This window comes from Medicago truncatula, chromosome 4, assembly GCF_003473485.1.
Source record: "Medicago truncatula cultivar Jemalong A17 chromosome 4, MtrunA17r5.0-ANR, whole genome shotgun sequence".
Taxonomy (NCBI): Eukaryota; Viridiplantae; Streptophyta; class Magnoliopsida; order Fabales; family Fabaceae; genus Medicago; species Medicago truncatula.
The window spans coordinates 3,840,258-3,984,436 of record NC_053045.1 but is presented as its reverse complement, the minus strand read 5'-3'; the positions used below and the strand labels follow the sequence as shown (position 1 = coordinate 3,984,436).

At 31.4% G+C, this 144,179-nt stretch overlaps 15 protein-coding genes and 2 pseudogenes across 16 annotated transcripts; 12 read left to right on the top strand and 5 right to left on the bottom strand.

The window, feature by feature from the left end:
* The first annotated feature begins 3,158 nt into the window (after positions 1–3,158).
* Positions 3,159–4,126, top strand: LOC25491433 (dirigent protein 20). The gene has a single exon (XM_013599344.3). The coding sequence runs from the start codon at positions 3,247–3,249 to the stop codon at positions 3,835–3,837; it is 591 nt and encodes a 196-aa protein (XP_013454798.1). The 5' UTR covers positions 3,159–3,246; the 3' UTR covers positions 3,838–4,126.
* Positions 4,127–7,556: 3,430 nt separating this feature from the next.
* LOC25491432 (dirigent protein 22-like) lies at positions 7,557–14,277 on the top strand (annotated as a pseudogene).
* Positions 14,278–17,344: 3,067 nt separating this feature from the next.
* LOC25491431 (dirigent protein 22) lies at positions 17,345–18,213 on the top strand. The gene has a single exon (XM_013599342.3). The coding sequence runs from the start codon at positions 17,463–17,465 to the stop codon at positions 18,051–18,053; it is 591 nt and encodes a 196-aa protein (XP_013454796.1). The 5' UTR covers positions 17,345–17,462; the 3' UTR covers positions 18,054–18,213.
* A 3,634-nt stretch (positions 18,214–21,847) lies between these two features.
* Positions 21,848–22,534, top strand: LOC25491430 (dirigent protein 20). Its single transcript, XM_013599341.3, has one exon. It carries the CDS (start codon positions 21,870–21,872, stop codon positions 22,467–22,469), a length of 600 nt encoding a protein of 199 aa, XP_013454795.3. The 5' UTR covers positions 21,848–21,869; the 3' UTR covers positions 22,470–22,534.
* Positions 22,535–29,058: 6,524 nt separating this feature from the next.
* Positions 29,059–29,960, top strand: LOC25491429 (dirigent protein 22). Its single transcript, XM_013599340.3, has one exon. It carries the CDS (start codon positions 29,197–29,199, stop codon positions 29,794–29,796), a length of 600 nt encoding a protein of 199 aa, XP_013454794.1. The 5' UTR covers positions 29,059–29,196; the 3' UTR covers positions 29,797–29,960.
* Positions 29,961–32,970: 3,010 nt separating this feature from the next.
* On the top strand, positions 32,971–33,873 carry LOC25491428 (dirigent protein 22). Its single transcript, XM_013599339.3, has one exon. The coding sequence runs from the start codon at positions 32,980–32,982 to the stop codon at positions 33,661–33,663; it is 684 nt and encodes a 227-aa protein (XP_013454793.2). The 5' UTR covers positions 32,971–32,979; the 3' UTR covers positions 33,664–33,873.
* Positions 33,874–34,910: 1,037 nt separating this feature from the next.
* LOC25491427 (receptor-like protein 33) lies at positions 34,911–38,057 on the top strand. Its single transcript, XM_013599338.3, has one exon. The coding sequence runs from the start codon at positions 34,911–34,913 to the stop codon at positions 38,055–38,057; it is 3,147 nt and encodes a 1,048-aa protein (XP_013454792.1).
* A 664-nt stretch (positions 38,058–38,721) lies between these two features.
* LOC25491426 (dirigent protein 19) lies at positions 38,722–39,676 on the top strand. Its single transcript, XM_013599337.3, has one exon. The coding sequence runs from the start codon at positions 38,881–38,883 to the stop codon at positions 39,472–39,474; it is 594 nt and encodes a 197-aa protein (XP_013454791.1). The 5' UTR covers positions 38,722–38,880; the 3' UTR covers positions 39,475–39,676.
* A 19,041-nt stretch (positions 39,677–58,717) lies between these two features.
* Positions 58,718–63,466, top strand: LOC25491425 (probable beta-1,3-galactosyltransferase 2). The gene is made up of 12 exons (XM_024782825.2): positions 58,718–58,960; positions 59,961–60,054; positions 60,560–60,621; positions 60,714–60,721; positions 60,805–60,924; positions 61,028–61,091; positions 61,423–61,495; positions 61,604–61,724; positions 62,195–62,282; positions 62,356–62,481; positions 62,698–62,807; positions 63,073–63,466. Exons 1-12 carry the CDS (start codon positions 58,842–58,844, stop codon positions 63,219–63,221), a joined length of 1,134 nt encoding a protein of 377 aa, XP_024638593.2. The 5' UTR covers positions 58,718–58,841; the 3' UTR covers positions 63,222–63,466.
* A 7,914-nt stretch (positions 63,467–71,380) lies between these two features.
* Positions 71,381–74,699, top strand: LOC25491424 (patellin-6). The gene is made up of 4 exons (XM_013599335.3): positions 71,381–72,382; positions 72,746–72,870; positions 73,437–73,578; positions 74,061–74,699. Exons 1-4 carry the CDS (start codon positions 71,558–71,560, stop codon positions 74,319–74,321), a joined length of 1,353 nt encoding a protein of 450 aa, XP_013454789.1. The 5' UTR covers positions 71,381–71,557; the 3' UTR covers positions 74,322–74,699.
* Positions 74,700–78,153: 3,454 nt separating this feature from the next.
* LOC25491423 (probable protein phosphatase 2C 65) lies at positions 78,154–80,866 on the bottom strand. The gene is made up of 5 exons (XM_013599334.3): positions 80,596–80,866; positions 79,688–80,008; positions 79,310–79,427; positions 78,826–79,049; positions 78,154–78,403 (listed from the first exon to the last, which is right to left on the bottom strand). Exons 1-5 carry the CDS (start codon positions 80,797–80,799, stop codon positions 78,197–78,199), a joined length of 1,074 nt encoding a protein of 357 aa, XP_013454788.1. The 5' UTR covers positions 80,800–80,866; the 3' UTR covers positions 78,154–78,196.
* A 6,297-nt stretch (positions 80,867–87,163) lies between these two features.
* Positions 87,164–89,335, bottom strand: LOC25491422 (uncharacterized). Its single transcript, XM_013599333.3, has one exon. The coding sequence runs from the start codon at positions 88,918–88,920 to the stop codon at positions 87,391–87,393; it is 1,530 nt and encodes a 509-aa protein (XP_013454787.1). The 5' UTR covers positions 88,921–89,335; the 3' UTR covers positions 87,164–87,390.
* Positions 89,336–108,632: 19,297 nt separating this feature from the next.
* LOC25491421 (CASP-like protein 4B1) lies at positions 108,633–110,554 on the top strand. Its single transcript, XM_013599332.2, has 3 exons — positions 108,633–109,079; positions 109,556–109,691; positions 110,090–110,554. The coding sequence occupies exons 1-3, from the start codon at positions 108,838–108,840 to the stop codon at positions 110,273–110,275; spliced, it is 564 nt and encodes a 187-aa protein (XP_013454786.1). The 5' UTR covers positions 108,633–108,837; the 3' UTR covers positions 110,276–110,554.
* Positions 110,555–112,565: 2,011 nt separating this feature from the next.
* On the top strand, positions 112,566–114,033 carry LOC25491420 (importin subunit alpha-2-like; annotated as a pseudogene).
* A 309-nt stretch (positions 114,034–114,342) lies between these two features.
* On the bottom strand, positions 114,343–117,367 carry LOC25491419 (probable WRKY transcription factor 33). Its single transcript, XM_013599330.3, has 5 exons — positions 117,113–117,367; positions 116,688–116,846; positions 115,485–116,011; positions 115,093–115,260; positions 114,343–114,909 (listed from the first exon to the last, which is right to left on the bottom strand). Exons 1-5 carry the CDS (start codon positions 117,323–117,325, stop codon positions 114,495–114,497), a joined length of 1,482 nt encoding a protein of 493 aa, XP_013454784.1. The 5' UTR covers positions 117,326–117,367; the 3' UTR covers positions 114,343–114,494.
* A 3,690-nt stretch (positions 117,368–121,057) lies between these two features.
* LOC25491418 (F-box/LRR-repeat protein 3) lies at positions 121,058–125,684 on the bottom strand. The gene is made up of 7 exons (XM_013599329.3): positions 124,887–125,684; positions 123,874–124,005; positions 123,574–123,678; positions 122,960–123,483; positions 122,189–122,483; positions 121,842–122,093; positions 121,058–121,719 (listed from the first exon to the last, which is right to left on the bottom strand). Exons 1-7 carry the CDS (start codon positions 125,673–125,675, stop codon positions 121,666–121,668), a joined length of 2,151 nt encoding a protein of 716 aa, XP_013454783.2. The 5' UTR covers positions 125,676–125,684; the 3' UTR covers positions 121,058–121,665.
* An 8,021-nt stretch (positions 125,685–133,705) lies between these two features.
* LOC25491416 (solute carrier family 40 member 2) lies at positions 133,706–140,745 on the bottom strand. Of its 2 annotated transcripts, XM_024781152.2 has the most exons (9): positions 140,501–140,745; positions 140,085–140,235; positions 139,411–139,607; positions 138,474–138,956; positions 137,922–138,093; positions 137,544–137,681; positions 137,296–137,406; positions 134,025–134,159; positions 133,706–133,935 (listed from the first exon to the last, which is right to left on the bottom strand). In XM_024781152.2, the coding sequence occupies exons 1-9, from the start codon at positions 140,611–140,613 to the stop codon at positions 133,768–133,770; spliced, it is 1,668 nt and encodes a 555-aa protein (XP_024636920.1). In that variant the 5' UTR covers positions 140,614–140,745; the 3' UTR covers positions 133,706–133,767. The 2 variants fall into 2 exon arrangements, with proteins under 2 accessions (XP_024636920.1, XP_024636922.1); XM_024781154.2 differs by lacking the exons at positions 133,706–133,935; positions 134,025–134,159 and adding an exon at positions 136,273–137,003 and having other exon boundaries at positions 140,501–140,739.
* Between the last annotated feature and the right edge of the window lie 3,434 nt (positions 140,746–144,179).

Here is a 144,179-nt window from a genome sequence, read left to right as displayed (position 1 = left end):
CAAACGTGATATTATGGAAGAATTAGTGCATTTGTTAGTCTTTCTAAATTAAAACGGACCACAAACGCATAACACGTTGGCCACGGCACAAAGACTTGAGTGCTTTTTTCCATATTCGTGGCTCTATGGGAAAGAAAGAATATATGATGTATGTGAATCAATGAAAAGACGCAAAAAGAGTCAACAACCACACCATACACCCATAACCCATTCAGCTATGAACCAATTTTATTTTTTTTAAGAAATCAAATTAGTCCATCCATGAAACCAAATGTTATATTATTTGTTATTTTTAATCAAAAAAAGTTACTTTTAACATTCTTAACTGGTATTTTAAGAGCACTAGTTAATATGGGTCGAATGAAAATTATGCTTCATTTCATTGTTATGAGTAAGAAACTTATGTTCCATTGCCTAAACAATAAAAAGAAGACGAAAATTATGCTCCAATAACAATACTTTAAAAAAAAAAAACTACAATAACCAATACAAAATATTATCTTAAATTATATTGTACTTTTTTTCCTCATATTTAAATCAGCTTCAATTTTTGTTTTACAATATTTTTTAAGTTTTTTATTTTTTAAAGAACAATATTTTGTTAGTAATTTTAGATATTAACAATCTAAAGAACATAAGATTGGTTGTTGGTTGGAGTTTGGATTGTCAATAAACCGAGCCAATTCAAATAAAGCTTAAGACTCAACTCAATTATTGATTCGTTGAACATGAGTTAAAAATGAAGTCTTTTAATTAAATGAATTGATCTTAAGTCATGTATAGCTTAGCTTGATTCATGAACTAACTCGATAATTGATTTAGTTTGCAAAACTTCTCATATTTTTTAAATTAAACATTTCAAAAATCATTCAACTTTTATATACAATTGTTGATGTCTAGTATTTTATATTTTAAACCTAATCTTGTTTTTATCTACTTTAACTATATTTAAATAGTCAAAACATAGTCACTTGGTTCACGATTCTCTTTGATATGTGATACGAGTTTGAATACGTAGTTAACAACCCTTAAAGTATTAAGTACGTGAAGACTATGCATTTTAAAATAATAACATTTTGAAAATTATAAAATCTATATCATCCATGAAGTAATAACATTGAAATATGTAAGTTTGTGAACATCAATATTATAAAATTAACTTGTAATGTATATTTTACAATTTTTAAAATGTATAGCTATCACGCAATCAATACTTTAAGGGTGGTAATTGTGTATCCAAACTTTTATCACGTAACAAAGAGAACCATGGTTCAAGTGACTATGTTTCCACCTTCTAAATATAGTATTGTTAAAATGACTATGTTTCGTCCAAGAGTAGAATTGTTGAAGTTGATAGATATAGGTTTCATCTCGACGAAAATAAAATGCCAACTTCTCATATATGGTGATAAGCCTCGTGAAATATCATCTTGTGTGAACTAAGTTTCCCTATCCAGACATGACCAAGAAGAAGAAAATTATGGATATTTTTCAAAAGTTTATGGAAATATTCACCAAGTTGGAAGTTAGCATCTCATTTGTTGAGGCCCTTGATCAAATGCTAATGTATGCCAAATTCATGAAGGAGTTAACGAAGAAAAAGAAGCAGCAGCCACTGGATGATGAAAATGTTGTGTTAACTGAAGAATCCAACTAATAGCTGTGCCATAGAGAGTAAACATAAAACCCGATAGAAGCGGAGTATATTAGTTGGAAGGCAAATCAACAATTCGTGGTGGCATTATCAACAACTCAATCAGAGTATATTGCCCTTGTTGAAGGGGTGAAATATGGTTGAAAGGTATGATTGGTGAGTTAGGAATTACTCAAGAATGTGTGAAGATACATTGTGATAGTCAAAGTGTCATTCACTTGGCGAATCATCAAGTGTATCATGAGAGGACAAAGCGCATTGACATTCGCTTGCACTTTGTTAGAGATATGATTGAATCAAAAGAGATTGTGGTGGAAAAAGTGGCATCGGAAGATAATCCGGCGGATGTGTTTACCAAGTGATTACCTAGATCAAGGTTCAAGCATTGCTTGGACTTGATCAAGTTCATTGAAGATTAATTCCCTTTTGGAGAGAGCATCATGGTGGTTGATGGTTAAATTGACATCACCACCAATTAGAAGTCAAGGTGGAGAATGTTGTATATTGGCTTCAAATTTGTGGTTTGGAAGAACAGAGAAATCGTGACACGATTACATCAACGTGTCACGATTTTCCAAGCAGCGAGCATGGTTTGCAGGGTGCTCAATCGTGTCACGATTTTGGGAAAACGTGACACGATTTTCAAATTTGCTCGGTACGTTTTCAAGATAAGGTTGGTCGTACCTTGGGTCGTACGCACCAATCGTGCCACGTTTTGGAAAACTTGACATGATTTTGACAGCTGAAGACTGCTATATAAATGTTCTTGTGCAGATTTTGAAGGTGAGCTTGAAGGGAGAGAAACTTGGATTACAAAGGAGGTAACTTTAGGGTTGAGTGTCTTTGTAGTGAGGATCTCTTGGGTTGGGAAACATTGTAAACACCTTGGGTAGTGAGATTTCACCATTGGAATGATCAAAAAGCTTCCTTTTGTATTTTCTCTTAGGATTCATATTGTGAGAGTGGGTGACACAAAATGGGTAGAAATTAGATCTTGTTCTTGTGTAAGTTTGCAAGCTATTTTCTTGTAACTCTTTGTAACACTTTCATCATAGTGGATTGGAGAGCTACTCTCTCCTCTAGATTAGGTTATATTGGACCGAACTGGGTCAACAATCTCGGTGTGTTTGTTCCTTTCTTTCATTGCTTATCTTTGTGCTTTGATTATGCTTGTGGTTTTGTTCTACACTTAGATCTAGGTCTGTTTTTGTTGTTGTTGCTTGGAGACACTTTACACATTGATTACCACTTCCTTTATTCCACTTCGGTTTTTGAATTAGATATATTTAAAAAAAAAAAATAATGAAATATCTAAAAAATAAAATAGAATTAGAAAAATACTTTGACCCTACATCCCACTCCTTTTGTCCATTCCTATTTTTGAATTAGATATATTTCAAAAAAAATAAAAATGAAATATCTAAATAAAAAATAAAAGTAGAAAAATACTTTGACCCTACACCCCCACTCCTTTTGTCCACTTTCCTCTCTTTATATTTGTTCCTCACCTTCACTTCACTAAGCCTCCATTATTATTCTCCACTACTTTACTATCTCCACAGTAGCATCAAAACGTCAACATTTTTACCACAATGTCTTCCAAACATTTCCTCACTTTGTTCTTCTTCCTTCTTATCTCTTGTAACACACTCACTTCTTCAACATTAGAAAAAGAAGATACCTTTGATTTTGTTCGTCCAATAGATCGCAAGTTGTTAGGCCTAAACAAGAAGGAAAAGCTAAGTCATTTCAAATTATATTGGCATGACATAGTTAGTGGAAAAAATCCAACTTCGGTTGCAATTGTTCCACCATCATCAAAAGTAAACTCAACCACTTTTTTTGGTTTAGTTAGCATGATTGACAACCCTTTAACTTTAGGACCCGAATTGAGTTCTAAACTTGTTGGTAGAGCTCAAGGATTCTATGCATCTGCTTCACAGGAAGAAATAGGTTTTCTTATGACAATGAATTTTGCTTTCATTGAAGGAAAGTATAATGGTAGTACCATTACTATCTTGGGGAGGAATCATGCTCGTAATAAGGTTAGGGAAATGCCTGTTGTTGGTGGTAGTGGACTTTTCAGATTTGCTAGAGGTTATGCTGAAGCTACTACTCATTGGATTGATGCCAAAGCTGGGGATGCTTGTGTTGAGTACAATGTTCACGTTTTTCACTATTGATTGTTAATTATTGTTGTTGTTTTCCATTAAAAAAAATATTGTTTTCTTCAAGTTATGTTTATTTTACTGGTCAATCTGGTTTCGAACCCTGCGTTGGGTTCGATAGGTTATGCCTAGGTGTGTATCTATATGCTACGCATTGCGTTGTTAACTGGATTTTCGTTCGGTTGGTTTCTAATTTACTACTTTTATTATTCATTGTTGTATTACCGTTTTCGGTTGAGTTGTGGTTGTTGAGTCAGGTTTACTAGCCAATTATATAATATACAAGTGAGACAAATCATTCATATATTACTTAGTTTCCAACATTTTGATTTGTAAATCTCAATATTAAATCAAATGAGATACTTGACCAAGAAAAAATCAAATGAGATATAATATAATTAATTAATTCAATGGTAAAAAACATATTTATGGATGGGAGAATGGAAGTACAAGTGCATTTGTTGGATTTTTTGTAATACTCTTCATCCCATTTGATTTAAAAAAAAAAAGTGGAGAAGATCTTTACTCAAAAAAAATATACAAATGCCCGAAAAAAGAAGATATAATTGCCCTACCCATATGAAATGGCCAACATGCACTATTCTTCCATTTTATATATATTTGTTGTATAATGATGGTTGCCATATTATAATATGGCGAACATGAAGGGCCACTTTTCTTCTCTCTTTTTTCTTTCATTTTTTTAAATGGGTTTTTAGGATAAAAGATTACTAAAATAAACATTTTTTTATTTTAATTGAAAACTACAAAAACAATTAAATGAGTTAGCATTTCCCTTGTTTCTTTATATGATGCATGCGAGTCAATGAAATGACGCAATCATGAGCCAACAACTACGCCACACACCTATTCAGATTCAGCCATGTGATGCCATGGAACCAAATGATATGTTTTCCTATCTATGTTTTTTCTCATTGTTATGATTAAGAAAAGGGATAAACATGTTCCCTAAAATATTATGAGTTTTTAAATTTAGTTCTTAGAAATTTTTCAAGGGTCTTGCTAATAAATAATTTAAGGACATTTGTTAAGGATTTAAAAAAGAAAACAATTGATAGTTTTTATGTAGAAAATGTTGTTTTTTGATGTTTCAATGTGTTTAATATACAAATTACAAGATAAAATTTTTACATTAAATTTTTTATCAAGTGTCTTGAGGTCACTTGTTAGCATGTCCTAAATTTTAATGGTAATTTTAGTCTTTTATAAACCCCATATGTAAGGATCACCGTGTGATCAGCAGATACAACTCAACATGCGGAGGGATAGACGTAAATCGATCGAGATAGTATAGATACCGCACATAATGATCACATTGCGATCAACAGGTGCAGCTTGACAACTGATTAGGTTATCACGTCCCACAAACTCATCACCTTATGTGAATTAACTCGAATAAGACTTGACTGTTACATAAATCCAACAAATGAATAGGGGGAATCCTAATCGTTGTTAACATTTCTGCAACCAAAAAAGGTAACTTGCTCTGTTGCAAATAGATAAAATTGCAAATCTTTAAACCCTCAACTTTTTATTTTATTTTATTGTTAAAAAATAATAAGTAACGTGAATTGTTTGGATGAAACGACACAATTCATGTGGATATGATACTCTACTTGCACTTTATTACTTAGTAAACAATTTGATACACTTGCCTAATCCGACCATCACATACATTGTGTTGAATCATCATATTAGGACAATATCAACAATACAAGTAAGATTGAGACCATATCTTCACACAAAATTTTAAGGCATCATGTATATGGGGAATCTCACTCATATGTTGTTCGCTATCTACTCTTTTATTCAATGTAGAACATCAACTCACACTTTACACATTAACATATCTTAATAAGTGTGAGACCATCAGTGTTTGTAATCATGTGACATAGGCAAATATGGTCTAAAGGAGGCATAACATATTAAAAAAGGTGGCTTGGAAGTGGATTAATCGAATGAAGTTTATGTTCATTTTTTTGTGAGAAAAGAGAAAGGAAATTAGAAAGAAAAAAACGAAAATGAAAAAGAAAATTGAACATGAGAGAAACGATATGGAAAAAAATATATGTAATGTTTGTGAGGGGATATAGATTTGTTGAGAAGTTGAAGATTTTTGGGTTTTAATTTTACCAAAAAAGTTAGACAAAATTAAAAAAATGTCACATTATTTTAAAATGTTCATTAAACATGTATTTTATCAACTCAGCATAAGATATATTCATTTTTCCATTGTCACATCCCAAAGATCAAATGTAAAGGAATTTTAAATAATATATGCTGAATAAAAAATAGTGTTAAAGCAAATCAGATGCATGCAAAAAAATAAATTTTAAGAATAAAAGAATCAAACAATTGACATACAAATGTTGGGATCATACTAGGTTGAGAGCAATCACAAAAGTAAGATTGACACAACATGTTCACTTAAAATGTTTAATAAATATGTATTTTGTCAATTCAACCTAACACGTCTACAATTTTCCCTTGTTAGATCCCACCAAAGACTAAAGATCAAAGAGAATGACATCTAAAAACTAAAATTTATGACAATAAATTAAATAAATGATATCTAAAACTAAAAAAAAGGTTCATCATAATGTGACTTTTGGGGGAGTCTAAACTGGGTTGGATAAGATCAGCTACAAAAGTTAAGACTCACGCCACATCTTCATCTAAAACCTTAAAACATTAGATATATGAGTCATTTCACCTATATTTTTGTTACCATCTACTCTTGCAGTCAATGTGGAACTTTAAACACAAAGGATAGATGATAATTTTGCATGAAAAAGAATGAAATCAAATAACTAAAATTTAAGTTTAAAAAATTAAACAAATGACATCCAACAAACAACAAAACAATTCATAAAATTTTTGGGACTTTCAGAGTAGCGTACATTGAGTTTGATCACAATATTAGACTAAAAGAAACCATTAAGTGAGATTGATATCTACACAAATGAGTTTAACGCCACATCTTCACCCTAATCCTTAAGAAATTAGGTATATGAGTCATATCATTTATATATTGCTCAACACTTTAACTCACACTTGTGGAATTTTAACTCACACTTTACACAATAACACCTCTCCAACAAGTTTGAGACTCTCTGTATCTAAGATATCTACAACTAATAACCACTTCTGCTTCCTGATAAAGTTGAACTGAGTTGTGATATCATCGTTGGACTTTACGGGAGAGCTAGCCAACATTGGTGTGGATGAACCAATTATACAGAGAGCAACTAAATAAATGAGAATGATACAACGTCTTCATTCAATATTGTAAGTATGGCGAAATTCTAACCCGTGCTTGACACGAGTTTTCATACAAGTATATGTATATAAATGCAAATTAAGAAAGAGAAAAACTTGTAAAAAAAAAGAGAGAGAAAACTTTGCGTGATGTGTACTCTTTATTCTACTTTTTTTTTTTTTTTTTTTTTTTTTTACAAATTTTAAGCATTTTTTTGTAGTGGAGATAGAAACTTTTTTTTTTTGGTACTAGAAATAGAAAAATATTTTTTCCTTGTACATTCTACTCCATTGTTTCTGTACTTTGTCCTTCACTTTACACCTTTCTACATCTGTTTTCTTATAAATAAACCCCTCACCCACACACTTCATAATTCATTGACGTTGTCATTATTCTCTTCTCTCCACCACAGTTAGTATCACAACAAATCTCACTAACCCCACCACAAACTACAATGCCAACCGAACACTTCATCACTTTGTTCTTCTTCCTTCTTGATGAGTCAATAATTAGTGTTTTTAATATAGTATTTGAGTCCGTTTTATTTAAGTTTATTTCCTTTTTAGAACTCTTTTACTTCAATTGCAAGTTATTTAATTTCAGGAACAAATATTCAAAAGATTTAGTCTTGGAGCAAAAGAAAAGAGAATTGGAGCTGATTTGTGTCAAAAATATAAAAGATCTTACACAAACATCTGGTGCAAGGATTCATGTAAAACATATGAATATCTCATACAAAAATATAATGTGCAAAGAATTTGAAGATCTTGTACAATAATAATACGACAAGAGGTGCACCCCTTTTGGTCCTTTTGCTACTTTTGCTTTTTAGACAAGCTACCTATTAGTTTATTTCTGACCTAAAAGTCTTTGGTTTCTTGTGGAACATTGTAGTGTTATATTTCTTAGGGCTTAAGTCATTGTAAACAATAAATAGAGTAGCTAGCAATCACAACAAATAATCTTTTGTGTTCTTGGAAATAATAAGTGACAATTGCTTCTTTGAATAAAAGTTCACCCTTTATTTTATGTTCTTCTTCTTCTTCTCTTCTATGTCTACAATGAACGTTAGTGAGTAGTTTCTTCTTGTCTTGGAATTGTTGGATAAGTCTTATGACGTAATCCTAATCAAACCAAACCATAAACCTTATTTTATATAAATCTATTTTCTAATCTAATTTCACCGTTTTTATAATGAATTAACAAATATCAAACTCATAAAGCGAACGCGGAGGGTTAGTATTTGTTAATTCATCATCACAAATATCAATTCATAAAGCGAACGCGAAGCTTTGATATTGGAACAAGTGAAATTAGAAAAGGATTGCGAAACATGAGAATAGTCTAGCAAACCTTGAGACACATAAAGTTTCGTTCTTCAAGGATTCTAATAGCAATCAACCATGAGAATAAGCGTGGTTGCTAGATGAACACACTCAATGACTTCGAGAGAAGCTTTGATACGCGCTTAAGAGAAACTTGTATTTAGAAAGTAGGTCCAATATAAACTTCTAGGTTTAGAGTTTGTTTTGTGAAGGATTTGTCCTCTAAATGAACCGTGTACTTTTTACTACTTCGATAGAACTGTACACTTGCGGTTTTACTCATCACTTCCCCTCTCATGCAACACCATCACTTCAACATCATCATCATCAGAAAATGATGACACTTTTGAATTTGTTCGTCCTATAGACCGCAAATTATTAAGCCTAAAGAAGGAAAAACTAAGTCATTTCAGATTCTACTGGCACGAGATAGCGAGTGGAAAAAACCCTCCTTCGGTAATAATTGTTCCACCACCAATGAAACTAAACACAACCACTGCTTTTGGTTCAGTCCGCATGATCGACAACCCTTTAACTTTAGGACCAGAACTGAGTTCTAAGCTTGTTGGAAAATCTCAAGGGTTCGATGCTGATAGCGCAGAAAATCAGAAGCGGAAGCTTTGTTCAGAAGCTGTGTTCAGAAGCAGTTGTTCAGAAGCACTGTTCAGAAGCAGTTCAGAAGCACTGTTCAGAAGCAGTTCAGAAGCACTGTTCAGAAGCAGTTCAGAAGCAGTTTCTGATTCTAAGGTTTTATGTGAATTAGAGAGAGAATTGAGAGAGAAGAAAGTTATGATGAAAATTGTAAATGATCTTTATTGATTCTTCTTTTGAATGTACAAGATAATGGTCTTATATACAAGTCTAAACGTTGCTTGAAGCACAAGCAATGTAACAAACTCTAACAACCTTATTTGCTAACCTCTAACAAACTTGTAACAAACTTCATAACAAACTAAAACAAACTTGTGATTAACCACTGATTGTGATTATCACTAAAACTAAACTTGAATTAAAACAAACTAACATCCTCCCTTAATTCAAGTTTCCACTTCCTTCATTCCAATCAAGCTTCTGAGCTTGATGAATCTGTCAACCTTCAATGCCTTAGTGAATATGTCTGCAAGCTGCAGCTCAGTAGAACAATGAACAATCTGTAGTGCTCCCTTGTTCACTTGTTCCCTCAGAAAATGAAACTTTGCTTCTATATGCTTGCTTCTTCCATGCAGAACTGGATTTCTTGCTAAGCTTATAGCAGATTTGTTGTCTATGAGTAATTCTATAGGTCTGCTAACCTCTATCTCCATCTCCTTAAGTATATTTTCAAGCCATATTGCCTGACATGCTGCCATACACCCTGCAATATACTCAGATTCACAGGTTGACAATGCTACAACTGGTTGCTTCTTAGCACACCATGAAATTGGAGCATTCATAAACTTGAATAGGTACCCTGAAGTGCTCTTTCTATCTTGTCTGTCTCCACACCAATCAGCATCAGAATATGCTATCAGTTCAATAGAATTTTCATTTAAGCACTTAGGAAATAAAATGCCATACTGCAGTGTTCCTTTGATGTATCTCATCACTCTTTTGGCTGCTAGCAGGTGAGATACTCTTGGTTCACTCATGAATCTACTGATTATGCCAACTGCATATGCAATATCAGGTCTACTATTGCATAGATACCTCAGTGAACCGACAATTTGCTTGAACAATGTAGGATTCACAGGTTCTTCATCTTCATTCATTACCAGTTTTACATTTGTCTCAGCTGGTGATGATGATGGATTGCAGCTCATCATATTGAACCTCTTCAATATATCAGATGCATACTTCTTTTGATGCATCAACAATCCCTCTGCAACTTCAGTAAATTCCATGCCTAGAAAGTATGTCAATTTTCCCAAATCTGACATTTCAAACTCACTCATCATCTGTGATTTGAATGCTTCTATCTCATTCATATCACTACCAGTCACTATCAAATCATCAACATAAAGACAGATGAGTAGTTGATTACCTTCACTTCCTTTCTTCACATATACACCATACTCAGACTTGCATTTGACAAATTCTTGCTGTACAAGAAAACTGTCAATTCTCTTGTTCCAAGCCCTTGGTGCCTGTTTCAATCCATAGAGAGCTTTGTGTAATCTGTACACCATATCCTCTTTCCCTTTGATTTTGAAACCTGGTGGCTGTGTCACATACACTTCTTCATCTAAAGGACCATTTAGAAAAGCAGATTTTACATCCAAATGATGCATTGGCCAGTTTCTTCCACAAGCTATAGCAACTATCAATCTCACAGTTTCCAATCTAGCAACTGGAGCATATACTTCAAAGTAATCCATACCAGCCTTCTGCATGAATCCCCTAGCCACTAATCTTGCTTTGTACTTGGCTACTTCACCATTTGGCTTCAGTTTCAATTTGAAAACCCACTTCACATCTATTGGTTTCTTACTAGCAGGCAGTTCAATCAACTTCCATGTGTTGTTTCTGTTGATTGAATTCAACTCCTCAATCATAGCATTCTTCCATACATCTTCATTCAATGCTGCTTCATAATTAATTGGTTCTGCATCTGCTAATAGTGCAAAATGAACAAATTCCCCTTCTTCATTAACTACATTATCTGGAATGACTTCATGTCCAGCTAATCTAGTTGAAGCAAATCTCTGTCTAACTGAAGTTCTTGTGACTTGATTCTCTTCAACATGCACTTCAGGTTGAACTTCAGTATCAAGTTGAACTTGTTCAACTTGATCATCATCTTCAATTATTGTGGGAATTGTGTGACTGGAACTCTTCTCTTTCTTAGTCCAATCCCATGCTTCATTTTCACAGATTTTTACATCTCTACTAATCACTATAGAGTGATTCAGAGGATGATACAATCTGTATGCACCTGTCTCATGATAGCCAACCAGTATCATAGGTTCACTCTTATCCTCCAACTTCCTTCTCTTTGCATCAGGGATATGCATATAGCACAATGAACCAAACACTCTTAAGTGTTTTGTTGACTGCTTGCATCCTAACCAAATTTCTTCAGGAATTTGATTAAGTTTCTTAGTGGGACATCTGTTTAAGATGTATGCTGCAGTTCTTACTGCTTCTCCCCAAAATGTATTAGGCATCTTCTTCATCTTTAGCATACTTCTGGTCATGTCAAGCAGGCTTCTATTCCTTCTTTCAGCCAAACCATTGTGTTGTGGAGTATAAGGAGCAGTGACTTCATGTACAATGCCATTGTCTTCACAAAACTTCTCAAACACCTTTGAGGTATACTCTCCACCACCATCAGTTCTTAAAATCTTAATGGATTTACCACTCTGTTTTTCAACTAAGATTTTAAACTTCTGGAACATATCAAATGCTTCACTTTTGGCCTTGATCAAATATAACCAGAGTTTTCTGCTAAACTCATCAACAAAACTGATGAAATATTTGTTTCCTCCTAATGAAGGAACCTCTAAAGGACCACACACATCTGAATATACAACATTAAGCAGCTCCTTTGATCTACTTGCTGAACTTGAACTGAATGCACTTCTTGGTTGCTTTCCCAACAAGCAAGTACCACAGACTGTGTTAGGTATCTCAATTTTAGGAACTCCCAGAATCATTTCTTTATCAACCAATTGATTAAGACCTCTAAAATTGAGATGACCAAATCTATAGTGCCATAACCAACTATCTTCATCTTTTACCATAGCAGATAAACAGTTCAGTTCTACAGCTTTCATATTGGTCTGAAAAGTTCTATTCTTTGCAAGAGGAGTTTTCAAAACTAACCTTTGATGATTATCAAACAACTTAAAGGTGTTGTCCTTCATAGTAACTGAGTATCCTTTCTGAATGAACTGACCTACACTCAGCAAATTGCACTGCATTCCAGGAACATAGAGAACTTCTTCAATTATTGCCACTTTCCCATTCTTTCCTTCAATAGCAATATTCCCCATTCCTTCTGCAATTAAGACTCTATGATCTGCAAGTTTCACCTTTGTATTTCTTCCAGGATCCACTTCTCTTAACCATGTCTTGTTTCCTGTCATGTGATTAGAACAACCAGTATCTAAGAACCAACTTTCTGAATTGCAGCTCTCATTACTAGTTGTTGTAACCATCATGAATAATGATTCAGAATCTGAATCATCTTGTGCAATTTTGGCTTCCTCTTCATCATTTTTTGATTGCTTTCCTTTACCAGACCAACATTCAGAGGCATAGTGTCCAAATTTCTCACATTTGAAACACTGAATCTTCTTCTTATCAACTTTCTTCTTTTGATTAGAATTTCCTTCCTTTGAAGATTCACCTTTATCAGATCCATTGTTCTTGCCTTTAGACCAGTTTCCTCCCTTAGAGTTTTTCTTTCCTTTCTTGAAGTTCTTCCTATCATAATCATCCTTCTTGATAGTTTGAACTTGCAAGGCTTGTTGAATTGATCTTTCATTGCTTCTTTCTGAAACCATCAATTCATGAGCTTCTAATGAACTCTGCAGCTCCTCAATCTTCAATGTCTTAACATCTTTTGATTCCTGAATTGCCACCACAATGAAATCAAACCTTGAAGATAGGGTCCTCATAATCTTTTCAACTATCTGTTGATCAGTGATTGCTTCACTACAAGTCTTCATCTGATTCACAAGATTAATGAGTTTAGAGATGTATTCAGAAATCTTCTGATCATCTTCCATTTGCATCAATTCAAATTTCCTTCTCAGAGATTGAAGCTTAATCAACTTCACTTTATCATCACCTTCATGATACTTTGAAAGAATGTCCCATGCTTCCTTTGAACTTAGTGATTTTGAGATTCTTTCAAAGTTTCCTTCATCAAGACTTTGTTGAATCAAGAACAGAGCCTTGCAATCTTTCTTCTTCAATTCCTTGTGTGCGTTCCTTTGCACCTCAGTAGCATTCGCAGCTAATTCATGTATACCATCCTGCACAATTTCCAACAAATCTTGTGCTCCAAACAGATTCTTCATCACTGCACTCCATCTTTCCCAATTGCGTGCTTCAAGAATTGGAAGATGTGTGTTGAAACTGCTGCTACCATTCATGGTGATTCCTTCAGCGTTTCTTTCTACAAATTGCGTGATTGAAGATCTTGATTACCCCTTAGAACGAAACCAAAGGCTCTAGATGCCAATTTGATAGCGCAGAAAATCAGAAGCGGAAGCTTTGTTCAGAAGCTGTGTTCAGAAGCAGTTGTTCAGAAGCACTGTTCAGAAGCAGTTCAGAAGCACTGTTCAGAAGCAGTTCAGAAGCACTGTTCAGAAGCAGTTCAGAAGCAGTTTCTGATTCTAAGGTTTTATGTGAATTAGAGAGAGAATTGAGAGAGAAGAAAGTTATGATGAAAATTGTAAATGATCTTTATTGATTCTTCTTTTGAATGTACAAGATAATGGTCTTATATACAAGTCTAAACGTTGCTTGAAGCACAAGCAATGTAACAAACTCTAACAACCTTATTTGCTAACCTCTAACAAACTTGTAACAAACTTCATAACAAACTAAAACAAACTTGTGATTAACCACTGATTGTGATTATCACTAAAACTAAACTTGAATTAAAACAAACTAACAGATGCATCTGCATGCAAAGATGAAGTTGATTTGCTAATGGCTATGAATTTTGTTTTTACTGAAGGAAAGTATAATGGAAGTAAACTTACTATTTTGGGAAGGAATGTTGTTTTTCATAAAGTTTGAGAGATGCCTATGATTGGTGGTATTGGACTTTTCAGATTTGCTGAAGCTAATACTCATTGGTTTGATATCAAATCTGGGGATGCTGTTGTCGAGTATAATGTTTATGTTTTCCATTATTGAATTGTTGATTATTTAACTTAAGATTTGTGTTTGTTTTTTTGGGTTAAATATGTTTTTGGTCCCAATAAATATGTCAACTTTTCGTTTTAGTCCCTCTAAAATTTTAGTCCCTATAAAATTTTGGCTTAATTGCACTTTTGGACCTCTATCTTTTCAAAAGTTGCGGTTATGACCCCCTAACTAATTTAAATACAAAACAGACCCCTATGTTTTGATTGTTTGGCAGTTTTGGACCCCCAGTCCATTAGTGAGGTGCCACGTGGCCCCCTAAATAATACACGTGGCACCTCACTAATGGACTGGGGGTCCAAAACTGCCAAAGAATCAAAACATAGGGGTCTGTTTTGTATTTAAATTAGTTAGGGGGCCATAATCGCAACTTTAAGAAAGATAGGGGTCCAAAAGTGCAATTAAGCCTAAAATTTTCAATCATTACTTTAAAAGAGGGACCAAAAGTGAAGATTGAAAATTTTATAGGGACTAAAAATTGAAGGAAAATTTTAGAGGGACTAAAATGAAAAGTTGACATTTTTATATGGATCAAAAACATATTTAACCCTTAGTTTTTTACTATGTCTATGGTTGTTGTTTTTTTGTTACATGTATATGGTTGTTTTGGTTTTTGATTTGGATTTAGTATGGTTATTAATGGGAAATGTTAAAGAGTGTCCTTCGAACTTTGGTTAATAGGATAAATTTAGAAATATTGCATTGAAAAATGGTGAAAAGTGATAAATTTGACTTTTTAAAAGTTAAAATATTGTTAAATTCAATGCAAACCTACTACTTTTGATAACCGTAATTTAATAACTTTTTAGTTGTTGTAATAAATAATTTAGCTATATATTTGACGTGAATTTGACATAATCCCAACGAACCATAAAATCATAAAATATGTTCAATAATTATGAATCAATAATTTAAGCAAACAAAACATTGAACATGATTATGATCGGATCTACGACATGTTTCATTAATCAAGGATATTAATAATTAGGTATTAGGAATACTTGAATGAGGCTTTGATGGTCCTCTCAACAGCAACGATCACAGAGAAGAAATCGTGATGTGAAATACACAACATAGGTTAGTGGCGGCTGATTTGGTTCTTCCTCAACCCGTATATTTATGCCTATAGTTCTTTTCAGATAGGGAGAAGAGAAATATATGACTTAATATTGTCTTAATCCAGCACATATGCTTAATAACATCAATAATCTATAAGTCACCTAAAAACACTAAGGTGTGAATTACCAATATGTACTACTCATGTTAATCTAAATTTAGTGAAGAAAAATACTTAAGTTATTATAAATTTAGCCCTCAATATCATGCTACTCATGTAGAAAAAAAGCCAAAGTGAAGAAAAATACTTAATTTTCTAAATTTATAAATTTTCTAAAGGGCAATATTTGAAGCTAAAATAGTCTCCCTTGATGATTAAGGTCACCAATAATTTATTATCTTTTTTGTCAATTTATTTTCAACTTTATCGATATAACTCTCTTTTGTGTGATCTAAAGGATACCTTGAGAATAATAATCTCTAAACAATGAAATGATCAATAACAAAATTGAATTGACATTTTTTTTAAGAAGATAAACTAGTTCACCTGATTGTTTGCGAGAGAATCGAACTTAAGATTTTAAGAGCATCACACTTCAAAGTTCCTAGCAAATATGAGAATAATTTGAGACATTGATTTTGACTTGAGACATTGAAGTATGCTCCTCTCAAGATCTAATATTCAATTCTCCCAGTTGTCAATTTTGGCAGACTAGTATGACTTTAAAAGAAATTGAAGTTACTATTTGTGACTTTTGATTTTAAAATAGATTCTATGCTTAATAGGTCATTTGATCCTTTCCTTCAAAAACTAAAAAGTCATTTGATCCTTTAATTAATTTCAAGTTTTAATTTTGATTGCATAAATAATAAAACTCCTTTTCGTCCAACAATAATTAAGTTGAGATGCACAGTTTTTAAATTCATCCAACTTCAGAAAAGATGTTTACATATGTTCGCTCAAATTAACTATAAGTGATTTTGATATGAACAATTTTATCACATCTTAACAAGACATTTGCGTGGTTAAGAGGATGTTGAAATTAATGAAAGCCGCCATAAGCCCTTTTGTTGAACTATAGTACCTATGCAACAGTTCGTTTTCAACCACTTCGTCAAACATATGGTGTGCAAACATGTACCAAAACAAGCAATACAAAAAACAAACAACGAAGCATAACAATAAAAGTAAGATGAACATTAAGACCAAAAAAAAAAAAAAAAAAGTAAGATGAACATCAAAATACAGAGATTATACGACATTGTATGTGCTTTTTTTTTTTTTTTTTTTTTTTTTTTAAACATTTTATCTTCTACACACTAGTTATAAAAATTAACATAAAAACCAAAATACACAGGTAAGATCAAAATTTTGATGTCCAAAAGTCACTTCTTTTTAAGATTAGGATCCGTTTGATGGTCATGATAGGAAAAGGGGCATGATATTAATCCTATCATGTGTTTGATGCGCACATGATAAAAAAAGGATATCATTATTATTAAATGAAAAAATTGCTCTCATAATTAATTAAATATTGTAAAAATGGTATGTTATTGATTATAATAGAAAATACATGCTATCATTATTTTAAAAACGACAATATTTTAAAAATAACAGAATATCAAGATAATAAATAAGGAATGATATTCTAATCTCATCTGGATAATTTATAACTCAGCTTATACTTATGATATAAATGACAAAGGAAAGTCAAAATAAGATAGAGAAATGATTTATTTTATCCTATCACTTTGGTGCATCAAACATGAAATTTAAGCAGGATATGATTAATGTATCATATCATATCTCCCTATCCTGACCATCAAACGGACCCTTGAGGTCTTTGTTGGTACACCGGGTGCTTTTAAGGCCTCTTCGTTGGTGTTTATATATAATCTCATTTTTACTTGTTAAAAAAATGAAATAGTTAGAAAAATACGTACCCTACATCCCACTCCATTTGTCATTTTTCCTTCACTTTCCTCTTCTTATAATTTTGTTCCTCACTTTCTTTAACTTCACTTCATTAAGCTTCCACTATTATTGTCTTCTCTCCTAGTCCTCCACTACTTTACTGTCTCCACAGTTAGCATCACAACAATCTCTTGCATCCACCATAATGCCTTCCAAACATTTCCTCATCACTTTGTTCTTCTTCCTTCTCATATCTTGCAACACACTCTCTGCTTCAACTTCATCAGAAAAACAAGACACAGTTGATTTTGTTCGTCCAATAGATCGCAAGTTGTTAGGCCTAAACAAGAAGGAAAAGCTAAGTCATTTCAAATTTTATTGGCATGACATAGTGAGTGGAAAAAACCCTACTTCTATCGTAGTTATTCCACCATCATTAAACTCCAACACTGCCTTTGGTTCAGTCCGCATGATCGACAACCCTTTAACTTTAGGACCACAGTTGAATTCTAAGATTGTTGGAAAAGCTCAAGGGTTCTATGCATCTGCATGCAAAGATGAAGTTGATTTGCTTATGGCTATGAATTTTGCTTTTACTGAAGGAAAGTATAATGGAAGTACACTTACTATATTGGGAAGGAATGCTGTTTTTCATAAAGTTAGAGAGATGCCTGTGATTGGTGGTAGTGGAGTTTTCAGATTTGCTAGAGGTTATGCTGAAGCTAATACTCATTCGATTGATTTCAAATCTGAGGATGCTTGTGTTGAGTACAATGTTCATGTTTTTCACTATTAATTGTTAACTATTGTTGTTGTTTTCTGTTCAAAAAATAAGTTTGTTGTTGTTCAAGTTATGTTTATGTTTATTTTAGTAGTCGATTCTACTATATGCACATGTGAAATAAATCATGCATCATATGAAATCAAATGAATTATGATGTAATTTATTAGTTTAATGGTGAAAAAAAAAACACTTATTAAGAAGGTAAAATGGAATTACATATAACCAAACGACTTTACTTTATCCGCATAAGGAGTGCTTAACAGAAGCAAGGAGAAATGTATTGCTACATCGGAATATGATAAAAATCATCATCAAGAAAGCAAAGAAGACAATCATAAATATAAAAGAGGATTTAGCGATCACATGTGGTGGTTAAAAAACAAAGTTGATGTGCTTCGCTTTCAACCAACCATAGGATTGCACCTTAATTTTGTCAAGCAATTGTTGGATAGAATTATGTTTATTCTTGAAGATTATTGCATTTCTTTCTTTCCATAAAACCCAAACCGTTGAAAACAAAAATTAATTGGGTAATGCCTTGTTTGTATTTAGAGAAGTCAATGTCGAACTGAGTTAAGTGATCTTAAATACGATAAGGAGTGACCATGACGAAGCCTAGCTAAGAAGAAACCACGATCCAGACTTGATGAAAATAGTCGCAATGCAAAAAAAAAATCGAGCCGCGTCTTCTAACTTACCACACCCTCCCACACAAGATTGAGCAGTTATGGAATCACCCCTCTCTTGAACAAATTGTTGTTTGTTGGAAGGTAGTTGAGAAGTAGACGCCACACAAAAGATTGACTTTTAGAGGAACATCTTGATGTCAAAAAACAAGATTATACTGCAATGTTGTTTTGAACCGTTGATTGTTGTAAAAAGGTTTAAGCTGAACTCACCATATTTTCTTTTTGAAGAACGCAAACTCCAGAATCACCTGCCAATAACATCATCCTGCAAAATAATAGAATTTAACATAGCATTACACTCCCTCAGTTGCTCCTCCTCCCAAGCCCATTACCTCATATGATATTTCACATTCAAGCATCGCCTCCCTCGCCCCACCCTAAATGATTCATCTCAGCCAATGTTGCCATTTTATTATCACAAAGCTCAAAAAGGCGGTTGAACCTTTCCTTAAGAACCTCTCCATCCAACCAAAGATTCCACCAAAATAAGAATGTTGTTCCTCACCAACTTCACACACAGAATTATCAACTATCCATCTTCCTCCACCCGTACCAACACCATTGCTAATATTGGCTAAATAACTCTACCACACTGAACCCTTTTCCCCTTTCTGCGTGAAACCAGCACACAGCCTCCCCTATCCTACATGATATAGGAGGGTTTCATTAGTATTTTAATTCTTTCAGCCTAATTGTTTTATTTGTTTGTTTTGTTTTATGTTTGGATATTCGGCCTATTAGGGTTTTGTTAATTCCCTATTTAAGCTTAACAATTGTAGCATAAAAGCCAACTTTTATTTATTCAATAATATTTTTGAGAGTTTTCTCAATTTTTGGTGAATTCCAAAATCCTACTTTTACAAGTCTGTCGCTTATAAAATTGTTTCTTTTCAATATAGGTTTAGTGTTTGCTAATCCTTTCTTCCGTTCTGCGTCACTAGCTGACAACACTCTAACCCACAAACTACCATGATCCTCCTTCAACCATCATTTCTCTTTGCTAGAGCAAACTACATCCCATTTTATCCATGAAATTTTCCTAACATCCTTACTACCCCTAGGAAAAAAAAGTTAAAAATAGATTCGATAATGGAAATGATATTTGTGGGAGCCTTGAAGAAGCAAATAAAGTAAACCGAATAAAAAGGCAAGACATACTTCATAATAACCAATCGGCCATCCAAATACAGGTTTCTACTCTTCGAAATTAAAAATCTAGATTTTATATGGCCAAGGAGCGGATGTCAGAAATTCAGTTGGCGGGAATCACCACCAATAGAATGTCTCGATTAAAGAAATTGAATATGACCAATTTTACAATTCAAAACGGAAGCATCATCTGCCAACCATGAAGCATGCACATTAACACCAACCAACATACTCTTATTAAAATTAACCTTTAGACCTGAAATCGCCTCCAAAAGAATAAGAACAACTTTCAGGGATTGAACATTTACTCAACTCTTGACACTCAACAATAAAGTGCCATCAACAAATTATAAGTGAGAGCTAGAGATGTTGTTAGAACGATCTACTGAGTACCCTGTGAAGAGCCTAGTCTTCATAGATGCCTTCATTTAATTGCTAGTACAAAGAAAAATGATAATAGAGGGTCTCCTTGCCCGAACCCACGTTTCGATTTAAACTCATTGGTTGGACTCCCGTTAAACCAGAACTGAAGCAAGTTGTACTAACACATTCCATAATCCATTTCCGTCAAAGGGTATGAAGATTTATTTTGACCATCACCATTTTTTGTAGGGGTTAAAACAAAATGTTGGATATTTATAAACAAAAATTACTTAATTAACCCTTCTTTACATCGACGGATCCACGTATGACATATTTTGGCTATAACCACACAACATTTTTTCCAATGTTTTTTATAAGGATGTCAATTAGAATAAAATAATTTTTTTTTTTTTTTGAAGAATAGAATAAAACGAAATAAAAGTGAAGGATGAACACTTTTCGGAGCAATTAAATTTGAAAGAATGAAATGTCAGAAGAGGAAAACAATTCATGTTGTTACAATTAACGGTTGTTAAAGTTACAAATAGACATCCCCGTGAGCTTAGCTCAGTTGGTAGGGATATTACATATTATATGCAGGGGCTGGGGTTCGAACCCCAGATACTCCACTTCTCCACAATTTAATTGTGTGAGCTCTAGCCACTAAACTACTTACGAATAGACGTAAACTAATAAAACTAGCTCAAATAAAACTACCGAAACATTATCCTGAAAGAAATAATAAATTGTCTTTAATATTATTCGGTAAATTTTTTTATATTACTATTTTAGTAACAGCAAAAAATTAGTACTAAAATGATAAACTACTCTCTCTACTTCTTTATAATGATGCATGTGAGTCACTAAAATGACGCAACCATGATCATGAGCCAACAACCACGCCATACACCCATTCTGATTCAGCCATTGAATGGAACCAAATGATATACTATTCCTATTCCTATATATGCTTTTTCTCATTGTTATGATTAAGAAAACTTTTTTTTGTATTTGTTATACTCCAATAACAAATACAAAAATATTATCTTCAGATCAAAATTTTGATGTTCAATGATCACTTCTCTTTTTATATTTTTGATCCATAATAAGTGGGGAACTTCTACCGTACACTCACAAAATAAGGTGTATCGGTACTTTTTCTTCATAATTTTATAAATTAACGATTATTTTTTATGAAATAAATAACTATTTATCAATATTTATATTTTATAGAACATCATTTCGTAAGAAAAAACATCAGTTCATTGTTTATAAGAATCATAGTAATTTTTTTATATATTATCGTAAAATATAATCAATATTCTCAATTATGAGTGCTAAAAATTTTAAAAAAAAAAAATATTTCGTTAACACTTTTGATGAATAAGATTTAGTTATTATAAATATAAATGATAGAAAATAATATTTTTCTTCAAAAAGCAACTCATTTAACCATTAATTTAAAAAGTGAGTGTACCGATACACTCAAATATATTAGATGTACCATAGAATTTGCCTAATAATTGACCCTATCCCACTCCATTTTATTTTCCTATTCCTATATATGCTTCACTTGACTAAGCAGATAACAAAGTTAGCATCACATTTTCACAAACTCCACCAAATTATGTCTTCCAAACATTTCCTCACTTTGTTCTTCTTCCTTCTACTTTCTTGCAACACCCTCACATCAACTTCATCATCAGAAAATGAAGAAACTTTTGATTTTGTTCGTCCAATAGACCGCAAGTTGTTAGGCCTAAACAAGAAGGAAAAACTAAGCCATTTTAGATTCTACTGGCATGACATACTAAGTGGAAATAACCCTACAACAATTACAATTGTTCAACCACCATTGAAACTACACTCAACCGGCCTTAATGCTTTTGGTTTAGTCCGCATGATTGACAACCCTTTGACTTTAGGACCCGAACTGAGTTCTAAACTTGTTGGAAGAGCTCAAGGATTCTATGCATCTGCATCACAGGAAGAAATAGGTTTTCTTATGACAGTGAATTTTGCTTTCATTGAAGGAAAGTATAATGGTAGTACTATTACTATCTTGGGGAGGAATCCAGCTCTTAATAAGGTTAGGGAGATGCCTGTTGTTGGTGGCAGTGGACTTTTCAGATTTGCTAGAGGATATGCTCAAGCTACTACTCATTGGGTTGATCTCAAATCTGGGGATGCATGTATTGAGTACAATCTTCATGTTTTTCATTATTGATTGTTAATTTTTGTTGTTGTTTTCCATAAAAAAAAAATAAGAATAAATTGTTGTTGTTCATGCTATGTTTATTTTAGTATTTGTGTGTTGGCTTCTCGAGTACACCATCTGATTACTATTATAAAAAAAATTAAAAAAAATTAAAATTTTAAATTTATTCAATAATGATATATATGTGATATATAATAAAGATCATATATATTATTAAATGAATGAATTTAAAATATTTATTTTTTTTATAAAAATAACTAGAGGGTATATCTTTCGAAAAAAAGAATTATTAATGTATGTCTTGTCGTCTTGAATTTCTTTAATAAGAAACCTGACAAGAAATATATGTTAATTAATTATAACTTGGTGTGTAAACGATACACAAGAACCATTTTTATTACTCACTCCGTCTTAAATTATATGATGTTTTTGACGTTTTACACGCATTAAAAAAAGCAATTAATTTTGTATGGACAAAAGATATTATTATGAGTTGTTTTACAAAATTGTATATTAAAGATAAATAAAAAATTTAAAGAAAAATTTAATAATAAATAGTTAGTTAAGGACATAATAGAAAAAATAACATTAATGTTTCATTGGTATTATTAATTTATTCTTCTAAATTTTTTGAAAATAAATAGATTATAATGAATGGAAGTCTAAAAGGATTTGAAATTTATCTTTTGATACGAGATAGTCTTGCATATGCACAAATACAAATAAAAGTATTTGGACACAAGACAATAAAAAAAATATTGGGTTAACTGTGTTTTACCCTTGTAATATAGGTCATTTCCGGGTTTGTCCCCTGTAATTATAAGGTCACAGTTGGCTCCTCGTCACCAATAAAAGGTGGATTTGCTTTCAGCCACATAAAAGAATTCAGCTTTACCTTCTCAACAAGAGTACTCGAATTAGAAGCCACATTTTTTTTTTTTTTTGAGGTAGAAGCCACATTTTTTTAAATGCGATTTTTTTTTCCCTTTCAAATAACCCAGACACAAGAAAGCCAAATTATCATGATAAATAAATTAATCACATTTTAAAGTGTTTTATCTTAAGAAAATATTTATGCGAGTGCTCAAAAATTTTAAGTTTGAGTTCGTGCCTTGGCAAGTATTTCTCCCCTTATACTAAGTTCAAACTCTTCCAACTAAGTTGTCATATCATTGACTAATGTTTACCACTCATGGAAATTTTCATTTGTAACACGAGCAATACACCTAAGATATTATATTTGAATAATTCCATTTCATCTTCGATAGATTTTATGATAAACTTTTACATAATTTCGTTTCAATAATTCCATCTAAACGCTTGATAAACTTTATAATAAACTTTTGAAGATTTGTGTGCTATGGTGGCACCCCTATAGGTCACACGACACGAAATGTAGGAATTTAACTCCCAGTGATGCCATCTTTCATAAAAAAACTCTCAATGATACCATTTTTGGTATCACTATTAGTATAAGTTAGAAATTTAGGTTTTCCGTGAATGTGTGTAGAGAATTTAGGTCTGGTATAAACTATTTTATCAAGTAGTTTAGTGGTTAAAAATGTATTTTTTTGTATGGTGAATATGTGGGAGTCTGGAGTTCAAATCCAACATCTGTATATATTATGCAATTTCACTATCAACTGAGTTAATGCCACATGGACTAAACATAAAAAATTGATCCGGAGGTAAGTAAAGTTTGGACCAAGAATTGTTCTACTCATGAATTGAACTTAAATTTTCCAGAACAATTCGTCCTTGGCGGAATTCATTTATCGGTCACTTGAACCAAGTTGCTTCGTTACAAGGTTTTAAAATTTTAAGAAAAACTGAAATTGTTGTTTGCTTTTTTTTACTTTTGTTCACCTTTCGGTTCTTAGGCGAAATTGTCTTTGTAATCCAACAATCGATCAGGAGGTAAGTAAAGTCTAACAAAAAATTGTTTCACTCATGAATTAAATTCAGGTAATTCATTAACTGGTCAATTGAACCCAATTACCTGATTATAATGTTCTAAAATTTTAAGAACAACTTCACACCAATAAAAATTTGATGTGTGGACCAAATTAACCATGCAATCAATATCAATGTGGATGAAATTTATAAACATAAACAAAATTAGAAAACAGAGAGAGAGAGAGAGAGAGAGAGAGAGAGAGAGAGAGAGAGAGAGAGAGAGAGAGAGAGAGAGAGAGAGAGAGAGAGAGAGAGAGAGAGAGAGAGAGAGAGAGAGAGAGAGAGAGAGAGAGAGAGAGAAGAGAGAGAGAGAGAGAGAGAGAGAGAGAGAGAGAGAGAGAGAGAGAGAGAGAGAGAGAGAGAGAGAGAGAGAGAGAGAGAGAGAGAGAGAGAGAGAGAGAGAGAGAGAGAGAGAGAGAGAGAGAGAGAGAGAACAAGCTCTCCGTTCCACTATAATTTTTGAGTAACTTTACGAAAGATTCCAAAGGATTGCAAGAATTAGCCTTCAAAACTAATTCTACCCAAAGTGCTAAATCTCTTTCCGTGACCAAGAGACTCAATCCTAATACGTTTCTCCAAGGTGTTGTCAAGATAATTATCTACAAACCCTATTTTTGTTGTTGGCTTTTAATCGTTGTTTTCTACTCTCTTCTCTCTTTTCATCCGATACATGATATGTATGTATAGAGAAATAAATCCCTCAAAATTTGGAACAAATCTCACGCTGAAAATACGCTTTTATTTTTTCTCCTTCCGAGCAAAATTGTGTCCCGATTTTTTACGAGACAGAACCTCCAAAACTCCACCCAAAATTGTGGCCCGATTTTGTCAGATTCTAAAACATCAATTTTGAGTCAAAAACAACTACATATATCATCATCATCATAATCATCATCATGATATGTCTATACTAAACGAGCTAGGCTAAGTTCATCTTTAAGTAGGCTAGACAATATTCATGGGTCTCTGTCGGATGGCTAGATCTATTCTCATTAGAGTGATATATTTTTAGTGTGAACCGAGTATCTTCTATATATAGTTGTAGAGGTTAATCACTCGATTTGGATAGATCTACAATGCGTAGCAAAACTCTCATATAAGGGATTTAACATTGTTGCATATTTAAAGTTAGTTTCAAACCCATAACCTCATATTAAATCGGAAGAGATCAATTATCATCTATGACTGAAATATTTGATAAGAGATTAAAATATGATAACAATTTTGAAGATATTTTAAATATGTGTTGCTATGAGGTCCATTCAATAGATGGCTCGTAATAGAGGTTGGATGTTTATTTGCATGGAATGTGATTCTTTATTGATGGTCTAGGTTTTTTTTTCAATCCTTTACTAGTTACAAACCCGTGCTTCGCACGGGTTGAATAACGTATTTTTTTAAAATTTAGTTTCGAAGGAGAAATCTTATAAATTATGGAAAATTGTTGTCATTTATAAATGTGAAAATCAAAGCTGCGTAAACCAAAATTTTGCAACACAGAGCGTAAAACACTAAATAAAAAATAACATAACAACTATTATAATATCTTATTCCTTAAAGTTAACCCGAACGCAAAATTTTGCCCAAGATTTAACCTAACTTCTTTGCTTAATTTTACTGTATTAACCCTATTTAATTTAATCAAAATGTTAACGTTAATTGTTAGGGAAATCAAAATAAACAAATCGCTTCTAATTTTTCTCCTTAATTTTACTAAACAAATTATATTAACCCTAGATTTAATTTATGCAAAATGTCATCTCTTATCTCTTATTTTTAAATGTTAACCCGTGACACAATATTAACCTTAAATTTAACCTAATTTTTTCGTGTGACTTTACTATATTGACCCTAGATTTAATTTATGCAAAATGTCATCTCTTGTTTCTAAATGTTAACCTGTGATGTAATATTAACCCTAGATTTAACCTATTTTTTCGCGTGACTTTACTATATTAACCATAGATTTAATTTATGCAAAATGTCATCTCTAATTTTAACCTAATTTTTCCCTCCACACTTTTGCATTTAATGTTTATCTAAAGTAAAATAAAAGTATGTTCCCAATTATATGTTGTTTTTTTGGAAAGGAATAACCGTTAACCCGTCTAGATATACTTAACTTAATCTCTTACTTATAAATGTTAACCCGTCTTGCTATACTTAACCTATTTTATTTTATTTCTTAAAGTTAACCCGGACGTAAAATTTTGCCCTAGAATTAACCTAAATTTTTTGCTTAATTTTACTGTATTAACCCTATTTAATTAACCATGTTTAATTTGATCAAAATGTTAACGTTAATTGTTAAGGAAATCAAAATAAACAAATCGCTCCTAATTTTTCTCTTTAATTTTACTAAACAAATTATATTAGCCCTAGATTTAATTTATGCAAAATGACATCTCTTATTTCTAAATGTTAACCCGTGACGCAATATTAGCCCTAGATTTAACCTAATTTTTTCTTGTGACTTTACTATATTAACCCTAGATTTAATTTATGCAAAATGTCATCTCTTATTTCTAAATGTTAACCGGTGATGCAATATTAACCCTAGATTTAACCTATTTGTTTTAAAAGTACTTTTTTTAGTAAGTACTTAATTGATAGTGTGTTTGACCTAACTTCTCCTTAAAAATGTAGAGAAGTTTGAAAAATGTCGGGTCAAACGATACCTTAATCTCCCACAACGGCAATGTAGAAACTATTGAATTTGGGATAAAAAATTGAAAAAGTTAAAAATTTAAAAATTTAAAAATAATTAAAAGTTATTAAAAATATAAATATTAGAATATAATTAAAAAAAATTGGTTAGGGGCAAAAATGGAAATTCATAGGCCATTGTTAAAAAAAAAACTCAACCAATAAGTAGATTACCAAATTGCCCCTTATAGGGGCAAAATGGTAAATTCAATGAACATTTCTTTTCTTATTAGTATATAGATTTGTTCTCTAGAAGCTCTAAAATACATGAGCTAATTATTTAAATATTATAAGAAGTTTTCTTTCCCCAAATCTCATATATTTACATAAGGTAAAATTGTGCAGATAAATTAACTAATATGGGTTTTTAATGGAAAAATTTAGTGGGATTCATTTTCACATTAGAGACGACTTTTTCTATAATAGGCTTCTTAATTTTAAATTCTCTCGATTTTCCTTGATGGGTTTGGTGTTGCCCTCTAGGGGTGTTCGGAGTGCGGTTTGGATCGGTTTTGAGACAAAATGTCAACCGATCCAAAATAAAAATCACATGCCGTTCGGTTCGGTTTGAATGAGTATTCTAAAGAAATCTGAACCGAACCGATCCAAATATATGCGGTTTAATTTGGATGAGTTTTTGGATGTCCAAATACAAAATATATTTTTTTATTTAATATTTTTTAAGGAATAATTTTCTTTATTAATATTAATATTACACAAACAGGGTAAAATAATAGGTTTGATGCAAAATATATTAAAAAAGATAAAATTATAGTATGAAAATTATCGATTATTTTTTAAACATATGAAGTAATAATAATATAGATTAAAATTTTACAAACAACATAATAATGCAATATATAATACTAATAAAAGAAAAATAAGTATTAATATCTATTTTTGCGGTTCGATTCGGTTTGGTTCGGTTTTGAAAAAGTGATCCGAAATCCGATCCGATCTTAACGGTTTTTAAAAAACAACATTCAAACGCATCCAAACATATTCGGTTTTTTGCGTTTTCGGTTTTTTTGGATCGGTTTGGATTTGAACACCCATCTTTTTATTTTCTTATTTTTGCATATGAATGCTGATTTGAAAAAATAAGATATTTTAAATATGAACAAATCAAAAGTCCTCTAGAAAAAGCTATGTTGGAGTTCATTTTTTATTGAAGAAATAAACATACAACAAATGTGGAACACTTTTGTCACCACAAAGACTTGAGTGGCATTTTCCCTGTTTGTCGGTCTATGGTCCTGCCGCCTAGTAAAGAGAGAAAGAAAAATGATGTCTGCAAGTCCAACAGACACACCACATTCACCCATTTAGCCATCGAACCAAATCATTATCAATTTTCCTATCTTATTTTTTTAAATACATAACCCTTTTAATAATAATTAGGACTAAGGAAAATATCAATACTCAAAAAGTATGCAAATATAAATGAAAAATATCATTGCGTTTAAAAGAGATGAACGAATAATCAAGGCTAAGGCAAATATCAATACTCAAAAAGTAGGCAAACTAACTTCAATGACTTATTTTTGCGTAGAATATTGTAAAAATTCCTAATTTATCTTATCTTTTCTCTCAACCTCTCACTTTGCGTAATATTTTTTAGAAAAATGTTACATGAACACCCTTTAATCATACACCCTATTGTACACCCCATGCATTAAGGATATTTTAGTAAATTTATCTCACAATCATACTTTTCTTTCATCTTCCTTTTCCTTGCCACATGTCATGATTTTATGTGGGTGTAAGAGTTGTATTGCCACATGGGAGTGTACATGTATCACCACTCTATTTTTTATTCTATTTTATTTATTATTTGAAATTTTAAGCATGAAATAGAAATTTTTTTTTTTTTCCTTTGTACATATAATTCTACTCCATTAATTATGTCCTTAGTCCTTCACATTACACCCACCTACATTTGTTCTCTTATAAACAAACAAACCCCTCACCCACACTTCACAATTCATTCACGTTTTCATTATTCTCTTCTCTCCTCCACTACTTTACCTTAGCAAGCATCACAACAAATCTTTCTAACCCACCACAAACTACAATGCAAACCCAACACTTCATCACTTTGTTCTTCTTCCTTCTTCTTTCTTGCAACACCGTCACTTTAACAACATCATCATCATCATCAGAAAATGGTGACACTTTTGAATTTGTTCGTCCTATAGACCGCAAATTATTAAGCCTAAAGAAGGAAAAACTAAGTCATTTCAGATTCTACTGGCACGACATAGTGAGTGGAAAAAACCCTACTTCAGTTGCAGTTGTCCCACCACCAATGAAACTAAACTCAACCACTGCCTTTGGTTCAGTCCGCATGATCGACAACCCTTTAACTTTAGGACCACAGTTGAATTCTAAGATTGTTGGAAAAGCTCAAGGATTCTATGCATCTGCATGCAAAGATGAAGTTGATTTGCTTATGGCTATGAATTTTGCTTTTACTGAAGGAAAGTATAATGGAAGTACACTTACTATATTGGGAAGGAATGCTGTTTTTCATAAAGTTAGAGAGATGCCTGTGATTGGTGGTAGTGGATTTTTCAGATTTGCTAGAGGTTATGCTGAAGCTAATACTCATTGGTTTGATATCAAATCTGGGGATGCTATTGTTGAGTATAATGTTTATGTTTTTCACTATTGATTGTTAATTATTGTTGTTGTAATGTTTAATTTATGATTTATGTTTGATACTCATCATCAATTGAGATTATTGAATAAAAATGATGACTGATTGCATCAGATCTATTTTTTTTCTTGTTTTTGAGGGTTTGCTTGTGAAGTTTGACTTCCCTTTTTTAAGGAACATATCTTTGTTCCCTATTTAATTATTATTAGTGGTTGGTGTTATAATTGAGATAATAATTTAAACAGCCTCTTGATTTTGATTTTGATTTGTTATATCATTTTTACACAAAGATTGAAAGGACAAATTATCTGTAATGAATTGCTTTACTTTTAAATTTATAATAATAGCTCATAATATGTCATGTGATAATCTAACCTCAAATATAAATTAAATTTTGGTCCATAAGTATACAATCCTTAAAAATTTGTGTTCATTTTGCTCATTATTAGTTTATGGTTCTAAAGAAATGAAAGTTCATAATGGCAAAGAGCACTATATCTTTCATGCTTTTGAGGTCATGTGGTACTGTATCCATTTTCAATGAGATATTTAATATCTCCTCAACAAACCAAAAATCGTGTCACATTTTTTTAAAATCGTGTTACAATTGTACACCCTGCAAAACAGCTCATTGTCTAAAAAATCGTGACATGCTTGTTAAATCGTGTCACGATTCTTGTCATTCTCAACTTCACAAATTTGAAGACATACACAACAATACATTTGAACAATAGCATTCCTCATTAACCTCAAACCTTTCCAAAAAAATTTGGACTATATATCCCCCTTAGTCAGTCTTCTGAAATTTATAAAATGCCCTGCAACTAAAAAAATTTAGAAAAAACTTCTTTATTAACGGCATGGGACGACCTCTTTTACCAAGAAGAAAGGTGTCTCAAAGTCAAAAGTCAAAAGTAACATACTCTCTTTTATTATCAGTTGAATGTTAAATGAGTCAAACGAAATTGTATGTTGTAATGTGATGTTGTGTTTGGTGGTGCTCAAATAATTTCAATATTTGAATTTTTCTATTCACAACTAATTTTCTTAGGGTCTTTAAAAAAACAAATTTTGTTAGGGGCTTGATAAAAATATTTCATAATCAAAACATATACTACTTTTATATATGTATATATATATCAAATAATTGACAATTACTTTGTAAACGACGCTACTTATTTTCTTCCTTCAAAAAAAAAATACGCTACGTAGTTTCTAATTTTGTTTCATTTTTATTTAAATAAATTTGTGATGAATATAATTATTAAACTTTTTTTTTTTAGTTTTTATTACCACCACTAGACCGATGGGTATGAATGAGTACTATAATACTTTCCGAGACTCCAAGTATTGTCACACTAATGTTATATGTTTTTTTTTATAGAAAAAAGTTTATCTAGGTTGAACTTTAGGAGTTCATCATAATCGGACCTCAAAGTTTATAGAGTAGAGTATTTACAAAGATATTTATAAATCGTCAACTAAAAACGTTATCACATTAACAGTAAAAAGTTGACTGCACAACTTTATGGATGAGTCAACTTCTTACCAACTAATTCATGACACTAATTTGATCTCTATTCATGAGCTCAAAAACCACATTATTATGCACCAATTAACCTCAAACGGAATATATATGTTATCAGTTTTTGTCTGCAACGTGCGTGACCCTATAACTGTTTCTTACCTTCAAAGCAACACCTCCAATATGTAAACGCATACTTTGTACTTTCGCAGAGTTGAGAGTTCGGTGTATTTTTATCAAGAAGTGTAAAGTTTAGGGAAAAATTTCCTTTTACTCATGTTATCAAGATATTTTAATAATGAAATGGGAAAATAAAGTTAAATAAATTAGTCTCTCCAATTGCACGTATATCATATTCTGATAGAGCATAACTGGTTATTTCAACAATAATAATAATTCCTCTTAAAAAAACAATAATAATAGTTTGAGGGATTAGTTTCTCCAATTGCGTTTAGAGCATATTTGATTCACACAAAATAAAACAATAATTATGACACAACTTTTGCAACAAAAATCTAAGTGATTAAGACAAATGGAATTTGCACATGCCATCAAAATAAACTATAATATTTAAATTAAATACACAAATTTTGTATTGTATACAAAAAAAATTTACCAAAAATATCTTAAAAGTAGAGTAATTTTTTCAAGAAATTGATGTTGTAAGTGATCAAGACAATATATGCTAGATGATCCTATGGTATAAATGTTTTATTTTTTTTGACCAAAAAAACTATAAATGTTTTAAATACGCATACATTATTACTATGGTTGTATTTTTAGTGGAAATTTGAATACATTGACAAAATGAATTATAAATTTTACAACTACGAAAAATTATGAAATTGTAAAATACTATAAGGAAGATTTTTTTTTACATTACAATTATAAATAAGGAAAACAAAATTTGGTAAACTATACAAAAGAGGCTACAACCCCCGGTAAAATATGTTCTATTTTGATAATTTATGTTAGTTAAGAAATAGTTAAAACCGTTAGCAAGTCAGTTACCTATTTTGTGGAATTTAGTTAGAAAGGATAACTACTTGCTTTGCAAGTTAGTTACATATGAAGTACTAGCATGAATGATTGTAATATGTAACTTCCAATTTCATTCGCATTGTAGCTCTCTCTTTTCTCTCTTAATTCTCTCCAAAACTTGATTGCTTGATTCAGAAGGAAGCTTTGAGCTAACAAAATACAGGGGTTGTAAACCTTCGAAAACGTTTGCAAAACTCATGCTAATATAATCGCGATACAAGCGAGACTAAAAAGAAAACTCATGAACCATTTTGCGGAGTATAACGCCCACGCTAAATTACATATGATTGATTTTCTCAAAATTAAATTTGGGGTTGACCATGGCCCACCTATGTCCATGAGTGGCTCCACCAATGAATATGATTAATCTTGATTAGTAGATAGCAAAATTTATTTAATTATTAACGTAGCTTTATTAACCACAAATTTAAGCATGGTTAGCATAATTTTCAAAGGTTCATTACTTGTCGTTAAACACTTGGCGGTTAAATAGTTTTAACACCGGGTATTAATCGTGTGCCGAAGGTAAACAATCACATATTTAAACTGTATTAGTAAAAATTTGTTGTTTAAATTTGATTATACAAAACTCATTAGCTTTATCCTTGTTCACATCCCTCTTTTTATCTTAAATGTCTCATAAACAAACCTTTCACGTTTTCATTATTCTCTTATATATTCCTCCACTACTTTACTTTCTCTACAGCATCACAACAATGCTTCCTCAACATTTTCTCACTTTGTTCTTCTTCCTTCTCCTCTCTTGCAACACTCTCACTTCAACATCATTACAATCATTAGAAAAACAAGAAACTTTTGATTTTGTTCGTCCAATAGACCGCAAATTGTTAAGCCTAAACAAGAAAGAAAAACTAAGTCATTTCAGATTCTATTGGCATGATATCTTGAGTGGGAAAAATCCCACTGCAATTACAATTGTTCCACCACCATTGAAGCTAAACACAACCACTTATTTTGGTTCAGTCAACATGTTTGATGACCCTTTGACTATAGGACCACAATTGAGTTCTAAGCTTGTTGGAAAAGCTCAAGGTTTCTATGCATCTGCATCACAAGATGATTTTGGTTTTCTCATGGCTATGAACTTTGCTTTCATTGAAGGAAAGTATAATGGTAGTACAATTACTATCTTGGGGAGGAATTCTGGTATTAATAAGGCTAGAGAGATGCCTATTATTGGTGGTAGTGGACTTTTCAGATTTGCTAGAGGATATGCTAAAGCTACTACTCATTGGTTTGATCTCAAAACTGGAGATGCTATTGTTGAGTACAATGTTTATGTTTTTCACTATTGATTTTTAGTTGTTGTTGTTCATTTTATTAGTCATATTAGGGTCATGTGTTAGCTTTTACTATGTCTATGGTTCATTGGTGTTAGATCGTGCGATTTTTGTTGTTGGATAGAGATCAAATGACTCGAATTATAATTCGGCAAATTAAAAAATCATAATTTCAATTGTTTGATATTCGTCATCTATTGAAATTATTTACTATGCGACTATAAATGATTACATGAAATCCTTTTATTTTTGATTTGTGATCTCACGACAAAATATTAAGACCAATTCATATTCATCCGGACTTAATGTAAATAAAAAATCAAATGTATTGAGGCTAAATCTTAAACAAATATATTTAATTTTTTGTTTATTTTTAAGACTAAGGAGAGTATTCATTGGTCAAAATGTCTTTTTAAGACTTCATCATATAATTACACTAATGCATATTGAACCTAATTACACTAATTTAGCTTGAATGATTGAACAAGACCCATAAAGATTGAAAGCATTCAAAGTGGACCTTAAGATTTAATTATATAGCTTGACTTTGTGGAATCCTTGTTTGTTTGGTAGCTTCACTCCCTTCATAATTGGATCACACAAATTCAGGAAATGACCCTACAGCATCTTTTTTTCCTTACATTATCAACTTAGCCTGTGTGTTAAAATAGTGTAAGATGGTTTTTTTTTTCTTCTCTTAACCCCATGCTTCTCAATTAGGGGAAATATGTATTGGTATTCAGAGTTTGACCGCGAGTTAAATAGAGTATAATAAAATATTGTTCTATCGAAATCAAGCATCGCCATCGATTTCACCTTAACCGAAACATATTATGTAATCTTAGTCAACATTCTTCTTAGTCAACATTCTTCTTAAATACTTGATTTTCAATTAATAATCAATTTAATCATAGACAACATTAATTTTAAAAATAATAGAATATGAACTCTTTTTATCAAATAAAAATTTATATTATTGGAGGATTGAGACATTGTCTTGGACTCTTGCTGGCCGACCTGATTGTATAGTAGGAGAATTATTTTCATAGTAGAAAATAAAAAGTTGTAGTCAAAGTATGTGTGAGGACCGTGTAGTCTTTCAAACCTCACTCACTAGTGTATTATTGCTAAGGTACCTAAAATTGAATGGCAAAGGTGACATTAGTACATGTCAAAAATTAATGCAAGACTTATATAAATAACCACCATTAGTCACATAATGTCTCATGTCTATAACTGAAAATAAATAAATATAGACAGGAATGAGAATCACATTAGTTTCATTCCTTCTTTGCTACTACAGCATATATCTCAGTTTCCAAATCTTTGTTACCTCTGCCAAATGTCTTGAGGATCAACAATCATTGTTGCTTCAATTAAAAAACAATCTCACATTCAACCATGAAAGTTCCACCAAACTAGAATTGTGGAATAAAAGCATTGCTTGCTGCAATTGGAGTGGTGTTACATGCAACAATGATGGACATGTTATCGGCCTTGATCTGAGTGACGAAAAGATCGATGGTGGATTTAACGATTCAAGTAGTCTTTTCAGTCTTCAACATCTCCAAAAATTAAACTTGGCATACAACCATTTCAATTCTCACATTCCATCAAGATTCATCAAGTTGGATAAGTTGACATATCTGAATTTGTCACAAGCTAGCTTTGTAGGGCAGATTCCGATTGAGATTTCGCAGCTTACAAGGTTGGTTATTCTTGATCTCTCTGTACTTGAATACCCAACAATAATACCACTTAAACTCAAAAATCCAAATCTGAAAAATCTTGTCCAAAATCTCACCAATATTAGGCAACTATATCTAGATGGGATAAGTATAACATCTCGAGGACATGAATTGAGCAATGCTTTGTTGCCGTTGCGTGACTTGCAAGAATTGAGCATGTCTTACTGTGATTTATCAGGACCCCTTGATTCTTCCCTAACAAGACTAGAGAACCTATCAGTCATTATTCTTGATGGGAACAATTTTTCATCACCAGTGCCGAAAACATTTGCCAATTTTAAAAACTTGACCACCCTCAGTCTTGCGCTTTGTGAATTGACCGGTACATTTCCACATGCAATCTTTCAGATTGGAACACTGTCAACTATTGACTTGTTTAACAACAAAAATCTCCATGGCTTTTTTCCACACTACTCAATGAGTGAATCTCTTCAAATAATTAGAGTAAGTAACACAAACTTCTATGGAGCATTACCTAACATTATTGGAAACCTGAGAAAATTATCTACTTTGGATCTTTCTTTTTGTCAATTCAATGGAACACTTCCAAATTCATTGTCAAACCTCACACAACTGAGTTACTTGAATCTGTGGTCTAACAGTTTTACCGGTCCAATGCCATCCTTTGACATGGAAAAAAAACTCACCAACTCATCATCTTCTCACAATCAAGGATTGCATAACCTTGTCACCATTAACTTGAGCAACAATTCTATCACGGGTGCCATTCCTTCATTCCTTTTTAAACTTCCATTGTTAAAAAATATTTGGCTTTCATTGAACCACTTTAGTAAACTAGAAGAATTCACAATCAATTCTTCCTCCGTATTAGACACCCTAGATTTAAGCAACAACGATCTATCAGGACCTTTTCCAATATCTGTCTTGCAGCTCAAGTCACTTTCTGTCCTCGATCTTTCCACTAACAAGATCACTGGATCGCTGCAGCTAGACGAGCTTTTAAAGCTCAAAAATTTAAGTGAATTAGACCTTTCATTCAATAACTTATCGATCAATGTGAACGTGCCACATGTTGATTTGTCTTTTATTCCCAACATTAGCTTTCTAAAATTGGCACGCTGCAACTTGAAAACTTTTCCTAGTTTCTTGATAAACCATACAACATTGATCCAACTAGACCTTTCAGATAACCAGATTCAAGGAATAGTACCAAATTGGGTTTGGAAACTGCCATATCTAGAAGCTCTTAATATTTCTCACAATCTTCTCACTCATTTGGAAGGACCTTTGCAAAATCTCACTTCCTACTGGGAAATTCTTGACCTTCATAACAACAAACTGCAAGGACCAATACCTTTTTTTCTTAAATCTGTTGAATATTTGGATTACTCTACCAACAAATTTTCTGTTATCCCAGAAGATATTGGTAATTACCTATCTTCCACATATTTTCTCTCTTTTTCCAACAATAGTTTACATGGAAGCATCCCTGATTCTTTATGCAATGCTTCACAACTTCTAGTGCTTGATATTTCCTTCAACAACATTTCTGGAACAATTTTACCATGTTTAATTTCAATGACTAGTACCCTTGATGTATTAAACTTAGGGAAGAACGATCTCACTGGCCCTATACCAGATATGTTTCTAGCTTCTTGTGTTGTAAGGACTTTGAACTTCCATGAGAATCTCTTACATGGGCCAATTCCAAAATCCCTCTCCCATTGCTCATCATTAAAGATATTGGATATTGGATCAAATCAAATGGTTGGTCGTTTTCCATGCTTCTTGAAGAACATACCAACACTTAGTGTCTTGGTTTTGCGGAACAACAAATTCCATGGTTCCGTAAAATGTTCACTTTCACTAGCAAATAAGCCTTGGAAAATGATTCAAATTGTGGACATTGCTTTCAACAATTTCAATGGAAAACTATCTGAAAAATATTTCACAGCATGGGAAAGAATGATGCATGATGAACATGATGATGTATCGGAATTTATCCCGACAGTGGAGGCATTCAACCCATATTATCATGATAGTGTGACGGTTTCCAATAAAGGTCAAGATATGGAGTTTGTTAAAATTCTAACAATCTTCACAGCCATTGATTTCTCATCGAATCATTTTGAAGGACCAATCCCGAAGGTGCTAATGAAATTCAAAGCAATCCATGTTCTCAACTTTTCAAACAACAATCTCTCTGGTGAAATTCCATCAACTATAGGAAACTTGAAACAGTTAGAGTCCTTGGACCTCTCAAATAACTCATTGGTTGGTGAAATTCCCATGCAACTTGCCAGCTTGTCCTTCCTTTCATATTTGAACCTCTCCTTCAATCATTTGGTTGGGAAGATTCCAACAGGTACGCAACTTCAGTCATTTGAAGCATCTTCGTTCGAAGGAAATTATGGTCTATATGGTCCTCCGTTGACTGAAAAACCAGATGGTATAAGGCAGGACTTGCATCCACAAGAAACATGTGGAAGGCTAGCTAAGTCAAGTGACTGGAATATTTTAAGTGTGGAATTTGGATTTGTTTTCGGGCTTGGGATTTTGATAATTCCCTTCATGTTTTGGAAGCGATGGAGGGAAGACTATTGCAAACTTTTGGACACAATTCTCTGCAAGATTTTTCCCTGGATGCATGTTGAATACGTAAACCACAGAGGAAAGTCATTCACTAGTTTAAGGTGGTAGTGATAGTGCCATTAGTAACTAATGAATGTGCTTATTAGTATATTCGTCTTTTTAATTCCAGACTCTATTGTTCTATATGTAGTGATAAATGTTCTATTCAATTTAAATAAAATAGTGTCACCTGGAGTTGTAGTGACTGATAGAGTTTCATTTGAATTAAAAATTTATGAGTTGAATTATAACTATTAAGTATGAAAATCATACATTTAGACCTGGATCAATTTGCTCCTATGTGTTTTCTCAAAGGAAATCAAATATTAAATGAGAAAATGATGGTAGTATTACTATGTCATTCGTAATAACTGTCATTAGTAATGAAAATGATGGTAGTATCAAGAGAGTGTGAAATTCACAATAAAATATCAATGAATAGTGTTGGACAGCTAAATGATTTGGATGCAAGATAGTAGATGGATTAATACCTGAAATGCTTCGACTTGGACAGTTAAATGATGTCTATATACTTAATGTGATAGGTTGGTGATATGATAAGAAGATAGAGATAGAGAGAAAATGAAGTGTTAAATAGTGTTGTCTTGTAAGTTTAGCTCGGTTGGTAGCTACCAGAGATATTATGTGTAGGGGTGAGGTTCGAACCCCGGATTTCCCATTTCTCCACATATAATGTGTGTAAATCTAGCCGCTAGGTTACTTGATAAAAAAATCTTTTGTCCTTTTTAGTTCACTTTTCTCCCTCTATACTTGTTGTCTTATAAACAAACCCCTCTTGGCTACACTTCATTCATCTTCCATTATTCTCTTCTCTCCTTCACTATTTTGGTTTCTCTAGAGTTAGCATCAAAATCACTCTAACCCCACCACCATGCCTACCCAACACTTCCTCACTTTTTTCTTCTTCCTTCTCTTCTCTTGCAACACCCTCACTTCAACTTCATCACCATCATTTGAAAAAGAAGAAACTTATGATTTTGTTCGTTCAATAGACCCCAAATTGTTACACCTAAACAACCAAGAAAAGCTAAGTCATTTCAGATTCTTTTGGCATGACATCATGAGTGGAAAAAACCCTACTTCAATTACAGTTGTACCACTACCATTGAAGCTAAACACAACTACTTCTTTTGGTTTAGTCAACATTATTGACAACCCTTTAACTTTAGGACCAAAAATGAGTTCTAAGCTTGTTGGAAAAGCTCAAGGGTTGTATGCATCTGCATCAAAGGATGAGTTTAGTTTGTTCATGGCTATGACTTTTGCTTTCATTGAAGGAAAGTATAATGGGAGTACTATTACTATCTTGGGGAGAAATTCTGCTCTTAATAAGGTTAGGGAAATGCCTATTGTTGGTGGTACCGGACGTTTTAGATTTGCAAGAGGCTATGCTCAAACTAAAACTTATCAATATGATTCTCAAGATACTACTGTTGAGTACAATGTTTATGTTTTTTACTATTGATTGTTAATTATTGTTGTTGCTCATGTTATGTTTATTTCATGATTTGTGTTTGTCATGAAAAAAACCTATGAGATGTTTGTCTTAGCTTTTACTATGTTTATGTCTATGGTTCATTGTTATTAGATAAGGAATTATCGTCGTTATTAAATTTTATAATTTGTACGTTATTATAGTCATTTTATGTAAGTCGTTGGGTAGAAGATCAGACGATTTTAATTTTAGTTCGACAAATAAAAAACTTAAAGCTTTTAGTTGTCTGGTAATCATCATCAGTTGAGATTAATATTAATACAATGATGGATAATTTGCATCAAATCCATTTCTTTCTTGTTTTTTAGGGTTAGAGGACTTGTTGATTGAGAAGCTTGGTTTTTCTTTTGTAGAAACCCATCGTTGTCCACTCGTTAAATTGTTCTACTATATTACTTGAATTGTCCTACTATTAAATGTGCACCTACCTAACTTAGGACCTGAATTGCTCGACTTTTAAATGTATAATAAATAACTCATAGTAACTCATTCTTTTATGCATGTCATAATCTAACCTCAAATGTACATTTCATTTCATTTTCTTGTACTTTTTGTGTTCATTAATTAGCTCGTTAGTCATTATATAAAGAAATGAGCATTCATAATGGCAAAAAAGCTTTGATTCGTCTTTATCTATGATGTATTGATGTGGTCACAATTGAGGAGTAAAATCTCATAGCAAATAAATCAGTTCAATTGCTATACTACATAATGCTATGAAGGTGTCAAAAGAAAAAAATAATAATAATTCCTTCTTCTAATTCAAAAAATTTTGCTATACTAACTACGTCATGGATACTTAATAACTTCAAACATTTTTTTTAGCAAATATCCCAAGAGAGTCCCTAATATGGACCCCTAAATTAAAGGATCATGGATGAACCTCAACAAATGATCTGCTGTAGCCTGTCACCGTTCTTTAGGATAAAAAGCTACATGCAAAAAAAAAATCCTTTCATCTTCTTTAAACACTCAAAACCCTCTTTCTATGTCATGTTAGTTAATCTCTATCATACATGAGGATTGAAGGCCCTCTTTCTCTCCTCCAAAAATGTTCAAACTTTTCACTTTCTAATGCTTGTCCCTAATTTTCCCGATTGATCAGAATCTGAACCAATTCTTGTGGCCCATTAACGTAGCAACTCTGTTGGATATTTGGATCGTGATAAGTTTTAGGAACAAAAGGTTCCTTTTTTGGATTCAACAACAACGTTGAACAATAGTTCTAACTTTTGGCTAAGTTTTCATCGATGATTTGACACTTTTTTCGAACAAAATAGCTCTAATAAAAATCAACTAGATATTATAGAAAGAGTAAAGATAAGATTGTCTCGATCTGTTGAAGTTCAACTCTAATGGTTTTTCAAGCTCCAGTTTCCTTTCAACACTAGCTAAATTTTAAGTAATTGTTTTTCTAATGATTATCATTCTCATGACATATTTTATGAAAGATCAGCAAATCACCTCCTACATTCCAGTTTATGAAGATTATTCGTTAAGATTTACAGTTTACTTTAATGAAAAAAATCAAATATTTTGAAATTTCCTATCAATAAGATTTCGATAGATGAAATGAGTTTTACTTTTTAATTTGACGAAGACAAAATGAGTGTTTTTTTTCCTAAAAGATATGACCGGCTACAGCAGATCATTTGTTGAGGTTCACCCATGGTCCTTTAATTTAGGGGTCCATATTAGGGGCTCCCATATCCCAAACATAGAAATTTAGTTTTTGGCGAAATATTAAGACTTTAGTTTTGTTTTTGGAATAGAGCTGTGAGAAAATTTTGGTCAACAAAAGATTACTATTAGATGAGTGGTAAATAGCATATAAAATTTACATATAAAGAAAAGATTTTGTGTTTAAATTTGAGACATCGCATATATTTAACCTAACAATATTAACGTTTGTCAATTAAACTAGTACTTATGGATAAAAAAAAATAAAAAATCTTGTGAATTTTAAAATTAAAGACCATGCAAGAAGAATAGTGTAAATTATGCTCAAGCCAAAACATAACACTCATATTTTTATCAATGTCATATAATCGATCAAGCATCAACTGAACATAGATAAATAAAAAAATTCATAGCATATGAGTTGCATGTGTATTGAAGTGGGAGTGCTATGCTTTTGATCGTGTTACCTAACCAACTTTTCATAAGTCTGTTGGTGGGTTTGGTTTAGTTTTTGTGCTGGTGCTTTCTATTTGTATTGGTGTGTCCTTATGACAAAAATATGTTACATGCAACAAAATGTTTCCTGCATAATTGAATTTGCTAAAAATCCTTAACCCACTGCGGTTAAAATATTTTACTCTAAATTTAAATGTAACAAAAATATTTTACTCAAAATCCTGCAACAAAAATATTTTACTCAAATTCGTTAAAAATCCTGAATCAACTTCGGTTGGTCTGGTGATATTGACTTGGGATCTAAGAGTGTGTTCCTCCTCAAGATCTTAGATTCGATTCTCTCTGATGCCAGTTTAAGTGGATTAATTTAGCTTTTTGAAGAAGAAAAACTACAAGAGCGATTCAAACCATGTATAGGTCACGTTTGGATTCTAAAGTTTATGAGTGAAATAGATTTATTTTACTATCCGGATTTTACAATGTTGGAAGTAGGAAAAGAATTTCACGTAGTTTGAAGTTTTTCATGGGGCATATATAGGAAATTTCTTTTCTCCCTTTTATTTTTGCTCATTTGCATGTCTATGTGAGTTAACTCACGTTAAAAAATGTTCATTGTGAATTAACTTACGTTGAAAAAGCCGAACGTGAGTTAACTCATGTTGAACATAATTAAGGGATTGAGCAATTTTGAAAGGGAGAAGAACAATTTTTGTATATATATTCCAACGGGCTTGTTGCTTGAATATTTGGGCTTTGACGTAAGGTAAGCGTTTATAGTCCAATATTATGGTTTTAAAAAGTGAGAATTGCTCTTTAGGCTTTCATTTTTACTCTCAGCTACCGTGAAAATACCAAAATACTTTTAACTGTTGTTTTAGAAGACTTTTTAAATTGGTTATACTGATTTAAAAAATGAATGAACCGCTCTCAAAAGTGTCAAATGGCACTTAACTGACGTTGGAGAATGGATCAACATTTAAGTACCGTTCGAGGAAGCTTATGAGTAATTTGAGAAGTCTAACGAGAAATTTCCTTAATAAGTACATTTGATCTTGAGCAAAAAATCTAAAAGTATATCTTTGTTGGATACCCTTTTTCTGTAAATAAAATAACAAACCAATTGAAATTCACACATTCAATTGTTGGGTCTCGGATTTAAACCTGATTAGAAAAAATGAATCTAACAACATCGGCATTGTCAATTAACATAAGTCTTATAGACTTTCTTGCATAAAAAAATAAATAAATAAATAAATAAAAAAGTCTTATAGACTTTGTTGGATACTAGACCAGACGATATACAGTATATATGGCGTTTTTGGCTTGTTTAAAATAATTGGATTAAATTTGGTGAAATAATAATAATTTGATGGAATTAAAATTATCTCAGTTGGAAATTAATTGGTATTGATATTTATGTCAATATATGAGTATTGTTGATACCATGCTTAATTAAAGTAGTATGAAAGTATAACACACATACATCTTCCAATGATTTTTCACCACCAAAAAATGTTTGAAATCGTGGTGGATCGTCCATCTAAAATTGACCTTTCTGAAATTTGGATTTATATTTGAATTGAACAAATGTTGGAAAATTGCTCTTCTCTTTTTTAAAATTATTCATTTTTTAATTTTACAGAAGTTAACTCGTATTCAACATTTTTCTGTTTGAGTTAGTCATTTTTAAAATCGGTTGAACCAACTTAAAAAATGATTGCACCGATCTTAAATGTGTCTGAAAAATTTTAAAAATGAGAAAAGTAATTTTCAGTCCCCAATTGCTATGACAATGACAAGTGTGTTAACACACTCCCCCACATCTTTTGACTTTGTTGTTTGATTGCCCTCAAAATTGCTCAAAATATGAAAACTCCAGTTGAAGGATAACATGTTGACAAAACTCTTGGTCTGATTTTAAGGAAGAAAACGACAAGAGAAGAAGGCATAGATACATCAGTTTTTTTTATAGGAAATTCGTTTCCTTAATAGAAAATTAATTACTCAATAAAATAAATTATTAGATGGTACATTTCTTCCAGTTAGCAATTCACATTAGGAAAAAATTCAAACGTAGTTCATTGCACTTATTTTACCGCTCTCAAAAAAAAATTCTCGTGTGACATATTAAAATTTGGGTTTAATTTATACAGTTTTTTCTACATATATATCTAATGATGTATTGTCATTGTATTTTACTCATGAATTAGTTGTGTAATGTTAACTTATTAAATAATGAGAAAACACATTTTCATATGTAATTACACCAAAAAAATGCATGCATATAAAAAAAATTATACTAATACACAAATTAAGTCTTTTGCTTGACAAAAAAAGAAGCTAAGTCCTTTTTTTTTTTTTTTTTTTTAAGAAGCTAAGTCCTTATAATTTATGAAAAGCTAAAATAGCACTTATGAAACAACATATAAGTTTTGTCCATGAGGTGATTACGCACATCACTTTTTGTTTACTTTTAATTTGGTCTATGTTTTTTTTATCATTTCTTTGAAATATATGGTTAGTCTAGCACAATCTCATAAAATCGATTTTTAAATTACTCTTACATATGTACATTTATTATCACGGGAAAGCTATTTTGAACACATTTTATCGCTCAACAGGAGATTTTTAACAAGTTCATTCGATAGATATTTGATTAAAAATTGATCCAAATTCATCTGACAGACAAATGAATTATACGGTTATCACGATCAAGCAATCTAGAACATCATTATCATGATTAATTATGATCCACATTTACATTTGGTAAATCATATTAAAACTAAACAAATTTAGATGTGATCAATCATCCGGTCTTGATCGAATAGAATAAATTGCTTGATTGTGACAATTGATTTCTTAAACTAAAGAAATTCAAATCCATTTAAACACGTGTTCATGAGCTATGAAGCTCGGACTTCGACACATACATCTGACATGAAGAGACACGTCGACAAAGCTGATGATAAAAATATAAGTCATCGACACTGTTACATCCTTCCTCCGGTCACTAATATAAGCAAAAGTTGACTTTTTAGGTTCATTCAATAAATGATGCATGTAGTCTATATATAGACCAGATACATCATTTATTTAATAAACTTAAAAGGTGATTTTTTGCTTATAAAATATATATATATTAATTAGTTTATAGAAGGTCTAAAATCAAAATCAAAATATTTACCCAAGGTAAGTTTCCTGCGAATTTTCAACGAAGTTTGCATGAAATTTCATAGGAAAATAAAGAGTTTCTAGTAGTGCGGACTATCCAATAGAAATCCGATGATTCAAATTATTAACCGTGTGGTTGTGTGAATACATTTACTCAATAATATAGTCTAGCCTTATAGCAAGCCCCAATAATTGTAGATTGATCCTAGCTAGCTAACTTTAATGTTCCACATCTTCCAAGCAAAATCAAAAGGCATCACAACTCAATAAATTCAAATTTGTTTGCTTTTGTAAAAGTCCAGATACTTGTATCTTTGATCCTCCATAAGCTGTACTTCTCATGTGATTCTGATCTTAGTTGTTATGGTAGGGACAAAATAAAATTGTCATGGAAGAATCTTGAAAAGAATGTCTCAATTTTGCTTAAATTAAGGGATACTCTTTTCAGGTCACAAGAATTCTATTTTATACGGTTGTACACTCTTTACTTCTATTAATATATGACTTTTCTTTTCTGCCACTCCTTGGTTACTTGCTGTATTTGATAGTAAAACAAGAAAATTGGACAGAGTTGTTACGTGGTTAAATACAAATATTGTTGAGAACTAACTCAAAATTGATAATTGAAGTTTGGCAAAAATTGTGTTTCGATTTGGAGAAATCATGGCATGATTTGGTTAAGGTTTTGGAGGTTTTGACTCGACGAAAATTGTGGCTCGAAGGGATAAAATCGTGACACGATTTTCGTTAGTATTGTATTGTGTACTAACGTGAAATCGTGGCAAAATGTGTGTAAATCGAGGCACGATTTTGACGGGACATGTGCATTATTTAAGACTTCATTCTTCATGTTTTGAGTACATTTCAAGAGAGAGAAACTTAGAAAATCAAATGAGATAACTTTAGTGTTGACGGTCTTTGGTGAGGTTCTCTTGAGAGGTTCTTTTGGGTTGAGAAACAGTTGTAAACGCATTGGATGTATAAAATCATTGAGTCTCTGTTTCTTTGAAAGAGATTGAAAAAAAGGGTAAAAATTAGATTTTGTTCTTGAATAACTTATTGAAGCTAATTTCTTATGACCTATTGTATCTCTTTGTAAATGAAGGTTGAATAATTGTTGTGCTAAGTGGTGGAATAGCATTCAATAATTATGTACACAAACTTGTATTAGAATTAAACTAAAAATTAAGGTGGGTTGAAAGATTTAAATATTTTTAAACATAAATGATTATTTAAATACAATAAAGTAAATAGTAACTTATTTAAAATTTTAAATTGAATGACCTAGGATGCAGTTTTGTCACTTCAAAAATCTGAACATAACTAATGTGATATATTATAAGAACTGAAAAAACAAATACTAAGAAAAATAAATATTAATTTGCTGAAAAGTTTCATGTGCCATGTGCATCATTTTGTGTGAGTGTATTTTCTTTTGCTTTTATATTTTGTTTTTATTATATGCTAAAAAGGTATAATCTAAAAGAATGCTAACTATCTACAGTGACTTTATTGTTTAAAATTTAAAAGGGAGTTTTTATTACTATATTTGTAATCCAAGCTGGGATGGATGGATGAGTTTTCTATCTCAGCTAGAAAAAGCACTATAGAACAATTAAAAAACAATTAAAAGATAGCTAAAGAGAATTAGAACACCTTTTTTTTTTTTTTGAAGGGAAAAGAGAATTAGAACACCTAAGGTCTTTTGAAAGGTTGATGATTAAAGGATATTTAATGGAATGATGCTAGTGAGTAAGTCAAAAGTGATTCTGGTATATTTAATCAAAGAAAGGTACAAAAAGGAAAAGATTATCGTAGTAATTTTTTGAATCTAAGGGCTGCTTTTCCCAGGCATGTACTTTAACTAATACTACTTGTTGTTATCATGTTATAGTTTTCTAATCTCATCTAATCTAATAGGATAGATCCTTAAGGATTTGCTTTAGGAAATTTTAGTATGATGTTTGGGTGGGTAAAATCATCAACATGTCTTATGTTTAATGATAAATAATTGTGTGAATCAAAGTATCTCTCAAGTATTTGGAGATTAATTTTTTGTTATCTATCTATCAATTATAAAATAGAGAATAGTATGCAAACTCTATTCTCCAACCTTAATAATCAATTTGTCTATTATTATAAAATGCAGACAATATTACCAAACTGTAATAAGTGATCCGAAATTTTTTGAAGATAAACTTAAGCAATGCCTAACCATTGGCCCACATCATACCATAAGGAACCAAGGACAATCCAAAAAAAAGGTGAGTCGCAGTCTCTAGATGGCTGCACCCACTAACACAAAGTTGATCATCCTTAGACATGGTAACAATACCCGTTCTTATAGGTACCCACCCAAACACACTCCGATTTGACGGATTTTTTCCGCTTTGACTTGGTTTAGGTGTGGGTTAGGGTTTTTCCCAATTTCAAAACACGGGTATGGGACGGGTAACGAGGTTATATGTACCCATCCCGAACCCATACCCCGTCCCAAATGTAAAAAATTATATTTTTTTACCCCTTTTTATATAAATAGAAACACAACCCTAGATCATGTTATGTTATTTGGTTTAATAATCTCCATATTATAAAAATTGCATTTGATTTTTAAAGGAGCAATCAAATCATTATGTTAAGGAAATGTTAAAGGGAACTTAATGCTTTACAAAATTGTCATTAGGGTTGGAAAAAAAAATTATTAAAAAATAATTCACTACGGGTACGGGGATGGGGGTGGGGTTCGATTTCTCATCCTCGTTAGGTATGGGTAGGGTAACGGGTAAATATATGAGAATATGGTATGGGGATGGAGAAGGTAAAACCCGTCCCCACCCCGCCCCATTGCCATGCCTATTCTGTGAAATAGTGCGACATTTGAAGAGTTTGTCCTTAGTAGGAACTCTATTACGCAATAATCTCCACACGAACAAAGACACATTCTAAGGGATATAGCGATGCCAAATGAAATCTGGAACAGTTACCTCCTGATCAGGAGTCTCCTTGGTAAGTAGTATATACACGCCTCGCATAGTGTACCCACCATCATACTTAGAAAATCAAATCCATCAATCTGATAGACCAACTTGCAAAGATACATCAAGAAGAAGAACCCTACACTCAATTAATAATTCCTCCACCCATGCCCTCAAACTCCTCCTCCAACACCAAGCATCGCCACCATCCCCCCACCCTAACCTCGCTATTTCCGCAACTGATAACCACTTATGATCCGACAACTAAATAAGACGCTGAAATATGACACTAAAAGCTTCATCCCCCACCAACTTGTCCGTCTTAAAAAATGTATCTACCCAATTCCCCACCTTCGAGCACAAGTTCTCAAACCACCCCTTCGCTTGTTATATTTGTTACAATATACAGAGAATGTTATAATATTTTAAATATCTTTTTATTGTCATAAATATAATATAAATTCTTATTTTTTTTACATTTTTGTGGAAGAGACTATTATAATATTCAAAAAGATAAGTATCGTTTGTTACAGTATGAAAATGCAAAATATTTATTTATTATCTATAATTTTAATTTTAATTAAAATCAAAATAATTTTAACTAAAATTTTTATGAAAACTATTCTTTCTAATTTATACGTATTAGCGCAATAAAAAAAGTACAATACTCGTTTAAACGTTAATAATAATAATAATAATAATAATAATAATAATAATATCCCAAAACATTCAACAAATTTCTCTAATCCATAGGCTTGAACGAACTTTTTTTTGGTAAGAGTCCGATGCACAAATTCTGACTTTCTGTCAAAATGTGGGTCCTAAAGTTTCTTTTTGTTTTTTCTTTTTTTTAAGAGAAGTTTCTTTTTGTTTTGTCCCTAGAAGCTTTTTCACTTAAAAAAAAACAAAGAAAGAAGCTAGAACCTTGTTTTTCCACTTTTCCTACGATAGATTAAAGGGAACTTGTAAATTAAAATCATGACTTGCCCATGTAAAAAGGAATCGCACAAAATGGTTTTAATCGTCAAAATGCATAAAATATGTAAGATTTGGAGTTCAAACTCCTACTATAAAAAAAAAATCATCAAATATGAGATTAAAAAAAATATGATGGATCTTTCAAAAGAAAATCTGATGGTGGACTGTTATACGTTTTAATAAAATGGTTAAAAAGATTTATGATCTATGTAAATATTTTTAAAAACATTTCGTCATAAATTTTGGTCTTTGTTTTTTAAATCAACTATTGTATTTACCCGGCGTTATTCGGGTTAGACATATTCAAGAAGATAAAAAAATTATATGTATGATATCCGCGAATAAAATTTATCACGAATTAGTATAGGATGAATATCTTAATAAATAAACACAAATATAATAAAATATATCATATTATAAATACTCGTAAATTTATAGATGCACATACAGATAAAATTAATTGGATTTAGTAAAAATATTAACACATATAGAATAAAATTAACTTTTAGGAATTTGTGTTATTTCTGTTGAGATATTTCTTTTACATAAAATATTAGGAATTCAATGAAAAAGTTAAGTTTCTTCAAAAAAAAATGAAAAAGTTAAGTAAAATATTTAATAGATAAGATCAAAAGTTTGTTGAGATATTTATGTCAAATTAAATATTGGCTTCGAAAAATTAGAAAAATAATAAAAATATTGCGAATAAACGTGGAAGTGACACGTGGCATAAAAAACCTTAATTTTTTTTTTTTTTGCTAAGTTAATAACATAATGACATCAAAGAGAATAGATGATATCTCAACTACTCTCTAATTTGTTAAATGCTCATATATATTATTAAAACAAGGGAAAATACAATAAAAAACCGGGGGGGACATAAAATCTAACCTAGTAAAACCACATAAAAGTGTAGTTCAACACAAACGGGTAATACAAAAATATAAAACAACACAAGTGGATCCGCCTCTATTTAATCCTAAAACTAATTAGAGGTCTACAATATGGTTAATGGACGTCTGTCAACACGGAAGAGTATCCAAGTACCATCAACTCCCGCAACAAGTGTCAGCAGCAAGCTAAATGACTCTTTCGAGTCGCACGGTCCAAGTTGAACATAGTGAAAACCGAGGATATCACATTGGTCTTGGATTCTTTGTGATAATGGCGAATAAACTTAACCGCCAACACGGTAACAATTTTACATGCCAACAATTCGTTGTTGTGACAAACAACGAATACATGGCCATTTCGAGCCATTCAGTCCCAATTCAAGCGGATAAGCACCACCCCATATTCTCTGGCATGATGTTCACAAAAACAGAAGCTTTGAACCCTGCATATTTCAACAAATCCGGACAGAAACAGGAAGACAAAAATCCAATAAAGTGATACACCAATCAAACCCACTTAACTCTAGCTGGAGAAGCTAAGCAAAAATGACAACCAAAGATGAGGCACAATAAAACAATTCAAACCCAGAATGATCCGGATTTGACTTACAACTTCAAACCCAGATCTGGAACGATACAAAACTGACCATAGAACATAACCGGTCTGACCCACGAACAAGAGCTGGCTATGAGTCGCAAACAAACCTGTAAAAGAGCCAACAACGACCGTAAGAAAGGCGGCGTCAGACTTCCCAGATTCAAAACTGATAGATAATTGGCAAGTGTACCAATAACTATCGAAGTAGTAATAAATATCGTTCCACAAGGACTGTATTAATTCCAATTATAGCAGGTACGTTATTAATTTAGGATATGTAAAAGTCATATTGATTGCCCTAGGAAGATGATTTTTCGTATACAAAAAGCAAATAAAGATTGTTTGCAAAGATGATTGAGAAGAATGATTAAGCCGATGAATCCCCTACTGTTCTATATGAGTAATTACCTCCCTTATTTACTTATTACTATTCATTCTTTACGACGAATTAACAAATTGGTTTTGATCAATCTCTTGAATCAAAACCCTTTCCTAAGTTATAACCTTTTAATCTCTTAAACCGATTGAATAACTGCGGAAGCGATAAATAACGTTAATTCATATGTCATGATTCTCAATTTCCTATCTCTAGGTTCCTATGTTGAATCAAACAGAATTACTAATTCAGGATTAAAAGCTAGGGTTAATAGTCATTCAATTCCTAATATCAATTCATATAATTCAAGAAGCTAGGGTTAATAGTTATCCGAGCAATTATATGAAAAGCAATGAACACAAATAATTCTGAATAAAGACTGAATAATATTATTAAATAAGAGAGTATCAACTACTAATTCATATATTACAACGGTTCATCATGGCTCAATCATACCGAGAGTTTAGCTACTCATGGTTTTACGATTAATAACATAATTGACAGTGAACATACATAATCGGGACCAACTATGAGTTGGTATGAGATTTAGGGCTTGTCCTTCGGTCTTCTGATGTCCTCTATGCTCAAAATCGTACTTCCCAAGCGAACCCTAATCCGTGGCCGCATCTAGCCTTATATAGAAAGATTTTACGAGTTCCAGAAAGCCCATCATCGTGCCACGATACGATCCAATCGTGGCACGATAGCATCATTAATCCTACGTGGCAGCAGACAAAACCTAGCATCGTGGCACGTTGCGATTTGCTTCGTGCCACGAAATTTCCAGTGCTGAACCTTTGTCCCACGTTCACTTATCGTGCCACGAACCAGCTTCATCGTGGCACGATTCTATATTCTTAGGAATTTTCCATCTTTTTCTCAGTTCCGTCTTTTGAGCTCCTGTTCCTGTTTTGATCTGATTTCACCATGATTTACAAATAGTTGACTCTCTTAATGTCCTAAAAATGACAAAACATAACTAAAAGCTAGTGTTGATGCAACATCATCAAAAACCAACGATCAAACCTGCAAACGACGAAGTTGACACCGTTGATATGAATGAACCAACACAACCCTAACCTCCGGCAAGGAACCAACCATCAAACCTGCAAACAACGAAGGAATCGACGAACACGAAAGACGAAGGGAGCGCCAAAGGAGGAAGGGTGTGACGGTGGTGCGGAGAAAAGCTCTCCTCGCACCACCATCTCCTAAATCTACATCGTGGTGGCTGAGATTGGAAAAGGGAGGAGCGTTTGCTGAGGTTTTTGAGCGGCGGCTGTCGATAGGTCAGAGAGAAAGGGAGGAGCGTTTCGGTCAGTTTCCTAAAAAGGCGTAGCCAAACCTTAATTTATATATATATACTATTGATATTGATTGATGATTTATAGTTGAAGGGTATCATATGTAATTTGTTGAGATATTTCTGTTACATAAAATATTAGGAATTCAATAAAAAGGTAAAGTATAACAATTAATAGATAAGATCAAAACTTTGTTGAGAAATTTATGTCAAATTAAATATTGGTTTTGAAAAATTAGAAAAATAATAAAAATATTGCGAATAAAGGTGAAAGTGACACGTGCAATAAAAAATCTTACTTTATATATATTAGCGGAAAGACGGGCACTATCGTGCCTCCGCTCTTTCTACTGTGCTAACGCATGTGATTATTTTATTATGTTTGCTTGTATAATTTTGATTAAAATTTTTAAATTTTCAAATATTAATGAAAATTATTGATATATTGATTTATAAAGAAAATATTGTCAAGACATATAACAATTATTCATGAACTCAACATATTTTAGTTTGCCTGCATATAAAATAAAGATAAAATAATGATCTTTTATTGCTATGATTGTGTTGTGATGAATCTAAGTAATTAGGTTGTGATGAATCTAAGTTATGAAAGGTCGAACATGTTGTTAGATTCTTGATCTATTTTCTGATGATAATTATGATCTAGCATAAAGTCTTGATAGTAAGGTTCAGGTTCATCAAACATGAAGAAGAAGGAGTAAGATATATAGAAGCAAAAGAGAAGAGTGGGGAAACAAAGATCACATAGAAAGCATAAAGGAGTTGAGTGATAGAGTTTTCAATGTCATTATTGACACCGGCGTTACATAAGTTGTTGAAGCTATATTGTCTTTCTACTGCGCTAACGCATGTGATTATTTTATGTTTGTTTGTATAATTTTGATTAAGAATTTTAAATTTTTAAATATTATGGAAATTATTTATATATTGATTTATAAACAAAATATTGTCAAGGCATATAACAAAATTATTTTTGAACTCAACATATTTTAGTTTGCCTGCATATAAAATTAAGGTAAGATAATGATCATTTATTGTTTATTCTAATAGTAATTAGTAACATCGTAATATAAATGTGTGTGTTTTGTAAAAGGAACATCATAAATAAATGTATAAATGACTTGTTATGCAACAGAAACATTGTTATGAGTGCGATAAAGGATTATCTTTAAAAACTACATTTTTCGTAAAGTCTCCATCTTCTCCTTCTATTTTCCCTTCTTTAATGAGAACTTTTGTTGAATTTTGAGAAACTCTTTTTGATAAAGCTACATATAATTGATCATGGCTGAAAACATGTCGTGGAAGATAGAGTCCGACATTGGGAATGGTCTGCCCTTGTGACTTATTTATGGTAGTAGCAAAACTTAGTCTAACGGAAAACTATTTTCTACTAAGCACAAAGGGAAGTCATGAACTCGCATTTGTTTTTAATTTAATTCTGGACAATAATGCTCTTTTTCCAGCATTGCTTCTTGTTAGGATTTTCTCATCCAACCTATTCTTATATAAACCACGACATAATAATCATGTTCCATTACACAGGCCATATCTAGGGCTATGTTTCGCAACAACATCAAAGGTGCACCTTTTTTTACCTTTAAAATATGTGGTGTGATACTTCCTTGAGCAGTTGAGTTTAGGAGTCCCTCTTAATATAAATTATAAGTATCCCCTTCAACCTCATTAAATGACAACAAATTATGTTATTCTCTTAGAAACTAAATGATAATTATGTCATTCAATTTTTGAACATCATCATTCGTAGGTGTAATTATGACTCTTTCAACCATATATGAATTATGATATTACTCCTCGCCTATGAATCACATACACTCCTCATATTAGATGTGTCTGAACACGTGTTGCATCCTCATCCACAAATATAATTACCCTAAATTATGTGATTTTCTCAAATTATCAACGTTATTGGCGTGTCAGTATCTATGTTGTATCTGGTGTCGGTGTTTGTATCCATACTTCTTAGCGGTCCTCTCTTTTTATGGCCTCTCAGATGGTGGTTTGAATGTAACCAAAAACAAAAGATGGTGGTTTAAAGCTTTCTAGTGTTTCTGTTTTTAGTTGTTGGTAACATGAGTGTGATTATCATTTAACAATTTTGAATTGTTTAAATAATTTTAACACTTTGATTTCACTATATTTTGTTGGATATTGGATGGGGGCCATGGGAGCAGTTTATCAATTGTATACATGCAGAATGTTTGGAATCACAAAGAAAAAAAGCAATGATTTTATTCCTTTAAACAACGGTGGAAGGAGCTTAACGGATGTTATTGCTTATTTTTCCTTTATTTAATAATTAAAAAAAATTGCGGTTCTCTTTATATAAAAAAAAAGTCACGCTATCATAGTTTGTATAAGCAATTATAAACCAACAAACTCAAATAATTCTTAAACATTAATCGTAAACAATTTGAATCATAATCGCTTTATAAATCAGCAAAGTCAAATATATAATCCATAAAATTAAATGACTTTGATTAGTTGTAGCATGAAAGAAAAAGAAAAAAAACTAAACATGTTAATTCTGAATTCTGATGCAAGGGTTGAGAGAGGTTGAGAAAAATTAAACAATGCGGAAATGAACTATTAATTGTGAGAACCCTACTTATTACTAATATTTAATATAGTGCTAACAAAAAAAATTCTAAAATATTTTTAGTCCTAATTTTTTTTAGAGGATTTAAAGTTCAATCTTTAACATTATTTTTTGCTCACGTTTGTTACTAATTTTTTTATCAGAAGATTTAAAGTCTAATCTTTAACATTATTTTTTGCTCACGTTTGTTACTAATATTTTTTTTAGAGTATATAAAGTTCAATCTTTAACATTATTATTTTTTGCTCACGTTTGTTACTAATCTTTTTTTAGAGGATTTAAAGTCCAATCTTTAGCATTATTTTTTGCTCACGTTTGTTATTAATCTTTTTTTAGAGGATTTAAAGTCCAACCTTTAACATTATTTTTTGGTCATGTTTGTTGCTAATCTTTTTTAGAGGATTTAAAGTCTAATCTTTAACAATATTTTTTGCACACATTTGTTCCTATCTTTTATTAGAGGATTTAAAGTCCAATTTTTAACATTATTTTTTGCTCACGTTTGTTGCTAATCTTTTTTTAGAGGATTTAAAGTACAATCTTTAGCATTATTTTTTGCTCACGTTTGTTATTAATCCTTTTTTAGAGAATTTAAAGTCCAATCTTTACCATTATTTTTTGCTCACGTTTGTTACAATTGATCAAAGGTTAAAGAAGAGTAACTTATGTTAATAAAATAATAAAATTATATGGAAATACTGTTTTTTGTGGAGGTAATAAAATAATATGGAAATATTGTTTTTTGTGAAAGGGATATGAAAATACTTGGAAATTTTTGTCGATTGTATTGAGGGGAACAACACAGATGTACAACATAAAGTCGGTTGGTAAAAAAGTAACATGAGTTTTTGTTTTGTGCTAGTTTTTTGTGAGTTTGATCTATGGTTAACGGAGGTAAAAGAGGGTTAACATGGACGATTAGTGACATGTATTAGTAATCCACATGTTATTTTATAATTGACTTAGAGTAAGAACAGTTCATAAGGAATTGTGTGTATGTTTTCTCCTTAAATTAAATTTATTCTTATCTATTTGTTACATGTGTTATTTGTATTTAAAATCAAAATTAAAAATTAAGGGTATTTTTGGAAAGAAAATTCCAACCCAAAAGTGTGTTGAAATGGATAGTTTTCTTTATATATAGTATAGATATTATTGATACTATTGATTGATTGATGATTTATAGTTGAAGGGTGGCGTATGTAATTTGTTGAGATATTTCTGTTACATAAAATATTAGGAATTCAACACAAAAGTTAAGTAAAATAGTTAATAGATAAGATCAAATGTTTGTTGAGATATTTATGCCAAATCAAATATTAGTTTTAAAAAAATATAAAAATAATAAAAATATTGCGAATAAACGTGAAAGTGACACATGGCATAAAAAACTTTACTTTGTATACTATTGATTCGTATATGTCTTTCATATTTTGAGTAATTTTTTAAAATATTATAAAATTAAATATTTTTTTAAATTTTTATATTTAAGATATTTAAAATATTATAACAGTCTCTTTCATAAAAGATTAAATTTTTTTAATAAAATATAAAATTTTAAGCGCTAAAAATTTATAGTTGATTCATATTTTGTTAAAAATTAAACTTTTGCCAAAAAAAATTCTATAATGTCTTTTAAATATGACATTATTGTAAAAAAAAAAAATCAAAATTATGAATATTACACATGAGTTTGTTTAAAAGCAACAATAGAAAGTTGTGAAGGAGAACATTTAAAAGACTAAAACTTTTTGATTTTTTTAATAATTAAAAACGAAATTTGAGATAGTTAAGAGGACTAAAAAAATTATTTAACCCTTTGTTATAACACTTATGATATTTTTATTTTTTTTTAATAAATCAAAATGAAATTATATAACCACAACAATAGCAGTTCTCAAACACAAGGTATGTTTAGGAGACCACTAAAAAGTTACAAGATGTCAAAAACATACTAAAACAAAGAAAACACAGGTTAACCAATGCCGAGACACATATAGAGGCTAAACACCAATTCATTGGATACTATGTTTAGAATGGAATTCTATATATCAAATTTATTGACACCGACAATCCTTGAGCAAACATTCTTAGACAAACCCTTCTAATAATTTCTATAAAAATTATTTACATATTTTCAATAAAAAAGTTACTACTTTTAGTTGTTATAACATGTTCAATATTGTACATGTTAGACAAACTTTTTTAATAATTATTAAATAGCCAAAAACAACTTATAATTTGAGACAAAAGGAATAGTTTTCATTTATTATTTGTTGAATTTATTAATTCTCAACCCATTCTTGACAAAACCTTAACTCCCTCTTGGCAATATAACATTTTTACAAATCATAGTAACAATTACTTAAATTACTAAACCGACATTATTAATTAACACAAATTAACATAACTCCTCTATCAAAAATATACTAACGTAGTTAACTCATAAAATAAAAATAAACCAAAACTTTCCCATTTTTAATGTACTTTATTTAATCTTACAATTTTGAGTAACTGTTACAGTTATTTGTTGTTATAAATATATTCTTTTCAATTTCATTTGTGACATTACGATTATGGGAGTGTTCCTCCTCTCTACTCTTGTTGTCCCAAACTAAAAGGTACGTGCGAGAGTGTTAGTACTTGGTATTATAGAAGTTTTAAACGTTGTTTTTTTTATTCTTACATTGTTGTTGTTTGTTTCTATTTTATGCATTTTCCTATATTAGCTCTTCACACAACGTGATTTGACTCAAATGGTTAATGAACTTTTCAAACAAATTGTCATAACAGTTGTACAATAGATATTCCAAGCAACATAAATGTCAAATAGGTAGCAAAGCAATTTATATGCAATCCAAACAAACCTTACATAGCAAAACAATACAATATCTATAACTTTTAGTCAACAAGAAAAATACATAACGCAACATCATTTTGAAAAGCATTATCCATCAGGCTAAATGTTATTCGTAAAAAAAATAATCTTATAACTTACGGGTATTTTTGTCCTATAAATTATTTACACTTCTTTATCTTATATTTCACTTATATCAAACAACAGATTAAATCTACTATATTTCTCTCTTTTTATACTCATTCTCACCTGTTGCTCTCCTTACACTTTCTCACTCAAAGTAACGTAGTCTAAATGTGAAAATTTAACCATTAAAATATGTGGAAAAAAAAAGGTTAAATCTTACTCCCTCGATCCCAAATTATAAATAATTTTAGGAAAATTTTTTCACATATTATAAGTCATTTTACAATACCAATTAAACATTAATGTTATTTTTTTCTATTATATCTTTACCTATTTATTACTCTTCCTTATTTAAATTTTTTAATTTATCATTCTTAAAAAATTTGTTAAGGACATTTTTATCAATCAACTGATAATATTTCTTTCTCATACAAAATTACTTACATATTTTAATAAGGTTTTTCTATATAAAAAATTATTATTACTTTTTGTTGTGTTAACATGTGCAATATTGCACATGTAAGACAAACCCTTTTAATAATTATGAAATAGCAAAAAAAAAAACTTAAATTTTGAGGCAAATAGAATAGTTTCCATTCATTATTTGTTGAAGTCATTAATTCTTTCTAATTATGGTCATAATGTCTAAACCAAACAAAAAAGTCGCTTCACATGAAGAGACAATCGTGTGGGATCCATATCTGAACCGAATTCAAAAACTCAAAACTCCCTCCTAGCAATATAACATTTTACTAATCATAGTAACAATTACTTAAATTTTCAAACCGACATTATTAATTAACACAAATTAACATAACATCTTTTCTAAAAATATACTAAAAATTATCAAACCGACATTATTAATTAACACAAGTTAACATAACATCTCTCTCAAAAATATACTAACATAGTTAACAGATAAAACAAAAATAAACCAAAGCTTTCACATTTTTAATGTACTTTATTTATGAAAGACTAAACATTGAGTAACATTTAGCAGATTTTTAGGAAAGACAGAAAAATAAAGTGAATTGTGATATTACAATTTTGAGTAACTATTACCGTTTTGTGTTGTTATAAATATATTTTTGTCAATTTCTTTTGTGACATTAGGAGAGTGTTCCTCCTTTCTATTTTTTTGTCCCAAATCCAAAGGTACATAGGAGAGTGGTCGGTACTTGGTATTATAGAAAGTTTAAACTTTGCTTTTTTATTCTCTTACATCGTTGTTGTTTGTTTCTGTTTTATGGGTTTTGTTTACAGTGAAGGGTACAAGAAGGACAATGTCGGTGAAAATCAAAGTAGGAGATGTTGAACTAAGAGCAAGAACTGTGGTACATAGTAAATGGGCTCTTTTTCTTTGTTTGGCTAGCTTTTGTGCTGGAATGTTATTCACTAATAGGTACCTCTTTTGCTTATGAGTTTCTCTATTTCACTCAAGTTTTGTCTTTTGATTTTTTCCCAGTTATGATGATCACTGTGAGTAACTGATATTTTACATTTCAATGGGTTTGAACCTAAATGATTTTGAAGGATATTGTAGAGATTCACAACTACTTGTTCTGCAACATTAAATCATTATATTATTGATTTAGCATAATTCTTTTGTACATAGGGATTGACCTGGTGGTGTAAAACTTTGGACTTAGGAGCATGCTCCTCTCTAGGTCTAGGTTCAATATTGTAGGTGATAACAATTCTGGTGTTGGGCCAGTCCATTTAGGAATTTGCTTCGACTTCAACTGGGTCCCCGCTAGTAAATGGTGGGATTGGTCCTCCAGATTAGTTAGTCCTTCGCCGGATATTGAGTTTCTAGAAAAATAATAATTAGCATAATGTTTTCAATATTATTATTTTAAACCTAAGTGGTGGATGTTTAATATCAATTAGTTTCATTGGATTTGAACTGCATTGCCATGAACTATATTGCTTATGCATTGAACTCTTATCGCTATTATTTATATTGTTTTCCTGTCACTTTATTGTATATTATTTAGATAATCATATTAGAATTGTTTGTTTAAAATGAGCAAATGAGCAAGGACACAAGGATTTTCGCTTCCCTTCAAATTATTGAACATAATTAGAAAGATTCGTAAAAATGTGGATATTAATCATGAAGTTTTCAAGTGAATAAATACATTATTATGAGCTTAATTGAATGAAAGTTTTTTTTTTCATATACCACAAACTTTTGTTCATCTCACCTTGATTTTGGTCCTGCGAGTTATTCACTTGTAAAGCAGGATTTCTATATCTAGTGTTGATTATATCATTATATGCTATTATAATTTGAAATCGAAACTAGTTTCCCTCTGATTTCTTCTATATCTATTACATTGATATCTCAAAAGAGTTAAAATTTATAATACGTTTAATGTTAACCTTAAATTCTGAATCAGGATGTGGTCGATGTCTGAATATAGAGAAATTTCAAGGACCTTTAGAGAGATGAAACCAATAAAATTAAACTCAGATGGTTGTAATCTTAATCTAGTAAGTGTATTAGTCAAATTTTAACTCATGTCGTATTTTTGCTATGCATTTCTCTCCCATCCCATGATAGACTTTTATTTAGCTCCTCCTCAAATATCCAACAATCTTAAAAGTTTTGTTCCAATGAGGTGTAAGAAAACAGGAATATATTTGATGTATAGTTCTACACTTTTTTGTTTCTTTTTTATTAGTTTGTCACACCTACTAACATACACACACGACTACTAGTGTAAAATCTACTTGTATTCAGGTTTTGTATTTAACTAGAATGTAAGTCATCACCTATGAATGGATAAAATGTTGGATATATAAAAGATGCAATGTTAGGGCAAAAATTTTTTCAAAAAAAAAATGTTAGGGCAAGTTAAGCGTGTTTTTTATATCTAACATGTATTTAACGTTTAGTTCTTAAGCTGTCAAGCATATAACTATTAACTACATCTTTTGTTATTTACAAATGTGGTCATGACATTTTTTTCTCTATGTTTCTTTCGTTGCTCCAAAGGTTGTAAAGCCTAGCTCCAATTACAGTAAAGTGGAAGTGTTAACTACCCAGAATGTTGTCAAGTAAGCCATACCAATGGTTGTTTGCATTGAATCTATTTCTATTTGTATCAAATAACGCTAATTCTAAAACCATTATTGTACATAAACTGCAGGAATTCGAGTAAGACTATCTTCTCTGGAGTTGAATCTTAAATTTGCTTTGATGGCTCATGCCTGTATTTATGGTCAATAGTTCTGCATCAGGAAAACTAGAGAGAGTTGAATCAACTCCAAGGAAAAAATGTTTCATTGTTATAGGGATCAATACAGCTTTTAGTAGCAGGAAACGAAGAGATTCTGTTCGAGGAACTTGGATGCCACAAGGTGGTTCAATGATATTTCAGTGTATCCTTGTTTTTTCTCTTCACTTTTTGATTCTATGTACCTAATGCATCTGACCCGTGGTTTGAAATAAATAATCCATCAGCTGAGGATAGAAAGAAGTTGGAGGAAGAAAAGGGCATAATCATACGTTTTGTTATAGGTCGCAGGTTATATTCAATGTCCCCTGATATTCACTGTCTTTTTTAGCATAATTACATATTTATGATTATTTTGTTGCAGTTAAGTTCACATGTGATTTGCTCATCAAAACTTTGTTTGTGACCTTATCATCAAATTATTTCAAACTGATAATTGATAGTTGATATTCTCTCATTCTGATGTGAAGTTGGTTTATATATCTAATTTTTTATTTAAATGATCTTTAAATAATTATTGGCAAGGTCGATGATGAACTCCTATTGGTTGATTAAATTCACAATTCTTTGTGGTGTTAGAAGTAATTGATTGCCCATATTTAGTTCACCTTTTTGTCTATAGTTCTACATCAAGTGGAGTTCTTGACAAAGCTATTGAGGCAGAAGAAAAACTTCATGCTGACATTTTGAGGCTGGTGATCTTACTTCCCTGTTATTTTTCATTGAAATATATTTATTATTCTATGTCCTATGTATTTTGTCCTCTTTTTTATATGAAAATAAATACATCCATGTTTGAACAGAACCATGTCGAAGGATATTTGGAACTATCAGCTAAGACGAAAACCTATTTTTCAACTGTTCTTGCCTTGTGGGATGCAGAATTTTATGTCAAAGTTGATGATGATGTTCATGTGAATTTAGGTACATTGAAAAATTCTTCTGCGTTTACAGTTTGTTTTGTTTGATAAAATTCTTACTTGCTCCTTATATGTATGCAGGAAAATTACTTTACATTGTTTTATAAAAGAACAAATGAATTAGTTAAATTTATTACAACTGTTAAGTAAAAAATACACCTTCTTACTTGTATGATTGAATGATTGAAGCTTCTAATTCTAAAAATGAAAGGGAACCATTTGCTTACTTACTTGTATGGTCATTATTAGTGTGAATGGATAGAAGAATGAAAAGGCATAAAATCCATTAAATTTTTATTTGGTATAAGTTTATTCGACCACCTTCTTTAGAAAATTCATAATAGATATCACTATTCAACCAGTGAAAGTTTGTGTAGATTATGTGGCATGGGTTTATCACAAAGCAACCAAAATTGTTGATCAATATGAACATTCATCACTAACACACTATGTTGTTTATTTTTTAAATCTCAGCAACACTTGGATCGACTCTGTCTATGCACCGTCTAAAACCTCGTGTGTATGTTGGGTGCATGAAGTCTGGTCCTGTCCTTTCTCAGAAGTAAGAAAATATGAATTGTATCTTTTTTCCAGTATGTTTAATATTATTTCTTAGGGTAACTATCTTGCCACAGGGGAGTGAAATACCATGAACCAGAATACTGGAAGTTTGGTGAGGTTGGAAACAAGTACTTTCGTCATGCTACCGGACAATTATATGCAATTTCACAAGAGTTGGCAACTTATATATCAGTAAATCAGTAAGTTTTGTTTTAGTTGCATAAATATTGAGATATTAGTGAAATTGATATTCTACTTATAAACAATTACTAATGATTTTGTGGACTTTGTATCGTTCTTTACTCGTTATTAATGAGTAAAACAATCATTATTAATTGAATGATTTTTCTGACTAATTTTACACATAATATTTAATTCTTTGATAGATTAATAGTAGTTTAATTTTATAATGTCAGGGATATGCTGCATAAATATGCGAATGAAGATGTTTCATTGGGATCATGGTTCATAGGCTTAAATGTGGAGCATGTTAATGATGGAAGAATGTGTTGTGGTACACCCCCTGGTATGTTCTTTTGATTCTCATCACAATATACTCACTCTGGTCACATTTATAAGCAATTTTTTCTTTAAAAGAAAAACAATGCGACACCATTGATTTAGTACCTCTTCAGAAGCATTAAAACTGAACAGCTAATGAAAAACTTTGCATAAAGTTTCATTCTCGAGAGTTCTAGCAAACATCATAACATATTAATGTTAAATTTGAATTCATTATTAATAACTAACTTTGGAATTTTATTTAATAGTAGTATGTTACTCTTGTGCAGATTGTGAGTGGAAGGCGCTGGTAGGTGATATATGTGTTGCTTCATTTGATTGGAGATGCAGCGGGATTTGCAATCCTGTTGAGAGGATGAAGTATGTTCACCAGCATTGTGGAGAAGCTAAAAATGCATTGTGGACCACAACTTTCTGATATGTCACAACTCAACCCTCATCTTGAAAGATTAACATATGAAAGTAGTAGGACACATGCTGCTTGAGAGACCTTCTTTTTCCAAACTGAGGAGAATGAGGTAACCTTCCCGATGATAATGAAAAAGTAGGAGAGTAGAGTAGCAACCAACCGATTGTTTTGTTACGCGGCCGGAGCACTTTCTTTTCTAGTTCTCGGCCACGTTAACATTTTGTAATAATCAGTTTTATTATGTCCAACTTCTTTTTTGATAACTTATTTATCTTTTCTTTAAAATTTTAATATAATTTTTGTTGTTTTTCATGATTGTGTTGAATATCGAAGTTGGCAGAGCAATAAACATAAAGTTTGGAAAATTGTGTGGGATCCATATCGAACTGAATACAAGCCATTCTTGACAAAACCCAAAATCCCTCATAACAATATACTATTTTTACTAATCATAGTAACAATTACTTAAATTACTAAATCCACGTTATTAATTAACACAAATTAACATAACACCTCTCTAAAAAAATACACTATCGTAGTTAACACATAAGACAAAAATAAACTAAAATTTTCCCATTTTTAATGTACTTTATTTATGAAAGATTAAACATTGAGTTACGATAAAACTTGTTGAACTAAAACATCTAGCATATTTTATGGAAAGACAGAAAACTAAAGTGAACTGTGATCTTATGATTTTGAGTAACTGTTACCGTTATTCATTGTTATAAATATATTCTTGTCAATTTCTTTTGTGACATTAGGACTAGGAGATTGTTTCTCCTCAAACAAATCGTTATAACAATCGTACAATAGATATTCCAAACAATGTTTGTTTCATGTGTAGGAAATTTACCCAAATGATTTATCCTCTATTCACGCTTGAAGAAACATCAAGACAATTTGGTATACGAGTACTGATCATTAGACGACGAATCACCCTCTAACTCTGAAGGGATACACCAGAAAAAGTATGCTTGCAATGTATACTCTCTTAAGCCTGGCCTTTGGTCAACAAACTGAATATAGAGTCATCAATCCTTTGAAAGCTTAGTATGTGATGAGTAATTTATTTAATTTTATATAAATCTTTCTGATATGGTTTTTAGCAAATGTACTAAAAATGTATCGAAGTAATAAAATAAGTTCGTATCCACGAGGACTGTGTTAATCTCAATTTAGCAATAAAGTAAATATTTAGGATGTATAAATTATTTTGTTTAGATTTGATTTGATTGCATAAAATTAAATAACATAAAATAAAGATTTTGTTTGAAAATATAGATTTGGTTATAAAATATATACATAGATGAGATTAGGTCTTTCGAATTGATGATGTTGCATCAACGCTAGTTTTTAGTTATGTTTATGTCGTTTTTATGACATTTAGAGAGACAACTATTTATAAATCATGGTGAAATCAGACCAAAACAGGAACAAGAGCTCAAAGAGACGAAACTGAGAAAAAGATGAAGAATTTCTAAGAGTGAAGCATCGTGCCACGATGAAGCTTGTTCGTGGCACGATAAGTGAACGTGGGACAAAGGTTCAGCACTGGAAATTTCGTGGCACGAAGCAAAATGCAACGTGCCACGATGCTAGGTTTTGTCTGCTGCCACGTAGGATTAATGAAGCTATTGTGCCACGATTGGATCGTATCGTGGCACGATGATGGGCTTTCTGGAACCCTAAAATTCTTTCTATATAAGACCAGCTGCGGCCAAGGATTAGAGATCGATTGTGAAGTGAGATTTTGAGCATAGAAGACATCAGGAGACCGAAGAACAAGCCCTGAATCTCATACCAACTCATAGTTGGTCCGGATTTATGTATGTTCACTCTTATTTATGTTTATGATCGTAAAACCATGAGTAGCTAAACTCTTGGTATGATTGAGCCATGATGAACCTTTGTAATATATGATTTAGTAGTTGATACTCTCTTATTTAATAATATTATTCAGTCTTTATTCAGAATCACTTGTGTTTATTGATTTCATATAATTGCTTGTATGACTATTAACCCTAGCTTCTTGAATTTATATGAATTGATATTAGGAATTGAATGACTATTAACCCTAGCTTTTAATCCTGAATTAGTAATTCTGTTTGATTCAACATAGGAACCTAGAGATAGGAAATTGAGAATCATGACTTATGAATTAACGTTCTTTTATCGCTTCCGCAGTTATTCAATCGGTTTAAGAGATTAAAAGGTTATAACTTAGGAAAGGGTTTTGATTGAAGAGATTGATCAAAACCAATTTGTTAATTTGTCGTAAAGAATGAATAGTAATTAGTAAATAAGGGAGGTAATTACTCATATAGAACAATAGGGGATTCATCGGCTTAATCATTCTTCTTTAATCATCTTTTCAAACAACCTTTACTTACTTTTGTTATACAAAAATCATCTGCCTAGGGCAATCAAAATAACTTTTACATATCCTCAAATAATAACGTACTTGCTATAATTGGAATTAATACAGTCCTTGTGGAACGATATTTATTACTACTTCGATAGTTATTGGTACACTTGCCAAATATCTATCACGAATCATCCATGTTTCCCTAATTGGTATACTGCACCTATTCTTATGAATGATTTGCTAGTTCCACAATAGTTAACAAAATAGTCCTAATCAATCCCTTGGCTTAGGACCCTCTTCTCAAACTACAACCCCTAATTCCTTAGGTGGTCTAATAATCTTTGAAGATTTAAACACGTTAACCTAATATCACTAACAAACGATTATCCATTCCTAGACTAACCCTGTTTATTAGAACAATTCAATTTTGTCTAAGTAGAAAGCTATGGTCAGTAATCATTCATTCTCACTAAATCATGTTTATATTTGATCAGGATATAAAAAGTATTAAGAACAATTGAATTGAATAAAAACTAGATTTTCATTCACAATAAATAGAGTTTCACAGCAATATGGTTCAATTAGGGTTACAAAGAATCATCTCAGACCTAATCTTTAAGAGATTTAGCTATTCATAATTGAGTTTACAAATAGCATAATCAATAGTGGAATCAAAACATACATGAATTGATAGAAGGTTGAAGAAATCTCCCTCCGAGCCGTCTTTAGGTCTCAAAATCACATTTTGCTCTCTCCAATTCGTAACCCTTGTTTTCAGAATAGTCTTCAGCTTAAATAGGCAAGAACTGCTCCTAAAATCGTGGCACGATTTAAGTAAATCGTGACACGTTTCTGCTTGTGTAACAAACCACCTAAATTAGGGTTTCCATAATCGTGTCACATTTTTACCATTGTGACACGTTTTCACCAATGTCGAATGCAAGTTTCTTGAAAGCTCCAAATCATGACACGTTTTTCAGTTATCGTGACATGATTTCCTTTCTTCAGTTTCTTCGGTTTTTCTTGCTTTTCTTGTTGCTTAAGCTTGCTTGTGAACTCAAAAATATCATAAAAATACTCTAAAAATAGTGAATGAGTGACTGTCATCACTTTCCCTCCATACGATCAAATTCAAATGAAGAGAGCAACTGGCAAATATATACAAAGTATGAGGTAACACAGACTAAGCAAGCTATTATTCAGGATGTCAAAATCCCTTACATGAATGAAAATAACTTTTGATTCAAGCTAAGGGAATATGATACATTTTGTCAAAGGCTCAAATATCCATAAAAAGGAAAACATTGCAACGATTACAACATCAAGGAAATATGTGTTGCAACTTGCAATGGTAGAACATAAAAGTATATTCATGAGTGCTCAAAAAGAAAGAGAGAAATACCAAATCACTTTTGAAGTCAATATCAATATCAATATATGTTCTCAAGATAAAGAAGGAGAGTGCTACTCATGCCAAACATTTTCAATTGAAAGACCACACTTGCACTAAATTAAGAAATTGTAATATCCTCTTTGTGAGAAAAAATATATGTATATTATCACAAATTTTGTAACATATCACTGTTGTAAATTGTAACTCCTCAAAAGGCTAAGTTGTAGCTAACTTTGGGAAGACATGAGATTCAGTTAAGTCGGATCTTTGTAGATAGAAATCTAAGGTAAAGATATATTGTAATATTTGTAATGGGTTCAAATTATAGTGGGTAAAGTCTTCAAGGATATCGCGGCAAAATTAAAGGGGACAACTTTAGATAGTTGTCAAGTTTAAAGTGAACCATTATAAGATCATTTGTGTCTTTTTATTTCTTTGTTCACATTTCTCTTAGAAGATGTTTTATTTTAACTAAATATGTTTTCATAGAACACGGAAAAAATTTCAAATACACCACAATTAAATTCTCCTTTTGTGATTTTCTCATCTTCAACAACAAATTTAAACGACTACTTGAAGCGAATCAATTATACAACAAATTTTGTCGGATGTTTATCCAACTTTACATGTTCAACCACTTACATACAAGTTACCTCATTCCCAATTTCCCATCAAAGATGAATCTATTTGGTGAAGCCACATTGCCTCCTTCAATACATGTTTAATGATTTTAGTAAACATAGGCAAAATATTTCCCGAGTGATTTAACTAATTTGCAAAAGTGCTATTATTTGAATATATATTATGCAGAAAAATGCATGAATAGTACTCTTGGGCATGCATGCCTATTTATATTATAGATAAAGAAATTGAATTTAATAGCACAAATAGCAAAGCCTTTGCCATGGGTAAATCACTATCAACATGTGGACTGAATACATCAATGATGGACAAAGACATTTAATTGAAAGTGATATATCCGTCAAAAAAAATTGAAAATGATATATCCTTTCATCAACTGAGTTGGTATAGTCATGTTATATATCCAAATTATACGAACTGTGGGGCAAAAATGTTTCGAAAAACACACACAAATGTGGATGTAAAGCAAGTTTGTGGCAATATATATGATTTCTTGTTAGATATTTTACAAGTTATGCTTTTTTTAATCATTTTACTCATACATAATGTCTACCATCTTTGTTAAAGAGATTGAGTTCAGTTCTACTCGAATCAACGTAATTTAGACTTACAAGTTATGCTACTAAAAGTAGTTTGTTTGCTTAAAAAAGCTAATACATTTTTATAGATAAATAATAAGGGAACTTCTACGGTACACTTGGAAATTACGGTGTACCGGTACTCTCGCTTACAATTTTTATAAATTAACTATAATTTTTTATGAAGAAAATAGGTGTTTGTTGACATATATATTTTAGAAAATATCATTTTATAAGAAAAAATATCATTTCATTTTTTATAAAAATCATACTAATTTTTTTTACATTTTATTGTAAAAAATAATCAAAATTCTCTATTATGAGTAATAAGAATTCAGAAAAATCAAATTTTATTGCGTTGACGATTTTGGTGAATAAGATTTAGTTATTATAATCATAGGTGATAGAAAATAATTTTTTCCTACAAAAAATAACTCATTTAACTATTAATTTAAGGATTTGGTGTACCAATACACTCAAATTATTGGATGTACCATAGAATTTGCCAAATAATAAATGAAAGAGTGAAAGGATTTTAAAATATTTTTACACAAGAATAATTAAACCATGCACATCAAAATATACATTTATCATTTACCTTCCAAGAGAATATTTGGCTAAATTCTAACTCAACATTTAAGCTTTGTTCATCCTTGAATTTAGACTGATATTTTTCTTTTGAAAAGACCAAAAGAATTTAGACTGATATATCTTAAGAAATTGAATATGGCATCTTAACTTTTATTAACAATCCAAATGCATGCTTAAGATTACTGATTGCACATGTCTTGCATTTGCCAAACTAATCAAAGAAAGAACCTCCAAATCCATTTGTAGACATTGGTGGACTATATTTAGGGCCATTAAGCATATGATTATACATTACATTATGATGCATTTGACCAGCACACTATATATGTCGAGTATACATTACATTTTGAATGTTAATTTCATACAATGAAACTTTTGTGTTTATTTCTGTTGCTTTATGATGATTGTACAGAGGTGAGATCTTTCCCGTCTATTTTCTTAGTTTTCGTTTTAATAATTTTCTCTCTTTATAAAAGAAGCTTCTGTGTTTATTGTTTTGAACAGCATATGCATTGGTGTAGTTTTTTTTAGATATAGTAATTCTGGAAAGCAATTTTTTTTTTTTTTTTTTTTTGCATAAATAAGTTTTTTTTTTTTAAGAAAGGTTGGTATAGTGGTGTGAAATGAAAGGTAGAGGAGGGGGGAGGTTGTGGTCCAAATAGTGGAGCCAACAAACCCGTGCACTGCAATCTTTCCAGGGACGAATAATGTGGGTTGCTACTATTACAATATTTGATTCTTCAATTATTTTCTGTCACATTTTCTCCAGCTCCAGCTTTATCATCTATCATCCTATCCTATCGATATATTCAGCAAAAAAATATTTCTATACAAATTTTTAAACTTAAATTTGAAATTGTGTATTAGCTAAATAATGACTTTATATTAAACTTTAAGTAAAAATATCTAAAAACAAATTGTTTTGCTCAATAGTAAATTCAATTCATTAAGAATTACAATTATCAAAGGCACCCAAAGACAATTTGTTAATGTTATGATATTAAAAATGATAAAATCTAATGCGGCAACCAATAGGTTACTCTATGTAGAGCATTTACAGAATCTAGTCCGTAACCAGGGGTGGATCAGGGATGAAAATACCAATGTGGCTAATTATTTTAGCGAAGTTAATTACGTTAAAAATAAAAAATAAAAATGTTCATATTTTAGTGGAATTTAACTTTTTTTAATTGTACCTTAAATAGCATTATAAAAAAGATAAAATATTTTAAATAAATTGTCAATTCGAATTAAAAGTTTCACCCAAAAAATATATTCCTTTATATATATTTATTGATTACGTATGAGTAAGTTACAAACTTTTAATATATGATGATGTTGCAACTAATAAAACATATCAAACACTATAGTCTAGTTGTTGATCAGTTATTATTGAAGTTTATGCCGTGTCGATTCCGTCGTGTTCTTTTTTACATTTATATTATATTAATTAATTCTTTAAAAAAATGACAAAAACAATAGTCCAAACTTGAACCCAAGACTATGAGTTAGGAAAACATGCACTTGACCATTAGACCAATACATCATATATAATTATATTTCCAAATTAAAAATATATGATATAAAATTTGGGATTGAATATAAAAAATAAATAAAAAATTGAGCTAGGCTGGTGTGGCAATAGCCACAGCCAGCCTTGAAGGGATCTGTCCCTGTCCGTAACTCAAAAATACTTTAATGAGATGGTGAAAGTCTTTTGCAACTAAGCCAGAAATCATGTGTTCAAATCTTGTCAAGGAGAGCAAAGGTCAAAGAGAACGAGGAAGAATAAAAGGGTGGTTGATCTATGAGAAAGGTGGATTGCAACGATAAACGGTGGAATGGGTGGAACAACGGTGAAATGAGTTTCAACGAAGTGAAGAAAGGAAGAGGAGAGGTGGAAGATACGAAGCAACCAGAGTGAAGAAAGGAGGAGGAGATGTGACGGACAGTGGGAGTTGAAGGTGGGTCGAAGAGATTTGAGGAAGAACGATGTGTTTTTTTATTTACACAACTTTTTTGTTTTTTTTATAAAAAAAATAATATATTTGCCACATGACATTACCTTATTGGTCAATGAGATGTGTCATTTCCGTCCTAATGACTCTGAAGTGCTAACCAAAAAAATCAACTCCGAGTGTGATACACTTTAAAGTTGTATTTTTTAAATGCGAAGAGAATTGAAGATTTGAGTTGACATCACATTATATCAAATGTTCGTGAAATCTTTTATCTTTTCAATATATTTAGGAAATTACTATCTTGTTTAATATTAATACCCATGGAAATGACAAAAAAATACCGTAAAAACAGATTAAGTAATTAAAACCAGGTATTATTCAAATTCAGAAAACCAGGCATTATTAACTCTCTAATTATGCTTATAGATTATACTAGTAAATTCCCTAATCCCTCCCCCAAGAATATATAATAAAGTGTACTACCTCCGAGTGTATCTTTTTCAAACTTCACAGTTTGAACACTGTGTTCTGTATCATGCAGCAAAATAGTACACTCTAGTACTCCACACTCTTCCCCAAAAACAGCGCGTGCTCTCACTCTCTCCCACGTTCTTTGTCTCCACGTTCCACTCACTCAACTCAACTCAACTCCCTCAAAACCACATTCAAATTCTCAAACAACCTCAAACTCAAAAAAACACAATCTTTCTCTCTCCTTTCTCTGTCTTCTGCAAAACCACATTCACACTCTCAAGTAAAGTTCTCTACTTTTTTCATACACTCACCGACCCATTTGCTTCATTCACCATTTCATGCAAAGATTTCATCTGGGTTTCTCTCAAAATCCAAACTTGATGATGGATTCTTCTTCATTATCTCCTTTGTCTCTTCAAACCCAAAAATCACCTTTTCAAAACTTACCTGAAGAATCCTCACCAAAACAAACCAAAAGAAGCTTACTTTCATCTCTAATGGGTACTAACAACATCACTTCTTCAAACCTTAGAACCCCTTCTTTTGAAGAAGATAACTACTTTGTCACCCTTCTCAAATCGTCAGAGAAAAAAGCACTTCAAGACCTCAAAAAAACCCTCCTTGATGTCACAAATGAAAAGAACTCTCCCAATGGTGAAGTTTCCATGTGGGGTATTCCTCTTCTTGGTGGAGATGACAGAGCTGATGTAATACTCTTGAAGTTTCTAAGAGCAAGAGATTTCAGAGTTAATGAAGCATTAAACATGATTACAAAGTGTTTAGCTTGGAGAAAAGAGTTTAATGCTGACACAATAGTTGAAGAAGATTTGAGTCAGTTCAAGGAGCTTGAAGGTGTTATAGCTTATATGCAAGGCTATGACAAAGAGGGTCATCCTGTTTGTTACAATGCTTATGGTTTGTTTAGAGATAAAGATATGTATGAGAGGATTTTTGGTGATGAAGAGAAGCTTAAGAAGTTTCTTAGGTGGAGGGTTCAAGTTCTTGAAAGAGGTATTAGGCTTCTTCATTTTAAGCCTGGTGGTGTTAATTCTCTTATTCAAGTTACCGATCTTAAAGATATGCCTAAAAGAGAGTTAAGAGTTGCTTCTAACCATATTCTCTCACTCTTTCAAGATAACTACCCAGAAATGGTTGCTAGAAAGGTACTATTTTTATTGAGTAAATCATGATTTAGTCTATGAAGTACTGATACGGAGATGGACACCGGACACGACAGACACCGCTAATAATTTGAGAAAATCATGTAATTCAATGTAATTATATGTGTCTGGTGTCGTAGACGTGTCCGACACCGGGACACGGCTAATCTGAGGAGTGTCCGTGCTTTAATAAGTACCAGTTTTAATGACTAAAATAGCCAATTTCATGTACTTTAGAGACTATTTATTACTTTTGTATACTTTAAATTGGTATTGTTTTATTCATTTTTGCTGTTTTTGAGTGGATTGGTTGTTTTACATGTTAATTAATTTTAAGTGTTTGTTTTTGCTTTTTTGGTGGTTTAGATTTTCATCAATGTGCCATGGTACTTCAGCATGTTGTATTCAATGTTTAGTCCATTTTTGACACAAAGGACTAAGAGCAAGTTTGTGATCTCAAAAGAAGGAAATGCTGCTGAGACACTCTACAAGTGAGTATATAATTGTTGTTCCATTTTGGTTTGCTTTTCTGTCATTTATTTTGAACCTTTTACAAGTCACAAATACACTGATCTAGAATGTTTTAGTTGGCTTTGTTTCTCTCAATTTTTATCTATATTAAGATCCCTTTCTACTATTGTTTAAGATTTTGAATTTTCTTCCATTAATTACTTTTACTATTGAAGCTGTCTTTCTTTTGCTTTTTCTTTTGCCTGCAATTGGCAATACCACTTTTTATTCCGTCAGCACATTTGTGGTCGTTGAATCGAGATTCCATCCTCGGTATTTTGGATTTGTTTCTCACTGGAATTTCAATCGGTCTGATCTCGAGTCAATGGCCACCGATATGCTGATTGTGTGAATGCGTTAAATTGCCGACTGCAGACAATTCAATCCATCAAAATCATGGTGGTATTAGCATGATGTGATTTTTTTCAAATTTGTCTTCAATCAAAAGATGCACTTACCATAATCAGCAAATAATGTTTCAACTTTCCTTGTGTTTCCATTTTGGGATTTGCTTTCTGAAATTTATTGTCTTATGTCTTATGGTCAGATTCATTAGACCTGAGGATATTCCTGTTCAGTATGGAGGGTTAAGTTTGCCCAGTGATTTGCAAAATGGTCCCCCAAAACCAGCTTCTGAATTCACTGTCAAAGGAGGGGAGAAAGTGAATATACAAATAGAAGGAATTGAGGTAGTAATCATTCATCCCATACCATTTTACTCTTCCCTATGCAGATCAGATTATGATTAGTTCTTTTCTTTTGGCATGATGCAAGTGGTTTGTTTCCTTTTGATATAAAATATTTTTTCTTAAGATTCTCTCTTGAATTTTTTAAACTTATTTATTAGCCCCAAAAATTATTAGAGTTAGCAATTTGATCCCTGAAATATATTTTTTTCTATGACATCAATTATGTGCTTATAACATAAGTGCTTTTGTATAAGCTATTTTCTATAACAAAAGTTGAAATACAGTCAAATTATTTTTATATAAATTATTAGCGGTTTTCATAGAAGGACTAATGTGATTGAGAAATTTCAATTTAAAGAAATATTTTAATTTAGTTCATTTCATTTTCCTCTTAAGGATTAAATTAGTGATTTAATCAAATCAAATTTCATACACATGGAAGCTGATTTGGATATTTTTTACTTGTTGTGGGTGTGAATTAGGGAGGTGCAACTATCACTTGGGATATTGTTGTTGGAGGCTGGGACTTAGAATACAGTGCTGAGTTTGTACCAAATGCTGAAGGTAGCTACACTATAGCAGTTGAGAAACCAAGGAAGATTGGAGCCTCAGAAGAAGCAATGCACAACTCATTCACATCGAAAGAATCCGGCAAAATGATACTCTCGGTGGACAACACTGCCTCAAGGAAGAAAAAAGTTGCTGCTTATCGTTATGTTGTCCGAAAATGCGCCACCACTTGAGTGATCACCATTAGCGTTGTGTTTGGAAACCCTAATTTCTGCATAGAGAACTTGCAGTGACCTTGAAGCTGCGCCTACGAGAGTTTGGCTATCATGGTGTCCGGATTTTTAACTTGTTTTCAAACACACGCGGAGGCTCTAATAGCTTTTAATTTTAATTTTTGCTAATGATGTTTTTCTTTTACCCTTTCTCTGAAGGGTCTCATTTATGTTTCTGAACTTGTCATGGCATGTTTAACCTTAGAGGTATTAATATTAATTAACTAGTAGTTTTGTAGTGTAATGTAAAAATGAGAACAATGTTGGCACTTGGCAGTAGTACTAGTATATTGCTTGGAATAGAAGAAAAGCAATTAAGTTTGCTTATTTAACATACCATGTTACTGTTTGTTGTGACCTTTTTGGTGGGTTTTGGGACAAGGTATTGTTGTGTATGTTGCAAGTTGCAAACTACAGAAGGGTGACTTTGTGAAGGTGCAATCTTACAATTGTAAGATTTAATCAAATCCAATGTCCTATATCAACAATATTTCAAAGTATCTATGAAATTGCTAAGGATTTATTTATATTCACAGTTGGTCCAAAATACTATAGTATATTAACATTAAGTTTTTTTTTTTTGTTACAATATAATAACATTAAATTGGTAAGGATGGATTGGAGAGTTGGAAATGCATTTTGATATTAAGTGATTTAAGTTAAGGATGCATTTGATAAGAGCTAATAGATAGATAGATAATAGATTCACATAAAAAAAAATTGAAATTCTAAAAAATTTTGAAGTATTGAAAATATGATAGACTATAGTATTCATATAGTCCAATTTTAGGATCAAATTAGGCAGTTGTTATTCAATGTTCTTTTGATGTTGGGTTTGGTTAATTGAGGGAAAGTGTTTGTGATGTGTTAACAAAAAATTGAATGGGAAATTTGAATTGAGATTGATATTGACTAGACAATGTGTATTGTAAGGTGAATTAGCTCACTTTTTTGCATAAATTTGGTATTGTTTGAATATATGCATTAGAGCATGATTGTGACTTAAAGTTCCAAAAAAAGAAGAGGGAAGAGTTCACGGGTTGTGACTGCTATAACGTATTGAAGGAGTTAAAATTTGATAGTGGAGCCTTGATTTTTATTTTTCTTTACTTACTTTTCTAATGTTGTGATAGTGATGTATGTCCGTTCTTGTTTTGTTTGATGAACCATTTTGGCATTTACCTTTTCTTTTCAAATTCAAAGTGATTCTATTCTCTTCTCTGTCTACCACCTTTTAGTTCTAACCAGTGTCTCAGGACAATGATTAAGGAATTTATATTCACAATATCTTTCAATAATTTAAAAATTCTGAAAATTAATTTTCAGAAATTAAAAAAATTGAAAAAAATTCAGATATTTTTTTTTTTTAAATTCTGTAATTCATTTATTGAATGTTAGATTTTTTTTTTTTAACAAATGAAAAAAAAATTTACAGAATTTTATTTCAAAAACCTTATTTTCCAGAATTTTATTTTCTTAGAAAAATAAAAAACTTCAATTTCAAAATATTTTTTTTAGGATTTTTATTTTATTTATCAGAATATCTTATTTTATTATGAAATTAAAAAATATATTCTTTTTAGAAAAATAAAAACTTATCTTAGTTTTCAAAATTTTATTTTTATTTAAATAAATTTTTTTTTCAAAAAAAAACATTCTAACATTCAATAAATGAATTTCAGAATTTTAAAAAAAAATTATCTGAATTTTTTTATATTTTTTTAATTTCTAAAAATTAATTTTCAGAATTTTTAAATTGTTGAAAGATAGTGTGAAGAAAAATCTAGTGCTGAGAGAACATGATAAGAGTATGTTCTTTACTTAATCTAATCATTGAATCCAACTTTCCCATGGTGGATTAACCTTTCCCATGTGAACACACACCACACCAGAAATTTAATATGTTATTTTTGATCAAGTAATGATTACACAACTTTTTCATCAGTTAGCATTCTCTTATGCATTCATCAAATTTCCTCTCTCTTCTCTTAAGAATATAGATTTTGTTGGTCTTAACCTTTCGATTTTGAAGAAAAAGTTCAGTCACTGTATTAGGACACTCTCAAACGATTCATTTGTAAAAGATAAATAAGTATTTTTCACTCTTGAAATATATTAGTAATCACTAATATACTACATGTTTAATTAGTACTCCCTCCGTCCCTTAATAAGTGACACAGTTAACCCAATTACGCATACCAATGCGTAATTTTGAGTTTAAATATCTTGAATAATATATTGGAAAAAATTATGAAAATTTGATATTTTGAAAATACTCATCGAGACGAATCTAACGACGTCTTATATGATATTATTTATCTTTGTATATTAGTAGAAAAATATGATCAAAGTAAGTTAGGTCAAAATTGCACATTTTCAAACAGATCATTTATTGTGGGACGGAGGGAGTATTAGTTAGGTGAAGGACTTCGTTGCGTTTAGATTATCAAAAAACATATAAAATTTGTAGTTTTTGTACATCAGAATGATGTAACTGGTTCACTGATTGACATGGCGAAGTTATTCGTTTGATTTTGGATTAAAGCAAAAGTAAAGAGTTTCTCTTACAATCAGTGAACTATTTGTGGTTTGTGTCTAACTTCTGGAATGAACTATTTGTAGTTTTGCCTATTGGAATAGTGCATGTATTATCTTCTCTGCTGAGCATATTTGCAGTGATTGTATAGTGCAATTGGTGTAAACCTCTAATTCAAACAAGCATTGACCAATGAATCTTGGAAAAGGAATTTGTCATCATATACAGGTCTTTCATTTTCTGAATCACCTAACAACAAATAGTAATTACTATCTTGCTAGTATTTCCTTCCATTTTGATTAAATATAAATAGATGTAAATAAAAAAATACACTATCTAAACTATCATTCATTCGAACTTTTTTTTTTAGGGGAAATCAATCATTTGAACTTATTTCATGAAAATATAAATTATTGGAATCATAAAATATAAAGGAGTTGAAGTGTATTATAAAAATAAGATAAACAAGTAACCCTTTTTGACGATGTTTTTGAACATATTTTTACATTTTTCCGGATTATGTAATCTAAAAATCTGTAGGGCGTGCGAAAAACCAATAGGTAGGGATAGAAACCATCAAAGTATTATCCTATGATTTTTGCAGGTATAGACAAAGAAACTTAAGAGTGTATTCATTTGAAGCCTACCGGACCATTTTTTTGCTTTGGGAGCCGAAACCCTTCAATTGTTGTAGAGTGGTAATTGCTCATTTATACTTCCAACGATTCTTCTCAGGCACCCAACGAACAGTAGTTAACTGCCGTTCAATACTTTATTGGTTGATTATGACATTTTTTAAATCGGTTCAACCGATTTAAAAAGTGAGCCGAGCGGAGTTAGGGTGTCTAAAGAGCAATCTTCTTATAGAGTTAGGGTGCATTTTGGCAATTGAATGTATTTGGGTCTTTTCTGCTAGAGTTTTTGCTCCTATCAGTGTTGTGAATTGCTTTTCCAGCCCCCAGCATTGCTCAACTTCTTGATCTATATATCTAGTGGTATCAAGATGACATCAGGATGTTTTCTAAGAAATGACCATATATTATATACATTCCAACATTTTATAGTATGTATGTGTCAAAAACAAAAATTTCAATCTCTCATAGTTAATCACTTATGAGAACACCCAACTCCAATGAAACTACACCTCTAAGATCTATCAAACACTCTTGTCATGTAATGGTTTTAAATTCCGGCTACGATGCGGATGCGCCTCAAAAACTGTTATGTTACAGCTGCAATTGAAGTTGTAGACCGCAATTTAGAAGTAATTTCTAGATCAAGAGCAATATTGTAGGTTCTTCTAGCGATGTCTTTTATTCCCTCTCAGATTAACTGGCTGATCATTCAAGAACAAGCATATGGCTGAACAATCATCAACATGATAACAAGGATTCTTTTGTTTCCAAGCTTGAACAGCACGTTTGACTAACAATTTGGCTGCTAAGGACCTCTTTGGTGCTGATGCAACTATGGTTATTACTTCAATATTTGATAGCGCATTCCATACCTATAAAAAAGATCACTTCATTGTTTAAATTACTCTCAACAACCGCATTTGCGGCTAGTGTATGGAGGAAAAGATTTTGAAGTCTCTACAACGGCATCACATCTGCCACATTTTTCCGCCGTATAACGAGATTGGCGTTGTGTGAAAAAAAATAATTCTCTCCAGCCACGCAGTCAACCACATCGATGGTCGTTGGATCAAGATCAGATGATCCATGTTTCAAGCTCGATATCTTAGATTTTTAAAAAAAGTCAAAATTTGCATTGAAATCTGAACCGTCTGATGTTGATCCAATGACCAGTGATGTGTCTGATTGTGTGATTGCATACAATCCAAATCCTTTATGTGCGCGCACACTCACTTAATAGTTTGAGAAATACTTTATAAGATCATAAGAAGTATAGTAAAATTTGAATACTTACCCCATCACTGGCCAAAACAACAAACTCATCTTGCTTAGTAATTTTTCTATGAGATACATCAGGAACTGAAGAGAGACCATATTCTTTAAGGCAAAAATCTCCAAATGCTCTTGACATAGCTAATCCAGGACAATCACCTTCAGCCATCCAAATTCTTTTTACATCAGGATCTTCTTTTGCTGCAAAAACTCTTCCTCCACAATTAATCACTCTCTTAGCTTCATCTAATAATGACAATAAAGAGAAAAGGTTAATTAGGTGGTTACAAACTTGATAAGAATGTAAATGTGTGTTTGATTTTGCGGGCACAAAAATTTGTTTTGAATAAACTGATTTTGTAAAAATGAATTTAACGATTAATTAGAGTTTAAAAATTAGGTTTTTAAAGAAAAATGCTAGTAATCATAGATTCAAATTAGAACTAATTTTATAGGTAAAATCAATTTAAAGTGACATCATAAATCAAAATCAAGTTGAGACTTACTTGGAACATCCGGAACCAAGTCGGTAGATAGTTGAATAGGAATAAGATGGTTGTCGTCTGCTTTTGTGCAAAGTACTGCACGAGAATCGCCCAAATTGCCAATTATCAATTGGTCACCCTGGAATTTTATTGGAAGTCAAATAATTTGGTTAGAACTATGACACTAGAAAGATAGTAATAAAATCCGTAAGATTTAAATTAAGACCACTTTCTTTTACATTGTTGACAATTGCAGCGAAATAGAGCCGATCCAACTATGATTTAGGTCAAAACGATAACATCAAAATTTTGTTGTTATGACCACGATCACGGTCGCGAACATTTTACTAAAACCTTCATACAAAGAACAAAAACCTGAGAGGATATAGACATGTTTACCTGTTTAATTAAAGTTACAGCTACACTACCTCCACAAAATCCATCAGTTTTGGCAATGTTCTTAGCAAGATCTTCATCCATCTCATTGAAGGAGCTGAAAAGGTGTTTTTCCCATGAAGTACAGGACAAGTGTTGTTTATCCTCATCATAAGTGTTTTTGTTTGTAGCATTAGCACCATCGACATTTTGTTGTGACATTTTGATTGTTGTAGAGAGTTTAGAAGGTAGATTGTCACGTATACATTGTGCAAATTTGTGTCCTAGAGGACCATGACCATCGAACACACCACAAAAAATTGTGTCTTTTTCTCCGCCAAAGTCCTATTGATAGTGCATCAAATTGAACATTAAATTTGACCGTTCATTTCATGAAATAAAAGGCATCATAATAAAAAAATAAAAAAAAATAAAAACATATGATTACATATCTAAATAAAACATATGATTAGTAAAAAAAAAGGATATTAAAGATTGTAGAAACATTGAGCTTTGAATATGTAGTTACTTAAAGAATTGAATATGATTGTGAAAAAAGTGTAACAAAAAAGTCATGGTTTTTAGGAATATATATAAGGAGACAATTAACTGTGAAATAAAGTGGCACATTTGGATAAATGCAGTTAAAATATCTTATAGGTATGACAGTTAGGACTTCTTAGCTGTTAGATCAATATCAAACGATTTATATTTTTTATTTGTATTTAAAATCTGATAGTAAAATGAAATATGAATCGTTTGATGTTGATCTAATGACCAACATCTTTATCTAAATACAACAATTGCCAAAACGCTCAAAAAAACAAATGAGGCACAAGATTTGATTGAAAACTTAAACCCCCAATAAAATCATATATCTATGCAAAAATAAGAAACAAAAGTTGATGAAAGATGCATGAAGAATGTGTTACCTCCCAAACTGTGATTGCATCTTGATTAATTCCTTTTGTACCCTTTTTGCAGTACATTGATATAGATTTAGAGGATCCTTTAAACATGACCTGTGACCCACCATTTTCACTTGTAAAATCAATGTCCTTTTGGTCACATTCATCATATTCCACATCATGTACCTTGCCTATAATTGAAACTTGGCAGCTGCAAAAATTTCCCATATCTTGCAATATGCTATATTACACAACCACACTTCCAAATTTATGGAGGAAAAATTGATTGTGTTTTTTCTTAAGAAAAAAATGATAAAATTTAATGAAATCTTGGATAAAACAAATCTTTGCTAGATTTGTTCCTGCGCAGCTGTGATTATGAGCCTAATTTGGATTAAATTAGTTGGCTCTATTCTAATATGGATTAAGATTTGGTCTATTTTTGTAGGTCAAATAGGATTGAAAACTCATTTTAACTGGTTTGGATAAGACCTAAAAAAGAGAGAAAATATTTAAAAGGAGAGAAATAAAAAGAAGACAAGGTAGGTAGAGAATTTGATAAAATGTAATGTCATTGGTTTTTTTTTTTTTTTTTTTTTTTTTTACAAAAATGAAAAAAAATCATGAAAACAAAACAATATATTGAATTGTTAAAAAAACAACGGTACATTGAAAAATGATTTGTAAAAAAAAAAAAAAAAGTAGAGTTCTTGTTCTCGCAACAATAGTTTCCTAAAAACACATGGAAATGACCAAAAACCCCAGCGGTAGTTAATTATCGTCGGTTTCTTTGTTATAAGTCAACGGTAGTTAACTACCGCTGATGATTTTTTGGTCATTTTCATGTGTTTCTAAAAAACAATGGATGTTAAAACAACAATTCTACAAAATATATGAGTATTACTTTTCCCATCCTATGGATTTCTCGTGCGCCCTATTATTTCTTCCAAAAATGCCCTTGAAGTTTCCGGATTTCATAATCCGAACTAGTGTTTTCCTTTGTTATAGGGTGAAAAAATGAGTTACGGATTTTTTCGGATTTTGTAATCCGAAAACTTCAAAAAATAGGACGTGTTACATGATTTTTTCGGATTACATAATTCGAACACCCCCTAAACACCATTTTTCAAGGGAAAAACAGTTATGGTTATATAATTCAAACTGTATCAGCACAAATTCTAAACATTTTTGTAACATAGATAGTCATTTTAGGAAGAATATTAATCTTCATAACTCTCATCCTTCTGTTTTAGGTCAATGTTACCTACTTTTAGTCAAAAATCGGATTTTCGGGCTACGGATTGCTCCAAAACTTCTCCAAAAAATCAAAAAAAATTCAAAGATCATGACTCCCTTAGAAATGACTTCTTATGGGACTCCGTCCTTCAAAATCCAAAATTCCATCGTTTGGACCCATTTTTCATTTTTTATTTTTTTTATTTTTCATATTCTCAGAAAAATCCGAAAAAATTTGCATTAGTTTTATTTGATTTTTAGAATTTTTTGGTGGTATTTTTATATTTTTATGATTTTATTTGACAGATTTTTAGTTTTTTTGTTGTTTTCAAAAGCAAAACTCAAAACTGCTTAAATGTGAGAGAGTCTGATGGCTGATTATCCATAAGAATTGTCCGGATTTTAAAATCCAAATTAATAAAAAATGAATTCGGATTATGAAATCTGAACTGTACAAAAACATTTTTAAAAATTTTACAGAGTGCGGAAGAATGCTTAAAGTGGAAAAAGTGATACTCAAAATATATTGAAAAATGACTATGGCCCAACATAGCCTAAGTTAGCAAATTACAATGAGAGAAAAAAAAATAGAGTATCTTCTATCAACACCCCCTTATGAATTCGTCAATACATGCTTTTCTAAAAAATGGGTAATTTTGTTCTCATCAGTCAAAGCCCAGTACTCCTTGGAGTGCACAAAACTTTCAATTTTCCTAACTTAGAATAGACTCTAAAATTGTAAAAATTTGTTAATTTACTATTTAAAGTGTATATGAAAATCAGTCAATTTAGTCTCTTAAATTTAAATGACAGCGACTAAATTGATATATTTTTACAGTTTGTAAGGTACGGTTCAACCGATGTTGATGTAAAAATTATTAGGCTGAACATATTTTGTTACTCTGAATCTCTTATTTGTGTGTGTGGGTTTTTAAGTAAAAAATTCTAGCTCAAAATGCAATTTTAAATTTGTTTGGTTGGACAGGTTCAAACCCAATACGTTAGCAATTGTGTGTATGATGTTTAATGGTACTTTACCACTTCGTTTGATGATAAATTTAAATTGATTTATTTTATTTATTTTTGGCCTTTGAAAATACTTATTATATTTATATTGTTTAGAAACTAATAATTTATGAACTGATCTCATAGTTTATTAAAATAAAATATCTGTTGAAATTTCTTCAATACCTCTTGAGATAAGTTCCTAAATCTAGGTAGGAGGATATCTTTGATTCACAAATATAATTAAGAAAAAACTTTAAATTTATGATACTGAAAGCCTCTTCTATGATTCTATCTTTGAATTGTTGTTGACATTGAACACCAATTGGTTGGATTTTTCATCCATAAATTTTATATAATTGTATGAAATGGGAAAATTGAAAATGAAGCTGCAAACTACTGGTGATGCTCGTGACAGATAATGATTGGCCTATCAGGATTTTCATCCACAGGAGTCATTTGCATATTAAAAATTCCATTATCCTATTCCAGCAAAAATAATTAAATTTGACCTCTAATAATATATAATATAATGTGGAGGGATCAAATTATCAATGTAATATTACACCATTTATGTAAGTTTTTATGAAAATCTAAAATCATTTGATATGTTTCTGAGGTACATCCAAATTAATGGGATATGTTTTTGAATACATTCATATTAACGGTTTACGCACCTTTATAGAACGCCGTTAATATTAATATATCTCAATAACATATCAAATGATTTAAATTTTCGTAAAAATTTACATGAATGATTTATATGATACAAACTTACAATCCAACATCAAATTTGAAAAATATGTATTGATTAAAACGATATTGAGTGGTGTAACATTGAAGTAACATTACATCGGCGTAATTTGATCATTCCTCATAAATAATATTTTGTTTTTGACATAAATAATATCTATATAACCTTTACAAATTTTTATAAAGTTCTTATTAGAGATTTGTGTACATTGCATTTACACCTCCACAGTCTATTTGTTTGATGTATATTGTTTTGGTCTACAAAATGCAAAAGGGGGAAGAAAAAAAAAAGATAAAGAAAACAAAAAAAAGTGGGGTAGATAATGAACCCTGAAAACAGAACAAGTGAGGCAGAAAGTAAACCCTTATTTATCAAAATCAATTTATTGTAAGGTCATTTGGGCGTGACTTAAGGGTTAAGTGCAAATAAAAAATGACAAAAGTGAATTGTTTGAGGTTTAAAAAATGACAAAAGTGATTTGTTTAAGGTTTACTTACAAATCTAACTATTAAAGCAAAATATGCATGCATTTGTTTAAGTATAATGTGATCCAATAGAAAACAACTTAGTAGTAGCTATGCATGCATTATGCAACCAATAAATAATATGCTCCTAACTTTTTTTTTCCTATTGGAGATGCTTTGGATGTCACAAATCATAACCCCACAGACAAACCAGACCCAACCTAAAAGATGTTATACTTATTTCAAGACAAGCTTAACAACTAACATCTACCCCACATATATGTTCTTTTTTGACCTATATGATACAAACTTAATCCATACATGATGGATGTTTTATTGTTGCTGCATTTTTTTTTGACTTAATTCAAACATCTACAAAGTGTGTGTTTGATTTCGGGATTGCAACACACAAAAACACGTTTGCATACTTTCTGATGCGTGTTTGTCGTGATTTTTGTTAGGTCACTAGAGGAGTTCGGGAGACCGTCCACATCGAGGCTTGAATAACCACACAAATGAGAGAGACATCATACTCTTATCCAAAACCTTAAGGCAATGAGTCCTTTTACTTATAAGGTGTTCAACATTTACTCTTTTATCCGATGTAGGACATATAACTCACACTTGCACACAACAATAATTTTCAGAAGCTCAAAACACCAGCTTCTTCACTAACATAGTTTCTTGCTGTGATTTCTATCAAACTCCGTTTTGTAAATGCTATACCAAACATACACAAATTAAGTTGAAGAAGATCTTAATCATCCCATCCATATTATATGTGCTCTTAAAAAATCTACAAATTCTTTTGTTCACTCTTTATATTTCATGTAAATAATTACCTCATGTAAATCGAAAGTTTATACTATTCTTGTGATTTATTGTATCCTTTTCTTTCGAATTATAGATTATTAGAATTTAGTTTAAAGCTCAACATATTCCTTTTCCTTTTCCTTTTTATGTGCTTTTCCATGCCCTTGATATCAACGCCAAGTTTTGATTTTGTATGTAACCAATGAAAAGGCAACTCATAATCAAGAATCTTAGTAGCCATTTTCACTATCAATGATCCTTTTCTCGTGCATGAAGTTGGTGTTAATCCTTTTTCAACTACTAGGAACCTTTAATATAACCCCATATACAATAGTTAGAAAACCTACCAAGAACAGTGATCCAAAATAGTGGCATTGTAGCAATAATATTAAGATTTTTTTTTGAGAATAATATTAAGATTTTGTTACTCCTTAGTTTAGGTAAATGCGTTACACTACAATACAATGTATACTATGACCTTATACTTCATATGTTCCATGATTCATCATTGTTTGTTTAGTTTAAGCTATAGTGTTTGTTTAATTAAACTCTAAATAAGGATGAAACTTGGGAATGGAAACACCCTTCTTTGAAACTTTCGTAGTGAAATCTCGACCATTCATCTATCTATATTGTATGTGGTGAAATTCATTAAGAGGGGGATTGAATGGCGAGAATTTCCATCAGATTCTCTCCGATAAAATTTCCACGGGAGAGAATCTCAATTCTATGAGGTGCCTGCAAGTACTCCGACGCCAAATTTGTCATACTAGATTTTCTGACTTATCATGTCACGAGTAGGTGGATGGATTTGGTCATTGCAACCAAATTCCCATAACAGGTAGAAATCTTAAAATTTAAATTTAAAGAGAACTCTGGTCCTGAATGTACAATTTTATAGACAATAAAGTGGCTTATAACTGAAAATAACTAATTTCATTCTAATTGAAAGTTTGTTGAATGCAAGATGATAGCGACACTATATGCTTTATGCTCTGTTGTGGTACATACATAATTGTCTTCTTATACAAACAAACAAACGAACAAAAAAATCATTTTAGGACATAAGAAGTGACAACTTAGAAAGAAATCAGTCGTTAATCTCAAACTGTATATGGACTGTTTTTGCATGTGCTAGGCATTTCATATGCTCATTATTATTAGCTTTCAATAAATGAAGAGAAACCATACTAAAGAAAATCACATTTCAACCCACTACTTTGCTAGCTGGATATGGAATGGATTACCCTTAAAATAACAGTTGGACTTACTCACATCACATGGCTGTGTTTATTAATGACATCTTACTTTCTATTAATGATTAACAAGCCGACTTTCCAAAAGGCACTGCAACCAAACAGCTTATATCTAACAAACACATCACAACATTAGGAGGGTGAGGAATTACAAGTAACACCAACTTTTATATTTCAACACGACTAGACCTTTTTTAGATGGCAAAATCAATCTTCATAAACACAACGTTCATGAACCTACGTAAAAGATCATCTGATGTAAAAGGTCATGACATTGTTATGCATGATCCCGTTTTCAACTCAAGAATTAGTCTAATAACAAACCTAAAGGGTATAAGCCATGGAAATACTTTGAATCAACTACTAATTATATTCACAGCTAGTGTTTTAAACAAGAGGAATGATTTTGTCAAAAAAAAAAAAAACAAGAGGAATGATATTTGCATAACTAATTTCCAACAATTTTTAGTGACAACTTTTTTCCTCTCTTTTTATTGGACAATAACAATAAAAGGAGAAAAAAGAAGAGAGAGAATAAAAGTACAATAAGAGTATGAGAGAGAGAGTTGTCACAAATGTTATTAAAATATGGATGTTCAGATATGATTTCTATTTCAACAATAGCTCACAAATTGTAAAATCAAGTATTGAAAAGAACAATGTGACAGTGCCCTTGGAGCGAACAATAAAACTTGATCACATTGCCCCCTGCATCAAATTTTAAATTGTAGGCTACAAAACTTATCACATTTCCCCACCTCATAATTTTGAATTATGGTTGCAGTCATTACAATCATAGTTGCAATTACATTGTGATTCTTTACATTGCATACACTACCTATAAATGTGGTTAATACAACATAACGTGAACGCTACACAGTTGCAGAGATCACAAAATGCAGAAATCATAATAAGATCATGTCAAATTACTCCTTCATTGTGCAGAAATATTTTGGTTCAACCCTCTTGGTTTTGACTCTAGGGACTCAATTATAAGAAATATAGTAGTTTTCAGAGAAAGTATATATTAATATTCATATAAATAATTGCAGTAATATACATAGTTAAAGAATCCATTGCTATAACTAGTATCAACACAAATAATAGATGAAACATATGTAACAAATACAATTGATGTAAAGGAATTATTTTCATTTTCACTTGCAATTGTTACAAGTAAATAAACTCAGAAAACTATGAAACTTCTCTATTGGATTGTAAACGTAAAATAACAATGCTATATAAAAATGTAAAGGATTTTCAGTATTTCAGCTATGAAACAACTCTACCACTAAAACCATTGATGAACAAGAACACCACTTTGTCTAAGAGAATTGAAAAGCTGCAAACATTGATCATAAGTTTTCTCATACTTAGGACTTCTTTGTCCAGGACAACATCTCTGCCACCTATTGTAATGACACTCAAGAAAAATTTCATCGACCAAACATATAGCTCCAGTTTCAAACAACCTTGGAATCAAATCAAATTCAGTACCTTCCACATCCATTTTCATCACAACGAAATCGTTCATTGTAACCGTATGCTTCAACCATTCAGCAAAATCAAACCCTTGTATCGTATCAACACCGCCACCACCACCACCTTGAGAATCCAATGGTTGAATCCTCCCCATTCCTCTCCCTACTTTCTCCGTCTTTTTATCACCCGGGTCGTTGTTAATTTCGAAAACCAAACTCTCATTCCTAACCCATGCAGCATATGGTAACAAAGTTACCCCTTTTTTCATCACATACTCTTGATGAAAATGTTTATCAGCTTCAATTGCATAAACATCAAAAGTCTTATTCTGTTTTGGATATTGTTTCTTAAACCAGCTTCCAATGCTTGAACCATAGCTTCTAGCTCCAACATCAACATACACATACCTACTCTTAAAGCTTATATCAACCATTGAAGATGCATACTTTATATTCTTCACATTCTTCTTCAAAGTTATCCATGGCTTCAATGGTTCCTCTTCAATCAATTCCTCAGCATTCTTAACCAATTCTTGTTTATAACCTGCAACCGAACATTTCTTATTCAAATTCATATCAGAATCGATATTTCCATAACCAATTTTCTTCACGACAATTTCTCTTATCTCAGGCATTGATTCATCGAAACCTTGAATATCATTGAATTTGATAACCTTGCAACAAAATTTAAACAAATCAACAAATGAATTGTAACTATAATCATCTTTAGCCTTTACATGAAACACCGCAAACCCTTCGGGTTTCAGGGTCCTAGCAATCTCCTTCGCAAATTCGAAACCTTTCACCGATCTCTCCAAACCTCCATCACCGGAAAACACAAAATCAAACGAGTTATTACCAAACGGAATCTTATGACCAACACCGGATTTCACCAACGGTTTCATCGCCTTCTTCGATATTCCAACTGAATCAACAACACCGATCTCCTTCAACGCGAAAACATCTCTCCCAGTCGGAGTATCAACACAAAGCGCTTTTGTCTCCGGTGAAAGATAACCGGCGGCGATCAAATTCTGGAAAACGGAGGAGTAAAACTGAACACCGTTGATCCAGTCTTTACTAGTATGATGCTCTGGTGAAGATAATTCCGATGAAGATCGAACAGAGAGCGCACCGGTACCGGAATCGGATCCGGTAACGGCAACGGCGACGTTAATTTTCTCCGGTGAAGAGAAAAAACAGAAATCACCGATTTTGCAGGTTTCACCGGCGATGGTGATGACGTAAGCAAAACGAATAACGACGATGAAAACACCGAAGAGAAGTAACCGTATGAGAATATTCCGAAGGAAGCCAGGCTTACCTACGGTAGGTTCCATGATAACAAATCGTGCACCTTCTTTTTACAGAAAAAAATAAAAAAATAATCAGAAAATTTGTTTAAAATTGAATAAACAAAAGGTTGTAATGAATTTAGGTTTAGCGAGAACAGAATCTAGCAGAAGTATGATTTGCACCGATGAGGGAGTTTTTTGTGGTGGTTGAAGAAATTGGGAAAAAGCGAGGGGTAAAATTGGAAATCATGATTTTTGGGTTTTGTTTCTATGGAGAATTGGAGAAGAACGAGTCCATGAATCGGAGTGTGACTCGGTTATGACTGGGGAGAGGATGTTTAAAGAAGAAGAAGAGAAAACGCGGTGAGTTGTGGTGACCGGTAACTGGAATAGCCGGTTGATTTTGGTTTATACGCGGATTGGATTGATGTGAATTGTGCCGTTTACGTTTTATGGATTTATTCCTAAAACAAGTTGTAGTTTTGATAGTTTCTGAATGGAATGGATTGACACGTCTTTATCCTTTAATAAATAAATATATAAATATATAAAAATGAAGTAAATATACTTGGTCAAGTCACATTATTCTTTCTTTTTGTCAAAAAAGAGTCACATTATTCAATCTTATCATCAAAATTGTAAATATAGGTATGTGAATTGTGATTGGATAAAATTGCTTAGAGTTTGAGGAAGCAAATATGTTTTACTAAGTAACCTGCAAATGGAAATTGTGTCATTGTGGGATTAGTTTATTTTCCTATTTCATTTTTTTCATTTAAGTTAGATAAATAATGATAAATTGTATTAAATGGTTTAAATGAGGGGTGAAATTAAAAGGAAATATAGTTATACCAAAATTAATATATCCTTTATATATGGTGATATATGAAATAAAATTTTATGGGTGTTGCTAACTGGTGCCCCGCGGCACTGGTTAAGGAGCAATAAATGAGCAGATTTTACTTATTTTACTTTAAAGTGATAAATAAGATAACTAATTAAAATAAATTAAAATAAAAAAGTCGTATTTAATAGTCCATCAAATTTTCTTTTCCATTTCATAATTACATTTCTATATCATTTTCATTTCTGAACAATTTTTTTTCTTCTTGTGCATTTTACTAAAATCAATTTTTCTTTCCGTAAAACTTTTTTAAATCATATTTTTTTTTCAAACCAATTTACGGAAGCCTATGCATAATTAGCAACATTTTCAATTAAAATAAAATCTAAAATAAATTAACAATTCTAAAGATAAAACATAACCAATTAAAATATTAAATACAACCTCTCAAAAAAATATCAAATACAAAATCATCAAATGTGTAAAAATTACAAAATATTCATCAAAACAAAATAGGATTACATGCTTGTATCACAAAATAGAAAATTTGATAGAGTATTGAATACACATTTTTCTTCTTTTAATTAATTGTCTTACTTATCACTTAAATTAAAGTAAAATACGTGGAATTTGTTCATTTAATGCTCCTTAATCAGTGTCCTGGGGCACCGGATAGCATTACCCTAAAAGTATTTGGTTAGACAAAATATGGTAAAAAATTATAAATAGAGCAGTTTAAATAAAAAGATAAAATTACTAAGAAAGATAATTATACCAAAATGGTTATAGAATTTTTTGATTGGAAATTGTAATTGAGTATTAAGAAATAGAAATAAATTGTTATGCTTTTTTTTTTAGGAAAACTATTATGCTTTCTAAAGATATGTATACAAATGATCTTAAATAATTTTACTTTTTTAAATAGACCAATTTATTTTCCTGTATTTTTTATAAAATAGAATTTTCAATTCGTTAACAAAATTGACAACTCACTCCCCCGAAAAAAGAAAATTGACAACTCCACTATATCAAAGGCTAATCGTGATGTATTCAATGTATTTAGTATTTTTTTTTTTTTTATTAATTCTCAATAATACTTTTTTTCAGGTAATTCTCAGTGATACTTTTTTGAGGAAATGGGATCAAAGGAGGATGGAGGTTGGGGGTTAGGAGGATCAGAGCTTTTAATTTTTCTTTGTTTGGAAAGTGGTGTTGGAGGTTGTTGATGGAGAAGGAGAGCTTGTGGTATAGGGTGTTGAAAGTCTGTTATGGGGAGGTAGGGGGTGGATTAGGAAAGGGGGTCGTTATGACTCGGTTTGGTGGAAAATGATATGTCGTGTCCGAGAAGGGGTGGGTGAAGGGGTTAGTAATTGGTTTGAAGAGAACATTAGGAGGGTGGTAGGTGATTGGCGGGATACCTTATTTTCGCATGATACGTGGCTTGGGGATGTGTCGTTAAGGGTCAAGTTTTCGCGCCTTTTTTATTTGGCGGTGGAAAAAGAGAGCTCGGTGGAGGATATGTGGAGGCGTGGTTGGGACGGTGATGGGGGGCGTGGGTGGAGACGCCGTCTGATAGCGTGGGAGGAGGAGAGTATGAGGGAGCGATATGTTCTTTTACATAAAATTGTTTTGCAGGATATTATTTATGACTCTTGGCGGTGGCTTTTAGATCCAGTTCATGGTTATTTGGTGCGGGGAGCCTATCAACATATTACTTCAACAGGTGATTTGGTGGATAGGACCCTCATGGAAGATGTTTGGCACAAGCAGATCCTTTCAAAGGTATCTATCCTGGTGTGGCGCCTCTTTCGCAACAGAATTCCTACGAAAGACAACTTGGCTCAGCGCGGTGTTATTTGACTATCTGACACAGTGTGTTCAGCTGGGTGCGAGTTACCTGAGTTGGCTTTACATCTGTTTATCCTTTGCAATGTCGTTGGTGAGCTTTGGTCTCAAGTAGTTAACTGGTTAGGTACTTATTTTGTGCATTCTGGTGAGCTTCGACATCACTTCATTCTGGCATGCCTAGATCTTCTCGTTTGTTCTTTAAAGTTATTTGGTTTGCAACTATTTGGGCAATTTGGAAGAAGAGAAATAATCGTGTATTCCAAAACACGGTTTCCACTCCTTATTCTCTTGAAAAGGTTAAGGTTAATTCTTTCTTATGGTTGAAATCTAATCAGGTGGCGTTCAATTATAACTAACATGATTGGTGGAATCACCCCATTGTTTGTATGGGTGGTCTTCTGTAATTTATTTTGCTTTTGGACCGCTGCTTTTTTGGTGGCACAATGATCTTGTAAATACTTTGTTCATGGTGCCGGTGTTCCTTCTTTGCACACCTTATGCGGGAGGCTTCATCGTTGGTTAATATATCTCATTTTGATTTGTTAAAAAAAAAAGATAATACTTGAAGAGTTTAGTTATCAATTGTGTGGTTTATTCAACTTTTTTTTTAAAGGATGGTTGTATCCAACTCTAAGTAAAGATTTAATTCAATCGCAATATTTTTCTTGCAATTCAATTTAATTTAAAGAAAAAACATAAATATGATTCTAAGGATTCGTTTGTGGTTAGGATAAGGAGACAAAATATGATATATTGTTCATATCATACTTAAATCTCATGTTTGATGCATCAAAGAGATAAGATACAATAAATCTTTTTTCTTTTTATCTTATCATAACTTTCCTTTGTAATTTTATCCTGGATATTAACTGAGTTAAAAATTTATGTGAATTATTCTTGTAAACTTTCAAATGAATTACTCTTCAATTTAAAAATATTAAGACTAGTTTGATACTTCTCATTTTCGGTTGGAACCAAATTGATAAAAAAAAAAGTGAACCATTTAATTGACCTTATCTTTGTAAATCATTTTTAAATTAGTCTTTCATTCTATTAATATTTGGTTTTTTCTAGATTACCTTTGAATAATGGTGGGTAATTTACCCACCAACCAATGAAAATGAGTAATTTGTTGGTGGGATTAAGATAGTTTATTGATACCACTTAAAAATGTGTTTATGTGGCTAATGTGTATTGGTTAGGGTAAATTACCCACCATTCTTCCATGGGTACCCTAGTTGTCACCTTAATATTTTATTTTAATTTTTGTCTTTGTCAAACAAATTTCAATTAGGTTCATCACCATATGATAAAAACATATAATTGAGAAACTTTTGATAAAGATTAGATTAAAATATTAATAGAATGATAGACTAATTTAAGAGTAGTTTACAAAGACACACAAATTTGATGGTTTACTAATAAAAATTGAATAAAAAGTTTACTCAATTTTCTATAACTCGCACAAATCTCCACAAGTCTAGTTGTCGAACCTTCCGTATAACTCAAGCAATTTGCTTAAGAGGATCACACTCACATAACTAACCTTAATTGCAACCTGTTCTCTGCATTTGGTTTGCATCTAGTGTCGCCACGATGCTTGCTTGCAAGGTGCAGCATATGCAATTTTTGAAGGAAAAAATAACATACCAACTTGCCACATGTAAAACTATTTCTTTTCTTTAGAATTTTCTTCTGCTATAGAATCTCACCTCTTCTGCAACAAGAGAATCTAGATTCAGTCATAAATTTAGAGAAAGTCAACACTTCATATCTTAGTTATAGCTTTGCAAATAGAGATCTGCACATTACACATTTAAAAAGTATAGGAAATTACACTCCCCGCTAATACAAGAACATGTTTAAGCTATTATACGGATTCCTCTCAAGGACGGATACTTTAAAATAGATGATGTACCGTATCCAATACGTATTATGTACCGATATGCTCTGATATGTATCGGAAGAGTATTCGGAGATTAAATTTTATTTAAAAAAAAACAATTGTATGATACTTTTCAGATACATCAGGGATACGCGAGGGATAGACTGTGGAAAACCGATATGTGTCGGATACAATGTTTCTATTATTTTTTGGATATGTGTAATGAACTACTAGTGTTTTCTTTTTGGAATATATCATATATGTAATTGACTAATTGTCACTTTCATATTTTTTTTAAAGGAACTAATTGTCACTTTCATTATCAACAATGTTATTATAATTATATATATGTTGTTGTTCATTATCTGTTTTGTCTCTTTTTGTTGAGTTAAGAACGCTGATATTATTGATTGATGTGTGAAGACAATTTCATTGTTGTGCATTGTTGTTGTTATATGTGTGTTTGATCTAAGTCTTACACCTATTTTTTGCTTTAGAATTTTAGTTCGTAGTTTGTATTATGAGTTTTAATTTGTCGTTTAATTTTTTTTATTAAAGTATCACAACTGGATCGTATTTTGAATTTTAAAATTTTCTCGTATCGTTGTCATGTTAAGTATATGGGCTTCGTATACCAATTCTCTTTTATATGGGAACTTCTACGGTACACCTCACAAATTGAGGTGTATCGATATTCCTACTTCATAAATTTATAAATTTAACGATTATTTTATGAAATAAGTTGTTATTTGTCGATATCTATATTTTAGAAAACATCATCCCATGAGAAAAAACATCAGTTCATTGTTTATAAGAATTATATTAAATTATTAACATTTTCACATAAAATATAATCAATATTCTTCATTATGAGTAATAAAAATTAAAAAAAAAAAGTAAATTTTATTTCATCGACGTTTTTGGTAAATAAGATTTGATTATTATAATTGTCAATGATAAAAAATAATTATTTTTTCTTAAAAAACAACTAATTTAATCATTAATTAAATGTTTTGGTGTACCGATACACTCAAAATGTTGAGTGTACCATAGAATTTGAAATACACTCCTTTTTCTTCTTATGTAAAACATATTAAAAAAAAGGCTTTTTTAGGCTCTCCTCTCATCTCATCTTTTCTTACGTTAAAATACACTCCTTTACCTAAAGAAAGTTACACTCTCCTCTCATCTTACGGTGAAATCTACATTTTCTTATCTGTATATTTATATTTTTAATATTTTAGCAACTAAAATGTAAGACTCAAATTGTGGAGAAAAAAAGTTATTACAAGTCCATTTTAATATAATCAAAATTTTAATGCAACTTCTTCTTTATTTTTGATTCACAATTTTTTTTTTTTGATAAAATTATTTATGTAAAAATAGATTAAAAAGTATTGCATATTTAATTTTTAAGGGATATGGGTGTAATTATAGTATCTCTTAAAGGAGAGACATATAACTCTTAAGTTTTCTACTTTTTAAGGGAGAGAAATATATACTTTAACAAAAGAGGGAAAGAGAATGTAATTCAAATTTCTCTTAAGAGAATGAAGTATAATTTACTTGTGAAAAAATATTATTATTTTGGGAATAAAAAAATATGAGAAGTTGATTTTGTGGTGTCTAATTAGCAGAATAGACGGTTGATTTTGTTTTACATGTGTTCATGTATGAACAAACGAGGGTGTACCTCCTTCTCCAAGCGTGGGAGGGATGTGCCGTGAATGACACTCTGACGTCCATGTAAGATGAGTCCCATGCAAATAGAAAACCAGTTAGTGCATATTTAAGAGTTTATTTACTAACTAACTCGACCTAGGTGAGGGATCCTATTTGGTTCATGTTCATGCTCTGCCTTTAAATAATAGTCGTTTAAGGTTTATGTACGGTTATTAAAGAAATGATTAATTGTATTGATTTTGATGGTAAAATTAGTATCATTTACTAAAACACTCTTATTAATTATAGTTAGTTGAGTTGTTAAGTTAGATGAAATTAAATTAATAAGGGTATAATAATGGAAAATAATAATAAATGTTGCATATTCCAAAGTGACAATTACTTTGAGAAAAAGAAAAAAAATAGTAAAGAGACAATTATTGTGAGACGGATGGAGTAACAAGTTTTCCTATTGGTCCACTTTCAAGAGTTACTTTCGGCTACTGAAGCTTCAAGCTATAGTATTGTTTCATTTGTTTCAGGCTTGAGTTCGTCATATACTAAGGACAAGGTAATGGAATTCATGATCCCCCTTTCATGTGGGTGAAAGGAAGCTTTCTTTTAGGCCAATTCAATTAGAAACTCTTCCAACACATCGATTTTATAGCACTAATCTTGCTCGTTGGGGAATTTCAATGCATTAAACACTTTAAAAGTTACTTGCTCATATTTGAATCACAACATTTGATCTCTCAATTTCACATCTATCATTTCACTTCATGTTGCCAAGAATAGATTACCCAACAGAAGCAGACAATCATAGTCTTCTTCCATATCAAGTATCACAAAATCCACAAGAAAAATGAACTTGTCAACCTCCAAAAGTATCTCTTCCACCATGCCATATGGATATTAGACGAATATGTCTGCCAGTGTGAGGGTCATCTTAGCAGGTTTAACCTTCACCACTTCGAGTTTCTTCAACATGGAGAGTGGTATCAGATTGATGCTTTCTTTCATATCGAGAATTTTCCCATAATGCAATGAATAATTAAACTAGTTGGGTCTTTTTTATTTTCAAGTAACTTCCATTGAAGGATGGCCCTGCAACTTTAGGTTAAGGCGATGGACTCATCACCTTTCAAATTTCGTTTGCATACAAAATTGTTTCACGAGAAATGCTAACAACACACATTTTAATATACACTTTCCAACACACTTTCTTTGATTGGTTAAAATTCACATGTGACCCATCTAAAATTATATGGGACCCACATGATTTGGTGAGACCCATGTGAATTTTAACTAATCAAAGAAAATGTGTTGAAAAATGTGTGTTGTTAGCATTCTAGTTCCATTATAAAATTGATATACAAATATGGGTTAAGACATTGACCCTTAGTCCACTAACTTGTTTGACTGTTTTCATACCCCACAATTTTAAATAAAACTCTAAAGTGTCTAATCAAAATGATAAAATGAAATGCAATAAAAGATATTACTAAATAAAATAAATAAAGGATAAGTATAAAATATTGGGACGTCAGATGAAGGGTGTTTTTTGTACTAATATCCATTGACATTATTTGTAAGTATAATCACTTGTGTCAAGTTTAGACGATTGGATTAAATGTATTTAAAATATACTTGTCAAACTTTTTTTTTTTGAAAGGATCAGTCAAACATATAAATTACATTAATAAAAAATATATCAAATGTCTAATAGTCAAATGAGATTTAATAAAAAGAATTATATTTTTCCTTAAAAAAAATTATATTTTATAATGGTCATACATTTTCAATGTCTATATATTGACTGCCAAGTTAGTCTAAATCTTCATAAGAATTCAAATATAAGTTTAAATCATACAAAATGGCCTCTGAAGCAAAGCAATCTTATCTTTTGAGTGTTCTATGCATTGTTTTGATCATCAATTCAGGTAAGGCCAAACAATAGTTTTCATTTTGAATTACATTTTTTTAAATACAATTACTAACTCCAATTGTAAATTGTTATTGAAATTTATATTGTGTTCATAGTCTATATATTAAAAAGGAAAAAATTGATTAATTGAATCACTATGACTCAATAACTCTTTGATGAAGTTGTATGTTTTTAACTCTTTCATGAAGTTTTATGTTTTTTTGTGAGCTTTTTTAAACAAGATACCAAAATTAATAATAATTCGCTTATGCAAAACATACTAGGTTGTTTAGTCAGTGCATGAGTCCAAATAACATTGGATTGATTTTTTTTTTTTTTTTTTAAATTGGAAGAAATATCACCTACATAATATTTTTAACTTTGGATTCATTCAGGATTCATTACTAGTTTGGCGGATCCTTCAACCGGAGAAAATTGTACAATTCCATGCACTGCAACTTGTGATCAAGATTGTCGTGCCAAGGGATTTCAAAAAGGTGGACAATGTACAGGCAAAATCACAATAACGGCTTGTTGTTGTTTATCTTAATGAGTTCCATTGTATCATTACAATCAAAATAAATAAAATATACAATTGAACTTACATTTGGAGCTTACAATTTGTAATAATTTTGTGTTGATCTATAAAAGTTATGCGTATGATTAATTATCAACAAGTCGATTCAAAATAAAATAGAATTTATATGCATTCACTTTTTCCTTTTTTAAATTATTGCCAAAATATTTCAAAGGTTTCAATTTTAAAGTTCCATCAAATTTTCTAATCAATTATCATATTTGCTAATAGGAAGTTAACATATTCAAACAAAACTTTCAAATATATTTAGTTGCACTCGAAAAAACATGTAATGTAAAAGAAAAAATTGAGTGTTGGGTTTCATCACATGATACCCTTTCGCCCTCCCTATTTATTTGTGTATGTGTTGGGCACTTGGACAATAACTAAATATTTTTTTAAAAAAAAGTTGTATACAACAGTCATGTAGTTGTAGAATAACAAAAATGTATCCCGACTGATTTAAATAATTAATTTTAAAATTTAGAGTAATTTAGATTATTTGATTGCCTAATCACAATACATGTATCCATAATAGAGGATGAAAATTTGACGAGGAACACTTGACTTTTTTATGACAATATTACAAGTAACATACACAATATTAAAATGAATCTCCAAATTATTCCCATCAAAATACAAGTTTGTACTTCCTCTTTGATGATGATGATTAAATTGTCCAATCATATTATTTTAGTCCACGATAATTATTCTTTTTATTTTAGACAAAAAAAAAAATTAAGGACATTTTTTACGAAAACACGAATACATTTCATTCAAATAAAAGGCTCAAAAGTTTGTCATTCTTCGCTCTAATATTCATTACAATCACCTAATATACGACTTAGAGACTGTTTGATTTAGTTTCTAAAAACTGTTTTTCAATTTTTAAAAATTAAAAACTAGAAAACTTGTTTGGATGTATGAATTTGTAAAATTGTTTTTAAAAACTTTTTTCCATTTTGCAGTTTTTAAAAATAAAAAATCAAAACAGCAAATATGGGTTTTGCTTTTCACTTTTGCTTTTCTCTTTCAACAAAGATTGAAAACAGAAAACACGGAGAAAATGTACAATTTTCATTAATGGCAGTTTAGTAATTAAGTGGAAGTTCTGTTACTATTTTTTTTATCTATTCTTATGTTGCTGCTCAGATAGAGGGAACCTATTCTTATATTAATTGAATTGAATTTTTGTCTATTCTTATACTTCTTCCGTCCCAGATTTAATCGAGCCAAAAGTTTATTTTACACATATTAAGGAAAATATATAAATGAAGGAGATAGGAAAAAAAAGTTTTAAGTACTTTTGTTAAGTATTGGTGCATTCTCCACTATTATAAATGCAAAGTTGAATATATTGAATTGAGAGTGATGAAAGTAATATTAATTAGAGTTATAAAGGGGAAAAAATAATTAATATTGTATTGGAAAGTGAAATGACTCAGTTATTTTAGGACTTGACCAAAAAAATAAATAATAACCATTAATTTAATCGATCATGTGTAATCCTTTTTTTCTTCTTGTTTGATAAAGTGACAAGTACTATCGATACTCACATACAACTATGAGGTCTCGAATTTAAACTCGGATGGAGCTGTCTAACCTAATATTATCGGCATTATCAACATAATTACATTATATGAACAATTCAGTTAATTTTGGATGACTAATCAAAAATTAGGTTGTTTCTATCCAATTGAATAAGATCTAATTTTGATCGATTTTTAGACATCTAAATTATAAATCATAATTTCTTTTACTAATATTGTAATATATGGCGGTTTCCTTTTATAATTGGCCTACAAAATACTTACATCTACATCAACAAGATATCCTATTTAATGTAAAAATACATATATTATCTTTATATGAAAAAATTGATGGAGTTTTAATCAAATAATTAATTGAATTGATTAACATTTTTTTCTTAAGCATTATTTCAAGATAGTGTTCTTAAGCATTCGCTTGAAATTCAATTCCCATTAAAATATGTATCAATCAAACACATTTTCAATTTTTTAATTTTTAAAATATATTCATCAAACAAGTTTTTTTTTATTTTTCATCTCTAAAACTGTTTTCAAAAACAGGATTACCAAACAAGATTTTTGTTCTTTTTCTTCTTAAAAAGACTTCTTAAAAATAGATTTACAAAAGAGTATTTAAAAACTAAAAACTAAAACACAATCAAAGAGGCCCTTAGTCTCATGGACCTTTTCTTTTTCTAGAATGTATCTCCTCTTTGTCTTTCCCATGTTCATTATTGCAAACCTTCCTTCTTTCCTCTTGGTTGTGAATTTGTCATGGAATAACGAATCCCTTCTTTGGAACCCTTAGTTGAAGACAAATCAAAAATATGACAAAGAGATAAGTCACTGTTGGGCTCTGCCTCGATCTTCCCTGGGTGGAAAAGTGGATGCTAGGTCAAGAAACCAATGTCCATTGAGTATTATTTAGCATTCTCCTTTATCGTAAATGTTTTTAATTTGTGTGAATCACTGGACTATAGGTTAGTCCTTTTAAAAGAGCTATGTTATATGTACATCTAAAATTGGATAATCAATGCAACAACCTTTAACTTTGTGAGGAGCACAAAAATCGAAATCAGACAAAATATTATTAAAAATAGCAAATATATTGTTGGTTTTACAATTTAGTTGTTCACATATTATTCCTTTTTTGAAATCGAGGGAGTAGTATTAAATTAAGAAAAATGCTAACAAATATCTTAAGAAAAATGTTAAATAGTGTCTTTGAAATATTGGTTAAAATGATAAAAGAAATATTATATTGAGAAATGATGAAAAATGATCAATTTAACTTTTTAAAAATAAAAAATTATTGAATTCAATATAAACATAATACTTTTGGTTTTCTTAATAAATACACTTGTTAGCATAATCCATATCATTTGATAAGAAATCTAATAAAGAAATTTTATCTTATAAATTATACATTCATAGCATTAAAACTTTAAAAATTGACTTTTATTTCATCAAAGTTATCTATTATTGCTATTTTGATCTTCTTACCTTTAAATTAACAAATGTGTTACATTTCTTAAGAAAGAGTGACGCATGGCAGGAGTGTATCACTTAACCTCCCTTTGCTTTTTTCACATTTATTAAGAAAGATTGTCGGTGTAATTAATGTGTCTATTTTGTGTATTAATATTATTAAATTATCATTTGTTTATATGTATATTAAATTTAACGTTTTCATATTTCAAGATAAGTTAGTAGTATTAATTGGATGTATATTTAGAAAAAAATAATAAATGCATTTAATAATTTAAAAATAAATTTATATTTAAGGACAAAAATAAAGTCAAATATGTGCTTAGATATAAAGACGGAGAAAATATTATTCTTAAGATATAGATAAGATAAAAATAAAAATGAAAGTGAAAGAGTTGGGAATGATGAGAGTTGAAACTTTTTCTTTCCACATGTTAGAAGGTTTGCATGCGAATGCGATTAGTTTACTAAACGGTGGAAATTGGAAGGAATGAAAGAATCAGTGGTGGGTCACGGGTTAGATTATAAACCAACAAAACGTACGCAGAGATTGCGGTCCTCGTTATATAGACCCAGATAGCCGTTACATAACTTTTGTTATCGTCAGAGAGGTTCCTTCTAGAATAGGAGAAGAAAGATTCTGTATCAAATAAGAAAATAACAAGGGTAAGAAAAATGTTAACTATTGTCATGTGACATTAGTTAAGGAAATCAAATTTAACATAAATATCTTAGAACATTTGTAGTTAAAGTTTAAAAAGTGTAAATAATAATGTTTTCAATACAAATAATTTTTTTTGTTTCTTTAACTAGTGTCTCGGGACACTAGTTAACAAGACTCAAATAGTCATCGTAAGTTTAACTCATTTGATAAGGATAATTCATGATATATGTAAAGTTCGGAGTTTAAACTCCAGACACATCATCGTACTTAAATGACTCATTTGTAAATACAATCAAAAGTATGAGTTTCTAAATAAATTGAAATTGTATATACATTCACAACAACTATTTTGATACAAGTATTCTCAACTAAAATGACAAACAAAAAGATATATTCATACACTAAGTTAGATTTCCTAAAAATAGATTTTTGGAGATCAAAATAACTTATAAAATGTACATTTGTAGATATGTTTCTAATTTTGAGTTTAAGTGATTAATGAACTTTATCAATGATGAATGTTTAAGAGAAATCAAGTTCAATTCTTAGATGAAATAATTTTTTGTCAAGCTATAATTACCTCGTGACCAAAATTTAGAATTTTAGGGCCTCCTTCTCCAAGGAATCGAAGAGGTAACAAAAACAATTAACGCGAGAGTGATTTATTCTAATGCATCAGATGCCATAAAAACTCCATAGTTAAACATGTGCAATCATATCAGTACTAACGCATCATATTCCATCAGAACTCCGCATTAAGCATGTGCGATCATACCAGCATTAATGCACAACAGTTAAATATGTACGATCATACCGACACTAATACACCAGATACCATCAGAACTTGTAGTTAAGCATGTGAGTTCATACTACTTTTAAGAATTAAAATGGTGGTTTAACTAAAAAAATAGCAAAGAACCAAAAATGAAATAGAAGAAGAACCATATTCCCGTGGGACATAAGACAGGTTGTTTGTTTATAGCTCCAGGTTGGTTTATTTTTGGCATTGTAACCGTGTTAGCGTTAGATGGACCCAACAAACGGTGATCAGACGCAACATAGTGATAGGACACTTGTGAACCTGTGGCCTGTGGGGGGAAATAATAGTTGTAAAAAAGTTTTTCACAATTTTTTTTTAATCTTTTATGGAAATATTCTTTTTATTACTTTCAAAAAAATGTAAAAAGATAATGAACTTAATAACTAAAATAATTTAACTTTCAATTATTAATAAAAATACCTGAGTTAAAAACAAACTAAATTTACATATAATTGATTTTCATGATGCAATCGTGAAAAAATAAGTTAAAATAAAAAACAGGTATGACCATTTTCATGAAGTAAAAAAAATAAGTTAACTGATTTAAGTTATATTATGTTTGTTATGTTTTTACTTTTTTTTAGTTATCAGGAACTAGCGGCTCTTCATATTATTTTAATTTAACGAGAAAATTTATTAATTCAATGGTAAAATTAGTTTATGTATGATATAAGACTTGTCTTTGTCATAACTGGACACTATAGAATTGACCTTTATATAAAATAATAAAAAGTGATATATTGTATTTGATTTTTTAGAATAGGTTAATTAAATTTTGTCAATAAAAGAATAGGTTTACTAATATTAGCATTGAATAAACTCAAATTATCTAATATCAATGTTAACGCCAACTCGTAAAAATTTAGTACAACGGCTGCATCAGTATTGGTTTCAAGCCTAATATTTTGCTTTCAAATTTGTGGTTAATGATGTTATAATTTGTGTTGGCATCCACATTCACATCGGTTCAAATTTGTGGATAATTATTTGAGTCAGGTCTAGATCTAATAATGTGGGTATTTATCTGTTCAATGTATGTATTTTTTGTGGGTGTTCATTAGGCACTGGTTCAATTATCATTCCTATTTCAAAATACGATGAATGAAAGCGTTAGAAGTCGATTGTCTAAGTGGAAATCTCAAAAGTTTTCTTTAAAGAGTTATCTTAAATTTGTTATGTTCACTTTTCTTGTTAATTTTCCTTCTTTTTTAATGTACAACCTATAAACTTAAGAGAGCATTTGACATTTCTTTTATCTAAAAAAAAAAATGTTGTCAATTGAAAGGGGGGATGAGAAAGATTGTTGTCAAGTAAGTATGGGTGTTGAGAACATTGTTTTATGCAGTGGGTTCGAGTGAGGAGTCATTGTGGTGGAGGGATGTTTATTTGGTTGATGTTGGCTTAGTTAGTGGTATGGATAAGAATTTTGCTCTTCACCTTGCGCAAGGTAAATGGATTACAACCAAATCCAACAAAATGTCCAACAAAAAAAACTACACAAGTCATACTGGTCCATCCCGTGGACTCCTACTCCTCCTTCGCGGAGCCGGCACCTGCTCCAGCATGCTCCACTCAGACTGTATGCCCTGCATAATGCGAAGAACCTTTGGATTACCAAACACATCAGGATGCCCCATTGTACTGTTCACTATGGCTCTGACGTTGTTGATGATCTGATATGGGTCTGGAGGATGTCTAGCTCACTGCTGCTCAATAATAACCTTCTCGTAAGGTGGGACAGGACGAGGAGAGGCAACAACTGCATAGTCAGGAATGGTCGCAGGGGGGTTCATAATAGGATGTGATACTCTAAAAAACTATCTCATGTACCCCCTATTATTAGCCCACGGCTGGTTATCCGGAATCGGATAACCCATATGCTAATGGTTGAGGACATGTAGAGCAAACTCCGTGAAGGCCTGGGCCACGCCATCTGCCGCAATAAGCTCAATGTCTGTAGGAGCCCTGAGAATAATATGGACATACTATCTAAGAACCCGCTCTGGCAAGTGACGGACCATCTTGTCGCTGCCGGCCATGATCCATCCGGAGTACTAGTATGTGTCCTCAAAGGGCGTGATGTGTCGTCGTCTCTCGTACGGCCTCCAGGTGACATGTGAATGGTCCAACGAATCGATGGCAGCTCTGTAGTGTCCAAGATTAGAAAATCCCCTTGAAGGTTTCCATTGACTCACAAGCGGGGAAACAGTAGGGTCGTAGGCATCATCATCAATCCCTAGAATGATGTTCGAGAAGTGCGCCAAAGTCCATCCTTGCAAACACAAACAAACAAATATTTATATCACCACAAGAATTATACAAACAACTAAACATTTATGATCCAAAAAGTAAAAAAGAAGAAAAACAAATATCACCACAAGCAATGTCATGTAACCACCACAGGAGCCCACAAATGAGTCGGAAGTAAGAGATAACTGCTCATATAGGAAAGCAAGTCTCATCCCACTCCATGACCAGCTGTCCAACTCGTCCATATCTTGTAGCGCAAGCAGCCAAAGAAGATTAATATTTTTGTTGTTCTTGCCAGAAAAAATGGTCCAGCCAAGCAAGAGCAATAGAAACGCCTTAATGCAGGCCAACCTAACTCGAGCTTTCTTCTCTTGCTCCTCCTCTGTGTCAGGCACAAGCAGCTGGTTACACCTATTCAAGAGCTCCTCGTACCGCGTCTTCAGTAAATCAAAATTGATGTGAGCAACACTCTGTTTTGTCAGCTCCTTAGCGCAAGAATGATGAAAATCAGATATGGGGAGAAAAAATTTGAAGTTGGGAAGTTTAGGAAATGTGTTTTTGTTTTGCTGATATATGACTTAAGTAACGCTGCGCAAGTTAACTCACGCAGCGCATCTTAAGTCACACAACGTGACTTAACTTGCGCAAGGGTAAATTGGGCTATGCTGCAGGGCGCGAGCGAAAACTGCAAGGGGAAGAGCAAAATTCCATGGACAATTGCTTTAGTAAATTAGTCAAGATTGATGGTGATGGTTGATTTTAGGGTGTGATATGTGGTCAAGAGGGTGCGTTGTGTAAGAGGTTTCGTAGATTGTTTTGGTTATCTTCTAATAAGACGGTGTTTGTGGAAGATATGTTTTCTAAGGGTGTGGGTAAGGGTGTTGCGGGTTGGCAATGACATATATAGTGATTTATTTTTGAGAAGATGAGTAGCTCATTCGATTGAGCTGAAAGATTAAACGAGTTAAATGTTTAAGTTTGAATTATGATAAGAGAGAAAATACTAACATTTGTAAATTGTTTCTTTAAAAAAAAATTAGTTAGCGAAAAAGTGTATATTTTTATTGGCCAATTCTCTTTACATAATAATGTGTTATTCTTGACGATGGAGTTGGACTTCAGGCTGCGTGTACACAATCAAAGATGCTTAGAATAAGATTTGAAATTAAGGGGTGTGGATAGAAATAACCTTCCTTTTCTGGGCCTTCTATTGTAACTGACTTGATCAATTTGATGCCTTATTTCTTAATTATTATTATTTTTTTTATAAAAGAAAACATTAAAAAGTGGTTACCAACAATAACACACGATGTCATTCAAAAAGGAGGAGAATATATATCTCAACTTTCGTGAGATTGGAATTGATTATTACGATTCGTGAGATTGGAAGCGATTATTACGAGAAGAAGAAATATTAAAGATGATATTAAAAAAAGGAGGAGAATATATATCTCAACTTTCGTGAGATTGAAATCGATTATTACGAGAAGATGAAATATTAAATGAATGAAATAAATTTACAATATTGAAAGGAGAAAAATATACTAAATGAGACGCATTGTGACTATAGGAGAAAGAAATATTTCAACTTTCCTCATTCTAGAATATATGAGACGCATTGTCACTATGGTTTATGAATGAATCAAAGTTACAATAATATCTTAAGTGTGTATTTAGTTAGTTAATTGTACACTCAAATGTGTCTTGGTTGGTAATTTGATCAATGCATGTGTCTTTGGTTAGTTAATTTGGTACGGAAAGTTATTCACAAAATAATACACAGTTAAAATGTTTTTGGAGTTTTGATACATTTCAACTGTCTTAACTCATACTAATGAATGATAAAATTGCACAAAATTAGCATACAATGCAATGCAAGTACATCAATAATATCACCAATTTCATGTATAGAAATCGCAGCCTCTCCATACCCTATGGCCTATACCAGCAACCAACATTTAATTCTGTCATTATTGGTTCACCTTAAAAGTCTTCTTGTTAAGTGCTAGCTGCTATGATGGAGCATTCTGCAGTTGGTTGCTCCAGTGCTTAATGAACAAGGACTGATCTAATCTAAGCGTAACATATTCAAGCAGTTGCCCCAACAAGCTTAAATTATTTCTTTAGTGGGTTAATGAATAAGGATATTTCTTCACTACAAAATAAGGCATTGCTTGTAGAAGTGTTTTTTTTTTTTTTTTTTTTTTTTTTTTTTTTTTTTTTTATCGAGTTAGGTAGTTCAACTTATTTGAATTATGAGATAAAAAGTTTGAGTTCATGGTAATAATTTAGATGAATAAGTAAATATTAATTTAACAACTAATTGCTAACATTTATCATTTAAAAAATTAGGTATACTTTTAAGTTTTTATCATAAAGCATGGCATCCTTGAAATGCTCTAAGGATCTAGGTAAAAAATCAACAAGAGTATAACCTTGTATTCATCCTCAAGGTTCACCTTAATGTTTTCCAAATCATTAGGTTTTTCTTGAACTCCATCAATATCTCTATAGTTTTCGACTCTACCATCCTAAATGAGTAGAGTTGTTTTATGAATGTTCTAGGTAAGGATTTGGTCATATACAACGACTCCAGCCTTGCCCAGATCGCCGCCGCGGTTGTCTCCTCTGCGACATCTGTCATAACTATATCCTAGAGGCACAATACAATGAAACTTATATCCTTGTCCACCATCTCGGTTTTCTTCGCTTGTGACATGGTGACCAACAACACAACCTCTTTCTTCAAAGCTTTTGCACACTTTTGTTGTATCAAAACCACTTGCATTGTAGCCTTCCACAACCCAAAATCATTATTCCCAGTAAATTTCTCGTTGTCATAACCCATGGTACTCACTTGACCAAATTAAATAAACTTAGATGTGTGGAGCAAAACGAAGTAGTAACCAATAATCAAAGTAGCTTCAAGCAACAACAACAATAGACCTATATCTAAGTGTGAAGCAAAAACACAAGGATAACCAAAACATAAATATAAAGGGAGAAGAAAAATAAACATGCCCAAGATTTGTTCACCTGATTAATCCCAACAATTACTTACATATGGAGGAGAGAGATCTCCCTACTCACTATTAACGAATTCTCTACAAAGAGATACAAAATGATTACAAAAAAATTAGCTTCAATAAGTTTTTCAAGAACAACCTTAATTTCCACCCGTTTTTCAATATCTTCCCATGAACTAGAGACTCAATGATTTTCTCTCATACAAGGTGTTTATAATTGTTTCCCAACTCAGAAATCTCATCCAAAGACCCTCAACTTTTAGCCTCTAAGTTTTCTAAAAAATTTATCCTTTGATTTCATGAGATTTATTAACATATAGGTCAAAAACTACATTTAATACCTGCTAGATATATCCAAATCACCTCAGATATGGATCATCGCCTCATGATATCCCAGACCCGTTGCAAGACAATTGTAAAACAGCCTCACGATTTGCAGTCATCATGCCACGATTTGAAAGAAAAAAAAAGAAATAGAGAAAATAAATATTTTGAGTCATTTTTTCATTAGAGTTCTTTAAGTCTTAAATTCTTCTCTCTCATACACTCGAGCACCATCTCCTAATTTTATTTTTTTATCATAAAAATTGAAGCACACACTCTTAAAAAATGAAAGCTTGAAACAAGTAAATAAAATTCAATTCATAGATAAAAACCATATTTATAGTTATATTGATAATTTTTCCACAAAAAAGGTTAAAGTACTTTTTTTTTTTTGTTACACGGTTAAAGTACTTTTAACACATAGACATTAGGTTTAAATAATTTTGATGGGATTAAATTTGAATATAATTATCACCCTTGAACTTTCTTTTTACATAACCATCCTTGCATTTATTTTCCCCTAAAAAATAAAATAAAAAATCCTTGCATTTATTTTCGGGATAACCATACTGTAACTTGAAACATCACTTTTTCGCTTATGCATAAACACATTCAAAATAAAAATTTGGAAAAGTTTTTTTAACCCTTTGATATAAGGAAATAACAGGGATCATAATTTTACCTCTACCCCTTAAGTAGAAGGAAAAGGTAAAATATAAAGCAAGAAAAAAAAACAATAACTATAATTAATTTATTAGATAACCGTGTGAATTTTTTAAGAAAATATTGTGTTCTTATGAGTATACTAAATGTGTATTTTGTTATTTTATTGTTTTTTCTTCCAACCTTCATGTGTAGCTCACGCGCTCTTTGATTGGCTTATACCCAAAAAAAAAAAAATTGACAAACTTATACTCAAAAATTTAGAATTGGTTTCAAAAACAAAACTTAAACTCCAAAAACAACAACATTAAAATTGGTTTCAAAATAAAAACAAAGGAAACACATTCCACAAACATTGTTTTTGTTTTGAGCCTCCTCTTCCTCCTTCTACTTCTTTAATTCTTTCTCATTTTTCAAACAGGAGAATTCAAAAGAGTGTCATATATTACCAAATAGAGATGTTGAATTCTTATAATAATAATAATAATAATTCAGAGGTAAATATTGACATGAATCCGGAGTCGGCATCTAGTGGCACTAGCTACGGCATCCTACAAAGGTGGAAGAGGGAGGACTCCCTCAAGAGAGCCTCTTTGGGATTGAGAGGTGTTACTCTATTTTTCTCTTTGACTTCCTTCCTCCTCATGGCAAGTAACAAACATGGTTATGGGGAAAACTTTGACCACTATCAAGAATACAGGTAAAAAATATGAAGTTTAATTTTTATATATCGTCAATGTACAAATATTCTACACATGATATACTTGCCACATCATTTAATGAATTAAAAACACATGATTTGTAAAGCTTTTGTGTATTCGCGATGAACAAAATTTTGATTTTAAGAAATAACATTGCAACTATTAACAATATAATGCAACTATCACAACAATTATCACTACTATTTTTTTTTTGTTGAAATAATAGAAAAATTAGAGAGAAAAAAAATGAAATTCATTGTCATATTTGGCGCCTGTAATACTTAACAACATATCTAACAATATCCTTAAAAAAACATATTTAACGATAAATTTTACATTTTTTTCTTTTTTAAATATCCGTTTTATTGTATTTATTTTTTCCAGTAGTGAAATTTGGTCGTGAAATGTGATATGATGGGTTTTTGTCAAAATTTAATTTGTATGGAACTTTAATTAATAATTTTTTTAATCTTAGGTATTTGCTTGTGGTAGCATTTTTTACAAGTATATACACAGGAAGCCAAGTGTATCGTCAAATTCATGAACTTATCACTGGGAATAATATATTTCGACCTACAACTGCAGCTGTGATTGATTTTGTTGGGGATCAGGTTTGGCATTTCTTACTTTCATAGCACATTAGTAGTTTAGCATAATATTTTTTTAACCCAATTAAGGAATTTAACTAGTATTGAAATTGTACGTAAGGATATTTTCTTTAGCGATTATTTTAATATAGAGAAGTTGACGTAATCGGAAACATACGTTAACAAGTGCTAAATATAGATTGAAAAGAAACAAGTTTGCAAACGATAAATCCATGAAATTAAAGTTTCGGAATCCACCAGAAATTAAGAAAACTCTCTTAAATTTTATTGAACGAATAAAAACCGCATCTCTAGCTACCACTAAAGTGTTTAGATACCAATGAAACCCTAATGGACCGTAATACTAAGAAAACCCTCGGACATCAAAGTATATAGTCAGTAGTTTTCTTTTTTATTTTCAGGTAATAGCATATCTCTTAATATCATCAGCATCCACAGCAGTTCCACTAACAGATAGAATGAGGGAGAATGACGATGATGCATTTACAGACGCTTCAGCTGCAACCATTACTATGTCCTTTTTTGCCTTCACATTTCTAGCTCTATCAGCCATCATATCAGGATACAAATTATCAGCCCTAACTTAAATCTGAAGTTACACAATTTTTCTTCTATCAAGTTTCAGCCTTCTATTTATTTTTTAATAAGATACATTTATATATAATGAGTTATGAATCATTTGTCCTTTTTGATGTCTTTCTGCATGCTACAACAATGAGATGTGAGATTGTACTTGTTTCATACAATAGTACAAGTTTTTTTTTCCTCCTTGAAAGTTCAATAAAGTACAAGTTGAAACTATGTTGATATTTCTGTTGGATGTACAATTCCAGAGTGAATCAAAGAAAAAAACGCTCGGATTCTTACGCATTGCTTGCTCGAAAGAGCTTTTTATATTTGCTGTTCAGGGAGCTGTTGACACTTTGATTCTGATACCGTGTTGGTAGTCGATCCATTCACCATAATATTAGCCTTTAGTTTCCAAAAAATGTCTCTTTGCTAACATTCTAGAAATATATTTAAAAAATAAAAATAAAAAATTGTCTGGGTTCAAAATATTAGTGGTTTCAATCTTGATTTATAATTTAATACCCTGTTTTGAATCTGTCAAACAAAGCAGAGGCAGTTGAAATTGCTAAAGACAAAGTACACATAATATTAGGGAGTGATTGTAAATCAAAGCTCAACAAAACAATTTTTTTTTTTTTTTTTATGGTCAGACAAAACAAATATTTTATTTCATGCTAAACAAATACAACAAAATAATGATAGAATTAATCAACCGACACGTTTTCTATAGTATGTTATTCCTAAAGTGCAACTTGAAATTAGACCTAACTCTAGTCAACAATTAAGTTGAAATAGTTCTACACTTCTGGTCTCTAATCTTTTTGTTTTGACACAAAACAAAGGACATTCATTCATTCAAATTGATAGAGTACATCGATGTAATATAAATTTGTTAAAAATAAAAAGGACGAATCTGTGAACAAACTCACAACATCCATGTTAATAGCATAAAACGGCAAAGTACACAAGCCTACAAATATGACTATATTACCTGAACATGGGAAAAGACAAACACAAAGACGACAAACAAAACAGACGAAATCACAAAAGGAAAACCTAATTCGATGTGAAAATCACTTATTTAAATAAAAAGGAAGGAGAAAAACGATTTAGAGGGGTGATTTGGGGTCAAAAATTGACCCTAAATCACCCCTCTTTGGTGGATAAATGAGAAGAAAGTAGGGTTTCAGCCGAGGATCGGCTCACAAAAGAGAGAGCGGTAGAGAGAGATGTTATTCTTTAGGGTTTGACTATTTTTTGTTAAAGGTGAATTTCTAACCACTTTCTGGTCTTTAATCTTAGTTTGTTAATATTAGAATATAAAATATTCATTGTATAATATATTAATATATGGGTTAATAGGCTTTTGCCCCTTGCAATATATGTCACTCTTGGTTTTCTCTTCTGTAAATTTTTTTTGTCAGATTCCGTTCGTGTAATTTTTTTTGTTTTGGAATACCTCCTAGGCCAGCTGACTGTGCATTTTCGCTGATGTAGCATGCTAGGTCATCGTTTTCTGATGACGTGGCGCGCTGACTGTATAATTTTTATTTTTTTATTGTGTACACGTGGCATTTGTGATTTTATTTTTTTTAAAAATGAAAAAAAATTCTAGAAAAATTACTAAAAATGAAAAATAATGCTGAAAATATACCGGAAAAATTAATAAAAATGATTAAAAAATTTAAAAAATCAGGTAAAATGAAAAATAATGAAAAAAAAATCTGAAAAAGATTAATATATATCGAAATTGTCGAAAAAATTATTAAAAAAAATCTGAATTATGTTGTTGAAATATTTTAAATTTCTGAAGTTTTCATTTTCTTATAAAAATTCTAATAAAAAATAACACTTCTTATAAAAATTTCAGGAACTTAAACAATTTCGAATTTTAAAAAAATTGAAATTTTTTTCAGGAACTTAATTAAGATTTTTTTTATAATTTTTTTGAAAATTTCGATACATATTAATTTTTCCATATTTTTTCATTTTATGAGATTTTTTTTTATTTTTCATTTTTATAGAATTTTTTATTTTTTAAGATTTTTTTTTTTAAAAAAAATGACAAATGCCACATGTGCACAATAAAAAACAAAAATAATTATATAGTCAGCGCGCCACGTCATCAGAAAAAGGTGACTCAGCGTGCCACATCAGCGAAAATACACTGTTAGCTGGCCTAGGGGTAACGAAAATTTTTTATAGGGGGAAAACTAAAAGTGAACTATATTGCATGGGTAAAGACCTATTAACCCTTAGTACATTGTGTATTCATCCTATAAATATACCTATTTATTTTCGGAAAAAGATAGGTAGATACCCTTTTTCATACACTTCTTATGTACACCCTCATGTATTAGGGGTATTTGAGTAATTATACATCATATCATCACCCTTTTTCATCTCTTCTTTCAATGTTTTTGCCACGTGTCACAAATGTGTGTGGATGTAAAAGGGTGTATGCCACCTAAGGTGGTTCATGTATAAGAGCTCGGCACCCAGTTTTACGATTGATGAACTTATTCAATCTGATGCCGTTCCTCGTCTTGTTGAATTTCTAGTTATTGACGATTTTCCTCAACGCCAGTTTTTTGCTGCTTGGATACTCGCATACATAGCAGGTGGAACTTCTGAGAACACTAAGGTTGTAATTGATCATGGGGCTGTACCATTACTAGTCAACCTACTCAGTTACGTTCACCTAGTGTTGCTGTTCGACATGAAGCTTCATGGGCGTTGGGAAACGTTGCCTGTGATTCCCCTAGTTGCCGTGATCTTGTTCTCAGTCATGGTGCCATGATCCCGCTGTTATCCCACTTGAATGAGCTTACAGATATTTCTATGCTGAGAGTTGCAACGCGAACCCTGTCAAACTTTTGCATGGGCAAACCACAACCCCTGTTTGAGCAGTTGACGCCAGCACTTCCCACTCTCGAGCGTTTGATTTTTTTCCAATGATCAAGAAGTCATGGCAGATGCATGCTGGGCACTCTCATATCTTTCTGATGGAACAAATGACAAAATCCAAGCGGTGATCGAGGCAGGTGTTTGTGGCAGACTGGTGGAGCTCCTTTCGAACCCATCTCCTTCAGTGGTGATTCCTGCACTCCGCACATTGGGAAATATTGTTGGCGGAGACGACATGCAGACTCAGGCTATTGTCGATCATGGTTCACTCCCATGCCTTTTGAGCCTGTTGACCCATAATCACGAGGAAACTAGGAAAGAAGCTTGCTGGACTATATCAAACATTACAGCTGGAAACAGAGAGTAGATACAGGCTGTTATTGAAGCTGGTCTGATTGCCCCTCTGGTCAATCTTCTTCAAAATGCGGAGTTTGACACTTTAAAGGAAGCAGCATGGGCACTCTCTAATGCTACATCTGGCAGTACCCATGAGCAAATCGAGTATTTGGCGAGCCAGGGTTGCATTAAGCCTCTGTGTGATTTGCTCGTTTGCTCTGATCCAAAAATTGTTACTGTCTGTTTGCAATGTCTTGAGAATTTTCTGAAGGTTGGAGAAGCGGAGAAAAACCCCGGTTACACGGGAGATGTCAACTTGTATGCTCTGATGATAGGGGACGCGGAGGGATTGGAAAAGATTGGAAACTTGCAGAGTCATGACAACTATGAAATTTATGAGAAGGCTGTCAAAATTCTTGAGACATATTGGTTGGAAGATGAAGGTGAGACGCTACCTCCAGGCAATGGTTCTCAACTTAGAGGCAGTGATCTTCCTGTCCCATCTGGTGGATTCAATTTCAGCGGAATGTGACAATTGTTGCAAGGAACTGTGACGAGTGGTTTCTTTGATGCCAGCTTGGATTCTATCCTTTATTGAGTCGTAGTTTTTATTGACAACTAGTGTGTAAGATGGGCATTCTCGTGCCTGTTTTTTTTTTTTTTTTTTTTAATAAAATACATTTTGTTATTTAAATGAAAACTAATATTACACAAAAGTTAATTAGGAAATAAATAAATTATGCAATGGATATTTTATATTCTAATAGTTAAATTAGTAGATGTCTATAACAACTTCTTAGACTAGAATTCCTATAATATACACAAAAGCATGCATGATAAGTGGAAAATAGATCCTCTAGAGTCATCAAATCGGTGTAGCAAGATCTCGACCGTTGGATTGAGTTGCACCTCAAATCCAATGGTTCGAAATTTTATGCACCAACTGGAGGACTACAGAGGATCCAAGCTGACGAGTAACGTTCTAATTCCAAATTAAATGTTCTTCAATACAAAAGATTGAAGGAATGAGTCATCCTTAGTTGCGTATTGTTCAGAATTGGTATTTGAACCAATTGATCTGTCCAAAAAGCTTCTAGAATTCATCAACATGTCCAGCTGAAAATGTTCTTGATTTTCAGAAGTTGGTAGCTTTGAATCATGAAGTGAATTTGTAAAATTTGCTAAGCTAGAATAATTAGTCACTGCTGAAGGCCTTATAGGTGTAACATTACATGTATTGTTGTTAAGAGAAGTACTGTTTATGCTACTGCTTGAAATTCCTCTTCCTAGAGGTACATCATGGTTATGTTTCCCTTCATATGTTGTGATTACTGCTTTAATATCATGTGCTGCTCTCTCAACATGTTTTCTCACAGTACAACCTTGGATTACACATTTGTAGTAGCTCCTGCAAAAACAATATTTTGAACAAGTTATTATCATATAGGGTTGCTAACAAATATCTAGAACTCCGAAGTTAAATACTCCATCTGTCTGAAAATAATAGTCGTTTAAGATTTATGCATGATTTTTAAAAAAATGATTAATTGTGTTGATTTGTTTGTTTCCATAATTTGAATTATTTGCATACCTTGGGTTTGGATTTCCTTTAACTACTTTCTGTCCATATTTCCTCCACCTATATCCATCATCAAGAATATCAATTTCACTTGTAGTTTGAACCACAACTCTTGGTTCCTTAACAGTTCTACACCCTTCTGTGGAGTAAGAATAGCTATCATTTTCATTCTCTCCTTTCCTACAATAATAAGAATCATAAATTAGTGATATTGAAATCAACCTCAAAAATATATATTGGTACTTCATGCAAATTAGCATTGCAAGCACAAAAAAATACACCCTCCTGTCACTATTATAAACCAGAGGGTGGTCTACATTATAAACTACATACGTCATTAATTGAATGAATCTAAAATATAAATATTTGCTTATAATAGTGACCAGAGGGTGTACTGATCTTACCATCTTTTAGCCTCTATTCCCAAGTCATCATAATCTCCACCAGAAAAACTAGTTTGTGATGTTTGATCAAAATCATCCTCTCCCAAAGAAAGATCAGAGACCATAGAGTTGTTGCATGATGAAGAAGGTTGATGAATATATTGAGAATTTGCTCTTCTCTTTGTACACTGAGGCTTAGGATGGTTATGACTTCCTTTATATACTATTTGAGTAATTTGTCCATCATCCAAAGACCTTTCAACTTTCTTCTTCATTGAGCAAATTGGATTAGTGCACTTGTAATAACTTCTTGGATTTTCACTTCCTTTCACTTGTTTCTCTCCATATTTTCTCCACTTGTATCCATCTTCTTCTGATTTTCTTTGTTCTCTTATAGACATAGAAGCACTAGTGTTGTTAAAATAACTAGAATTAGGAACTGAAGAGTTAGTTTGTGCTTCATGTTTTGTTGTTCCTTCAAATGAAAAATTTGTTTGCTTTGTAGATTCATTGAATATCAATGTGTCATGTGTCTTTAGTGGTTCCTCCTGTTCAAGTTGAACAAGTATTAGTAAATTAAATTACAAGATTTGCATATATTCCAAAGCATCAATAAATAACACAATGTTTGTGTTAGAATATTAGAAAATATCTTATAATATCTTTATATCATATTGTAGCATTTAAGTTTATCTCGCATGTCAATTTATTAGAAGACAAGTCAATAGAACGGTTCATGTTCTTGTAATAATGGACACATTTTTAATTCAGATTTACATTTTATAGATATTATAACTCGTGTCCAACATATTATCGTTAATGAAATGCAATAAACATGTCTTGCTCAAAATAATAATATTAAAAAATATAGTAACATACATAAGAAAAAAAATTGTACTAGCTTCAGTGCAGTTTAATGTTAGCCACATCAACTAATGTTTCTTTTAAGAATAATTTTAACACTAATACTATGTTTGACTTTGTCAACTGAGGATATGTCCTAGTCAAGTTTCATGTCAAAACTATTCAAACTAGCTTGTACACTACAGACAAAACTACAGAAAATTTGACTGATTAAAAAAACAAGAAAAAACCAAAAGAAGAGTACAATAAAGAAAGCCATTAAATGCAAGAAAGTCAAGATCAGCATATAAAACAAGAAATGGACACATAATCATATTTGGTTTTAAGTAAAATTTGTAGTCAAAGAAAAATACAACTTACCACTTGAAACATACTTGTGGAAGATTGAAAGAGATCATGCATGGTCTGTTTTTGTGTTTGGAAAGAGGGCTCAGAGAAGTTTCTCTCTTCTAATTCCTTGCTATGCTGTTGGTTCATGCTTTGGACAGTTGAAGGCTCATTTGTATAAGATGAAGGAATCTAAAATCATCATATAAAAAAACAAAAGCAAAATATAATTCAGTATTAGTCAAATATATCTTTGTAACAACATTGCAATCACAATTTATACCCTATCTATATATCTTTGTAATCTAAGCTTGCATTATTAGTCATATTTTATCACAATATAAAGGTTTGTAGTGTAACCGCACCCGCAATTTAAAGTCATGGTTAGTACTATAGTATGACTGTGAATTAAAAACTAGAATAATAATTATAACACAAGAAGTGAGAGTGTAACATACATTAGAAGAAGAAAGAAAGGAAGGTGAATTCAATAACTCTGATGGGCTGAACCCAGGTGGAAAATCAGAATAAGAAGGGTAAATTACATCATCAAGTGCAAAATGATCATCATCATGAGTTTTTAGAGAAGAAGTTTCAACAAATTTAGTAATATCCAAGGTGGTGATGTTATTGTTGGTGTTGGAAAAGTGATTGTTGAAACTAAAAGACATACTTAAGACAATTGAGGTTGTTATAGTTAATTGTGTGTGAAAATGTTTGTAGTATGTTTGAATATGTAGTTCATAGTCTTTTATACCAAAAGTGTTTGGAGCTACTTGTGAGAAGCTGAAATATTGACCGTTGAAAAGGCAATGGGTCAAGTGTTGTGGGTTTGACTTGACTGGGTTTGCCTATCATTACATCATTATTATCATTTTCATTTCATAACAATAATAGAGTTATTTTACATGGCGTTCTATGCTTTGCCACCTGTCCATGTGGTGGCACTATTCTAGTACTAATATTGTTTTTTTATAGTCTACTATTTCTAAATTTGATGAATTGCACCTATAGTAAAGTAAAATGGACTTAGTTTGTATGCAATCCTACATGATATTTATTTAAATATGTTTCTAGAAATTCACATAATAAAATAACATTAGAATGTGGTTAGATTCGATGGATGAGTAAGTATGAGTTCATTTAGGGGTTTTTGAGCGTGGTTTGATTCGGTTTTGAGGTTAATAGCTATTCGAATCGTACGATAAAAAGTATTTGGTTTAGTTTTTTTTTTTCGGTTGACTTTTAAAATAAAATTCAAACACAATCAAACCAATGTAGTTTAGGTTGAATTAGATGGTGCGTTTTTTCGAGACAATATAATTTTTTGTTTTCAATGTTAAAATCAAGATAAAAAGGTAAAATACAACATATTTCCAACAATTTATTAAATGACGTTTTGAATTTCACCCAACATTATAATTTCATTTTCATCAAACAAAGTTCTTAACAACATAGACCAAATTAAAAAGGTGGACAAAAAGTAATCATATTCTATGAGAAGTGCAAAACACTAAGATTTTATCATTCTTTAAAAGTTCAAGTAATACATAAATACATTTCAGCAATAAAAAGCATAGAAAAAACTTAACAAGAGAAAAAATATATCATTTTATAAAAGTTTTCATTGAGTTTCTATGAATATTAGTCTAAGTTACATATGTTTAATTATTGTTTTTCTTATGTTGCGGTTCGGTTTGGTTGGTAAAACAAAAATCGCAAACCAAACCAAACCATGCAGTTGAGTAAGAAAGTGATTCAAATGCTTCTGAATCAAATGCGGTTTTCTGCGCTTTAAGTTTGGGTTAGGTTGGTTTGGTTTGTAGTTTTTCCTATTGGATTGGTTCGGTTTTAAACACTTCTAATCCCTTCACTAATTGGTATATGAATTATGAGTAAGTGATTGGACTCATATATTATATATTTTAAAGTTCTGGGTGAAGATGTTGTGTCTAGTTTTAATCGTGTGGTTGCTATTAATCCATTGTGATAACCCTTAGCCACTCTTCATGATTAAACAATGGTATCAAAGCTAATAATTTGACTAAAAGGTACCGATTTGTGTATCAAAAGTCTTTTTGACAAAGGTGGTTATACAACATGTCGCGAGCATCAACGACATATATATGCATATATGGATAAAGAAAACTTTTGTTTAAGTCCAGAGCATATATCACATGAATAAATAGATTCAAATTCAGCAAAGAGATTGTTGGCATATCAAATGCAAGAAAGAATCTCACATTAAGTAGATATCAATCAACATAAAAAGGGATCCACACATATACCTAATGTTTTAATGTTTAAAAGGAAGATGCAGTGTTTAATTCCACTAATGTAAATGTTGAACAACATATATATGAAATGATATATCTTAATTTTATTTTTAAAGATATAGTATTCGATAACACTTACGTAGTTACTTTTAACTCAGTGTAATGATGGGAGGATCAAGATCGGCCTTAGGGAATAGGCCGGGAGTGGGAAGACCTAGGGCTCATGTCGGTAGGGGGACAAAAAAAATTAAGGTCAGGGGTGTATATAGAAATATTTGGTTTTTGGGAGGTATATATAACAAAGTTCTCTGAAAAGGCCCCAAATATTGACATGATAAACGGTTGAGCTAATTTTTTTTAATGTTTTTGGTCCTTTTGGTGCAATTTTCTATATATTCCCCTTGCAGAACAAAAATTTCTACATATACCCTCTTATAAAAAATTTGGCTGTTGTTAATAATGTGCTCAAAAATTTATTATCAAATAAAATGGTGATATTTTTGGAGCCCTTTGTTCCAAATAATATGTCTCACTAATATTAAAATATCGATGATATTTATTATTCAAGAAATTGAGATAATTTTCATAACAAAACAAATTCTATTTTAGTTGAAAATGAGCCTATTAGAGAAATTAATCTTAATTTTTTTTGAAGGAAAATTAATCTTAACCTTGTTTTCAAAGATTAAAAAAAATAAATTATATCAATATAGTAATGTCAACTTTCTTGAATTGATTGAAAGGATTGCAAAATTGAATTTGATAATGCAAGATCATGCAAAATACATTCATCATTATGAAACCGATGTAAGATCACTACGAAAAAACCAATGTGAGACGCATCAGCTTTTAGTTTTGCTGTTCTTTTTATCAATAGCTACATTTGACATACGATGTTTTGGGGTGCTAAAATTTTAGTCTACTTCGCATGTGCTATTTTTTTTTTTGACAAAACTTTACATGTGGTATTGTTCTCTACTTCTATGGTATTTTATTTTGTTTTGGTGTCTATATAGTATTTGATTTATTTTCAGATGTTGTCTAAAAAAACATTTATATGGTAGTGAAGAGCAAAATAAAAAAAAATGAAATAAAGAGTTAATAAAAACACAACAATGAACTAAATTTTTTTATAATATATTATGTAAGGGGTTATTTTCTCATATTATGTCTAAGATCCATAAAACTCTAAGGATGATCAGAAAGATTCGCTATTGGTCCAACACCCATAAAGAGATTGACATTTTCAAACATATTTTTTTAGAGAAATGATATATGCACATCTACTTTGTGACAACATTTTGACAATCTTCTCTCTCATACCCACATTATACTCTTATTCTCTCTCTTCATTTTTCTTTCTCCATTGTTTTTAACCAATAAAAAAAAAAAAATTGTCACAAAAAATTGTATGAAATTGTTGTTTAAATCCCACTACTCTATTTTTTATACGCACCGATCTAGAAGGGAACTCCAACAGTTAACCGATGCAGATATTTATCACTTATCTCATATTATATTTGGTTATTGTTAACAGAATTTGTTGAGTGATAAGTTGACTAATTAAAGCCACAAAAGCAGCAGTGTCATGTTCTAAGGCATGCATGTGGTATGACAGCCATCGATGGTGGAAATTGCCACTTCATCCCTTATAATCTTTTCCTCTTTTGTCTCTATCCCTGACCACAAACCTCATCTACAAATAAAATTTAGACAGTTTGTTTTTTCATCCATTGAACTTTTCACGCGTTTTATTCAGTTTGGATTTTAAAATTCAAACTTGCAGTTTGGATTCTAAAATAGGAACTGCATAAAAATCTCATAAAACCTACAAAAACACGTTAAAATATTTCGGATTTTAGAATTTAAATATGATATCCAAGAAACTCTCATGATAGAAAAAATAATAACTTAAAATTTATTGAACCGACCTTAGTGTGGACGTATCAGTGTACTTCTCCATTCTTCATGGCTTACAACTTTTATTTTTTCCACTCCTAACAATTTAGTCCTTTTTTATTTGAAAATAATTTACACATAAGCATAAAGTACTTTTGATTATTAATCTCTCTTAATAGCGTGAATCGGAGAAAAGTTAAATGAGATAGATTGAGATGATGCAGAAGCTGTAACAAAAAATAATGGCATTTCTCAAATATGTGAAACATCTTATATTCTTGACATAAGAGTACAAATAGGAGGGGTAAAACAAAATATGAAAGTACACATTACAAGCTTTATACACTTGATACCCTTTTGCTTTAAGCAGGACCCTAAAAAAATGAAGAATAACCAAAAGGGATTACAAAGTTTTTTTATACACTTGATTGACCTAGCTTCTCACACAAAAAAAGGGATTCAACATTCTACCAAGGATAACAAATACTTGTGAGTTTTAATGCGAGAATCCGAAACACAAGTTCTTGGTCGATGTCCGACTTACAGAAGGCTATTAGGTTGCCTCCATAGCCTACCCCACTTGGTGGGATAAGGCTTCATTGTTGTTGCTGTTGTACTTTTGGTAAACCTCCATCAATGGACAAAACAAACTACTTCTAACATCTTTGATGCCCTTTTCTTTTATTGTTTTTCTTCCTCTAGTATAAATGGAAGTGTAGAGAGAAGTGAATGAATCACATTGATGCTTATTACATCTGAGAGAATTGAGATTCTTCATTAACATGGATATCTTACGTAATGTCATCTTTATCAACTTCAGATAACATGAGAAAATCCTAATGCATCAGATCTTCTAACTGTAATTTCCAACACCTTGGGTCCAATTCAGCCTGTCAGAGGGACAACAAGAACTTAAATGACCAAATAAAATGCGATAAAAATTAGGAAGAACGCTGGCATTTTAATAAAATGTGTTGCTAAATCATAAGATAGAAACGAAAAATGAATCTACCTGAAACTCTTTATCTCTCCATTCAAACACACATCCACGTGCTTCTACATGTTTGATGAGAAGCTTGGGTAATAGAGATCTTAGTTTAACATGAAGCTTTGCTTTTGTTAGCCCTCCGCATGCTAATAAGGCCGCTGCAAGTCCTTGTGGAGCCACGCCCTGCAGGTGAAGCAGGGTGAAATTTTGAAGGCAACTGATACCGGCAAGTGACAGAAGCCCTACATCGGTAACTGAGGTATAGGACAAGTTTATCTGCAAATGACGAATGAGACATAATATCAGAATCTCTAGCAAAGCTTTCTTGCATTGCTGATGTATTGTAGAAAATTGAGAAATGACGAAAATACCTGTCTTAGATTTTGCGAGAAATGGGCTAGTGGAACCATACCACTATCATCGATGTTATAACACTTTTTTAGGTCTAAGCGGCTTAGTTGTTTGCAATTCATTGCAATACATGTCAAACCAAACGATGTAACAAGAAAACATCCTCGAATTTCAAGTGTCTGCAAATTTACACATTTTGACAAGCTGAATAATGCCCTATCAGTAATGCTAGTGCAATAAGCAGCATTTATCATCTGAAGGCTAGGGCAACCAGAAGCAATTGCTGAGATTCCCAAATCTGTTACCCCTGTGCATCTGAAAAGACAAAAATAATCTTAATTAGTTGAGATTGGACAATAATATTTACGTCAACATCTAATTAAGGTACAATCATAGAACTTTATGTCAAAGCCATATTTTGTAAAATCTACTTTAGATCAGGTACATCCTCTATAGCACCGAACTTCTGATAGAAGACGCGTCTGGTGTCTGACACGATATTGGCAAATGTGACTCTAAAAACAGTTTGACTTTATTTTATCTTTTGTTATAGGAATAGTTTATCATAAGCACTAACATGATAAACACTTAAGTAAGCTGTTTAGCCAAACAACACCTCAAAAAGTTTATACATCAAAACTAACAACTGCAGAAAATATCACCCAATTTTTATTTTACTTGGAAACTTGACCCAACTCAATACTACTACATGATAAAAAGTAAATTAAAAGAATGCATTGAATATTCATCTTATGACAAGAAAAGCAAAGGCACATATTTGATTCACAAACCTGTAAAGATCCAGTTCCTTTAACTTTGAGCAACACATGCCAACATTGGCCACTCCTTTATCAGTTATGTTCAGGCAGATTCCTAGTTTCAGGCTGGAGAGCCTCGAGCAACGAGATATTGACTCAAGGCCTTCATCATCAATTTCATTATCTGTGAGATCAAGCTCTTCAAGATAATGGCATTTCTGTCCAATCAATATATACGCTTCCGATGAAACTAGCGTACACGACTCCATCTTGAGAGAAGTGAGACTTCTGCATGCATTTGCAATGCTCGCAATCGAAACATCAGTTATCTTGCGGCAGCATGTGATGTCGAGCTTCCTTAAATCTTTGTGTTTTGAAACAACGAAAGAGAGAGCGTCATCTGTCACTCCTGAACATTTGCTTAAGCTCAGTTCTCTGAGTGAAATGCATAAATTTCCAATGGCTTTTAATCCGTCAGAGGTGATATTGCAGCCGTCTAAAATGATTGATTGCAGCATTGAAAGTTTATTTAAACTATCAACAAGAGCAAGAGTCACCTGGAAAATCAAAATTCCAACAAATAGTTATAATTGAATTCCTTATCCTCAAGTTCAAAAAATTAATTATTATAAAGACTGAAAAATTACCGGAGAACCATCTGCTAATATAAGTTGTTCGACACTTCCAGAAATGCTTGTTAGCTTTGACAGGCCAATATGACTTATATTTTGACAACCTGAGATGTCAAGTTTCTGTAGAAAAAAGTGAATTTGTTAATAAAAAGTTAGATAAAGAAAAAATTAGTGCAAGTGTGAAAACAAGAAAAATGAAAATTGTATCAATTGATGCAATCAAAGGTTGCGAATTATACATAAACATGCATTGAACTTTTCAAAGAGCAACAAATTTAACTTTTTTTCACCAAAACTTTATTTTTTCACAATTACCTTTAATGTCTTGCACCCTTGTTTGAAGACTTCGTTATTGAGGCTGTCATCGCCAATGCCAAAGCATCCTTCAAGGACTAAATCTTCGAGATGTTGCAATTTGAAGATCGAGGAGAGACATTTCTCTGTGATCTGCACATCGCAAGAAACCAATAACACTTTATCAACCATATCATTTCAAAACAATAACTTAAAGCAAAGAACATAATCAAGTACCAAATCTACTGAACTAGAAAAATTGAATAATATCTCTAATTTGAACAAGAATTTTCAATTTTAGCTATCATTTTAGATTTTCACTAATTTTAGGAAGTAAATTAACTGACTCATAGACTTTCTAGGTCTAAATTGGTGATTCACTTAAACAAATTATTCATTGTGTTGATCAATTTATCCTCTAAAATGATAACCAATTTGAACAATAATTTTCAAAATTTTCACAGAACAAGAATTTCCAATTTTGTAAAGAAAAATGGATTTTTCAATTTCACAAATCATTTTACTAATTTATGGATCAAATTAACCAACCACCTACAATTTCATAGTCTAAATTAGTATTTCACTAAAAACAAATTAGCCAACCACCACTTCATAATAATCCACTTAACCATATTTTTCCCATCTAATTACACCTCATCACCAGCAATTATCAACACCCTAAAATAAAAAGCAAAAAAGGAAACTTATTTCTCAATTTGGAAATAAAACCTACAAAAGCATTAAATTTCATACCCCACTTTTTCCACATCAACCTCCAATTTCATTCCCTTAAAAAACCTCCAAATTTAGAAAATTAAAACCACAATGACTTATTACATATCACTAACAATAAATCTCTATCCACCAATAATTCACCAAAAAATAAACATTTTTTAAAAGGATCAAAAAATAAATATAACAAAATTATTATGCTGATTAAACAAAAAAAATTGAGCTCAGATGATTAATGAGTTCAAATATGAATGGAACAATCTTCAGCTATCAGTCGAACTCCAGATTATGAGAGTACTTACCGGCAAATAAGAGAGATCCAAAGTACAAAGTTCTTTACATTTGATGGCAAGTAAATCAACACCTAAATCAGCAATACCAACACACCACTTCAAACTAATCAACTTCAACTTCTTACATCCAACAGCAATACAACCAATCCCCATATCTGTAACCAACTTACACCTATTCAACCAAAGCCTCTCCAAATTAACAGCGCGTGCAACACCAACCATAGCTGCATCCCTTAACTCCGTCGCGTTCGACAAATCAAGCTCAACCAAATTAACACACCTAACAGCAACATTCAACACACCATTCCCCGTAAAAAACCTTGAACGCGATAAATTCAATCGCTGGAGCGTAGAATTATACGCTCCAGCGATTAAATTAAGGGACGTGTCATTCACGCGCGGACATAAGGTGAGATCGAGATTTTCTACGTTGGTGTAACGTTTGAGAAGTGGTTGTATATGTTCGGCGCGTAAAGGGCGCAAAGCGCGTCTGTGTTTTGATTCAAGCGCGTGAAAATATTTGCAAGTTAAGGAGAATGATTTTAAGGTTTGGTTGTTGTTTTTTGGTTCGAGGAAGTCGAGGATTGTGAATATGAGTTCTTCTGAGAGTGTTTCAAATGGGTTTTGTTGTGAAAGCTTCTGTTTCTGTTTCTTCATGGTTGAAGATTTTGTGTTGTACTTTGTTTGTGTTTTTTTGACTGTGTTATGGTTGTTGGTTTTGTGTTTTTGAAGTATGGGGTACGGTTGGTTGGTTAACGTGGGAAGGTGTGGGTTTTGTTGAGAGAGAGATTGGTCCATAAAGACCAAAATGCCATCTATTTGTCTTTTTTATTGTTGGGTAAATGTGCTGTACTATATAATCTGTGTCCACTTGTGAAAAGACAAAATTAACCTTCTCTTTGTTTGCTATGTTAGGTACTATGAAACTGTGGGTGATATTTTTGTAAAGGAAAAATCTGTGGGTATGAAAAACATGGGTCCATTGGCACATTATTATTATCTTCTTTTGATTGTTGTTAAAATTATGCATAATTTTTTAAAAAAATATTGTTGAGTGTACTCCTTTAATATAATTATAATTAGAGTCATGTTAATTAGTATTTTTGAAGCACTAGTTAAAAATTTAAATATAAAAAACTTTTATTGAATACAAGTTAAAAAATTAAATACTCATTTTTCTTAATTTCTAATACAAACTTTTTCGTTTATGTTAAAATAAGTTTTAAAAGTTAATAATGTACTAGTTTGTTGAATAGTTAGATGATTTTTGTGTAAGAACAACTCAAATAATAAAAGATTGTTGCAACATTTTTTTTATGAAAGAAAGACCATTTGATATACTATGACATGTGGTTGTCATTAGGCTCTTTAAAACCAATAAATTGACAAAAAATTTATACTAAGAAAATTATTTATTGTATTAATATAATTTAGAAGCCAAAAATTGAAGCGTAATTGATAGTTTAAAAGAATAGATTACTTTTTTTCTTTAATTGTTACTCTAAAATAACAAATGCTAGAGGGGGAGTAAAAGTGTGACTGTGTACTATTTTTCTGAACAAAATAGGACTAGTTGAAGAAGGAAAATTACAAATATTAATATTTAAAATGTAACAAGTAGACTATTAACGAGTAAGTTCTAATTTAGATCCAAGTTGTTCCTAACAGGAATAAAAAAGTCTAATTATGTGTAGATATATTTTGGCATATAAGAATATACTTCAAAATTGTTAAGTTTGATTTTCAATATTGAGTGTGGGAGTACATAGGATAATTTGGTTTTACTTTTTTATCTGTGAGAATAATTCAATCAAATTAATAAAAAAATTATAAGCTCAATTTTGTTTAATCATTGTAAATTTTAACAAACATCCTAAACCAAAATATCAGCCCACAATAAATAAATTAAGGTTTAATAGCAGTTTTCGTCCTCTAACTTTTATGAAGTTGCGATTTTGATCCCTTAAGAAAAAAACTAAAAAACTGTCCTCTAAGTTTTGCAACTGTAGCAGTTTTGGCTCCCCAAGGCCAATTTTTGGCAAAATAAAAATAAGAACACGTGACACGTCAAAATTGACATTTGGGACCAAAACTGTCACAGATGCAAAATTTAGGAGGTGGTTTTGTTGTTTTTTTTTTTCTAAGGGGATCAAAATCACAACTTTGGGAAAGTTAGAAGGTTAAAACTGCTATTAAGTCATAGATTAAATATAAATTAGAGCATCCACAATAGAGACCTTCAATTTGAAGGTCTTAATTGGTCACACTTGTACACATCATTTTTTTATTATTTTTTAATAATTAGGTACTCATTCACTCCAATGGAAACCTTCTAACAAAAAGTCTAAATGGGTCCCACAACTAACTCTTCATCATTTATATTCCACCACTAACATATTATTTTAATAAAAATTGTATGTGGGGACCATTAAAAGATGAGGTCTTAAGTTAGATCATGGGTCTTAGAAGACCCCTGAATTTATTTTCCACGAAGGGTCTTAGCTGGCAATTTAGGACTACTATTTGGAGAGCTGTAAACAAAGGGTATTATGGTCTTATCAACTTAACAAAGAGATATGTACGGAGAAGGACGGGTAAGGACAGCATTTAATAAAGGAAAAGTGGAGGGTATAATAGTAAACTGAAAGTTGATATTTTTTTCTTCATCTGATGCAGATGACATATGGTGGAGGAGTATGTGAGGAAGGACAAATTCAAGTGCGGGGCAGTACGAACGTGGACATCTCACACAAAACGACACAAATTTTTTCTCCTTATTCTAAATATATTGAGAAGGTTTTGAAATTGAAAAGTGGTTGAAATGTGAAAATTATTATAAAGTTTCTATTGAAAATTAATAAAATAATTTGCCGTACTTATTAGGTCACTTTGTATAGTACCTGCCTGACTCAGATAAGAACGGTATTAGAGAGAAAAAAAAATGCTTTATATATATGCTTTTTATTTTCTATATATGCTTTTTTAAATAAAATGATTATGAGAGGGATAGAGTCAAAATTCTGCAATATGGAATTTAGAATTACGAATATTAGGTCATGAAATTTGTGGTTCATATAAGATCTTATTAAAAGATTATGATTTTATATTATACCTTATATACAAATCTTATCAAGAATTAGAACTATATATAAAGTATATATTACTCCAATTATCGTCATAAAAAGAAGGTAGATACCGTACGTAAGGTAGTTACTAGTAAGGTGTTTTTCTTGGAAAAAAACCTTCTTTCTAAATAGCAGTGACTTTGGGAAAGAGTCTTGAATTACGACAAAGTCATAACTAGCTAGACACAGGTGGGGGTTCAAGTGTTGTATATGTCTCAAAGAAATATATAATTTTATCTATAAGATAATAAGTTTCCCTAAAAAAAAAATCTTTAAGATAATAAGTTACAATAAATTTTATTTTTACAGTGATAATTATGTTGACTTATGATTGGAGTGGGGGTGTTAAAAATTGGACCAATGGTAAGGAGGTTGTCTTGAACAAAATAAATTAATCTTATTTTTATGATTTTATACTGTTTGAAAATCGACATTTTAAATTTCAACGAGATTTACCTACACATGAATAAAAGACAAGTAGATAAATAAAATTTATTAATTTTTTAATGGCGTTTATCTTTCTTATAATTTTTTTTATTTTTTATTTTAAAATAGAGAGGTTCTTCATCCAAATAAAGTTTATTATTTTCATAATTATGTTTATCTTTCTTATAAATAATTTTTTTTATTTTTTGTATAATGGAGAGGATCGTCGCCCAAAAATAAGACCATGAAGAACATATCCATTTATAAAATGTAGACGAGCGTTTGTTTCAAATTATAGAAAACATACCGTTACTTCTTTAAAAAAAATACCGTTACACTTATATTCTTAAGTTTTTTTTTTTTTTTTTGGTACAAATGTTCCTAAAGAATTCTATTATCGTCAATAATATATTCTCATAAATGTGTTTGATAAGTTATTGATATTCCTATTTTAAAAAAATAAGTTATTGATATTCCTAAACACTTTTTTTAAATTTATTTAGTTTTCTTTCAAAAAATATATTATTTTGTTTAAAAATATAAAAATGCAACAAATAAATAGAAGGAAATTAATAGTTATTGGCATTCTGTGTTCTATTTTTATGGGAATAATATATTTTCACCCTTAATATATGAGAAAATAAAATTAAGAAGGATCCCTAAAAAAAATTAAGAAGTAAAAATTCTTCAAAATTTAATTTGACTTTTAAATGAATTGGTACGAAAATATAACATGACAGTGAATAATTGAATGATAGATACATACTCAACCAAACTCAAGGTGTACTATGTTCATCACCATTAAGAAGTTTTGAGTAAATTTTATTATTTGAGAATAAATAGTTCTCGAAATAATTTTTAGAAACTTGTACCAAATATGATAGTATTGTAGGAGTGAATAATGATAAAACAAAAAATTACTACAAGAAAGAATCACATTTCTTGCCAACTACACGGAAAATTACTGGCGGTCACGAGTTCTCTAGCAAATTTTGGTAGCTTTTGTCCTCAAAAAGTGTGGAAAATGAATATGTGTGCATTACTCGCAGCCTAAAACTAATGCAAACATTTTAGGTCAAAAAAAGGTATCAAAACTTACTTGGAGCCTCGCCTTCAGTGACAGACGGATATCGTGGAACATTATTGATGGTCGAGTTTGTCGTTACACTTAAAGTGGAAAAAAATGCAAACACACTGTCGGCTTTTTTCAATTGCTAACATACATAAAAAGTTGTCATGAATATGATCATTGGAAGTTTTCGATGGCATAGACGACCATTAAAATCTCATTTATCTCCTGCATATACATATCTACACCTTTATTATTTTTCTTGTTTTTATTTGTTTACCTTCTTGCTCCTTTTTCTTCACTATACTCTTATTCTCAACACTTTTTCTCTACGTTCTTATCCACTATACTAGTAAGAAACACATTTCTTGCCAACTACACGGAAAATTACTGGTGGTCACGAGTTCTTTGGCAAATTTTGGTAGCTTTGGCCCTCAAAAAGTGTGGAAAATGAATATGCGTGCATTACTCGCAGCCTAAAATTAATGCAAACATTTTAGGTCAAAAAAAAGTTATCAAAACTTTCTTGGAGCCTCGCCTTCAGTGACAGACGGATATCGCGGGACGTTATTGATGGTCTGGTTTGTCGTTACATTTAGAGTGGAAAAAATGCAAATACACTGTCGGCTTTTTCAAATGCTAACATACCAAAAAAGTTGTCATATGAATACGATCATTGGAAGTTTTCGATGGCATAGACTGCCATTAAAATCTCATTTATCTCCTAGGTATACACATCTACACCTTTATTATTTTTCTTGTTTTCATTTGTTGTACCTTCTCATTCATTTTTCTTCACTATACTCTCTTCTCTACGTTTTTATCCACTATACTCTTTTGATTTGCGATTTGTGCAAAGAATTGAAATATTAAGATTTGAATGTGTGTGTGTATATATATATATATATATATATATATATATATAGAGAGAGAGAGAGAGAGAGAGAGAGAGAGAGAGGATCCGTTGACGCCAGGTGTCAACGGATTCGTTGACACCAAATCATGTCCCTTGATTTCATTTGATCCAATGGCTCTTGTTAATTCACTTAACCCTGCACCGAACATGTGGCCCATTGAACCTCACCTTCCCCGTCTTCATCTCTCATTGTTAATTTGTGTATCTGCTGCCTCAAGTTTTCTCTCGTTCTTAATTTTCGGTTATCTCTACATGAGTGCACCTTCCAGATGCTTTAAAGATTGAAAATTATCATAAATCGTTTTCAATCCAATAAACAAAGCTCTGGAAAGAATGGAAATTGACACTCAAAATTTCAATTCTACAATTGTTTTTCTCAAGAATCTCATCAACCTGGGATAAAAGATTGAAAATTATAAAATCTTCATCAACGTAGGAGAAATAACAAAAATAGTCACACAAAAAACCATGATATCTAGTGCAGACGAGATGCCGTGGGGATTGAGTGAATTACTAAGAGTCCATGGATCAAATCAAATCAAAGGATATAATTTGGTGTCAACGGATCCTATCTCATATATATATATATATATATATATATATATATATATATATATATATATATATATATCACGTATTTATGTTTATTGAGGTCTAGGTAGCCATCGGTAAGGATTTTTTAAAAATCCATTTTTGGTTGTTTAAGTCGTTGGTAATGATATTTTTAAATAAAATACATGTGATTTTGTGGCAGGAAAAGCCATAGGAGATTTCTGGCGATCTAGGCCGCTTGTAAAGTGAAGCGCATACAAAAAAGTGTGCATCAGATGGAAATATATCTTGGCAATATTTTTAACTAGGGTAACATATGATTTTAGTCCCTGTAAATATACCTTGTTTTGGTTTTAGTCTCCGGTAAAAAAAAAATTGTTTTTAGTCCCTGTAAAAAATTTTATTTTTGAAAAAGATCTATTTTTACAAACTAAAAATGATTTTTATGATAGTGAACAAACAGAAATAACTTATAAAATACATATAATTATGTTTTCCCTAAATCGTCTACATGTGCTACCGCACGTGTCATATACATCTAAAATCATAAAATAAATGCATTATTATATATTAGGTAAAATTACAAATGTTACATTGGCATATTAGCCTCTTCATATTTTGATTACATAGCTCTAAACATTAATTAGTAGCTAATACTCTTGAGTGGTGGAGGAGCACCCATTATGATCCATCACAGATCAAATAACAAATTCATCCTTTGTTTTTAAGTCTCTAAACTTGAATGAAGGCATTCAACCCAATGTTGATGTGTTTTACTTTGAGCTTGAGTGCCTCAGTTACAATAACATCAAAGGGTGAGAGATGTTTAGAATAAATACACCAGAGCAAAAATGTATCTAAAACAAACAATTCAATCTATAAATACTAAGAATAAAGATGGTTGTTAAATGTTCACCCAAAAATAGACGATTGTTGAATGAAAATGCACCACATACAATGTTTACAAAAACATGTTCACAAAAACATGTTCTTGTTCATTATAAATAAGAGTCTTCATTTTCTCTAAAACTCTTATTGAGGGTTACTGATTCCAAATTAAAATCAGGTTCATTATTTCCCACTCTTTGTATTATTACTAATTTTGGAGTTATAGAACCATATAAATTTTGATTTGATACTAATTAGCTAAATTGCAACCATTCCAATACCCCATAGTCTGCACAGATAATTGTACTACCTAGGTAACACGCATAACTTATGATATGGCATTCTTGGTTGTTGCAGTCAGTCCATTAAGTGTGTGTTTGGTTCTGCGGTGATAAAAATTGATTTTGATAGAATTGATTCGAATCAAAAGTGAGTTGAGTGAAATTAATTTATGTTTGGATGCATTAATATGAAAGTGATTCTTAGTAATGCATGTTGTTTGGATAGTTTGAAGGGTTAATAGTCTTTTACCCTCCTGTAATATAAGTCATTTCCGGTTTTCCCCCTGTAAAATAGTTTTTTTGAATTTCATCCTTGTAATTTGAAGATTTTTTGGTTTTGGACCTTCATGGAAAATTTTACCCCCTGTAATTTGAGCAAATTTAGGTTTACCCCCTTGTAATTTGAGAAAATTTCGGTTTAACCCCCATGTTGATTTAAGCAAATTTCGGTTTACCCCCTGCCATATCTTCGATTTTGTACAGTCAAAATTCATGAAGGTCCAAAACCAAAAATCTTCAAATTACAAGGACGAAATCCAAAAAATATATTTTACAGAGGGTAAAATCGGAAATGACCTAAATTACAGGGGGTAAAACACTATTAACCCTAGTTTGAATTAAAATTGATTTTACATGTATAATTACCAAAATGGGTTTCATTATAATTATAAGTATTTAAAATACAATTAGATTTCATTTCAATTTTATATAATTATTCAAATTTAATTTGTATCATTAAATTTAATATTTTATAATTATAAAAAAATAATTTGTTTATAAAATTATTTCGACAAAGTTATTCATAGATTATTAAAATCATATATTAAGGGTTGATATGATAAAAACGTCAATGAAAAATGTGAATTTAAATTATTAAGAAATCCATAATATAAATACTTAGGCTTTTATCATGTACAACGTCAAAATAAATAAGACTGAGTTTAATCTTACAAAATATATCAGCAATTTTTTCTAATTAGCAATTTATTGTTTTAGTACAATTTATGATTTACAGGAAAAAACAATATTGCAGCTCCTAGATAATTAGTTGAGTGACAATATTGTTTTAGTGCATTGAATGGGGGATGCCATGCGTGACACTATATGATTTTCCATTTTAAAGCTTGTTGAACTGCAATGCTTGGAACTTTGTACGTCCAAAATCACAATTAAAAAGCTATTAGAAATATATGAAAGGTTTATATAAAAATGAGGTACTTAATGCTTGAATACAATTTTATGTTGCTACCACTGCCATAAAAATGCGTAAAATGAAAAGCTTGTGAAAACACTAAAACATAAACACTGCATCAAATGGCATGGATCCATTAATGTGTATCTTTTACACTAACTTGATTATAAATGTCCACTAAACTCCTTTGCCTATCCTTCAATAATATGCTGACTTAATTTTAGAGTTTAGTGTAAAGAGTTACGGTTACGCCGCAATTTAGAAAATCCAACATATTGAGAATTATCAACAGCCATTTCAATGATTGAATTCAGGAGTAATTTTTAATAAGCCAATTTTGTAATTGAATTCATTCTTTTAAGTTTAAAACACTTAAAAATGAGTTCTCATAATAATTTTAAGCTAATTATATTCGTTTCATTGCTGCAAATAATATCTTCTTCATACAAATAATTTAATCATTTTCATATGATCAAAACCAATGCATCTGCCATTGTTTCTCTCTACCAAAACCTCAAACTCATTGGAGTTACGGTCCACCAACACTGCGTAGCGACCAAGTTCGTCCCCAAAGTCATGGCCAAACATGCTTGGCAAAACAACCATCCCCTAAAAGTAAATAGATGAAGAATCAGCATCTTAATCAATGAATTTTGTGGAGGTGATAACATCATATATAGAAAGATATGACTACTTACGTATTCAACATCAAGATCGACAACATACGTGCGGTATTTGATTCGAAGATCATTGACGATCTTCTCCAACTCGGACTCGGATTTGGGTGCAAAGGTGCTGGTACAAACAGTGGCGGAGCCAGAAAATTTATAGAGCTGGGCAAAATAAAATAATGATAAGTTTTACCTACGGAAAAAACCGTAGGTAAAGGTGGAAAACATGTCGTGACAGCCATTTGGCATCGACAGACGAATTTAGCTACATAAATTTTTCCTATATTGACGGATTTTGGCCGTCACAAAAATTCAAATTTGTTGTAAACTTCTTGTAGCGATACAAAGAAAGTATGCGCAATGGCGAATCCTGATTATATTTGATAGGGGTGCCAAAATTGTATATAATATATACAGAACCGTTTCAATGTGTAACAAGAAGTGGTAAGTAGATTTAATGGTTAGCTTGTTTTGATTTTAGTGTGGGGGAGCCGGTTCAACGGAGTAAACTTTTTGATTATTTATGCCCAATATAATATATATAGCAAGCTTGAGGAATGGTATGGCTCCCTTAGATCCCCAAAGAGATCCGTCCTGAGTATCGGTTGAGCCCGGGCGCGTGCCCAGGCTAGCTGGGTGGTGAAACCGCCCCAGGGTACAAAAACATAAACAAATTTCAGTATCACGAATATAGAATGCACATACCAGTCATGAAGTAGTATGAAAGCAAAACCTGGATATCGTTATTGGCCATGGAGAAATGTAACTGATGTGAGTTGAAAGGATGAGAGGTCAACAGAGTGAATGGATTATATATATACACTCACATAAATCATATGCCATGAAAGCACCTTGCATTGGTACAACACATATGCATGGGAAAGTATAAGCCAATTTAATGTGATAAGGGAAGTTGGAACTTGGAAAGGAAGCACAGACTGCATTATGTGGCGTAAGGCAAGGAGGGAAATTTTCCGTGTGTTGTGATTTGTGCTAGCCATAAACAAGATCAGATGTAGGGTTCATAATTAAGCGGCACCCAAAGATGTTGATCCAAGGGTTAGGATTGATTGGCGCCTAAAAAAGTAGATTTAGGGTTTTAAGTGTTAATTGGAGTGTTAACTAGGATTAGGAATAAGTTAGTTTAAGGAGTATAACCGAATTAAGGGTGCGTTTGATTTGTTAAAAAATGAAGGACAAGACAGAACAACTCCAGTTGTCTAGTGTTTGATTTGTAAAACTGTTTCAGGGACAGAACAAACTGAAGGCAAGGGACAGGACAAAAACTAAAATTTTTGTCCCTCACCAAACCACAGCACAACTTTTTGTCCCACGTACAAGTTGTCTAAAACACCAAAATAACATTTCGTCCCCCAAAAAACATATAAAACAAGAAATTATTCAATACCATAAAAATTTGTGATGTGCTGTTATGCCTTGTGTTGTGCTGTTCTGCATTATACTGTGTTGTCCAGTACTTACTATTTTGCAAACCAAACGCACCCGAGTAATGCACATGATATTAATATAAAGGGTAGAATTGAAATTAAATAATTAATGTTACTTTAAATCACAAAACAAACACTTACTTTAACATATTATTATTTTTTAGCTAATGTGACATTTAATATTAGATAAATATTTTAGAGATGACAAAGATAGTTTTCTTTTTCTTTCAAAAATAAAAAAAAAGGTAGTTTTTCTTTTGTGCTTTGGTCCTCTTTCATTAAAAAAAAAAAAGGATAGTTTTTCTTTTTTCTTTTAAGAACTAAAGTTGAATTACCAGCTTCTGTTAAAAATACTAAAACTCAATAACGCTTTGATGAGATGACACGAGTCTCTTTTAGTTTAACCAAAATTTTGGATTTAAATCTAGTCTTGGGCATGCAACAACGTTAAAACTCTTAGGGAGAGTTTTCCGCTCATTTGGATCGCACAAGACTCGAAGGATTAGTCTCTACAAGTTGCACACGGAGGATACTCAGTTTAAAAAAATACTAAAAACATAATTAACCTAAAATTTAACTACTCTCCTGCTTGTAAAGCGATTTCTCTCTTAGCTCAGTTAATAGTGACAGTGTATAATATATGCAAGGTCCGGATTCAAATCCCGGCCACTACAAAAAAAAAAAAAAATTACTACATCTAACACACTCTTCATACGTGGAAAACTTGGAAAGGGGACACTCAAAATGATAGATCTTACCAATCATAGTTATTCAAATGCTTGAGCTCTCATTAGAAAAATGCATTGCTAGAAAGAAAAAAAGAGAAGTAACATAAAGAAGATAATAAACCCTCAAAGTCATCCTCAAATTTTAAAACATAAATTGTGTTATGAATCTAGGATGGTCTTAACTCTTAATTAAGTCTAAATAGCAAGATTCAATCCAACACACTAAAGACTCTTATTCCATTACCATTAATTCCTCCAAATGATATGAAAGGTGATTACAAGAATTAGGCTTCACAATATTCAACAGGGTCAACCCTAGCACCTAGCATAAGTGGACGAACTTTCCCGCCCTCAAAAGCACTTCGAAAGTAAATATCCAGATAAAACACAGTTTTTGTGCCGTCCAGATGCGTATTTTTGAACAAAACACGATTATTTCTTTGTATGGATGTGTATTTCCGGAATCCAATGCACTTATTTAGAATGGTGGGGTGAGTAAAGTTTCTCTCAAGCCCTTACTTTAGGACCTCGGCCAAACATACTCGGCCTCTAGCCTACTAATTTCATGATTTCACATTCACTCTGAAGTCCAACAAAAATTGCACAAGCAACCTCTCTTTATGATTTGTTCACTCTGAGGCCTCGCTGAGATTTAGGTCTCAACTTACCTTGGTTCGCCCCACAACTTACGACGATCATGTAGAAGAATTACGACACCATAGTTTGTCAAAGTGAAAAATATGCTTCCGCACGCGGAACACATGGATGCAGTAGAGGAATGCAGCTAATGTGACTGCCAGAAATGATAATAAACTTAACTTCCAGAACTCCTGAATGTGACACACAGAGACAAGGATGAGTACATCAGTGATTTTGTGAAGCATCAGATTCAAAGCTATAGGCATGGCCATTTTTTTACAGTAGTTCAACATCTTCATAGTACATACATAACTATCAACCCTAGTGAATCTTTACTCCATAAGTAAAGCAAGTTATGTAATATAATAAGCAATGAACCCCCAATTCTCTTGCTCATTCGTATGTATGTATTTACGTGTGTACGTATGTGTGCATGTGTGTATGTATGTATTGGAAAAGTATAGTTTTGGTTTTAAAACTCACCTGTGGATCAGATATTATGATTCCCATAACATAGGCCAATAAATCCATAAAGGACTGAAGTGAACTCTGAACACCTCCAACAATCAAACGATCCGATTCAGGAACAAGGTTCTATTCAAGAAAATTGAAATAAAAATAATCAGGCCAAGATGATTATGAAGAAAAAGGAACATTGGTTCATCATAAACATTTAAAGCTAGATTTCACATTTGAAACAATTTGGAATAAATATGAAACTTATTTCTTGCCTGCATTTGTTGAAGTACAGACAAGTCAAACATCCACAGTCCAAGCCGAGATATTGCAACGCTCCCCATCAAAATATACGAGGATAAAATGCCATTATAGATCCATATTGCAGCTAGACAAGGTAGAAGGCAAGTCCACTGCATCCAAATCATACATAAACATGTATAGAATTTTTCAATAAATGTTCATAAAGAAAAGAAATTGAACATTTCACCAGAACTCATAACAAAGGTTTTAAATTACGGCCACGATAGAGTCGGAGACACATTAAAAATCTTTGATGTTGCGGCTTAGATCTCTATCGTGGACCATTTTTTAAAAGCATGCATAACATGTCACTTATTGAGAGCACTTTAAAATCATTTGTAGGTTTGTACCTGAGACCAGATAGACCAAAGTCCAGTTCTAATAGCTGACATATGATACTCTAGAACAGGATATAAAACTGTTGCAGCTATTCCGATTGCAGCGCTTATTCCTCGTGCTATTCCAATAACATATGCAGGTATACCTTCCCATTCTAAAGTAGCTGTCATCAAAGTTCCAAAGCTGAAACAAGTAATTGAAACTTTATCAGTGATAATTCATTACCAATTTACATCAAAGAAATTTAAGACATTTTTTCAGAAGTTGTGTTCATGAATAGAGTGGAGTGGACACTAAAAGCATTATTGGAAAAGGCTAATTTCAGACTAGAGTCTTGTTTGGATAAACAACTTAACTAAACGCTTCCAAAGTTATCTTGGAGAGCTTATCAATAGAAGCTGAAAGCAGCTTATGGACATGTCATAAGCTATTTCCTAAAGCTCTATCAAATAGTCCTATAAGCGTTTATGCTATTATATAAGTTCAAAATTATCAATCCAAACAGGCCCTAGTTTTTTTGTTGTCTGTATATATACTTGCAATTGTTTTTTGTAAGCATTCACCTGAGTACAGTGAAAAATAGCAAAGCCAGAGCTAGTCCAGGAAGCACAACTTCTTGCTGCAAATAAACTCTCCAAGCATCAACATAAGAGATTTTTGAAATCCACTCAGAAATTGTTTTCCTGCTTTTTCCATCCACCAATTCTGAGATATCACCATTATCATGAAGCAAACTATCACTCTCAGCAGTTAAATTGTTCCTTTCTAGATCACTTTGTGATGAAAGCCTTTCCATTCTCCTCTGGCCACTTCGACGCAAAGCAGGAATTCCACTATACACAGATGTAAAAAGCCAATACTCCACCCAAACAGAAACACCATTCCAAAGTGCCAGTGTTATAGCAGATGCTTTAAGGGATACAAAGCTTATTATAAAACCAGTTAAGACAGGTGCGAGGAGTTTGCAGGTTAGATCAATCCGTCTCGTAACTGAATTCATCTTTGTCAGCAGTTCGGAAGGTTGACCTTCGGATATAACTAACAACCTGCACAGAAAAAATATACTTTTCGTATAATATTTTTCCTATAGTTTTAACTAGACATTTAGCATGTACTAGAACGCGCAAAAAAGTAATTTAATTGGATGCATCTGCAAATTACACTGTCAGCGTGTGTAAATTAATCTCTTTCGCATGATACAATTCCCTTTAAGAAATCATACTGTGAAACATTTGCGTGGTTTTCGATACATAAAAGTGTGAGTTTGTGTCGTACACAAATCGGCCAGCCTAGGTGTGACCGTGTGAGTCGGCTGGACGAAGTAAATTTTGAGAGATACTAAAGGCAACCATGATGATGAAAAATGAAAACTAAATATTTTGTATCAATATTTGATTTAAGCAATTAGATTATTCATTATAGTTGCTTAATCTGATTTCATATATATTTTTCTCTAGCTAATGATATTAATCAATTTTCATTGAAGGTTAAAAATGTTACCATTCTCTTTCTATCAAGATAGTACCAGCAAGAGTTGAAAGCACTCCAATGCCACCACAGATATTGATTATGACTACAAGTAATAAGAAAACTGGGAAATTTGTAAACTTCAAAGATGAGTAGACTAGTAAGGTAACAACAGTGGCACCAGCAATAATAAAAGACAGATTTTGTGTCACCAACCACAATTTCAAAACCTGCCAATAAAAAAATGAAGGGTTTTACTTCAATAAAGCCAAATTCATAGCACGAAGGTATTATTTTAAGCGATTTCAAACAACTAAAGACACATATAACTACATTTTTTTTATCTTAAAATTTTGTCCATATCTCACTATTTATATTGTAAACGACAAGAATCTAAGCATATGTGATGATTAACATAACAATTGTGTTATTTGAACATCAGATCACTGACGCTGTATGTGACACTATATATGTTTATTTCTCTGTTTACTTTTTTATCTTCTACGGTTACACCAAAAACAGACATAAAACCCAAATTATACAGTACATGACATCAAAACTTTGGATGTCTGTATGACCACAACGCGAACGTGAATCACATTTGACTACAATTCTTTACAATATTAAGAATTGAAACGCAACTGCAACCGCAAACTAAAATCTTGATTTGTTCAAAGAAGAAGTTAGCAATATATTTGGGATCACACCTTTTGGTAAGTCAACTTATCAACCCATGTTCCAATTATGGGACCAAACAATGCAATGGAAGCAGATTCAACAGCACCATATATTGCTGCATAGAGCAGTGAGTCTGGCCAAATACTGATCATATATAAACCAACAGAAAATTCCCACATTCTGCAAAAACAAAAACATTAATGATTATAAAAATCTCAGCCAAAACAAAAGGTGATCCCTTTTTGTTCCATTTCATAAAATTATGATTTCATAAAGACAAAACCAATAGTTTCAGTTCAACCTTTTTCCTCAAGAAATTAAAGTATATATAAAATATATATATCAACAAAAGGATCAAGTTCAATTCAATAGTGCTATATGAATGAATGAATAATATAATATTATGAGTTAAAAGCATGATGAGAAATATTAATGAAAAAAGAACCTGGAACCCCATCTAGCTAAAAAGTGACCAAAGTATAAATAAGTGATCAAAGAAGAAGGAAAATCTTGTTCTTGAGATAGCAAAGTTTCCCTCAAAATTTCTCTTTCATCCATATCCTATGAACAAGAGTCTTCCCTACACTAATTTTGAGTTTTGACTATTGAGTATGACTATGCTTTATCTGATAAGTTCATAACTCATAAGCAAGTAACATGCAATTTATGTCATGAATGTGTCAATATATTGATTTTTTTTTTTTTTGACTGGGATATTGATGAGTTTAATAACACTATTATATAATGTCATAAAATGCTAATACTAAGATTTGACTTATATTTTATAAATATTTAGGTTGTTGTCGATGTGAATATTTTATTTGTGATACTCTCTAGTCCATTTTTTGTTGTCCATCTAGGGGTTTTTTTTTTTACATCAATTTTGTTATTTTTTTTATCTTTAATTATTTTGTTTTGAAGGAAAATCTTTAATTATTTATTATACCATTTCATTTTTTTCTATGCATTAAAAACCCAAGAGTAGTATACAGGTAAATATAAACAATTTTTATATGTAAATATGAAAATTAAAATGGAACGTAGGTAATAATATATATATACTCTTCCCTTTATTGTGTTTTTCTTTCTTCCCTTTTTACACATATTATAAAAACAATAAACTTTGCTTCTTTTTTTTTACCGATGTTATTTTTTATACTATTATTCATCTTTTCCATATACTATCCTTAATCATTTATTACTTATTTTGTTTCATTTATTTCTCTGTTTTTAGTAAATAATTAAAAGTATTATTGATAAACCAATATTCATGTTGAATTTTTTTAACGGCAACATTTATTAATAACCAAATTCTTGTACAAGACGAACAAAGACCGACAAAATGGAAACAACAAAAAAGAACGTAGTATATAGACAGAACACTAAAAAATTCTTACACTTTACAATATTCATGTTGCATTGAACTTTGAAAACAACGAGTAAATATAAACAAACTTTCCTGCAAGTGCAACAATTAAAAGTGTGATCTGTCCGGTAAGGATGGATAATGGCAAGGGTAACAACACGCTCCTCCGGTGCGGTGGCGAAGCGATCTCACGGTGGGGCGAAAGATGTTTGTAGACACGTTAGCATTCTGACGATCAAGTCAGTATGAGAGATCCGGGGTGGCCCTGAGGGTGGGCAGGAGGGGCGGTAGCCCATGGCACCATTTTTTAAGGACATCAAAATTATTATTTTACTTAGTAGTTAGTACTATATAGATATATTTCTTTTTAATTTGCATTGATTAATTATATTGAAAAGTTATTTTTAAAGAGCTTTGATAATAAATGAATTTTGTGCAACAAAAAATCCAAGAAGAAAAATATTGGAATAATTAAAATGACACAATTTTATTGTTTCGCTCAGGGCACCATAAGTTTTAGGACCGGCCCTGTGAGAAACGAGAGGAGTGTGTAAGAAAGTGTGGGAAAGTGAATCATATCTTGAGGGTGAATCAAGGTCACCCTTATGTAGGCGCGCCTTATCCGGAACCGCTGAGGGACACATGTGTGGTGATGCATGGGAGCACGTTTATGTGGAGCAAGGCGTACCGTTGTTGGTGTTGTCTTTCAGGCGATGCACCTTAAGTCGGTGGACGTTTTATCCACGTATCTTTGTGGGATTGGTCTTATAGCCGGTCCGGAAAAAAAAAAAGATAGTAGGGAGTGAGTTGCTTTGCCAAATTTATTGAATCCTACGTACTCATCTAAATTTTTTATATAAATACATAAAGAAAATAGCCCAAATATGATTAAATTATGACATTTTTTACTGGAAATTATGTGATTTTAGTTACTCAAAAGGTTTGGCTCGGTTGTTTTGTCTACTATTATTGTTATGCAGTTCTAATTTCGGCAGAACACACTCTGAAAGAGGTGGAGAGGTTAATGCTGCGGCACCTAAGTAAAGTGGAGATCATATGCATATTTTTTTTTTTTAGGGGCTGGAGATCATATGCGTATATAGGACCAAAACATGTGAGATATATCTTGTAGTAGGGTGACAAAGACTCTATATATAATTAAAAAAAAAATTAGAAAATAGCAAGACTTTTCTTTCTTTGACATGTAACAAACAAAACTAGTCCTTTCTTCTCTATATTGGTATTGGTTTATATCTCCTCACAAGATAATACTGTATTTCCTAATGAATAATCCTAGATTCCCCTCACACACAGTGGCTAGTTTAGTAGTTATGACTGGGAGAAATTGTTTGTATTTTGGAACTCTTTATATTTTATAGTTTAATGTATTTTAAGATTATGGCCACACACACCCTCAAAAAAAAAAAAAAAAATTATGGTCACACAAGATTATCTCCAAAATACTTCACAAGTTTTTTGACATTTTGCTTTTCTCATCACTTTTCTGGCACCAAAGTTATGAAATATGCAGCTTGCCACAAACACAAAGATCTTACCATCAATATGACGGCAAATTTTTTGATTAAATGAACATCTCGATGATAAAGTTTCTCTAAAAAAAATCTGGATGATAAAGTTAACAATGCCTTTAAGGCACTTGTTAACAAGACCCATTTAATTAACATGCATCTATATTTTTATATTGTCGAACAATCATAGTCGTTAGATATTATAAATATTTGATTTTAATGAATATCTACTTGTAACCAAAAAAAAAAATGAATATCTACTTCAAAATTTATACAAATGAATATTTGCGATTAATTAAAAGCATAAAAGAATGTATATAATTGGATCAAAATTAGTCTTCATAGTAGACTTTGCTTTCAGAAAGCAACTGGCATAGTTTCTTTAATATTTTTTGGGTACACAACTTAATAATTTCTACTCGGGAAGATTTTATTCATTTAGTCAATTTTTTTTTGTTGATACAATCATTTAGTCTATTCCTATTAATAACTAGTTATGCTAAACAGGTAGATTCAAATCCAAACTGATTCAAATACAACCGTAAACTGATTAACTGTTTGAATACAATTATGTAGAAATATTTTTTTTTAAACTACAAAATTACCATAAAGAACATTTAAATTATTTTCAAGTAAACATTTTTGTTTGAAAAAGCACTTTGAAAATACATAGTTTTTCAAAATACACTTTTAATTTTTTTGACAATACAAACTACACATTTATGAATATTTAAGTACATGTTTTTGTGATAAATTTTAAAATTAATGCATGATATTTTGTTTTATAATTTGCATACCTTCTTATGTCATGCAATATTAGTTTTAAAAATTAAAACACAATATTTGTATAGTTGCGCGATGTTATGTTACAAATATAAATTTTAAAAACTAATGCACATTTTTTGTATACTTTTGCCATGTTACAATCCTTTCATTCTCGGTGTTTTTACGCTGTCTTCAACTTTATTAGAGGTCTTATGCCTCCTTGTTTAGTCTCCATTGTGCTTGAGTTAAGGAATTCTCATCTTGTGTCTTTATAGTCTTTTCCAACTATTAGCAGCATGCATTTGTCCTTGGACAATAATAATGATATATGTTGGACAGAAAAGAAAACACAAGACTGTAGCAAAAAGAAATCTCATATTAATGGCACAATACTTGGAGAGCCGTTGCAGGATTAAAGAACTGTAATTGCAGCTCACATCAGAATGTTTAGCTCCACAAATAAA

Bases quoted from the DNA above. Each gene is read 5' to 3' on its own strand.
- LOC25491419 (XM_013599330.3), bottom strand. From the start codon at position 117,325: ATGTCTTTTAGTTTCAACAATCACTTTTCCAACACCAACAATAACATC. The intron at 115,261-115,484 runs GTAAGATCAGTA...TTATTATTGTAG, and splicing joins GGAATAGAGGCTAAAAGATG to GAAAGGAGAGAATGAAAATG. The intron at 114,910-115,092 runs GTATGCAAATAA...TTGTTTTTGCAG, and splicing joins AAAGGAAATCCAAACCCAAG to GAGCTACTACAAATGTGTAA.
- LOC25491421 (XM_013599332.2), top strand. From the start codon at position 108,838: ATGTTGAATTCTTATAATAATAATAATAATAATTCAGAGGTAAATATT. The intron at 109,080-109,555 runs GTAAAAAATATG...TTTTAATCTTAG, and splicing joins GACCACTATCAAGAATACAG to GTATTTGCTTGTGGTAGCAT. The intron at 109,692-110,089 runs GTTTGGCATTTC...TTTTATTTTCAG, and splicing joins TTGATTTTGTTGGGGATCAG to GTAATAGCATATCTCTTAAT.
- LOC25491431 (XM_013599342.3), top strand. From the start codon at position 17,463: ATGCCTTCCAAACATTTCCTCATCACTTTGTTCTTCTTCCTTCTCATA.
- LOC25491430 (XM_013599341.3), top strand. From the start codon at position 21,870: ATGTCTTCCAAACATTTCCTCACTTTGTTCTTCTTCCTTCTACTTTCT.
- LOC25491433 (XM_013599344.3), top strand. From the start codon at position 3,247: ATGTCTTCCAAACATTTCCTCACTTTGTTCTTCTTCCTTCTTATCTCT.
- LOC25491422 (XM_013599333.3), bottom strand. From the start codon at position 88,920: ATGGAACCTACCGTAGGTAAGCCTGGCTTCCTTCGGAATATTCTCATA.
- LOC25491424 (XM_013599335.3), top strand. From the start codon at position 71,558: ATGCAAAGATTTCATCTGGGTTTCTCTCAAAATCCAAACTTGATGATG. The intron at 72,871-73,436 runs GTGAGTATATAA...TCTTATGGTCAG, and splicing joins GCTGCTGAGACACTCTACAA to ATTCATTAGACCTGAGGATA. The intron at 73,579-74,060 runs GTAGTAATCATT...GGTGTGAATTAG, and splicing joins TACAAATAGAAGGAATTGAG to GGAGGTGCAACTATCACTTG.
- LOC25491416 (XM_024781152.2), bottom strand. From the start codon at position 140,613: ATGGATGAAAGAGAAATTTTGAGGGAAACTTTGCTATCTCAAGAACAA. The intron at 138,957-139,410 runs GTAACATTTTTA...TTTTCTGTGCAG, and splicing joins ATCTTGATAGAAAGAGAATG to GTTGTTAGTTATATCCGAAG. The intron at 137,682-137,921 runs GTACAAACCTAC...ATTTGGATGCAG, and splicing joins TTTGGTCTATCTGGTCTCAG to TGGACTTGCCTTCTACCTTG.
- LOC25491428 (XM_013599339.3), top strand. From the start codon at position 32,980: ATGTCTCATAAACAAACCTTTCACGTTTTCATTATTCTCTTATATATT.
- LOC25491425 (XM_024782825.2), top strand. From the start codon at position 58,842: ATGTCGGTGAAAATCAAAGTAGGAGATGTTGAACTAAGAGCAAGAACT. The intron at 60,925-61,027 runs GTGGTTCAATGA...ATAATCCATCAG, and splicing joins AGGAACTTGGATGCCACAAG to CTGAGGATAGAAAGAAGTTG. The intron at 62,808-63,072 runs GTATGTTCTTTT...ACTCTTGTGCAG, and splicing joins GTGTTGTGGTACACCCCCTG to ATTGTGAGTGGAAGGCGCTG.
- LOC25491423 (XM_013599334.3), bottom strand. From the start codon at position 80,799: ATGGGAAATTTTTGCAGCTGCCAAGTTTCAATTATAGGCAAGGTACAT. The intron at 80,009-80,595 runs GTAACACATTCT...CACTATCAATAG, and splicing joins ATGCAATCACAGTTTGGGAG to GACTTTGGCGGAGAAAAAGA. The intron at 78,404-78,825 runs GTAAGTATTCAA...TCTTTTTTATAG, and splicing joins TTGTTTTGGCCAGTGATGGG to GTATGGAATGCGCTATCAAA.
- LOC25491418 (XM_013599329.3), bottom strand. From the start codon at position 125,675: ATGGACCAATCTCTCTCTCAACAAAACCCACACCTTCCCACGTTAACC. The intron at 122,484-122,959 runs GTTTGTGAATCA...TTGTCTTTTCAG, and splicing joins AAGGAACTGGATCTTTACAG to ATGCACAGGGGTAACAGATT. The intron at 121,720-121,841 runs GTAGATTCATTT...TCCCTCTGACAG, and splicing joins GGAGAGATAAAGAGTTTCAG to GCTGAATTGGACCCAAGGTG.
- LOC25491426 (XM_013599337.3), top strand. From the start codon at position 38,881: ATGCCTACCCAACACTTCCTCACTTTTTTCTTCTTCCTTCTCTTCTCT.
- LOC25491429 (XM_013599340.3), top strand. From the start codon at position 29,197: ATGCAAACCCAACACTTCATCACTTTGTTCTTCTTCCTTCTTCTTTCT.
- LOC25491427 (XM_013599338.3), top strand. From the start codon at position 34,911: ATGAGAATCACATTAGTTTCATTCCTTCTTTGCTACTACAGCATATAT.